Source organism: Chelon labrosus, assembly GCF_963514085.1.
Source record: "Chelon labrosus genome assembly, chromosome: 11".
NCBI classification, from domain to species: Eukaryota; Metazoa; Chordata; class Actinopteri; order Mugiliformes; family Mugilidae; genus Chelon; species Chelon labrosus.
In genome coordinates, this window is record NC_140344.1 from 14,539,527 (window position 1) to 14,683,705 (window position 144,179).

The following is a 144,179-nucleotide window of genomic DNA, read 5'->3' on the forward strand; positions in this document are numbered from 1 at the left end:
CAGGTATTGGCTGCCTCTAAGAGAGGATAATGCGTAATTTGTCTTCGTAAGCAGATGCGAATGAGCTTTATCATCTGTAGGTGGCTTTGCATTGGTCAGTGGAGGAGATTATTTGTCTCTAGGAAGAGGCAGAGCGAAGAGTGGAGAGCAAGAAAATGGAAGAACTGACTTAAAAAAATTGTGGCCAGGAAGAGAAACAAAAAGCGTGGCTGCCTCTGCAAAAAATACAAGTTAAAATATACACATATATATACATTTTCTAAATAACATGAAGAGCCCTGCATGTTTTAAGTACTACACGTGTTATTGCTCTTTGTGTAGTTGGTGTTTGGCTCTTTATAAGATTTACCTTGAGGCATTATTTGACATTATCTTCTGCAAAGTTTGTCATAAGTAACAGCAAAAATGACAACAGGGTGGTCGTAAAATCTCTTTTTCACTTACACCGACTTGACATGAATGCAACATTGAACATCCCTCTATTGTAAATGGTGCTTTGTCAGTATTAAGGGAAAAAACATGGTGTGTAGTGACATAGTTCGCCTCAAAACTGGAATCTTAGATCACTTTGTTTACGGTTTTATTTTATTATTCAAATGTGTTGTGACGTATTCATCTCATTTAAATACACACTCTGCTATAATAGCAGCAATACAGTGCATAATGTACTTTAAACCACTGACTATAAACTATTCTCTGTAAGCACAGGTGCCTGTTGAGCAGAACATTCCTGCCTTCAGCCACAAGAGGGCAGTCTTTTCTCTTTTATGTCAAGGGGCTCAGCGCAGAGCTCAGATAAGAGGGTCACACAGAGTTTTCGTGAGAAAGTCTTTGTCTGTCAGGTTATTTGCAAGTTACACTCATCCGTTTAGACAGAAGAATGAGAATAACTCTGCATACACAAACAGAAAAGGCGCACCACGCACTCATACTTTCTCTGCGTGGCTCTGGCCTCCTGTTTGGCACGACACTCAGTTTACCTTCACCTCTTTTATTTGATAATTTGTAAATGTCTCGTGTGACTAATCTCATCACTTAAGCCAGATGGCATTAATCCAACAGCTGGAAAGCAGGTTCAGGTGAAACTGCTTCCACGTGTGATTTTCAGGAAGGAGACACGACTCAAGTATGAGGACGTGTTTCAGTTTGTGCTTTCATACTGTTGAAGCTCTTTGTTCGCGTGAAGTGCTTACAAGCAGGGCCCCTGGCAAGGAAACCCAAACATTTAAATGTACGGAACAAGAGCACTGCACAAACCTGTGGGCGAAAAAACACCAAACAAAGGCATCTGCGCCGTCTTTTGTTTGTTTGTGTGTGCGTGTGCGCTACTTTTTATCAAGGTGATCTACACTGACCTACAGTAACAAAACGATAAAACCTGTGTGTGTTTTTTTTCTACTTGCAGAACAGCCGCTGTTTGCCCTGGTTGCTTGGGAAACCGACTACACCCTCACCTGAGACCTTTAGTGATTCAGGTGTGTTCAGTCCCTCAGTACTGCAGAGGAAGACAAACACACAAGGCTGGTAAACAAGTTTGACAGATAGATTAAAGAACGCTGCATTTACATGTGTAGCGAGAGATAACGCGACACAGGGAAGGGGGAGATGTACGGTGCAAGTGCGCAGACATTTCATCTGTTTGGGCAGAACACGCCTGGCCTGGAAATGGTCTTTATTAGTTCGTCATGAGGGGGGTCATGTCAGGACACGTTCCTTCTGCTGTTTGCGTGCCCATGGGTAGCACCTTGAGCTCTCCCTTATAATAACCACTTATTAGGCGTAACACAGTAAAATCCTGATTTGTGTTTCTTACGCCCAACAAAAGGGCACATCCACCAAGAGGCGTGGATCAACGGCCTGAAAAGAAATCAGTTTAAGCAGCCATTTGAGAAAAGAATATGCGACTTAAGTGACTAAAACATTCGCCTATAAAGTGAAAAGTTGAATTGAGAAACAGGGATTTTCTGCCTCATTTAGTGTGGTATGACTGGTAGCTTGTGGTGGCTAACTTTAGACGCATATTTCTTCATGACTCTACTTGTGCTAGTGTGGTTAGCATTTGCCATTTTCCTTTCATTTTTTTTCCCTTGCTGCCAATCAGCAAGTAGTAGCAATAAACTTGCTTGTAGCCCAGAAGCAAAAACTACAGCGTCTAGTCGCATTGTGTTAAACTGTTACGGCAATGACAGTGAAACCAAATGTAATCATCTAATCCTACAGTTAGTGGTCCCTCTGTACTCTGCTGTCAGCACAAAATGGATTTTAAGGAAGTTGACAGGAAGGAGGCGTGGTAGACTAAAGGTCTGCTTGTGGCTAACAACTTCACTAGTGAACACCAGGGCCGGCTCGTGCACACCCAGCCGTCTGCCTCTCCTCGCTGATTGCCTCATTGCACACCAGTGGAGCAAAACTGTTCCTGGAAACGTGTCCCCCAAGGAGAAATGCATTTCACGAATCCTCTGCCTTGGCGCGTAGCCAGTGTACATATCTCTATTTTGCTGCTCGGTGAGCACATGCTGGCATAAGGAATTTCCCAGATTGACCTGGGGCCCACACGGAGGTTAACAGAGAATCCATATGCTGCGGTGGGGCTGTAAAAAATATGCAACTCTCTAAGCCTGCAGGAAGTTACTACAACTGCTGACTTCATTTCACAATCTGTCACACTGAACTCAACAGTGGCTCCTTCCTTTGATCACGGGGAGTTTCTCATGGCTAAGTGTGTGTGTTTTAAATGTCTGCGCTTTCCCAGGGAGCAGTGATCTTTCTCAGTGGATGAGGGGGTGTTGAGGCCTGCGCTCAGCTGCATAAACTTCCAGAATCAGCACATCGGCCAACATCCAAACAACCAGATGTGGGATTCACACTCCATATTTCAAACCCATATTTCCTCCACACTTTCCCCCGACCCTCTTAAGGAATGATATGGACGGGGTAAAATAGAGATGTGAGCTGCCCTGCAGTAACACTCTGGACAGGCAAGGTAGGAACAGACAGTGAGGCAGACGAAAAGCGCGGAACTGCTGATCGACACTTTCACACCAGGAACTGAAGCCACACGATAAAGCCGCCCTTTGCGTCAGAGCACAACCGCAGTTTAATAGATGGAAATGAATGTAAGAATTGCGCGTAAACAAGCAAAATCAATAATCGTTGCTGTAGCTGAACATTACAGGCCAAAAACGGTCAATATATTCAGTGCCTCACGTCAGCCACAGGCCGCTGTTAATGCCATGGTCTCTATAATCCACAGAAATGTTTCTATTACTGGATCGTACATAAACACTGCTGTCTGGCACGGGGGAGCCATTGGATCTGACTATTCTGTTCCAGTCTTGGACTGACTAAACATCAGGATCTGAAGCAGTGGAGAGATTTATACGATGAATACGAGAGCACATAAACAGTATGTGGGTTAGTATGCTGCTGCATTAGTGTAAGAATCCGGGTCTGCAAAGTGTACTTGACCAAGACACTGAACCCCAGTTGATCCCAGTGGTTAGGCCAGCTCGTTTTTTATGTGTCTGAACAAAATTACAAATTGTAATCGCTCTTTGTATAAAAGCATTACAGGCTCATTAAACCACAATTTTAAGAGGAACTATGAAGCATGAACTTGCACCCTGAAATAAAACTTTAAATGGCAAAATTACACTCCACTATCAGTCTCCGGCGTACAGTGTGCAAACAGATTTTTACTGTTTAATTGCTAATTACTGCATGAATCACCGTGTTTATGTCTCTGTAACAAGGCATAGCTCTGCAACTAACTGTGACACTGAGAGAAACAAACACCTGTTTGCTGCAGGAAGTCACATTGTTATTGCATCTGCGCAGGAGACAAAGAGTCGGCGAGGCCCTCGTCTCCGCGCTGATTGTCCAGGTTGTGTCACAGACCATAAAAGCCCGAGTCGGAGCAAGTCGACAAGCACCTGTCTAATCCTGCTGATCATAGCAGCATTGTCATTATCTATGGGCTCTCTCGCCCGTGACTGTAATTAGAACTGCCTTGGATGATCTGAAACACAGATGGTGGTGGGAGTCTAGACAAATAGCAGTAAGGTAATCGGTTGGGGATGTGGGGGCAGACAAATCTTTAAAAACCTTAGCCGAGAGGCTAAATGCTTATTGACTGGAGACAGGACTAGCCAGACTGTAGACATTTACTCAAGAACAGGTCTTCGGTAGTGCTACGGCTGTTCTGTGGTTGTGTTCTGAACGGACGTGAAATGTAATTCAAGAGATGTGAAAAATGCAGTTAATCAAATCAGGCTATTGGATCACACACAGTCATGTCCTCATGATGTGTGTTTACACATGCTGTGCATCCAGTCTGCAATCCAAGAAATGAATAGCATCAGGACCTCCAAGTTATTCTTACTTTTAAATACAGGTGCCTGTTCTCCTCCCTACATTTTACCTGAGCCTTTCGGTCTGTGTGTTTGTTCTGAGATCAAATTATTTCCGCTAAAATCAAACATCACACTCACAAGAAATAAGATTCACCCAAGATAAAGCTGGCCTGATATGAAAACTCCCCGTGGCAAAGCTATCCATGAAATGGATTTATGATCCCCACTTAAAATGTTTAAAATAACCTGGGGACACTTGTTTGATGCTCAGTTTGTTTTGAACTTGCAAACAGCAGATGAGAGAGAAATCTGGGCTTGATTCATTTTAGACTTTATCCCATGGTGGTTATCATCAGACCGAGTTTGGACGTGGTTTTTCTTTTTTCTAGGTCAAAAATAAAAGCTCAACTCGTAAATCAGCGTGGATGAGAACATGCATGTCTGAACAAAACTGCGTCCAGTTACGAGCACTCTCTGACACCGTCTAAAAGTTGGTGGAGTTCATATTGTTTATTTGAACCGTTTTTTTTTTGTTTTGTCTTTGCGCAGAGCTTTTCCAATATTACGATATGTTCTGTACACTGCGTTTCTTCAGGATGTTTACGTTGGCATCGTCCTGAAGTGAAAGCCTCAGCTGTTGAGCTTGCGAATGCAGGTGTGGAGCTGCTGTGAAGTCATGTAATCGCAGGACGGAAGGGATGAAATAGGAAAATGTCAGCAGCGCCGCTGACATGACTGGGTGAGGCCCTATCCCAGCCTGTCGGGGTGTTTGTTTTTTACATACCAGTAAAACATAGAGATTGACAGTAAGGTAAGGCACCGAGAGCACAGCTTTCAGGCCGCCTAAACTGTTTTTACTGTTGCTGACCTACATTCAACTTGCCATGTCAGCCTCCAAAGCGCATGGATCCTCCAGACAGGAGACTCCCAGTGAACATAGCAACAGAAACTCTCCTCCCACATCTCCCTCTCGCTCCCTCCCTCCCTCCCTCTGGAGCGATGTGGGCCAGGCTCTGTGGCTCTTCAGCCTCAATTTGGCTTCAGGATTGGGGGAAGGGACCGACTTAACATATGGCTTATTGTGCATTGTAGGCTATGGCTTTCAGCTTTCAGCTCATCAACATTGGCTCTCGACCCTGGCGCACAGCATTTTCTGTTGTCAGCCTTGAAAATTGCGCTGCAGACGTCCGTGCAGTGTTGCAGCGTGTTGAGTGGGAGATATATTGTGCGTAAACTCAAAACAAATCGCCCCTAATCAGCCTGACACTAAACTCCCTAAATATGCACTGGCTGGTGTTATTGTCATCGAGACTCGGCTCTCACCCCCTTAATAACAACGTGCGTAACACTTAAAAGTGGTAATCACATCGGCGGTGACACCCGCAGACAGCCGGTGGAGAGTGATGACTACCTGTTTTATAACCGTGTTTGCTTTGGAGGAGAATGTGTCGCTGGCACAAATTATGGCTCACTTGCGTGTCTAGCAAAGCGGCCCGCCACAGTTCGGTGACGCAAAGGGAACTATTAATATCTCAGGAAGGAACGGGATGTTCTCGCTTCGGCATTGGGGTCATTTGAGGATAAACGCCGTGCGTATCATGTCGTTACGGCGAGCTCGACGAGGCGACGCACGCCGAGGAGTTTTAAGGGAGACGATGCAACTTAACCCACATTTCACATTTCAGTCCCCCCCCCCCCTTCCAGTTCCTATCGCACCGGGAGCATCGCCGCGGTCAGGCTGGCTCATGCTCCCCGCGCTGGGGTTGCGCACCGCTAAAGTCCGTGTGCGGGAGCCGCGCCCACTTGTGAACCCGATGACTTTAGAGCGCACTCCGGTCAAAGCGGTGAAAGCAGCCACGTGATGTAACAGTACCCCCTTTGGAAATCGTATGTTTTGAAATTCTGCCTCGCTGTTTTCTCTTTGAACCCTCTCTGCGCCACATAGAATTTAAAATGGGGAGCGCACAGGCGCTACTCTTTTTCTAATTACAGGCCTGTGCTGCATCGCAACCGCACGCGACTGCAAGCAAGTTTGTTGTTGCAATCAAGAATTTTAAACCTACAACAGTTTTTGAAAAGAATAAGAACAATAATGAGTGCGCAGTTGCAGATGGGGGGGAAAGATAACGTGCAAATAATGGATTTTGTCATTTCCAAAGACTGCAGAGACAGCAATCAATGAGTAAATCAGCACAAAATCTCTTGGCACAATTAACTGAACTCCTTGAGTCGATTTCCAAACAAAATAAATAAGTACACACTGTTGTCACGCTGAATATGTTTGGGTTTGGGGTTGCAGACCACATAAAACAAGTAATCCAAAAACTAGTTTGGGGTCTAGGAAACTGAATAAGCCTTTCTGCCATTGAATAATTATTTGAGTAAAATTCTTGAAGTTCATCAATCAAGCCAATGTCACGGATACAGGTCTAATATATACTGTATGTCTTTTATGTATTGTTTTTTTACTCAGTGCACTAATAGCTTGTACAATCCTGCCAGCTCATTCCTCGTGAATGACATGCCATTTAAGTGCCTCCGTTGAGTGGCCTTAGAAAAGAGACCTCTAAAGCAGCGAGCGAGTTAATGCAGCGCCTGCAGACTCACCACCCAGCTGAATAGTGCATTTCAGAGTCAGGTCCCCTCGTCGGTGCCTGCGAGGCACATCCCTCTCTACCCGCTGCACTGATCAATGTGTTTTGAATAGGGCCACCACTGACCAGCAAATGGGTGCAAAAACAAAACCGCGTCCGCTTCACTTTGCTCTTTTGAACCGTATTGTTTTGAGCGGACAAAGCCGCCATACTGTGATGTGAGGGAACAATCACGGCCAGAACATAGTCGTGGCTCAGCGTCAGCCTGGGGTCAAGGGAGTGACGTAGTTCTTAGCTTGTGATTATGAACTCAGCTCCGCATACACGCCAGTGGTCACTCTCGCGTCATAGGACAGAGCAGTTGTCTTCTTCTTCCTTCAAATTACTCGACACCAAAATCAACTTGTTGTGTCAATGATGTTGGGGAGCACTCTGTTCTTTGTGGTGGTGTGCAGGGGAGGCGGCACCGAGGCGGGGGAGGCAGTGCTGGATTAACATAGTGGTGAAGAAGGCTGCCTCTGTTGTGTGGCTGAACATTGACAGCCTGGAGGCAGAGGCAGAGGGAGGATGACAACCAAGCTGAACTCCATCTTAAACAACACCTCCCACCCTTCTGTGAACTCGTTCAGCGACCCCCTTTCAGCCTCAACCCCCTTCCTGCAAGGTGCCTCACACAGCACCTCAGAGTGCTCTTTCATGCCTTTACAATGCTTCATCGTCTTCCTTCCTGCTTTCCCAGTCTCAGCTTACTAGTTGTTGCAGAGCACCCAAATGAAATGACACCATCTATACAAGCTGTCCTGGGCTGCCTTTCTGACTTAATCTGCATGTTTTTTGGTCTTTTCTTTCTTTCTCGGTACCACAAGAGGAGAAAGACAGGAAGTAGCGGGGTGAGAGAGAGGGGATGGCCAGCAGCGTAGGGCGCAGGCTGGAATCTGACCTGCACCACTGCATTGAGTTCTGTGGCCTGTGATCTTTTCTGCATATATCCATGCAGTTCACTGCAGTCTCATATGATTCCTACACATGAACAGCTGTACAGGTATGCACATACAAGCTGTTTACACAAGGGAACTGTTTATCTAGAAAGTACATTTAGGCCTTTAACCTCCTACACTCAGTTCATGGGAATATTTCATAGTTACTGATCTACAGGCTTTTGTAATAAGTTGACACGTTGGGAAATGCTCACACATTCTCTTGTTGTGAGGTTGGTGTGAAGATTGATGCAGTCTACACATAGCATTATGACCGCTGACAGGAGAAGTGAGTAACATTGACAGTTGACATGTTGACATTGACATGTTCAGCTGGGAAACTTTTGGACATGTACCACCCACCTAGACCAGACGAGGCACCTCCACCCCATAGCAATGACACTCCTTGATGGCAGCAGCCATCCCCAGCAGGATGCAGCCTGACACAGGGACACACAAAAAAATGGTTCAGGAACAACTAAAAAAAAAAACATGAGAAAACAGCACAAGGTGTTGACCTGGCCTCCAAATTCACTAGATCCCAAACTGATCAAGTATCTGTGGGATGATCCACAGAGTCCCCTCCCCTCAACCCATAGGACCCAAAGGCCCCCATTAACAACACTGTTGCCAGACACCACAGGACACCCTCAGAAGGACCATGTCCATTCTATGATGAGTCACAACTGATTCAGAGGCACAAGGGAGACCTATACAATATTAGGAAGGGTGTCATAATGTTATGCCTGATCGGTGTATGTCTGCAGTTTGCATCTGTAGTTAGCTCAACTTAGCATAATGACTGTAAAAATGGTCAACAGCTATTCTGACTCTGTTTTAGGGCTTCAAATTTACTTAACAGCACCTAAAACCCAAAAATCATTCATTCACATGTGTTTAGTTCCACAAAATGAGAGAAAAAAGGACAAGTTTGGCTGTTGTGTAAAGTCATCTGCAGGACCTGGACTATGAACAGCTTCTGTTAGAGCCAGTTTCCGGTCTTTATGATAAGCTAAAGCACATTTAATGCTTGCTGCAGCAAATATTCTTAATCTTTTCATCTAAGTCTTAAGAAAGCATAAAGGAAGAATATAGTTTGTAAATTCTTGAGCTTTTCGTTAGACATCAACCTGCCATGCTTCCTAAAATCCAAAACCCTAGAGTGACCTGATCACCAAATCACACTTTCTGGATATATAGTAATCAAGCTAATTGTGTATTCAACACAACAGACGAAAGCGTATGGATGGGATCTTACATGTCGGGTCATTATTCACCTTTTGTTGTAACAAGTCTTTGTTCGATCTCGTGTTTGCACTCTGCGTGTCTAATGGGAAAGTTATGACGGAAGAGTCTTGATAAGGAAAGGAAAAGAGTGTAACCAGTAAATCCTGCTAGACAGCAGGCGAGCTGCACTTTGTTACAATAACATGTAGTTTGGACTTGTTTACTCATCTCAGCTACGCCTGACTCACTCATTGGACCCTATGTGTTTGGTGCATTTATACATGTTTTACACAATCCCGTGTTCCTTTCCCCCCTCAGCCAAAAGAACAGAGGACAATGTTTCACTTGGGGCCTGTTGGAACACAAGCACATGTGGTCCTTTGTCCTGCTAAGTTTCAGAGGTGCGTGTACGCTCTCTGTTGACTTACATGTGTCAGACTTACATGTTGACTCTGCAACACCTGTCTGCCTTCTGCATGACTAATCCTCTTTTCTTCAATGCAGGTGAAAAGCTGGTTTTGTCATCATTAGTCACGGGGCCCAACTGCTGGTGTGTCACTGAGGATGAGTAAGATGGGTAAACCAACAACAAAAAAAAACAGACACACGGCATAGCACAGTACCCACACTATAACACCTTATGTTCACGAAAAGTCGTGCATCCGGCTCATTTTTACTCAGTGAATTAGTGTCTCTGATTTGGAACCATTTGTCCGATCACAAGTGATTTAATTTTATGAATCAATAACAGATAAGAAGCACGACATTACCAGAAACCCTGGCACCAAAACAGGTTCTTTATTGCTCCTTCTGTTGTGATAAGAGTGTTCATTTTCATTTCAGGGAAACTTGATAAGGAGCTGAAATGCCCTTCCAACTTTAGCACTGGTATAAATGTAACACAGGCGTAAGGTCTCAGTTAACAATTGATCGGGTTTGCAAGTTAAATTGCATTTTAATTTAAAACGACATAAGAAAGAGGTGATTCATTAAATTCTGACTCATTGCCTCATGGGTCAAAGTTTCTGTTTGTGCAATTCTTTGGTTTATAAACTGGTAAAATTAGATCCTATGACGCTTAGTTGTACTCTACACCGATCAGACATAACATTTTGACCACTTTGCTAATACTGTGTAGGTCTCCCTTGTGCCTCCAAAACAGTTGTGACTCATCAGAGAATGGACATGGGCCAACAAAATGTTGTTAGAGGAAGCCTCTGGGTCCTGTGGGTTGAGGGGAGGAGCCTCTGTGGATCATCCCACAGATACTTGATGAGTTTGGGATCTAGTGAATTTAGCGGCCACCTGCACCTTATGCAAGGAGTGTCATTGCTATGGGGTGGGGGTGCCTGGTCTGGTCTAGGTGGGTGGTGCCTGTCTACGTAACATCCACACGAATGCCAGGTCCAAAGGTTTCTCAGCTGAACATTGAATTGTCACAAAATGGTCAATGTTATTCACTTCTCCTGCCAGATTGGTGTATGTGCTAATTACCAAAGATTGGCAAGTTAAACTATGATGATGAACTGGAGCATGTTGACAACAAAGGCCTAAACTGCGGTGTTGCCTGACGTTGCCTGTATCTGGGCGCGGAAGTTGCACTTGGACACTGCAAAGACTGCAGCCAACGTCCAACCAGCACATAGGCATTCTGTGGTAACACGGGAGGAAATAACTTGTAATAACAGCAACTGACAACAGTCTGTATATGCCATTCAAAAAAAAAAGCTAAATGGTTGAGCCAGTACTATCCATGAAGCTAGGAAGTCCTGCAAACCATACCGGGCCTCCTGAGTCTTGCTGATCTACTGGTCTGTAGTTTCTTCATTCCAGATGGCTGTGTAAAACATTTGCATATTAAAATGTTCTGATGAGATGAAGACCAAAAATAATGAGAGCCTTCTGCGCGTGCCCTCTTGTTGTTATTCACTTTTTTGTCACTAATGTTCCTCTGACTTGTGCAGAGTGGTCTGTCCATGTGGCAAAGTCTGGAACGACGCGACTACGCACAAGCGCCAAAAACCTGCACTTTTCCGAATGACTTCTTCAGAAACACGCTTTGGGAATCATGGATCACACCAAGAGGGTTTTTTATTTACAGGCTGTGGCGCCATTGGTGCTAAAGGTGAGGAACAGGACTTTAAAAACCATAGGGACAGATATGCTCGGTGACACACCGACGTCATGATACGTCATGCTAAAGCGGCAAAGAGCAGCTAGCATGGCATGAATTTGTTTTTTACTCAGATAAGGATTTTGTTATGAATTTGACAGTTCAGTCTGGTCCTTGGAGTATTCAGTGCGTAACACAGAAAAAAACATCTGTTCACAGTCATTGACTCTCAAAATGTGGGCTCAGACTCGGTGATGATCAGTGGAGGATGCCGACCCTCCACCTGCTGCAGAATAGAAAAAAAAAAAACTCTTTTTCTTTTTTTGGTCTGCCACGGGAGCCTTGACACAACAGCCCAACCAGATTGTCACAGTGGTCAGGTTGTCCTGTGCTCAAAGAGGATCTCTCCCGTTACAAACAGAAGTGAAGAGGCCAATCAAATCGCTGTTCCAGCCTGAGAACATAATGTCAGTGCCAGACAGTGTGCTGCTTGAACGCTGAAGGTTGGGGCTGGGATTTGGAAAAGTACAAAAGGCCTCTAGATCCATCCCACCGCTGCTGCTTCTGCAACAGAGAAAGATATTCCTCTGTTTTGTTCTGAGGGAGATTTTTTAAAGACGCGATCACTTCTGCAGCTGCCCGCTACCTTCGGAGAGGTTCGCGAGCCGCAGCTGATTTTCTCACTGTCTCATTTGGCTTTCTTGTATTTGACACCCGATGGGAGTTGATAAACACTTGCAGTTTCTACACAGCTCTGGGAAATAACCCAGTGAAAGAGGAACTATACCCCCTCGCTGTGCACTCGCTAGAAAAGATCGCCGGAGCACCACATGAAACACAAGAACACCACGTTTTTGTGGTGAAAGAATATGTAAAATAATACAGCCAGATGGCCTTCTGAATGCCACATCGCCTTGCTCACACTGAACACTGGGAACTTTCTAGTGTGGGCTTTTGTGCACAATACTGAAAGTGTGCATTCATTCTCACAGGAGCACATCAGCTGCTGCAGGAAAACAGATCTAATCCTGTGCTGCTGGAGTGCAAGTTTGCTCTTTTTCTTAATAAATGTGTTTTAATTTGACTCCTTTGTCAGTTGGTCTTTGAGCAGAATTTTGTTTGTGATCTGAGACAAACAGAGCTTTAGAAAATGTTGGGTTGTGAACAGCAGGGTTCGTTTAGGGGCACTGGAGGTTAACAGTGATGTTCAAGTGTGTCATTGCTTCTATAATCAATAGCATCAGCTGGTTTGTTTTCTGCCAGGACTTTGTAACTGGTGACATGCTATTATCCTGCACGTCCATCTGAACAGCTCACCACTAATGTAAAAACCATCTTCTGTATGGCCTTGATTTCTGATCTAAGCTCAAACGAACTGTTAAACCGCCGCTGTTGAATAAAATCTCAACATCCCAGCTCTGTATCTTGACTATTCCCCCCCCCCCGTAATGGTGTCACTTGTCTCTTTCGTGGAGGATGAACCGAAAGAAGACGTCGCTTGAAGCAGCTGGCTGGATTTCAGCTGGCAGAGACCACGCGGCTGCTCAGAGGAGGGGTTTGAGGTGAGCTGCAAGTTTGCTGAAAGGAAGCTACCATCTTCCAAAAAAGGTGCACAAGCTGTTCATTTAGAAAAATGTGTCACTGGAAAGTGAATCCCAGACAGGTTTCTTTCACCATATCCACGTTTGTACATTTTAAATAATGCTGCAGTCTATGCTACAATGATAATTATGGCGTTAAATGAAAATGTTTGAGCAGGATTCGAGCTGCTGTTCAAGCGTAATTCAAAGCATTAGAGAGGCTGTGAGGAAGAATTATTTTCTCTGTGTGGATTCTCAGCAGGATAAACTAAAACTCTGGCAGTTGCGAGCTTCAGAGCTCTCTGCTGGTGCACCGACTTGTTGGCAAGAGGCCCCAGCTTGTGCGGATTGCTCCAAGAAGGTGACACAGTAATATCTAAAGCATCGGGGACGTCTTGTTGTTGCCCTTTTCTTTCTTTTGCACACCAGACAACTCACTCGCGTCACGCTGACATGTTCGTCTGTGTCTTGTGTGTTTTCCTTTTATTTATTTCCTCATTTGTCTTTGGATACCGTGTAACAGGGGAAGTCGCTGCCATAATGGTTTCAGAGATTCACATGTTCTGGTCACTTCATGACGAAAATGTTGCACACTGAGGGTATGTAAACGGGAAATCGCACGAACCTAATAGTTCAGCTGTGATTTCTCATCAACTAATATGCTTACAAAAAGCCAACTTGCTTGTGGTTTTACAAACAGTAAGTAAACAGAAACTATTGGCTATGATTGACTGTGTTGTTTTTCAAGTCAAAACCATCTTTGTCTGGTTTCAGTCCCTCCCAGTGTGAGAATGAATCGCTTTTTATCTTTGCTTCATATCACTGCAAATGGAAAATCTTTAAGTGTTCGACTGTTGGCAAGACAAGTCATCTGCAAATCACCTCTTCTGACTGTTTAAATTACAAACGCCATTTCTCCGCCCCCTGATGATTTAATCAGCAGATTAGCAAGAAAATAATAAGCAGTTGCAACCCAAGCCAGTGGTATGCAACGCATGTTCAACAAACGTCACAAAGACAATCCGCGCTCGTGCACACAGTCTTGATTTGCAGCAGTGCAAAAAAAACTAGTGTTTATGTGCAAAAGTTCTCGCCACCAGCGATAAAGGGAGGAGGCCTTCAAAAAGCAATGTTAGGGATGGATTTTATTGATGAATGAACTCCACAGGAAAGGCAGTAAACGCTTAAAAGAACGAACTCAGATCAATATTTGGCGTCACCCCTCCCTCATTGCCTCTAAACCAGCTCTCTTTGGTGTGATTCCAGCATCTTTCACAATGTGTCACCGTGGCGTGGACTCCTCTGCTGATGTAAGCATATTGTCTCCTGTCTCATGGAGATCTAACTGACTCGATAATGTTGAGATCGGGGCTTCCGTTTGTTGCTGGACTCCCTCCTTTTGCTGCTTAAGATATTATTTATGACTAGTCTGGCTGTAAATTTCAGGGCCTCTTTCCCACGCTGCAGAATGAGGAGACTGTAAACATACTAAATGCACGCAAAGCTTCTGTTTCTCCCTCCCACCCTCTCTCTCTCTCTCTCTCTCTCTCTTTCTCTCTTTCTCGACGCTGCGCATTGCTGTGGTTTTCTTAAAGGTCTCTGCAATGCATTGCTCTGTAGGTGACATACATCATCTGAATGCATGGAGGCAACCTGTGGTGAAACTTTCAAGTAACTCGTGTTGTTTGGTGCATTTGGGGACAAGCGGTGCCCAATGAATGAGCCGCTGCTCTGATGATGCTGCCGAGCGCTGCCGGTCGACACGCCCCCAGCATGGATACAACGAGCAGGAACAGGCGCTCAGGAGACACACGCACTAGGCTGGAGATTGTTTGAAGCCGCGATGGGAGTTAACGCGTCCAAGTTTCTAGAGTTCCTGTTAACGGCGTCGTGGCACTAAACAAAAGACTCTAGCTTTCTCTTCTCTCTCTCTCTCTTTCTGAGGGGGCTTGTCTGCATTTTTGTCCGAGGCGTTTCTCGCACAGGATGTTGATGATATTGGAAAGCCGGGTAAGATCATAAAGTCAGTTCTCTCTGATGAGAACGACCTCCTCCTCCTCAACACCACTACACAAAGGGAACCACGGAACAAGTACTTTTTAATTTTAATTTTAATTTTTTCTTCTTCTCCACACGCCATCCTTTTTTATTTTTTGAATGTCATTAAGACACAGGGGAGGCTGTTTCAAAGACAAAATGGATCACTTTGCTGCAGAGTGCCTTGTTTCAATGTCCAGTCGTGCAATTGTTCACGCTCCTAAAGGGAATAGGGAGATTAAACCAGAAATCCCGTCCTCCTCCAAGAACGGAGAGGAAATTAAAGAGCCCCTGGTGAAGGATAACTCCTCTCTTTTTGTGGTGGCGCGGATCCTGGCGGATTTTAACCAGCAGACTCCCAACAGTGTTGCCGAGCAGGCAAAAGTAAAGGATGAGAGCACGCCGAACCTCATAGATGATGGAAACTCTGCCACACCTACCACCATCTCCGATCCTGCGCTCAAACAAAGAGGCAAAAGATCGAGAGATCGAACTGAGCAGGAACCACCTCAGAAAAAGCACAAATGCCACTATTCAGGTTGTGAAAAAGTTTATGGCAAATCATCCCACCTCAAAGCCCACCTAAGGACACACACAGGTCAGTGCCATTGGATGCAAATGTTTGTTGCTGTGACTTGGTGTATTTCACAGGCCCGTCTGAGAGCGGATGTGCTGATGATTAAAACTGAAAATACTGATACGAAGTGTGGATTCTCTTCCAGTCATGGTGATACTAACACAGTGGAGGGTTGCTGCTTGTGTTTCCTGTCATAGATACTCACGCATCCACCCTAAATGTAAATAAAGGGCGCCCGTCGCTGCAACAAAAGCCCGAGCGGTTAAGCAGTTTTAAATTATTCCTTTAAGTTGTATGAACTTTGCGAAATGTCCTTTTAATTTCGGAGGGGGAGGGAGTCGAAAACAGTGCCACTCCCACTCGAGTCCCAGAGCTTTGTCACGGCTTTCCTTTCGCGCCCCACCGCCGCCGCCACCACCACAGAACGCACACAAAAACACGCAGCACCGCATTGGACGGAAAGGCGAAACTGTAGCTCAAATGCACAGCAAAGTCACAAACCACTCCGAGCACTGTGCTTTGGTTAAACTTAGCCTGGGTGAGCATAAAACTTCCATTTGCACATTAAAGAATGAGACGAGTGTGCGCCAACATGCAGAAAGTTTGCAAGAGAGAAAGGCTATCAAACGCCCCCCCGGATCAGCAGCGGCATGTTTACGCGTGACCTTCCCTGAAGGACCATACCTCCATATTTGCGCTTTGAATTCCGCAGGATAGGCTACTGGGAGAGAGAGAGAGGGGGGAAAAAAGATGTAGATCGACTCAAATTGGGGGGTTGATAAGAGCTGTGCAGTCGCCTGTCTGCCCAAAGCCCTTTGTTGTGATGTGCCACACCCCCGCTAGACAGACTGCCAGCTGATCTGGCCAGCAACAGACTCAGCTAGCTGAGCCTCGACTGAGGAGTCTCTGCCTCCCTCTGCTCTGTACACTGCAGCCCTCACTTCATCTCCACACACACACACAGCCTGACAGAAACAAAACAGAACAATCTAGATCACAGCATTGTGTGACCCATATTTGAGTCATTTACCACAGCAATACGTGCGAGATAGAAAATCCTCCTTACTCAATATTGAGCTCATTTTCTGCACCATTCACTCAAACATTAAAACAAATCTTTTTTTGTTTTGCCTGCATGCATGCCATCTGAGATACATTCCCCCTGCGTCTGGCTTTGTGTTCTGTAAACACTGTAATAACACGGTACAGGTTCGTTGTTTGATGATTTCCTTCTTGTGGCTGGTGGATTTGTATTTTTCTTTTGCAGTCAAGTCTTTACCGAGCACTTGGTATTTTCTGTGCTGTGTGATAGCCATGGTGTCCTTGTCTCCTTGCCTCTCCTTCCTTTTTGGATCTACTCCCTCATCTGGCTTTGTGATTGGTTTGACTCCTCTAATTTCTGATAATGAGGATGGTTTCTGCCTATTTAACTGGATGGCTACAGAATGTGAGTCATCTCAGTTCGGCTGCCTCGTCTCAGCCAACCTTGCAGCGTCTCTCTCAGAGAGCCTGCCTCCAGCCCTCAGTGTGCTTCCCTTCAGCCCTGACCATGTGAGTTTAGTGCGGTTTTATTGCACCGTATTAGCCCTCCCCTTGTCTCTGTGCCTATTAAGCATTTCCTCTCGCCTGCCTTTCTGTTTGGTTGCGCTCCGTCGTCTGGCTTCGTGATTGGTTTGGGTCCCGTAAATTCTGATTAGAACGACTCTTTCTGACTATTTGATTGGATGGTCCCAGAATGTGGGTCATCTGAGTTCAGCTGGCTTGCCTTAGCCAGCCTTGCAGTGCCTCCACAGAGCCAGACCCTCGCAGTATGCTTCCTCTCAGTCCTTACTAGCAGAGGCAAGAGAGAATGGATTCCAGCCCAGTCAGTTCCAGCCAAACACCACTATCTAATTGAGGAGGAAAACACTGTTATAGACACCAAACAAAGAGCCGGGGACATGGCGTCCTTATTTGACTTCTGTAACGCCCAAAGCCTCATCATCCCAGCTTTTGCAATTCCTCTGTGCCTGATTTGTCAGCATCTAAGAGGAGATGAAACCTAAGCTGAGATGTATTTCTCATGCGGTGGCTTTAGCACATGACAAAGAATTCTGTCACTGCCTCAAAAATGAATGTGTTTTTTAGAGATTTATCATAATCTTTGCTGTGTGTTTACTTTGTATTTATTACATATGCTGACCTTAAATACCAATTGCATTTGCATAGTAGCATTTGTAATCAACAACAGTGTGTTATGTATTCAACCAGTTCCCGTAAATGACAGATTACCTCAGTCATGCAGACTCTAAACGTTTCTGATGATAGCATTAACAATAGGTTTTTCAAGAAACAATGTACTGAGCATAATTTACAAACCTCACAGCAGGCGGTTTTCATTAACAATGGCAGAAAAAAAAAAAACTATCCACAAGAAGGCCTGTGGATTATGTCTTTTTTTCCCCCCCATGTTTAAATAAAAGTCCCTGGTTATGGTTCCCCTCAGTTTATTATGTTTCATTCCTGGTTTCTCCTCAAACTCGCAGTCTGAGAGGGGTATGAAGATGTAGCAGACACAGGAGTACACGCTGAATTTAAATCGCTCATTATACTGCGCTGAGTTTAATGGGGAGGAATCCACAGCAGTTTAGGGGTCTAAGGTTACCAGACAGCTTTTGTCTGGTCTCCTGGAGTGGGAGGTGGGGCTCCTCTGCAACACATACATATCCTGCAGTATGGAAAATGCAGTCATGTAGTGCTGATGCACAGATAAACTCGATGTTCGACGGCTGTTACATACTCCGCGAGAAGTTTGTTCTCGTCATTTTGTTCTCGCAGCCTTCGTTTGGGAGCTCTCGCAACTTGTTCTCGATACATCAACTGGGCAGAACTTTTTTTTGTGTGTGTGTGGTGTCCGGTTACTATTCTGTGATTGGTCACAAATCGGAAGTGGGCGTGGTTAATGCGGAAAAGCGTGAATGCTAGCGGCCACTCTGAGCTCCCAGATGCTAATGTTCGCAGTGTGACTCTCCTGGGTAGAGATCGGCATACCGTGTGTGGGTGCATGCTCAATGAACGGCGTGATCCGACGGACATGGTCGTCAAAACGACTGTCCGACATGTGAAAATGATAAGAAAATTGTTGTCTGTCTCTCCCGCATCTCCCACAATGCTTAGCGCGTGTGACGTATACTGCAGTGGGAGGGCCCTACGAGGACATCCCCGCCGTTCGGCCCTTGAGTTTCTCGTGAAGTATAAATTACTTGGACAAAACAAACCTTTTGTTTGTTCTCGCACCCCTAGTAGCGAGAACAAATTTCTCGCTTCTTGCGGAGTATGTAACAAGCTTAAGAAAAGCGCCTCCGCCTTTCCTTCCTCTTCTTCTTCTAGTGAGCACCTTTTATTTCTCCGTTCCTCTTTTTTCACATAACAAGTTAAACCTACTTTCCCAAGAGGTGTCTTGTAATCATGGAGTACTCTGTGAAGCTTCAGTGCTTTGCTGTGATCAGGTAATGCAAACTGCAATCTCCATACGAGACATGGCCTCTGACTCTTCTTAAGAAAGAACAGTCCAGGCCTTCTGTGCCCTCCGCGGCCAGTTCTTACAAAAGGCCATCTTGTCAGCGTACAATACCTATTCAAAAACTATTGGAATCACAGGGGGGGGGAACAGGGTCAATATTTCTCAAAGACAAAGAGCCTAATGACATATTTTACAGTTGGGTTGATGTTTTGTCTGAACCTCTTTTGTGTTTCTGCTGGGGTACCTCTAATACTGTGAGATGGCCGTAAAGCCCTTTACTGTTTGTCCTAAAAAATAAGTGGCACCACCTGGCAGTTCAGTTCCACTGTCATGTAGACCCAGTTATTCATGCATGCCACCTATTTTTGGCCAAATAACTGTGGTTGATGACAGTTTTTTTAAAAAGTGAAATTGTGCCAAATTCCATGCGGAAAAAGCAACAGGGGTCTCTGATTATACGCACTCTGCTGCATTTCTGCCAGTGGTTTTATATTTTGCTGCGCTGAAAGGGCGCAGTGTTCCTGTGTGGCTGGTGGCACCGAGGAGGTAGCTGGGTGGAGATGGGGTTTTTCCTGGTCTTGCTCGTGAATTGACATGCCACAGCAATGGGTGAAAACTCTACTGAGGCAGAAGAGGTCAATCTGTCTACAAGCCACACAGCAGGATTTCCACCACTCCTTCAAATCGAATCATTTGTCTCCTGACGTGTAGTAAAATGAGGCAAGGGAATAATTTTCATGCGTCTCCATTTGGGTGAGGTTGCAAGTTGAAACTTGCTGGAAAAGTAGCCATCTGAAACTTTGGTTGACACAGGGATGGACTGCCAAAAGACATTTATGGTTTCCAGGGGATAAATCCCATAGCCTCTGGCTTTTCATGTAGTACAGCCAGCTGGTTGACATTTGTGGCTTGACCTCACTACCCCACAATTTTGGTACATTTTACTGTTTGTATAAACTGCAGTAACATTGGGAATTTGGTTAAAATATTAATTTGTCCAGTTCTTGGTTATAATTGTTACTGTAAGCCACCTTTTTTTGTTCTAAATATCCCTGACTCTTCTTCTGTTGCATGATTTGTTTTCCTAATGGCGTCTCTCATGCATGATATGTAGTTGGCCCATGTAAACCACGTGTAGCAGTACAGTATGTGTCCAATGGAAACAAGGTATTAGTTAAATCTACTTGATCCTTGGGATGTAAATAAAACCAATGTGGAGCCGCCATCTTGCCTGTTAATCCTCTGCTAGTGTTACCGCTCGGTGGAAGACATCTCGAAGGCGTGTGCCGGCGCACATGCCATCCATATGTTATGCTACATGTGCACACGTAAAGCTGATGGCAGGATAGCTCCTCTCTAATGCTGAAATATAAACCTGATTTAACTGTCATTAAGCAGCCAAGCATGCATAGTGGACAATCATAATGCTGAAAGGCCCCCATCAGGCAGTACCCTGGCTGTGCTGCTTTTAGTGGCCCACAGCGCTCATGTATTCTTTAGTTAGCTCTGGAGTAGCTCTATAAAAGCTGCTCTGTCTATTCCCCCCCCCCCCCCCCCCCCCCCCCACCGGCCCCTCCCACCCTTTTCCAGTCTGCAAAGCAAAATAGGTGCTGAAGCGTGTTGTGTTGCGAGGCCGTGCCCTGGCCACGTCTTGTGGTGTGGTGTTGATTACAAGCGTCAGGAAGAGAGGGATACAGACCTGTGGAACTCTGTGCTTTTTTTTTACCTCCACTGTTCACAAACCTACAACCACATCTTGCATGTGAGGGAGGGATCTGCAGTACAAAGACAGAATTTACAGTGCAGCAGGGTGGGGGTGGGGTTATATACCAGGGTATTCACTGTCAATGCCCTCCATTGATGTAGGTCATTTATTCAGCTGCATCTGCAGCTAATCTGATTAACGTTTGAAGGGCTGTGACCTCTTCAGCAGAACCTACTCAGTCCGCCACTCATGGGGTCCCATCTGAGAGTCTGACTCTGGCTCGGTCCAGCGTGTCCGGTTCAGCGCAGCTTGAATAAGGAAGCGATGGTGGAAATTTGTGTGGCACTGATGTCAAAGGGAGTGTTTTGTGTCTCTAGCTGTGCTGTTTGTGTTCTCCACGGTATGTAAGGTGTGTCCCCTTATACTCCGTGTGATAAATCAGACTGTGACAGACCACAACACACAGGGGTGTGGCCCTGTGGCCCACAAAATGAGGAGTACTTTGTGGAGTCCTGGGAAAAGGAGGACACGTAAAAACGTTAAAAAATATTTTCTCCCGCTCACCGTCAGAATATCAGGCACCACAGCTGGCACTATCTCCAGCCTGTATCTCCTCTTATCGCAGTGTGGTGAGGCCTCTCAGGAACGGGGATCCAACAAAGGGACATAACCCTTTGTTGGATCTTGGCTGAGAATGTCTAGCTTGTGGGAGTGAATAGTGTCAGACTCTATCAGTGCAATGAGCTAGCGTTGTAGTGTGTAGGTCACTGATGATGGGGGCATCCCAGCTCCAACCAGAGGACCAACTGTAAACACCCTTTAACGATTGCAGCTGTCTTCTTGTCGTCAGTTAACCACGATGTATAGATAAGTAGACTGCCTGCAGCGCATCAAGGCTGCAGGTTGTTTTAGCATGCACTCAAGGCTGAAAGAGAGAGCCCATTCCAACTAATTGAGGCAAATGCGATGAGCTAGCCATTGCAGGCGAGCTAGCCCTGCCCTTCCCTTAAACAGTTAAGGGGATGAAGTAATGTATGGCTAAGTGTGTGCAGGAATCAGATGGTCACACTCGACCCCACTGCATGTCTCTCTGTGAATGTCAATAGCCCTGCGCGGTGTAGACCAAGAGGAGTGAGTTACGGTTAGCACGCCCGGCCTGTCTGATTGAAATGCATTACAGGAGTGCCTCTCCTGCTGGGAGCGAGGCTGCTGCTATTGTTCACAACCTGACAGCTATAGGCCCACAAGGGGAAGCAGCCCATTCAACCACAAGCAACATCCCCCTCAATAAAGACAAAAGATGATAATATATTAAATACGTTTTGTTTTCTGAGCCTTCTCCCGACGAGCTTGAGCCAATTCTCATCATGAGCACCTAACCCTCCCAAGGCTCCTTTGTTGTCCTGCTGCAGACATTACTCATTCTTCACTGCAAGAAACTGTGAGTGTAGCTTCTGAGAAAACATGTTTTGACTGAGTGATTTTCTTCAGAAATCGTCGCCGCTCCCACTGACTTAATTTTTCATCGACAAACATCCACAAAAACGGTTGTTGTGATCTCAGACGTTGCTTCAGATCAAGCAGCGTGTTTCTGCAGACCGCAGAACTTTGCGAGCCTTTGTTGTTATTTTTGCACGAGCGAGGCCTGCGTACGCCGCTTTGTGAACAATGAAAGGAGGAGCTGCAGAAGCCTTAATGTATATTTATTGTTCTGCACACACATGTAACTGTTTATATCATCTTGGCATGTGATGGTGCGTGTAGCGGGAGAGGGTGGGTACGGTCGGGTTAACCCTGTCTGCTCCAGTGGTTTATGCTGATGAGGGGCTCGGCAGTCATTTTAGTATTACCCAAAATCCCATGAATGGTTGTCTGCTGGCACCGGAGCTGGCTCCTGGTTGGTTACAGGTCGTAGTCTGTTGTAAACATGCGACCAAATTATAGGATTGTGCTAAACCCTTCCACTGCAGTTAGCGGTGTCCCTCTTATTTCATGTTGCCAAGCTGGCTGTGCCACTAAGCTTGCATTCAAGTGAGGTAGCTCCAGATCTAATGAGCTGTGAGCTTTGACTTTGGTTTTACTTTCCCTTGTTGTGTTGTTTGCTCCTAAACGTCTATGTGGGTTTATGGTGCACCTTGCTTTTATTCTGGGCTCTGTTACAGATATTTCCTGCGCTGGTTCTAACTGTGCAGGCCGAGCAAAGTTTACGTCAAGGTGATCTCTGATGTATCCACAGGAGCTGTATTTTTCCCTTATCCCCCTACAGAGCTATTTACTCTGGCTTTCTTCTGGTTCACATAAAGGTTTCAGGTGCACACTGTGTGAGTTTTGCTCATGCCTGAGGACGCCCCAGGAATGTTATCTACTCTTAGGTTGAAATGCTGGTATCTGTTGTTGGAAGAGGTGATCGAGTCCAGTTCCTGCTCTCCTGCTCACGTCAAAAAGAGATTTGATCTTGCCTGTGCAGACAGCATCCGTTACACCAGGGAGACAGGTTCCATTTCTCTTAAGCGAAACTTCTCGGGTATGAATGAGAGGAAGATTGAGGGTGAGGAGCAGGGACTAAGTGTTTATTTACAGACCCAGTGGACTTTGAGAGAACAGTTATATAACAAGTGTACCTGTGACATAATCATATTGTCTTGGAGGGGACACACTAGTGCTTAGTAGATGTACAGTATGCGTGCATGATGTAACTCACTTTATGGGTAACTGGGTCACTGTGTTCATTAGGGACAAGCTTCCCTCGTCACCCCCCTCCCACACCCCTCTCGCCCTCTGTAACTGACACATTCTGAGAAGGGCAAACCGCACCCTTGGTGTGGCACGCTGCCAGATATGGGATAACCAATCGTTGGGGCCCGGCGTCACGGTCGCCACGGTGCCCTGCTGTGACAACACTGGAACTAGATGAGAAGAAAAGCGGGGCAGGGGAGCAGCTCATCGCACTCAGTTGAGCTGCTGAGTAATGGCTGCACTCGCGGAGAGTGTCGTCCTCCTGTCGCACAGTGTATAACAGCCCCATCATCATCATCATGTTCAGGATAAAGGCATTCGTTCCATAAACCCTCCTCATTGTTACCAGAAAACGCCTTGCCGCCTTCACGGAAATCCCAGTACACAAGTTGTATAACAAGGAAAACAATTAATTGGGACAGTGCATGCTTTTCCTTTATGTAAATGAGCGCTTCACGGCTGACATTAAAGCAGCAGGATTGTTATTAATATTCATATTGTTGGCCTAAATGCCAATAGCTGCTCAGTGTGAGCTCGACATGGGCACCGTATCTCTCAATTCTGCGTTTTCTAAGAAGTCACTGAGCTCCAAATAATTTGACTCGTCCTGCTGAGTTGCTGCTGGATACCTGATGCTTCCACTATGGCTGCGTTACTGTATCAGGGCATTTAGACTGGATATCTCAGCCTAGCTCTCTTGTGTCTAGTTAAATATTAATGTCGTTGGATCTGTTACACAGGTTATTGAGCCTGCAGAGCTTGGCTCTACTTTTAAGCCAATAATTCATTTTGCGGTGCCAGGTGCAGTCACGTGATCCTTCTCCTGCTAATATGGTATGAAACCGGTCTGTCATGAGTCACCTCATTGAGAGGTGTCTAGGAACTGCAGGGTCAAAAACAAGGTCAAACAGCCTTATATTAATGAAGTATAACGCCATGCAGGGTAGGGGATGTTTTTTGGGGAAAACAGTGGAGGAAAAGGGAACAAAAAACAGACAAGGCAGGGTGCAGTGTGTACTCTGTATGCAAATGTACACATGTCAGTTACAGAGTTTACATTGAACCTTGAGCCTGCAGGAACGGTGGGCAGGGCTGACTGAGTTTGTCAGGAGCTGAGGTGAGGCGTCAGAGGCAGGAACACAGACCGGACTGTCTAGACTTGCTTCTGTCTGTCTGCATGTTTTGTAACCATGCAGTATAGGGGAGGGGAGGGATTGAGACTAGTGCATCAAGTTCTTGCTTTTGAGACTTTCTGGCATCAGGTAGCATATGAGTGTTTGATGCTGAACAGGACTGTTTCCACTGTGGCCCCGAGGGGAAACCTCAGAACAGAGAAATCATTTGGCAGGCCTGCTCCTATGTGCCACCTATAAACATTTATGCATCTCATCATCTTTTCCCTTTCATACCTCGAATCCCTGGCATGGATGTGCGCGCGATGATTGATTAACAGGAAAGAACCTTAACGTGAAAAGAACACATCCTGCCATTTGCTATGGTTTTTCAAGTCCAAGGGGGATGTCGCTGCTGTCAGGTAGAACTAAATGGAATACACTGTTGGCTATTACAGGCCTATATGCTACATGTAGGCTCTAGAGCACTGTTTCCACATCAGAATGGATGCATATATAGTGATACATTGCACCATCTGGCTTTGAGTGGATTTGTGTCGAAGCCCACTTTTATAGCCTGACGGAGGGGGGAGGGTGTAATTTCCCATGTGCCGAGTCACAGATAGTTGCGTGGTGGAAAATGGGCTGGGTAACCATTGTGAGCGTGATTAGCATCTGGAGCTCAGATAATTAAACTAAGTCTGCTTCTCCAGTGGTGCACCAATTTCTGGGTGATTTACCCAGAGGCCCATTGCTAAAGCCCTTCTCCTTTGTCTCTTTAATATCTTGAAAACATCTGGGTGATTTTGACATCATTGCCCTCGCTGGCTTATCTGATCGCACATTGACATAACCTTGTGATCACTGTCCCTGAATGAGTTGCCACTCACTGTGGTGAGACATTTATTGTGTGGTGAGCACGAGTTCTGTTATCGGAGGGCATAAATATGTACTGCGGCGCTGAGTTTCAGTTTTGTTGCGCTCGGTAACGCTGCTCCTGGAGAGGCTCTGCGTGTGTAAGTGATTAACCACAAACAGCACTAAACATGTATACCGGCTTTAGCATGTATCGGCCCATTTAACACAAATTACATTCTGTACATTCCTGCCTGCTAATCTCCCAAGGAGAGTTTGAAAGGCGTCTTTTTGGATTTTTTGTAATTGCGTCTTGATTGGGTTATTTAAACCTTTCCATCAGCCTTTGGCTCCTGCTTATTCCATTACAGTGTTGAAGGATGTTTGAGATGAGAGATCCATCATAATGCAATATTCCCGTCAACTTTTTGTTCTGAAAAAGTTGCTATTGCTTTTCGATGCCTCTGGACACAAATTTGTGATGTCAGCACCGTGATGGCAAACGGCCTGTTTGTTAAAAAGCCACCTTAACCAAAGTAAATTATCAAAATGAAATCAATTTATACAATAATTACTTGAAAGGGTGATTTAGGATTCTTATTCCTCTTTGAAGTATCTACAAACACCAACTGGAGCAATGTTAAAGTACACTTGTACACTTATGTTAACCCAAATGTTTGAACAAACCCATTAATTCCCATTTAATTCAGATCAATGGTGCACTTTATTTTGGTTGCCTGTCAATGGTGTCACATTCTTCACCACTATCGTTATAACTGTCTCGGCTATGAATAGTAACGCTGGGCTACTTCACTTTGCTAAACTTTAGCTATAATTGACTGGTACTGTCAACTATAGCTGTCAACTACAGCCCAACATCAGGATATTTGTATTATCGCACTTTGAAACATTTTGCGATATGTTGAGTCGTGCAATAACAAATCCTCCAATTTATAACCATTTAACGTGTGAGGTGAGCTCTTGTGTGTGTGTGATCTCCCTTTCTAGTACAAAAAAAAATAAAAAAGGGGAACATAAGTTTAACATTTGATTAAACACTGACATCCCTTGTTTTTCCAACTTCCTAAAACACACTAACGTCACGTCTGGTGACTTCACCAGGCAAAATTATTTCAGTTTATATTTGCAGATGACATAACAAAGATCAATATTTGGTATTCAATACAATATTGCCATGCTCAGTATTATGATACCATGTCGTATTGATCCTTCACCCCTTGCAGCTGTGCAGTTAGTTGACTTGTTTACTGGTAGGTTAGCTATTAACATTGTGGCTATTTCCGCCAACATGAATTTAATTGAATTACCTCATCCGAAAGCCACCTCATGAGGTCATCACACTACGCTATTTATTCTCGTTGTGACTCAGAGACCCATAGTAATGTCAGTATCACCCCTGTGTGTGTTTTGCAGGAGAGCGGCCTTTCCCATGTACCTGGCCCGACTGCAGTAAGAAGTTCGCCCGCTCCGACGAGCTGGCCCGCCACCACCGCACCCACACGGGGGAGAAGAAGTTCGGCTGCCCCCTTTGCGACAAGCGTTTCATGCGCAGCGACCACCTGATGAAGCACGCCCGGCGCCACTCAGATTTCCAGCCCGGCATGCTGAAGAGGCCCCACGGCGGCAGCAACACGCGTCCCAGCTCCCTCAGCGACTACAGCCGCTCGGATGCCTCCAGCCCCACCCTCAGCCCCACCCTCAGTCCAGCCAGCTCGCCTTAAACTGAAACCCGGTCGCACTTTTCTGCCTCCAGACTGCGAGGCCTGTGTTTTCATCACAACACTTTTGTTGCACAGTCGTCAGCAACTCCCCCTCCCACCCTCCCCCACCTTTTTGCTATTCCTGCGCTTGCTGTGGTGTACCATACTGTACATAACTGCTTATTGTAGTGCAATTACTCATGTGATCCTAAAAGAAGATAATGCCTTTCCCACATGGCAATATCTACATTCTGTACCACATGTCTGTATTTTATTTTTTTTAAACTTCTGATCGTGGCTAGTTGTTCGATGTATGTTCAAAGTCAGCTAAACGAGAAGAAAAAAAAAAAAAACAGACGGACACACCCTGACAAGTCTTATCAAAATGTTTTTTTTTTAAGTTTTTTTTTTTTCTTACTTTTTTGAACGGGTTAGGAGAAGGGGTACTCACACACACACACCTCAGGATTGAAGACAGTTGCTATTTCTGTAATACCACAGTACTGACCAGTACTCACATTGACTGCACAATATACTCATCACTTTACTCTGAAATTCAACAGGGGTTGAATTTTACGCCCTGCTCAGGGATGGCCTTGTTAGCTTGAAAGAATGAACACAGGAGAAGAGAAACATACAGTACATATATAGCAGCCTTACACTCAACACAGTTTGCACTCTTTGTTTTTTTTTTTTGTTGGCTTTCACATTTTAGGAAAACCAGCCCTACAGTCATACAAAAAAAAAAAAGTCCTGTTCTCCCTTATGTTCAGGGAATTCATGATAATGTATTTACTGTGTATATTAAGAAAACAATCAGCAAAACTCCCAACCCTGAAAACAACATTCATCTGTTCATTTACTGCAATGTTAATAGTCATTGACATTACACTGGGTTAAATATGTGCTGCATTAAATATTTGTGTGCAGTGTAAACTGTGTGAATCTGCACTGTGGGAGGATCAGGATTATTATATTGGGTTAAACAGGTTTTTATAAACATAAAGCTGGGGAAACTTTAAACAGAGACAGTAAAGTTTCAAAGCAGCTGTTCACGCTTAAAGAAATGCTGCCTCGTCAGCCTGTATTTCACACGACACGGACACAAAGGGACTTAAGTTGAAACAAGGTTTATCCATCTCTCAAGCACATAGGAAAAATGACCAAAGACAAGAGTGAATGAAAGCTTTCTATTCAGTCCCGTAGGCAGCCCCTCGCTGAGGCCTGGGGCTGGCGGTTGGCAGTATCGCAGGTAGAGCCAGACGCCGGCTCACTTCCCTCCTCTTGGCTCTGCCTTTTGTGGCTTCCCTGGAGGAAACAGCTGCACCCAAAAGAAGCTATTCACAGCCTGGAGGAGTAGTGCGAACATGCCATTCCCGAGGGAGTTCTTCCTCATCTGGCTCTACCTGTCCGGTTTCGAGAGTGGCAAAGCTCCAAGTCTGGCGAAATTGCGTAAGATTGCCTAACTTGGCGTGTGTGGGGCGGTAGGCGTGGGGGGGAAGGGGGGTCAAATGTAGGCCAGAGTGTTAGAGCTGGGTCGGGCTGGGCTGAGGGTTGCAGAGCGCAGAGTGAACAAAGCAGCTATCTGCAATAAACAGGCAAGAGAAGGCAGGTCCTGATAAAAGAGGAGAGGTTTATCATGAGCTGAGCAGCACAAAGGAGGAGACACCCAGTCGCAGACACCCCCATTTCCTCCTCCTTCCCCAACTCCCTCCTCCTTCCAACTGTAGAAACTGCTAGCAGTAAAAATGGCTGTAATTAGTGGCTTGATCTAAACTGTAGGATAAGAGTCAAAGAACAACAGCTGTATGTAGACAACTCTAGCAGTGTTGGTGCGACGTACCCAACTCCATCCGAAGCACAGGCAGAAATCCCCCTGCTGCCCCCAGGGAGATTCCAGATCTTGCAATGCCAAGGACATGTCGATCCAAATTCACATTGATAAACCTGAGCTCTCAAACAGCTGCTTTTAAACTTCTTTCTTGCAAAAGATGAGGGGAGGGGGGTTGTCTTTTAAACTGTTGTAAAAACATCCAAACCAAAATCAACATATCAACAAAGCGCAGTGCTCACCAGCCTCAGTCGTCCTGCCTATGAAGCTCAGATGTCCCGTGAGAAAGCTGACTTGTGTTTCTAGACAGACATGCCTCAATAAGTCAGGCAAAAGGCACAGTAAACCCTCCATGGAAACGGGCAGCGCTATGAAAACTGCTGCAGCCCCGCCGGTCTGTGTTATGCCTACGTTTTCTTTTAATGCTTCAGCGCTACAGTTGGAATACAGTGTCACCCATGTATTCCGGTCCTGTCATCACAAATCGCAAGCGCTAGCTTCATCCACTCTTGCCCTGCAGTCCTGCGCTTGACACTATATGCATGTTAACTTCGCCCTGAAAAGCGTAAATCGTTTTTGAGGCGGTCTGGCAGGTGTAAGTCCATGAATGGCAGGCCTTGTGCCCCCCCGTTCTCCGCAGCAACCATCTCTCTTTAAAGTTGTGATGAATCAGCTCTGTCACATTCTCCAGAAAGAAAACATCCCTTATTTAGCCTGAATGCAGTAGTTTCCTCAGAACACCACATTTTAAAAAACAAGAAAATAGTTTCAGTAGTTCTGCAAGATGACACTTTGAATGCCACTGATCAGCAGCTCTCGGTTACAAGTACTGAGTTTTACATTTACCATTTCTTAAAAAAAAAAAAAAAAAAAAAGATTTCCACCAACTAATTCATCAAAATGCTGTTGAGCAGCTGTTATTTTCTACCCATGACTTTTTTTTTGTTATCGTCAAGATTTTGACGTAAAAAAGGACTAAAAAAAAAGTAGCTCACCCTCAAGCAGGTTTCATGAATCAGTTCTTAATCCATAATCTGCACATTTTCCTCAGGGTCGTCATCTGCCAAGCAGATATGGGACAGTTTGTGGATTTTGTTTTATCCTTCCCCCCTCCCCTCCCCCTGGTGTTCCTGGGTGCTAAGTGTTCACTGCTGGTCAGTGTCCTCCAACACTGGAAACACAGGAATGCCTCTGTACAGGCCCAAGTCCTGCCTGTTATGTCTTCATAACAACCTACAGTCGAGTACTCTGGAGCTGTTTTTAGCGTAATGCCCCTTTAAAAAAAAAAAAAAAAAAAAACTGCACTTACAGAAGTCAACAGGAAGCTCCTACAATCTGAAAATAAAGCGACTGTGATTGTGTAAACATCCCAGTCTATCTATCCATCCAGACTGCACCAGTGACATACTGTAGGCGTCCACAGGCAGGCAGAGTGTCTCAAAAACTTTTATTCTCACTGTACCAAATGTACTTGAATAATCCAACACAAAAGGCCATTGAACACACAGTTTTGTACATGTCCATTTTTACTGTACTTGCTTTTGTTGTCAAATAATTATTAACCTCTCTGACAAAAGGTGTATAGTCTACTCTTGTTCATTTTTGTTTCTGGACTTTTCATCGTCTTCAGGTCATTTCAGCAACTCTCTTGAATTTATCTCATTATAAAGGTTGTTTTCTTTGACGCGTTTATTTTTTTTTATTTCTTTATTAAAAGCAGAATTTTAGCTCCATTAATGGGCTTCACACCTTTAATCAGGAACACTTAATACTCTGTTGATGTCAGGATGCGGGTTATTCCAGTTAGCCCGTTATCCAAAAAGTGAGAAAATGAAAGTTTCGGGGGTTGTGTAGGGCGATGATAAGTAAGGAAACTCCTGACCTCTATGTATGTCAACTTCATGTTGAGTTTCTTTGTTTTTTTTAGATTCTTTTAAAATGTTTCCATAAGAACAGAGACCACAGCATTGTGAGTTAGCAATGTAGTCATACTTTTTTTTTTTTGATTATTGCTTTGATTTTGTCTCATATGAAATGTTTAAGGTTGTATATGTTTCAGAAATCATACCTCTCGAAATACTTTTGTCGTACCTTCATATCTATTCAAAGCATCCATCATGTAGCTTACGTTTGCTTGATGAGCAGCACAAATATTTGGGCGGTTTTATTTGTCCGTACTTGAATGAAGATGTAAAGGAAAGAGAGATTTTTTTTTTTTTTTCTGTAAAAAGCAAAAAAGAAAAAAAAGAAAGAAAACTAAACACTGGGCTACGTTTTATAATAATAATAATCCCATATTGCCATGTAGATTTGAATCCTAATCTTTCCAGGAAATAGAAAACCTTTATTTTTAATGGTTTTAGGTCGTATTGGAATATTAACACACGCCTTCCCGGCATTATCTTGGTTTCAAAATGTATACGTGAGGGAAGGTGTAAATTAAACCGACACTTTTTATAACTTTCAAACCGTAATCCAAGTAAGATTACACGTTTCCTGTCAGACAAAAAAAAAGGACTTTGAACAAAGGCAAAATGCAAGATACTAACAGTGTACCAGTTAATATTTTCCTCTAATTGTACAAAAGAAATCTCTCTCTATATATAAAAGTGAATTAATTGTTGCCTAGTATGTAAACAACTAACACTTTAATTTAAGAAGCTCATTAATATCTCACTGATCAGACTGTCTCAATAGAAACCTTCGCCGCTGATCTCAAGCATGACCGATGCAATTGTGTGCCAAAATGATAACTTCATAAAGAGGATACAAATGTTGAGGGTTTAAAACAAAAAGAAGAAGCCCCAGCTACTATCAGACATTAAACAAATGTGTACAGTTTTATAAAAGTGTGACATGTCTTGTTATCTTATGTTCTGTATAGGATTTAATGAAGCAACTCTGCATATTTGATATGCAAGTGTTCTTAAGTTAAACGTTTCTTTTCTGCTTTATGATTGTGTAGCTTTGTTTTTTTCATTTGGTTCTTATTTAATTTTTGCTGTTCAGTACTCAAGCAGTGTATAATGGCTTATTGCAGGTATATATATATTTTTTTGACATAAGCAGTCTTAATGATAATAGACGCCCAATCATTCCAAAGGACTGAAATTTGCATTTGCTATAAATGTGCTGCTTAAATCGACCCAATGCGTTTCTGTAGGTTATGAATATAAGTCTGTCTCGACTGTGAGCTTTTACACGTTGTGAGTTGTGCACAAGGTACGTTTCTCATTGTCCCTGGTCCCCTTTTGCGCTCTCTGTGTGACCCAATCTGAATGAGCACCTACGATGTGTGTAACACGTTAAGGATGTACAGAGCATGTCTTCCCTCGTCACAAAAGGCCCGAGGCTTTTTTTTAAAGGTAGGGGTCATTTTTAAGAGGCAGCCATAAAAGTATAGAGTCTTGATTGTTGTAACCAAAGGCTTTGAAGGGAAAGATGAATGTTGCGGTAATTTTGAATCCCGACGCCGACGGGTTCATTTTTATGTGCTGTAAGTGTTGATCGATGGATGTCGTGCTTGATATGGACCTTTTTTCTACATTTCAAGTGAGCGAGTTTATTATTTTTTTACTTTTAAAACAAAACAAAACAACAAAAAAAAAATTGAATGGACGACGCCCATTTAATAGAAGTGAAAGACAAAGAGAAGAGAGGAAATCGCAGCGTGTTATCACTCTGTGCCCTTTTGCTTGAGCGGACACGGTGTGATGTTTGCTTCTCACTGTGGAGAAGCACGCTGAGAAGCGTTTCTTTTACCTTGTCTTTCACTCTTGCATTGGATATTTTTGCCCTTGGAAGATTAATGTGTTCCAGGTCATGCAGTAAACAATACAATGCTGTCAGTGACCTAAGAAAGAGAGAGAGAGCCTCTTACCAGCCTTTTGGTTCTGTTTCCTGTACATGTTTGTCTCCGGCGTACCTCCTCAGTGTAATGTCGCTCTCTTGATACCTCTGTGTGTTTCTCCTCTGCCCCTCACCATCAGTTGCCTGTTGTAGTGACTCCATGGTGCTGCTTCCCCTCTAAGCACCACTTATAATCTATTCTGTAAATAACTCTTGACTCAGCTACGGCCAGTACATTCTCCTATGACCTCACTCTAACCTTCAGGTGTCATTTAGTTTGTTGTTTTTTTTTTCTCTACTTTTCCTTCAGCAAACCAAAATCACTACATTTGAGTATTACAGTTGTACAGTTCCTCGGATTCTACACACAGTCAATGTGCTGGTCTTAGCTGCTCTGCTGTACCTTTTTATGGCATTATTTTTTACATGTTAGACGATATATTGTGACCATGTCCTATGCAAATATGAAAAATAACAGATTGTTGGATAATGTATGTTGTCATAACTTGTATGCATGAAATAGTGAAGTTTACATTTGGAAATAAATTCATAAAATAAGCAGCCACAACTTGTTTTTGGCTTTCATACTTTCATACACTTTTGCTGGATGGTGGCCACTATTGAAGGCAGTCAACACGTTAACGATGAATGCTAGAACATGGGATAGTGTAAGAGTAGCACCGGTAGAGAAGAGGGTTTCAAGTCTTAGCTTCTCAAGAAGAGAAGATTAATACCACTGTCACGCTAAATATGAAGCTAGTACCAGTAGCGTAGCATCTTTGTTTGTTAAATTGTACTAAAACCAGTGGATTGATACAAGTTTTAGCTTCCAAGCTCTAATGTGTGGCACACAAAACCACAATGTGTCCTTTATACACATATATACTGCTATAGCATGCTAACGGGTGAACTTTAGAGGTGCTATTAAGCAGATTTTGGTTTCTGAAAGTTGAAGGCAACAGTGGAGTTAATCTGAACACTTGGGGCAGGGACACTCCAACTGGGAGAGTTGGTCCAGCAGATTCCTAGCCTGCCAAAGCCAGACTCAGTTCTTATCAGAATATGAGCCTGGTAACACGCCATTTGGAGTTGTTTGGGGGCGTGTTTCAACCAATACAGAAAAAAACCAAAAAACAAACACCTTCTGCATGCAGTTGGATAATCCTGCAAACAAGCAGAGCCATTTTGCTACTTGTCTGTTCATCACCACACCCAAACACATTTGTCTGGCCCGGGAGATCGGGAGGCACAATCAGTTCCAAACGGAGCAACTTTCAACTTTGTGGGAACTTCCAGTAACAATATCGAGCAGGACTCTCGAGTTCCCTGGGCTCTAGCGGAGGACCTGGCCTTGAAGGGAAAAAAGACAAGGAAAGATATGTGTTTGGGAGCTAAGTTTCCCTCGACAGTAATCCCCTGCCAACCTTCAACACTCAGGAAAATGTTACGTATAACCACATCAGATCTAATGATGCACAAAAGGCTAAGAAAAACTGGCTGTGATGGCCCATCGTTGTGTGACCGTGCCAGGGGTGGCAGCTTGTCTGCTCATGTAGTGCTGGTAGCTGGAAGCTGCCTGGAGACCGGTGGCGCGCATCTGAGTGAAGGAATTATCGGCAACATTAGCTGCGGTAAGCTAATGGTGATGCTAGGTGAAGACAGAGCTCCTGGTTGGATCTTATTATTTATAAATACTGAACATATTACACTGCCTGGCCAATAAAAAAGGCGCTACTAGAAAAAAAAGGTCACACACTCCACCTTTAGCTTTGATTACAGCACGCATTCGCTGTGGGCGCTGTTTCGATAAGCTTCTGCAACGTCACAAGAAAAAATCCTTTGATGGAATAATCTGGTCATTCAGTATATTCAGGTAGTCAGCTGACCTCATTCTTTGGACAAATAATGTTGCTGAACCTAGACCTGAGCAACTGCAGCAACCCCAGATCATAGCACTGCCCCCACAGGCTTGTACAGTAGGCACTAGGCATGATGGGTGCATCACTTCATCTGCCTCTCTTCTTACCCTGATGCCCCCATCACTCTGGAACAGGGTAAATCTGGACTCATCAGACCACATGACCTTCTTCCATTGCTCCAGAGTCCAATCTTTATGCTCCCTATTAAATTGAAGCCTTTTTTTCTGGTTAGCCTCAATGATCAGTGGTTTTCTTAAGGCTACACAGCTGTTCAGTCTCAATCCACTGAGTTCCCTTTCGAATTGCACGTGTGGAAATGCTCTTACTTTCACTCTTACACGTAGCCCTGAGTTCTGCAGTTGTTTTTCTTCAATTTGATTTCACAAAATGTTTGTGATCAACCAGTTTTTTTCCGACCACATTTCTTCCGTGAAGACAATCTCCTTAGATGTTTTCTCTGCTTGTTGCATGCCCTTCTTAAGAAATGAGAAGCTACTCATTGCATCAGTTGTGGTTAAATAATTTGTTGCCAGCTGAAAGATAATCACCCATGCATTAACCATCTAATAGGAGGCTTGTACCTATTTGCTTGGTTAAATCCAGGTGGTGACTTTGTTTTGGCCAGGCAGTGCATAACTTCTATTTGATAAGAGTGTGTTTTGTCTGTTTGAAACGTACCATGGTTTCTCTTTAACGTCAGAGCTGTCACATTTCCCCACTGAGGAACTTCCTTATTTGTAATTGCAAGTAGTGTAAACACTTGCTTTTAAAATTACAGCACAGAACCAGCTGAAGGAGGAGGAGCGATTCCTCTCCGCTTTGACAGTTTAGAGGGCCTTTTCTCAAAAGTCTGCCATGTGATTCAGTATTTTTCTTGCAACAGGAAGTACACCTTGTTCCCTCATTTCACCCCATGCAAATATTTACAGTAACTGCTGGGGTATCAACAGTGGGTGGGGCAACAAAATGCTGGGGACTCCTTCCTTCCTTATTGTATTTCAGGGCCAAACAGACTGATAAACTGTGCGAAGCTTCCCGCACATACGCAGAGCACTTACAACTTCTAAAGAATGAATGATTCACTACAAACTACAGCCTCCTCCTCCGCCGTTCTGCAGAATCCAGTCCCACCAACGCCAGTAGAGATCACAGACGCTGCCTTTCCTGCTCGCAAGCGAATCACGCGATGTGGAGTGAAACAGGAAGGAAGAGACCGAATGCAGGCATTAAAAATTCTTGATGAGGAGCCTGGTGTTCTCCCCGCTCAAGCTGCACACCTCCTGTCTCCAGGCAGGTTGGAGCTACCAGCACACCACACTACATGAGCAGACAAGCTGCCACCCCTGGCACGGCCACATAATGGTGGGCCATCACAGCCGGCGTGTTCCCGGAGCTGTTTATCATAGCGTCTATTTTGTGCATCATTAGATGTGATGTTTTTATATTTAACTCATTTTTTGATTGTCTTAAGCACTGAAACTTGGCAGGGGACTACTGTCAAGAGAAACATGCATCTCCTAAACGTGCATCTTTCCTGTGATGTGATGCGATGTGATTGTGGAACTTCTGGTCATGCGAGTTAATTCACACATATCTCGCCGTACAAGAAAAGAAAGATCTCAAGTTCTGATGACCGTGTGGGAAAGACACATATTCTCACAGGGCTGCCTCTCTTTTAATCACGTGCTCTTTCTCAAGATGACACATTTTTTCCTCTTTAGTTATATCACTGCAGAAGCAGGGCAAAGTACAGGCAGTTATATGAGCAGCGAGAGCACATCTCTGCTGGTATCACCCTGCAGACAGGATGTGGAGGCGGAGGAGGTGGTTTCATTTTGACTGATTTATCTCTTCAGTCACACCTTTTCTTTGGATTATCAACTCCTAAGAGTTTCCAGGTGAGGCTGTGTATGCAGGACAAACTTAGTTATTGCACAGTGAGAACTTTAACCGTGAGTTATTCTCACTGCTCACTCACAGTGAGAGTACAGGACAACGTGTGAGAGAAGGATGACAAGGATGAGGGGGCGGTAGGGTAGTACTGCCTGGTGCTGATTGGTGCACCCACCCTGTTGGAGATACGCTCAAAGTTTAGAGTGTGGGAGGCTCTGCGGGCTGGGAAGGGTCTATGCTCCGCTGAGGTGTGTGGGCATCGCTGAATTTGAAAATCGGTGGATTCGCCCCACGCAAAAAGACGTGGTTCGGCGGCAGGGGCAGTGGTCCTGAGCTCACAGAGGCTCGTGTGAGTGTACGCGCCGTCCACCGTGCCAACCCCCAGAAGGCAGCCTGAAGGGCCATGTGATGCCTCCCACTCTCCTGTGCAGTGCATGGTGGGGCTGGCGCTAGATCTTGCGGAGCTGGTGGGATGAGCTCAGATATTGGAGGCTGGCACTGGCTGAGAACAAGGCTTAGCTATGGGAGGCGGGTGGGGGGGTGGGTTTGGCATAGCGCTCACTGCAGCAGAGGCATCAAAGGCAGCAACCCTGCTCAGAACGGAACTCTAAATACTGTCAGGTATAGAGTGGCTTCCAGTCTGGTTGCTGTTATGTATGAATCGTGCTATGAATGATATGAATTCTCAGTTTATATAGCGACTTACTTCTCTGTCAGAATGTGACAAATGCTAAAACAGTGTTTATGAACTACTGAGCACTATTCTCTAATTATGTGAAGAAGGAGACAGATGCATCTGCAAAAAGCTTAGTTTAGTACAAATCAAGAAACAATGAGTGAATTAGACAACATGGAGGCTGTGTTTTGCCGTCTGAGAGGAAAAGAGGCCTGCCAAACCACAGCCGCATGCCTGATAGAGCTCTTTGTTGCTTTGAAAAGCAAAGGGAGGTCCCTCATGCAAATTCAAAGGACATTCTGAGAAAAGGGGACCCAAGAATGAAGACAATGCACTCTGTCTTATTCAGAACTTGTTATGGAAGGCGAGTAATACAAGAGGCCAGGATACATTGCTGTGCAGAAAGGGGCCCTCGTGTGCCATTGTGCGACTATCACAGGGCATCACGTGGAGATGTAATTCACCTTCAAAACTTAACAAGTCATTCCATACTATCGGCGGCCAGAGCCCGGCACCGTGGGGCAGAAGTCAGACAAGTGAGTCTAACCCACGCCGTCGTCTCGGGCAGATCGGTCACGAGACTGTCCGCTCAGAAGTATGCAGTTCATCCCACACACTGCAGGCCGCTGTGCTGCCTACAGAGCAGCCTTCTTCCTCACTCTCACTCCACCAACTCCGGCCTGCTGCTCCTGTACGGTCTGTTCGCGCTTTTAAAAAGCAAAGGTCACCTCATGCTCATGAATTGTTCGTATTATTCCTAGTGTACACCGATCAGCCACAACATTAAAACCACTGACAGGACAAATGAATAACACTGACCATCTTGTGACAAATGCAGTGTTCTGCGTGGAAACGTTTGGACCTGGCATTTGTGTAGATGTTAACAAAAACACTTCAGGAACAACTCAAAAAACATGAAAAACAGCGCAAGGTGTTGACCTGGCCTCTGAATTTACTGGATCCCAAACTGATCAAGTATCTGTGGGATGATCCACAGGGGCCCCTCCCATCAACACATAGGACCCAAAGGCCCTCACTAACAACATTCTGTTTCCAGACACCACAGGACACCCTCAGAAGGCCCATGTCTATTCTCTGATCTGTTTTAGAAAGTAGTCATAATGATATGCCTGATCGTTGTATTTTGCAGCTTTCTCAGAGCTCAGGCAATGACTTGTTCACACCTCTTCTCACTGTGACAGGCCACTTTTTCCCTCGTCTAGATCTTACAGTCAAGTTGTGAGGTCATACTTGCAGCTTTGAGTTCAGTGCTCACGTTAGCGTGCTAATATAGTCATGTGGAGCAGCAAAACTGTTAACCATGGTTAAGCATATTAGTAGCATTGGTATCAATTGTTGCAGGTTTTTCACTCTTGTGATTGACTGTAACAAACAGGATGAAAACTTGCCTGTGTGTGACAGCCTTTAAAGCACTTGAAACCTCCTTAATGAGCCGTTCTCACGAGCAGCTTCTGTTCCCTGCATTTAAAGATTAAATTAAGCTGCAATTAACTTCATCCCTACATTGCTGTGGTGACAAATAAATCTCTTGGAATATCCTCCGAGTCATTTTTGGGTGGTTTCTGATGCTTTGACACATGACTTGCGTTCACAAGCAGAAAGACTTCACCTGAGTTCACCATCGCAGGCGGGAGAGGACACTTGCAGATCGTTCCGTTGCTTTTTTTTTTTTTTTTTTTTTTTTGCAGGCCCGTTTCTCTGCACGATGTCAACACTCCTGCCAAAGTAGGAGTGTCTCCGGGGGAATAAGGCAGAGTTACAGCTCTCAGCCTGGAATGCCGCCCTACTTGGCAGTACACTCGAGAATCTCAACTCTGTAACCCCACAGGCAGATTTTGGTGTCAGTTTCTCATTCAAAAAATAAAAATTTGAACCAAGATTAATTAGCTTTTTCCAGGAAAAAACAAAACGAACTAATTGTAGGAATGCAGCTGATTTGCATTGTGGGAAATGTAGGCTCCTGGTATTATTGTTTGACCCATTTTCAGCAATTAAAAACCTGAAATCTGGATATTTTGGTATATTTGATATTACTCTCCTGAGTCAGTCTTTTAAAATACTTATCTGGTGATTGAGTGCCACACTTCCACAAACCTGAGAGTGTACTAAAGACAGACAATAAATAAATTAGTGCAGCAAAGTTCAAGGTATCCTAAACTTTAGTCCCTCGAATGCACCTTAATATCTATCAACTCTCCACACTTGTTAAGTTCCCCGTTTGGTTTTATAAAACAGCAGTGAAGGAGTTGACTAATTCAAGATAACCCAGATTAAATGACTCATTTCTCTCATATCAGCCTCGACAAAACTACTCCCGAGCTACATTTGGAGATAAAATTGCCACAGAACCCCGCTTATCTGCCTCATGAAACCCTCCCAGCATTATGGAAATAAATGTGCTGTGCTATTCATTTGAGAAAGTAGGTCGGTTTCAAGCACCGATTATCACTACCAGATAAACCTGGAACAATTCCAGTGGCACTGAGTTTGTCGTGTAAAATACCAAACCATATTGGATCTTGATCAGTTCAAACAAAGCAAAAAAATAGTTTTAGCTCATTATCTTCCACTTTTTGGCCTTGCTGTTGTAGTAATTATGAAAACACAGCAAAAAATGTAATGTAGTGCATGTCAACCAGATCAAAATATTCCTAAAAGTGTCATTTATATTCTCTGGATTTCTCCCAAAGCAAAAATAACACAGACACACCATATTTGTAACAATAAACTATTTTTTTTTCATATTTACATCTGTACCTAATGTGCAAATTAATAATTTAAAGTAGTGTAAAACTCTTAAAGGAATACAAAATCATATCTTACAGTCCTAACATGGTGAGAGTCCATGAACTAGTCACATAGAAACAAAGAGGAGCAACACTGCAGTGTGTACAGGAGAGAGACAGAAGCAAACTGAGGGAGCAGTGGACATCCTTGGCCAGGACACACTTAGTTAAGGACAGCATGGTACATTATCCAAGCATCACCAGAACAAACAGCAACACAAACACTGCATCTTTACAGTAGTCATGTCGGATGAGCAGAAAAGCACTTGGAGGCCTGGGGTTTTTACAAAAAAAACCCCACTGATTGGTTAAAGCACTGATGATCACAAAGGCTTGAGGTGCTCGTAGCAGCAGGTGCTTCTTTTTAACGGCCTCTAGATATGGAAGAAGAACAATCTCACACTGGACCGGTGACACATCTATACTGCAGGTCACCACATAGTGCTAATAGCATGATTGCACATCGTGTTCTGAGTGTGTGTGTGTGTGCAGGAGGGGGAAGAGACACATAATAACACTTCAGACAAATACACATTGGCCTGCTCTGACTACTCACAGTTCTTCTCATCTAAGACATTTACCGAGTAGAGAGTAGTTAACAGGCAACTCAGAGAAACACACCATAAACACTGCATATTTGAGAAGCAATTTGTCCTATGCACATTGTTCGGTGTTTGGCACAAAAAACATTTTGAAAATTTGAATTATTATTTCTCTTTTTTCTCCTTTTTTTTCTTTTTTAAACGAAGCCAGTTTGGCAGTGTTTGTGGACTTTAGGAGGTCGACTAACGGGCGAAGAAAATGTGAAAATTATATCTCGCGCCATATTTTTGGGTCCAATTCAGACGCGGCGAACCTTCGCGCCGCGGCAAGAACAAAGGTACACGCAACAAATGAGCTTTTACATTTCATCCTAATTCGACGTTACAATCTATAATGCTTACACATTTTAATTCCTGTAGTTCAAATTTGTTTACAAAAGCACACTGTGACAATCTTTTACAATTTACAAGACACAGTTAACCTACAGTAACTCTATTATTGGTGCATAGACAAAATTGGGAGAGGGTGTAGCAAAAATCACCAATTTATTGCTTTAAAGTCTAATGTTAATCCCCCGTTCGATTTCTTTTGATTGCAAAACAACTACAAATTTTTCCACAGAGCTTTTTGAAGAACCAAGCAGAGGTATTGCATTCAAACTGATTAAAAGAGCTAAAATGGTCCTTCCTGATGAGACGCACATCTTTTGTACTTTGAAAAATAAAGAACTTTCCTTCACGTACAGAAAGTTACATCACAGAGAGATGACTTTTACTCTAAAACAAGTAAAAGACTAAATTCAATGAGACAGGAGTAAAAACAAAATAACAATATCTGGCCAAAGCTGCTCACTGTTTCACGTTCTGCTTCCCCCATCATAAAGTAATAATCTTTACTAACAAGGGAAGGGCGACAGGAATACACGAGCAATTCTTCAACAAAATAGGAAAATGTTTGCCATCACGTATTTCGAAATGCAGAGTGCAGATGGTGTCGTTCCCTCAAGTCTCCTGCGGCCCTTGTTGACAAGTGGCTGAAGTAGCGGTGATGGCTATACAGGCCTCTGCACTTTGCTCTCCCTCTCCCTGCGTTTCAGCTCCTCTCTGTAGCAGTAGGAGCAGTAGTTGTCTGTCTCTGGCCTACCGTAGAAGGAGCAGTTCTCTCTCTTGCAGCGGCGCTGCTGAAAGCAGTACAAAGGGCTTCCAGAGCTCCGCCCTTTGGTTTTGTCTTGGTTGAGCCAGGTGTGAGACGAGTTGTCCTCATCAGCAAACTCAAGGCAGTCCTGAATGTCTCCCGCATTGAATCCATTGGTGTAGGTGTGGGACTTGTGTTCGCCAGGCATGTTGTAGGACAGGGTTTCCATGGTGTTAACAGTGCGGACCCCTGACAGGCGAGCAGGGCTGTAACTCTGGGATGAGAGTGTGCGGTTCTGTTGGGGGTAGGTGGCACATGTCTTCAGAGTGCCTACCACAGGCTTATAGGGGTCATCTTGGAAGATGGAGGATTGCATGTTGACATCTTGTAAGTGAATCACACTGTGCCTCTGGATGGGCGGTGTATGGCTGTAGTGGGCAGACACAGGAACGGGCCCAGGTCTCTTAGCACCAATACTGGGGGAGGAGTAAGGCGCAGGGGCTGGGGCTGGGTGAGACACGTGATGCGAGGCTATTGGCGGGGTGTGAGGAGGGGCAGGGACCGGCACAAGAGGGGCAACAGGAGTGGGACTGTTTCTGCCCTGCATCTTGAGACTCAGAGGAGGCTGTGAGTTGTTGTAGGTGTGAGTGTGGTGGGGCAGGACGGGAGAGCAGCTCTCCGGAGGTGAGCTGTCTGATCTCTCCCTCTGGAAGACACTCTCATGCTCAGGCTTCTTCACAGCCACCTCATTAGTTGCCGGGGGCTTCTTTTCAGCCTCCTTCCTCTTCTGCTCCTGCTCCTGGCTGAAGCGCTCCTGGGCGTTCGTCAAGTAGTAGCTGATCATCTCCTCGTGGAACTGGTGTCGATGGCTAGTGAGAAGGAGTCCGGCGAAAATGAACTTGCGTTCCCCCTGCATGGCAGCCCGTAGGATATTGAGGCTAAGCTTGACATCAGTGCTGTATTTCCAGTTTTCCAGGGTCTTATCCCCTGAGCCTTTCCCTGCACTGTCCTGTCTCTCCGTGGGGGAGGAACTGGAGGGTCTGTCTGTAGGGGAGGGGCTAGTGGCCTTCTCAGAAGAGGTGGAACTGGCCGACTGTCCCGACTCGTCCTTGCTTCCTTTGGTTGCCTTAGACTCCTTTTTCTTTGTCTTTTCCCCTCCGTTATCCCCGTTACGACCTGAGCCCGAATTAGATTTGTTCATTTTGCCGTGCACAAGCCCACCCAGACCACCCATGTTCTTCTTCAGCTTGATTCCCAGAGTTTTGCTGAAGCTCCCTAGTTTGTTGGCTACAGAATCAGCCCGGCTCTTATCTTTGTCTTTGCGCTGCTTGTCTTTGTCCTTCTCCTTGCTGGGCTTGCCAGTGTTAACGTTAGAGTTGCTGCCGACAGATTCGCGGTCAGAGTCCATGGACTCAGCTAGAGACTGGACATCCTCACCTGCAGAGGCTGTGGGAGACTCTGGCTGAGCCAGGGGAGCCTGCGCAAGACAGAAACACATCGAACTGAAGAAAACACTGAATGTAGTACAGTAAAATTTTGGTTCTAGGTACAATTTTAAATTCAATTGCGGGTTAGCAGTGGAGCGATTTATAAGATTTAGAATATATTCCAGACAAATTCTCAAAAAACAACATTCAAAAAGACTTTAATTGCCTGTTTTCCATGATTCATAACCAAAACACACAGATTATTGCATTCTGACAGTAAATAAAATTGACTGATAGGACTCTGGGGTTTCAAGAACATCTGGAACTGGGAAGTCTATCCCGTACTTAATTAACCGTGACAAACAAGACACACATGTGGAAGAGGAACGTTACCCTTGTTTCAGATGGAATTCGGATCCATGTTACATTCATGTAGTTGTGCAGCAGGTTGAGTTTGGCCTCCAGAGACAAGATGAGACTACGGAAAAAACATGTATGCACGATTAACAACAAGCGGAGACATGGCACTGCTAACATTTGACAGATGTTTATTTTCATTTTTTTTGGCATGTATGTGTCTCCTTTTTAAAAACTCTTTAGAAGCAGCCGCATTTCACCACTTACATGTGGAACCCCAGTGTAAATAAAGTCTGCAGCGAATTGAGGGCAACATAATGAGGTGGTATTAGGAAGCATTTCTGGGCATCTCTTTCTCTGTGTATCTACATTGTTCTTATGAATAAGCTAACCCCCTGACTGGCAGGAATGTGAAACAGAAACCCTTACATAAACTCTTTGCTAAACTCAGAGAGGGTGTTGCTGCTTTAGCGAGGCCATTCCTGGGAATCCCTGCGAATGACTGACGTGACTCACAATTTGTTCCCTCTTTGCGCCCCCTTTGAAGTGACCTGAGCTCGGGGCCCATAATCAGAGTTAAATCCCCCCACATAGAGCCTTGTGGGTGGACTGACAGAACTGCCTTGGCCTGCAGTTTTCACTCTCTCGCCCTTCGTGGGTCTGCTTTCCTAGCCAGCGCCTCTGTGTGCTTTGTTGATAAGCATCGTGGTGATATACTATACAGGACTTACTTGGCTAGCTTGGTATTATCATTGTCGTCCCTCCCCCACTCCCAGTCCCTGCCAGGGTCCACGGCAAAATGGAGCGCCAGCAGCTTGTGCTCCGAGTCAGTAAGAGGGATAACAGCTGGAAGAGATGAGATTATAAGAACATTAGTTTGGTGCAGATTTACCACTAAAAGACAAAATTGCACGCCACCATTTCTCTCTCTCACTAGGGCCGTCGTGGTGTCAGGGCTGCAGCGACACCATAATGACACACTTGAATACTGCCATGTTAATTATCCCAGATGCCTGTCAGCGTGGGGTAAAGGATCCTGGAGGTGTATTCGATCTGTCATTCATTTTTTAGGCAGGGAAGTGACCCGTGACCGCAGAGTGTGACACTGAGAAGGAGCTTCAGTCAAACTTGATCATTTGTTTCATGACGGAGACTGGTCACAGTGTTACGTCTAGTGAAAGTATTTTTTTCCCTGAAAAAGAACATTAAGGGAAACAAATTGGTTTATTATAGTTCTAGTGGAGACAGTGGTGAGCCGTCAAAGCCAGCAAAGCCTTCTCTGCTGACCTAAACTTCATCAAAATCACTGACCTACATTTTAATATTTTCCCATTAATCTTATGAAATTATTCCTAATAGCATATGCTTTTCATTTTAGGGCTTGTCTGTCTCTCAGCTGCTGTGCTTCTGGCAGTTTAACTTTGCATTAGAGCTTTTATCCAATCATATTTCAGCCATCATCTGTTGCCGGAGTCAAAGAAATCTGCCTTCACAATTAAAGCTGCATGCAGCTGAAGCTTGAAACACATTGTAATGACGCTGTTCCTTTAACCAATCACATTTCAACTTCCTATTCGTAGGCCTTCTCTGTGGCCTACGGTAGCATCAGCGTTTTCGCGTCCTCTGTTTGGAGGGTCAGAGAGCCACTCCGTTTAAGCCAAGCTAGTGGTTCATGTTCATCTGTTGCGAGCTGCACGAGCAAATCGTTTTTTAACCCACAACGGTGGAAAGAGGAGGGCCTATCGGTTTGGTTGCAGCTCTTCTTCTTAGAAAGTCATTTTCACGACAGACCTTGAAGGAAAAATTGGATATTGTGAGAAAAGGCCGCTCAATCCTGGAGCTAGCTAGCCTGACCCAGCCGGCTAAAAGGTGTGCCCGCCACCTTCAGGTCAGCGACTATGAGCGCTTGGTTGGTTGACAGGCTCCGAGGAGAACTCTAAATTGTTTCTTAAGTTCTGGTGAGTAAAATTTAATCTTTTATGTATATTTTTGCCATTTTATTGGGTCGAAATTCACGCTTCTGCTGGACTCGAGGTATGTGGCGCTGGTGTGCAGCTGCAGCGCAGTGGTGAGTGAGAGGAGACTTTTTGAATTGTTTTAAGTGAGTTTCCTAAGTAATGGCATTCATATCGCTATAGGACACAGGTGTCAAACTGATCCGTGAAAGGGCCGCTGTGGCTGCAGGTTTTCATTCCAACCATGCAGCAGCACACCTGACTTGGCTCAATCAATCAACTGAACTGCCTTCACGCAGTCATTTCAGGTGTCCTCTTGCTTGATTGGAACAAAAACTTGCCAGCCACACCCACTGCATGGGTGCTGCATGGTTGGAATGAAAACCTGCAGCCACAGCGGCCCTTTCACGGATCAGTTTGACACCCCTGCTATAGGAGATACCCGTTTAGATGCAACCTCCCGTTTTATTGTTGATGGTTTCTATAGCAGTGGCGTATTAAGAGGTGTTGTGAATGAGTCTGGAGGTCACTGAAGGCCTAGCTGGAAAATGCACGGCCCACCACTGAGTGGAGCGGATGTATTGTCATTTTTTAATCAAAAATGAACTTTCAATCTCAACCTCTGACATTCTTGACATAGCGAAGACAAAATTAGACATTTAAAAAAATTGCTAATGTGGTGTTATCATTACCAAAAGGAATATTGGCCAAAACCGCAAAAGCATTATCTACACTGTGATAAACTGGAACTATACCAGTTCACCATTTCGTTGGAAAAGGAAGTCAGAACTCACGATGAGACAGCCGCTTAGATTTCCAGGAAAACGAGTAGTTTTACAGCTGACCAGGGCTGCGCTTTATGATTAGGTTTAGTAATAGAGAGTAATTGGACGTTACAGTAACGGCAGCGAGAGGACGAGAGCAGAAGTGCTGAAATAATTTCATTCATCCTCGTATGATGTGATCAAGCAGGAAGAGGTTTTCAACACCAATCACTGGACACAGAACATAAAAGAGACACCTACCCTGGCTTCCTCTTGTGGGAAATGTGCTTACAGTATGTGTACAGTGCGTGGGTGCAATCTAAAACAACAGTACAAGGAGGACTAGCTAGGCCTCAGTGGCCCACATGACAGCTCTCCTCAGGCTACCTAGTGTGTGGGCTGTTGTCCACATGACTGCAGAGAGAGGCAGGCTGTTCAGGCGGAGGACATTCCAGCCCTTCACTGTCAGACCCAGATGGAAGACACAGTCTCCTCCCGGCCTCATCAATTCTTCCGTTGCCAATAGGCTGCTCTGCTCCGCAGGCTTTGTGGAGACACGGATACCAGCAGCAACTGTGTCCCTGATGACACTGCAGGTCAAATCCTCACTCTGTCCATCTTTTGTCTATTTTTGTATTCCTCTGCTTGGCTGCAATGCACGCGATAAATACACGTGTCAGAAAAAGTGGTGCTGCATGCATTGTGATGACACTTGACACAATGACTCTGGCCACGCCCGTGCTACATTTAACACTTTAACATGACTCTGTATGTGCATATGACACCGTTAGTAGCACTGAGCAAACTAATTCCACCAGCTAAATAAATATAGTACTAATAGGGCACATTTGACCAACATCTGTCCTGATATGTCAAGATTTTCTCAGCCATACTTGCATATTACAAAACCATTTTTACACCATCTGCCTGAAAAAGCACATGACTTAAAGCCTGTAGCCACACAGGCAAGCAGTAATGAGAGCACTGGCATGGCAGCACTGCAGACTGAGAGGAAAAGTGGTTTTCTTAAAGAGGGGTCTTTCCAAGAACAGTCTTGCCCAGAAAAATTCAGTCATAATCACAAGCACACACAGGGACAGGCAGAGGACAGCGAACCAGCTCCCACTCAGTTCCCACTCAGGTCATGCAGCAGGCAGCGGAGGTCCGTGAGTTGCCATCCCGGCTCCCACGATGCAGCTGTCCTCCTTTCTCGCCATTCCGAAGTGCTGTGTGTGCTGTTGTTCCCACTTGGGCCCGGTCCAGAATTCAGAGGTTTAACACTGCCAATTGAGCTCTGGGGGACTAAAGTGTGCTGTAATGTATTTACTATCCCTGTTGGCAGCCTTGTTTTGTTGTCCTTGAATGACCGATTCCCGTAGCTTATGCATGGAGTGACATCATCGCCCTCCGTGGTATGCAAGCTGTGTACTCAGCAACATAGCTTCTAGCAGACAGGCTGCGCTCAGTTTGCAACTGTATTTCGGAGAGGGGGGGGGGGGGGGGGGGGGGGGGGGGGGGTTACAGATAGGGGGAAGGGGAGGAAACTTGGGTGTAACCTGTGAGGAAATAGCTGTAGGAAATGAGGTACAAAACCTCTCTAAGCATTTATCCATGTGACCTGATTGGACATCTTTGCTTTGTCTGGTTTGTAAAATGAGAACCTCAAGTATTTTATGCCTTCTATCACGAGTGATTTCCCCCTCCTCTTTTCACTACCTCCAGAAGACCAAGTCCCCCATTACAAGGTTCAATTCACAACGCGAACGCCGAGCCAATGTTTCCTCTGTTTTGAGATTCAAGAACAATTTGTACTGTCTGGAAAATGCGCAACTTTGAATTCTTGCCTTTGGTCACTCTGCACAGCTGCAGATGTAAGGGGCCCAATTCACCAGAGTAAACAGCAGTCATGCACATAAACAAGCTCGAGACCTTTCTGCCTCGGTTGTTAACAGTAGAATCATGGCGGCAATTTCAAGAACATCTCATGTGAAGTAACACGTAAACCACAACAAATTGATTTTTAATGTTGATTTAATTACACCGCCCTGCGCGGTGAGTAGTACACCGGGTGTGTTCGGTACACAGACACGTTCAGAGCTGCACGGTTACTGCACACTGACATGTAGGTGGTCTTTGTGTAAAAGACGACCATTTACTTCATTCAGATGGGTGTTAGAAGTTTCATGATGGGATGCCAAAGAAAACCTGGAAGTGTTTTGGTATCAGGACCAGAGCTTGAAATAGCTCCAGGTTTTTTTTCCAGAGGGTCAGTTCCTCTCATGCGTCGATTAACCACAGGAGCACAAACAAGCTGATGAAAGGCAGTAAGCAGTATCTACAGAAGAGGTAGTCATTATCACACAGCAGGTGAGGAGCAGCGAGCCTGATAGGAAACTTACTGATGTGCAAAGAAGTCTAGGTTCACCTGACAGCTTTATTAAAGGAAACCCACTGACTGGGCTTTAGGGTTGGCTCAGAAAAAAAAAATAAAATAACTAAAAATAAAACAAATTTTTCCTCATTAGCACCAACCTCTGGCTTCAGTCGCCCCTCCCGTGTTGTTTTTTCGCCATCCACCATTGACGCAGCCCCAGAAGCCATGCAAGCGGGCCGTAAAAGGAGCAGCAGCGTGATCTGTCAGTGTGATTTAGAGTAACGTTACTAGGAGGGGAAACTACTATAATCTTCCACACAGAGGGCTAAAGAAAGAGCCACTATTCTAACCCAGCCTCTGACACCTGAACACACACATACACGCGGCTAACAGCCCCTCAGATGCTCTTCGCTGTGCTGGGGGAAACCGAGACCAAGCGTCCACCTGAGACGTCCACACAGTGGCCTGACTGTCAGGAGAGAGGCTAAGGTTTGTCGGGGGCCCCAGTCAGCCCGGGGACCCTGCCCATATGTGGTGATGTGGTGAGGGTTAAGGGGCTGACTGGGGCTTCTCTGCCCTAATTGGCAGGGGAAGATTAGGTTTGTCAGTCTGACCCTCTTGCCCGTCTGTCTGGCATCTGCTCGGAGACATGAGCCAGCATGGAAACACAGATCGGCTCCTTGAAATCCACAATTGACATGACAATGCAGGCACCCGGTTATAATAATATACAGAAGCCTTAAGTATGCATCATATACTTGCTATGCAGGCAATGCTAATCAGAGCATACTTGTATCACCGCCGTGTAATACGAGAAATCACGTGACATAAAAAAAATGCACGTTAAGCGTACAAGTGTTTTCATAACATCCTGGAGAGAGACTGCAGACAAAACACTTTCTGATCCTATCACTATCACAGGACACGGTGTACCCGAGTGAGAAAACACAGCCATGCAGGGGTGTTGTGATCAAGCTCCACCAAGTTCTTTGGACATATGCACCATCTGGTGGCCGAGAAAAGAACCCCCCCCCCCTCTGCCACAATAAAACACCCAAATATGAGCAGCAGGACTGAACGGTTATGGGCTGTGGGGTATGCTGGCTTTGATGTGCTGCAGGGGCATTAAAGGGAATGTCTTCAGGGCAGGGACGGCAGGTTAGTAATCATGTCTGTCTGCCAGTGTGCAGTGGTCGTAGCCCAGACTTAATAACTAGGTTGGTGTTTATAGGCCGAGAATAGGACCTCGCATATACAGAAAAGCGCAGGAGACAGAGAGAAGTGGAGGAAGATGAGAGAGGAGGTAGAAAGAAAACGCTTGCACGAGTGTATATGTGTTTGCGAGCGAGAAAAAGAGACAGAGACGGAGTTGGCTGGCTGCCCACGCAAATGACAAGTGAGTTCCACCCACGGAGCCAGATACAGAAGAGTGCCGTGACTACCAAGACTGGTTGTCAAGGAGATCCACTCTATTTGTCAATTAAAGGAACTCCATGTGAGGAATACTCTGACCTCGAGAATAAGCAATGCATCCGGAGTGGGAACGCTGGCATCTGAATGGGCTAAACAAGACAAACACAAGAGTCTCACAGCACAATGGAAAAATCTACACTCCCTCGCCACACTGTCACACAATCAACATGCCATGCAGAGCAACGAATTCCTGCGAACGAGGCGAACGCATAAACAGACGAATGCGTCAAATTAGAGTCACAACAGTGTTGGAAAATGTAGACATGCAACATTGCGTCAGAGGCTTGAGAGGATTTGGTCAACTCTTTGTAGGTCACAAGAAGCAGCATGCTGTCCACTTTCCTCCACGCTGGCCACGCCCTGGTTCCTGCTGCCAACTGGCCTATTTTAATAATGGATCACAGGTAATTAGACTGCTCCCTCATCCATTATTCACCTCTGGCAGGACAGGCCTACCACTCGCCTCGACTCTCGCAATCCACCCACTAAGTTTAAAGTGACGGCTGCCAAACGATTGCATAATACGTCCGCTGAAAGTGTAGGTTCTTTGAGAACGGGAGGTCAAGAAAGGGTCAAACATTCTGTCCTGAAAGTGGTTTTGTGGTGCTGGACATGCGCTTACCCTGCTCTCGCTGCTGGTCTCTCTGCTCCATGGACACCAGTGCAGAGAAGTGAGCCTGATCGTAGGCCAGGACCAGAGGGGAGCAGTGGCAGCGGCTCGGTGGCACCTCCAGGGGCAGATAGAGCCCTCCAAATGGGATGGGAGCAAAAGCTGGAAATCAGTCAGAACATCACGTTTAGAGTCGTTTGGCAGGAGTGTTTTTTTTTTTTCCTCTGTTGTAAAAGACAAAGTGAAGATGCAGCCGGACTACCTTCTCCTCCTGAGTCTCGTAGCATAGTGTCAGCCACCACTACGATTGGCCTGCGTAACACGTGGGCCAGCACAAACACATGGAACTCCTCAAGACTCTCATAGACTGGATCCTCAGAGTTATCCACCCTGAAGAAGAAGAAGAAAAAAAAAAAAAAAAACACACACACATTACAATGAGAAATACAATTTCCTGAACTGGTAATGCCCGAAAACATCTGCAGCCAAAGTAGGAAATGTCCAAGCCGATCATGTGCATGTGCAATCTAATCGCATCATCCTGTATTCATCTTCCCCCTTGGCTGCCTTTAATAGACAGGACAGCCACGTCCATCTTTACATACACAAGTTTTAATAAAAGAGAGTGGAGAGAGGGGAGAGAGGGGAGGGAGAGGCAGAGAGAAAAAGCAGAGGCAGAGCTATCCAGCGTGCAACCACCAGGGAACCAGAGGATGTGCAACAATTAAGTTGTCAGCCACACAAACAGCCACGCTGCCAAATTCACTCTAATAAAGAGCCTCTTAATATGTGAATCCCACTCATCCTATTTAGGGGCTCATCTCACACTAGGACCATCAAACATCCCTAACCTGATTACTGTATTACAGTCAAACTCAATGAGAGGTTAGAACCACCAGACTAAATGAGTAAATCATTCTCTTTATAGGGACATTTGCAGAGATGAACGTGGGTCTTTGTGCTGGACTAGTCCACGCTGGGAATAATGCCGAGAGTTGTTCTCAGATTTTTTGTGTGAACTGAGGTTTTTACATATAACTGTTAAGACCGACCTACAGTCTGATAAGATGGCAATCTAAGTGGCGTCTTTCTGTTCATCAAAACAATTCTCACTCCACCACAACACCTGCTACACCTAACATGTACATGACGCGTGTGTGCATGTTTATTTCAGTGATTATGGAAACAGAGACAAACCACACGGTTTCTCTGCGTAGGAGGAGGAAACCAGAGTTAGTTTCCAATCTGTTTGTGTTGCCTGACATAAGCCCGCTCTTACGCTTATTTATGCAACTCGCTGCAGCTGAAAGTAACCCACAGCTCAGGGGAGGCAGCAGAAATGATTAGTACCGACGGCAGCCAGTAGAGGGCACGTTCTCACACGTGAGCTCCAACAATGGTTTTAAATCTGGGAAGCAGTTTGAAAGAGAAAATGAAGGAGCAATGAGTTTCCCTGACTAATTGAGCTCAGTGAGAAGGTCACTTTTGTTTTAATTGCGGGCCCCCGTGCCGTGCTTCAGCTCACAACGCAAAGAAACCCCAGCAGGAGAGTTGTAATGTGTGACGTGGGATGAGAACAGCGCGTCTGGTCCGTCTCATTGTGTTCCTCTCGTGCAGTGACTACGCAGCAGCTATCGCTAGATTCTGGTCAAAGGAATGTAATATTTGTTGTGATCATGGGAGCTTGCGGTGCTTGTGGTTGCACGCTGTCTGGGGTTATGCGTGAGTCAAGGTCCTTACCCTCCGCTGGTGTTCCCGTTTTTGCTGAGGTGAGTGCGAGGCTCGCTGGAGGCCAACTTCAGCAGCTCGTTCCACTCTCTCTCCCACTCCTCCTCAGTGTACACCAGGCCAGACTGCACAAATACACACCCCGAAATTTAAACTCTGTTAAGTATGTGCATTGCTCATCCACAAAATCCCTCTTATTATTCAGTTTTGCTATTTGCGTCCCGGGCAAGATTATCTCCTGGAGCTTTTTGCATTTACACACACACACACACACACACACACACTGTTAATGGATGTTTGATAAAAGAGACTGTCTGAAAATGTGGTTAATTAGAGAAAGGTCGCTGACAGCAAACAATGGTCCCTGCCCAGACTCAAACCGGGACAGAGTGTTACGTGGGATGTGTCTTGGATCACTGGGCCACCAGGACGCTTTGGGCGTTTTTGAAACATGAGCGTCTGGACTACTTCTTAGCCTGAGCTATCTTCGGTGACACCATTTTTCTAATAGGTTTGAAAACACTTTAATCCAGGAACATCAAGAGAAGGGAGAGGAAGTGCGGGGGATTTGACAGCATTACCAGCACTGCTGCTAATGCACACTTGGAATCACTGAAAGACAATTTTCCTCGCAGCAAAAATCCAAATACTCAGCAAGCGAGCTAAAATCAGCGCTTATTAACCGAGGTTACAAGTGGCTCATCTGTTCGCTCGCACTTATGGGTTTTTTAGTGCGCCATTAGTGAAAAGGGATTCGAGAGGTGCACTGTGTGAAGATGGACAACTCTGCCGACCTCCTTGTTCTGCTGGGTCTGCTGCCACCTCCACCTCCTCTTCAGAGCGTCTCTCTCCGCGCCGCTCTTCATCATGGTGTACAGGGATTTCCTCAGCATCAGGTCTCTGTCGTGGAAGCCCCACATCCCTGATAAGTACACACATACAACTCATTAGTGTAAGATTGAGGATATAGAACAACATGGTCATTGGACACAGTTTTACGAAAACAGGACACTGTGTGCCTTTCATCACTCATCAAAGAGCCTTAGTTGTCTGAGTGTCAGTGCAGATTATATTAACTCTGCTGCCTCAAACCCTCTGCGACTCTAGCAGTCATCACACTGAGAAGTCACCCATCTCCTCCAGCGTACACCTGAACATGTCGCCATCTCCTAAGCCCTGCAGCAGACAGTCTCCTGCAGTGTATAGGTCGGTTAGCTCTCTCCTTCGCTTCCTGCCTTGCTTTCTTAGCTCTTTAAGTCAGCCGCTGTGACGCAGCACTGACACCGTTTTCTGACGCCAACTCGTACAGTTGTTCCACTCCAAGCTCCGTGTGTAAATCGAATGTTACCGTCAAATGGCTCACCCAAAGAGGCAGCGTGCAGGAGGCAGTTCCCATCCCCCGTGGTGGCCAGAGGAAGCAGCTTCTTACAGCTGGTGCACATGGTGGACCACCAGTTCAGACGACCTGCACACAATTTAACCGAGTGCGTCAGAACAGAAGCAAGACCGAAGCGAGCAAACATACTCAGACAAAATCAATTTTCAATCCAGTGAGTTCAGATTTATTTGTGTAATCACACAATGCCTCACTGGGCTGTACAGACTGAACACAATATAGAGTACTAGACTAGACGAACGCATTCAAAAAGGAGATAATATACAGAAGATATGCTTTAGCGCACAAGAAAGAAAACTGACAACAAACTTGGGAGATGCAATTTATGAGAGAGATACGAATGGCAAAAAAAAAAAAAAAAGCAGATAATACGTGTTAATTTATGGAAATGCAACAGAAAGTTTTTTGTAGCAACTCTAATTTAGATATAACTGGATCCAGATTCAGAAAACGTTATTTGTCCCCCGGGGGGGCAATTTTAGACCGATAACATAACTCCAGATAGACATTCCTGCAAATCTTTATGAATCCTTTTGTTAGTGAACTTTGGGACCTTCAACCATCTGATTCATGCTCAGCTGTATTGAAAATGTCACTGACCACTTTGGTGCACAGAGAGGTGCGTCTAAACTGTTCATCACCTGTCCAGTTAAAACTGAACTAACACATATAACTAATGAAGTTATTACAACTTAGGTTCAGGAACAAGACCACACCTTATGTCCTTCTACACCGAGCAGACATAACATTATGATCAGAACGTTGTTAGTGGGGGCCTTTGGGTCCTATGGCTTGAGGGGAGTGGGCTCTGTGGATCAGGCTTGTTCCAGTGTATCCCACAGATACTTGATCAGTTTGGGATCTAGTGAATTTGGAGGCCAGGTCAACACCTTGTGCTGTTTTTTCCATTTTTGTGTGTGTCTGTTTTGTGTCAGGCTGCATCCTGCTGGGGATGGCTGCTGCCATCAAGGAGTGTCATTGCTACGGGTCGGGGGTGCCTGGTCTGGTCTAGGTTGGTGCTACATGTCCAAAAGTTTCCCAGCAGAACACTGTATTGTCACAGGACGGTCAATGTTATTTACTTCTCCTGTCAGTGGTCATAATGTTGTGGCTGATTGGTGTATTTCCCGCCGGTATAAAGGTGTGTCTTACCCCTCTCTCGCCCACCCTCCCCGTCCCTCTCTTTCATTACAAGGAGCCAAAGCTTCCTGAGACGTGCCCCCACCCTGAGGCTCATTCCCTGGGTTCCTCCTTATATGACGACCATCATCAGCCTCTGCATTCCACCCGTCTGATCCTTTCCCTTAAACCCTTCCAGGTATTTCCCTCTGGTTCTGTTCACCAATAAACTTCCTTGTATGAAATAAGGTGTGGTCTTTGTCAGCGAAGCAGCAGTGAAGGCACTTGAGCAGGGACCAGCAACAGCTAAGAACAATTAGCACAACTAATCTTGGTAAGTGAACTTTGCAGGCGATGCAGAACCATGATACGTTTGCACTCTCCCTGAAATACCAAGCAGTCTCCTCAAAAACCACCCTGTATATCCTCCTCCTCCTCCTACTCCTCCTCAGCCCAACTTTTACAGTATCTTCAGTTTCCACTCCATCACCGCCTTGCCTGCATCTCTGGGGGGGAGAGAGAGGACTGCTTCCCAGCCCAGGGCACTGCACACTGCTCTACTGCAGGCAGCCTCACTGCTCTGAGCCCGGGGTGATCTGACTGCATCATTTATTTAACGACAGTAAACACAGAAGAGCCTCTGAATGATTTAGCCCTCAGTGTAGATGGGATCAAAATGCAGATGTTTTTCCGACTTGCAATTTTTATTTTTTAGCAAATTAGATATCCGAGTTAATTTTCTGGAACGTTGGACTGCTATTACTTACTTTTTACGATGTTGCATCAAAGGACAGATCCATATGCAGTGCACATGGACTAGCATGGATGAGATTCAGCCACCCATACAGCGAGGCTAATACACAACAGGTTGTTGTCGCTTTTCTTAATTGTAGAAATAAACATTTTATGCGAGTATCTGAGCAGTTTGTGATGCATACAGTTTGAATTTAATTTATGGCAGTGCTAAGATAATTAGAACTGCAAATCGCTCACTGATCACTAGAGATCAGACACTGTCATGTGGCTGAATCTATAGGTCTCTGAGGACAGCTTCTCTCTCATTTGTGTGCTAATGGTTAATTGACCCAGTATTCCTCTTGGCTCACTGTTGACACATCTTGAACCAAATTATTTGAGTGAAGCGTTACGGGTATCTGCATTCTCGGCGTGGGAAAGTTTGCGGAAAACTTCACTAACTAGTTTCTCTCCCTTAGTTCAAAGCTGGGATATGAATCCTGCGGGATCCCGGATGCTTTGAATTAGTTGTTGTCGTCTTCCTTCCAGATGATGCTGCTGCTCTGATCTGCTCTGTGTCTGTTTTAATCTCGGTCTCTACATCTGTCTGCATCTTCCACTGGCACTGCGGCTTCAGCACTGTACTGTAATCTAAATTGGGAATACGGAGGAAATCCATAGGATTCTGTTACGTACCGTATCTCGTAACAGTTGTAGAAGTGCTTTAAATGACGGTATCATTATATCCTATAGTACTCACCAGCCTGCTCCAGAGCCATCATGGTGGACTGCTCTATCAGATCTCTCTCTATGAAGCTCCTAAAGTCCTCGCTGTAGACGCTGAGGTCTGGTAGCTGGAATGTGTAAATGGGCATCTCAAGAGGGAACTGCTCGCTGGTACACTCATTGGCCACCTGCAGCCGTGCCAGGGAGACAATAGCAGAGCTGGCATGGGAGATCCCGCGAGACAGACGCTTCTCTAAAAGGGAGAAGATGGAATGATCAAACACGGGTGAGACGGAAGCAAACGTGAAGAGAGAAAACTTCCGAGGCCGTTTGTCGCTGGTCACGTTGACGCGGCCCTGCTACCTTGTGCATTGTCATCCTGCTTCTGTGCACACGGCCTGTCGATCTTGCTGACATGGGTGGGCGTGTCACGTGTCTCTGGCTGCTTGTAGTAGCGGCCCTCGTTAAAGACCTGCGGCAGGTTGGCAGTGTGGACCTGCCTGAGCTCCTCATAATCATTTAGAGCAGCACTGAGGTCCCAGTTTTTACCTGCGGGGCACAAACAAAGTTCTGGCTTATTGCACACAGTAATTCACATTTAATAAAAATGCATTTTTTTTTTTTCAGATAATGCTAGAAAAATATCCACACTGAGAGTGATTCACATGCATCAAAATGTGCTGTGTGTGTTCCCATGCAACAAGAGAGTACAGTTTACAGTAAACAGGATTATCACTTGGTAAATATGACACCATAGCAGGACATGGGAAAAAAAAGAAAGAAAATGGGATACACTCTACTCAAGATTCACTCCAACAAATTGATAAAAACAATCCAAAACCTTTGTACTTTGACAGGATCATTTTCCTCGTGCTTTCTGGATTATTGTGTTTTAATATTTTAAATACATCTGGATGAATTAGATCTTTAAAATGTTATATTAATGATGAGCCCAGGCTATGATAGTATATAGCCCATATAGAGCAAAGCAATGCTGAAGAAAACATGCGGCATCACACGAACAATGTAGAACTAAAAATGAAGATAGAGTGAGGAGACAAATCCTTTAACATAGTGACAGAAGACACACACATGCTGGTAACACATTCAAAGACACATAGTCTCCTCTGGGTGCCGTCTCGACATGCATGTGAAGCGTCAGTCTTATTACATCTTACAAAACACACACGAAAGCTCGCAACTACGAACAGCCACGCATGCAATCTGAGCTGTGTTTGTGAGACAGGGTCCATTAACGGCCTCTCCGCGTCTGAGACCTGGAGGAAGTTGTCCTCTCTCACCCAGACTTCCAGACACGATGACTGTCGGCAGTCCGAGCATGAAACCTAACACCGCTAATCACTCTCTCTCACGGCAATCGATGCAAAACCGATTCCGGTGTATGGATCTCGGCAGCTTCAGCTGCACAAATCCAGGAATACAACTTAGGATGGAGCTACTCAGCCACTCACCGCCTAATGCCTTGTCTATAAGAGCTCCTGCAGTACTCTACTGTTACTTTGATATGGAAAGCATTGTTGCAGCTGCTTCACTCTGCAACCGGATGTCATTAAGAAGAACATTCACAAATTCATCTGCAGTATGAACATAAAGGACATTATCACCACCCATTAGAAACATTGCAGTCTATTTAACTCCTGCTGTCTCAATACAGAAGCTTCTACACAGAGTCAGTAGAAAAAGATCTATTTCTTTAATTGAACAAAATCACCAAAGTGAGGTTATTAAAATGTCCAGTTAAAATTAGAAAAAACCCTCGCCTCAATAAGTCCAGTGAATAGCTGCAGTACACAAAGCGGCCTCTAGAGGGAAGCACCGCATGCGGCGCTGTCATTTTTCTCAGCCTCTTCACACCACCCTGACTCAGACTACGGGGTCACAGAGCAGCTGTGTGATGCAGGCCTGGAAAGCTAGGCTAACATCAGAGGCACAATACTGAGGCAGGACATCCGGGCTCATGTCTGTCTTCTCTGAGTGCACTGTCTTGTTTGGTGTGTGTTAATGTCACACGCATTCCCTCGCTGCTTTTGTGCCGAAGCAGACAGGGAGGGAGAGACAGACGCCCAACACTTAAATTCTTTTATCAGACTAGACACCGGCTGCACTTTATGCACATGGACAAAAAAAAAAAAAAAAAAAAGATATCCGACACACACGCACATAACGCAAACACCAGAATTTCATCCCCTAATGGAAGTCTGATTACTCTGACGCATGCTTTAATTCCCGTACACGCAGCTGCATTTGCATTTAGACATCAACATTTCATGCTTCCTGTGTCTGGCTGAAACTGTAGAAATTCCTCTGCAAAAAAATCAGGAGTCAAAACATCCATAAATATTAAAGCCAATTCAGCTGACCATCAACCAGCTTCCTGTTGCTGTGTGCACATTTGCTCCACTAAAATTTGCACTATACCTAAGCAATACAAGTGCCAGTAGCACTCTGCCCCTCAATGAGTTCCAGTGAATGGGCACAAAGCTCTCTCAGGGGAGTGCACTCGTAAAACCGTCGCACTGGCCTCTAAATCAGCTGGCCGGCTCTCTGTTGCAGACCCCTCTCCTCTCCTCCCGTCCTTTGTTTCCTTTATTTTCCTTTCCTCTAATTTCCTCTCCTCCTCTGTTCCTTCCTCTTCTTCGCTCACTTGAAAGCAGCCACTGCACGAACGGGAGCGGCAGATCAAAGCGGAAATTCCCAAACGTCGTTTAATTGTATTGATCTCTTACCTTCCAGCAGGTCTCTTGCCAGACCCGGTTCCGCCCCCGTGGACCGAACAAAGTCTGACAGGACCGCGTCCATGTCCAGAGTCATGTGATCATGTGTGTGTGCTGCCCAAGGTGCAGCGGTGGCCTTGGTGGACGCCAGCCTTCACGTTCTCATCTAGGCGGGGGAAGAAGAAGCAGCGAGAAACGCGACAAGATTTAAGCATTTTACAGAGTAGTGTTCAACCACACCTTTAAAAAATGACTAACCCCTGTGAGGAAACAGTGAGTGGACTGCCCCCGTCTCTTACTTTAGTCCTAGCCAGTATCCTGAGCTGCTTCTACTGATGTGTAATGCTTCACAGAGCTGATAGTTTATAGTTCTGTGAATAGCTCTCCACTCCCATCACTCCTCCCAACCCTTTGCTAACAGTCATAACATGATATTCGGCATTACAAATTTAATATCCACAGCACAGCCAGCGGTTATAACCAGGCCACACCTGCCTATCCCCAAAGTCTTTGACATGTTGCCCACAACCATAACAACATTAAAATCCTTCCTGCCACTGAGCGTCGACCAGGGGTCTCTGGGTATCATCCAGCATCTAAACTACATCAGTGCTCTTAGTCGGACAACAAGGAAGCACGCCTGGTTACTGTTTTAGGAGCAGGGCGACTCAGTGGGATGTTATTTAGTATGATCGCAACAGAGGAGCAGGTTTAATCACGGCTATATAGCACTAGGGCTCTAATGATCAACAAGCAATGCCTTGTTAGGTCATAAACAACACCACAAAGACGCACACGTTTACTCCCTCGTACCATGGAATGAATGAGTCCATGCATAGCTTTCATTCCATTTCAGGCGTGTGGGTGACAGAAGAACTGAGCTCAGAACATTGTCAGTAAAGAAACAAACACCTACAGGTTTGAGACTCCGACACCCAGCCCTCTGTCTGTGTGCAGACCAGAGGTTTGAAGGCCTCTCAGACCTGTGGCTTTGACCAGAAGAGGAGTGAGAGCATGCTGGACGCATCCAAAAACTCTGCCCACGCCTGTGAGCAATAAGCAATAGAGAGGCTCTAACGCTGCGAGTGTGCCACATGACACGACTGCCCATCACATTTGGTCTCAGCGTTGTGAACCGACAGACACTCTGCTCTGGAAACAGAGCCAACGCAAAACAAATGCTTTTGTTTCCTGCGTCTGAGGCTGAGGAAAATTACCGGATTACTCTGACAGGGATGAGCCGGGCATCATGACACCTCTTACTGATCACGACAGAACAATCTCCGATTTCAAAGGTCCCCTCAGGCAGCATTATCATCACATGCAAATTAAAGGCTCGTGACACGAGGAAAAACACAGGAGTGCTTCTCGACTGTTGGCATCAAGGAGAAAAATATCTTTGTTCAAGACGCAGCAACTTTAGTCTTTATCGTATGAATTATTAATGGGTCGAAGCTGCACTTAAGCTGTAGTTTAGCTGACCTAGTTATTGTCAAGCATTTGCATTGTGTTGCACTGTACAGAGGGAGTCTATGCACAGGAAACACAGGGTGGTCAGCTGTAGCAAATCTATCCAAAGTTAGAGGTTATGGTTGATATCTAATCAGTTAGGGTTAGTGTGAGGCAACACACCGATCAGCCACAAGATTAAAACCACTGACAGGAAAAGTGAATAACACTGACCATCTTGTGACAATGCAATATTCTGTTTGGACCTGGGATTCGTGTGGTCGTTACTTAGACATGTACCACCCACCTAGACCAGAGCAGGCACAACTACCCCATAGCAATGACACTCCTTGATGGCAGCAGCCATCCCCAGCAGGATGCAGCCTGACACAGGCACACACACAAATGGTTTAGGAACAACTCGAAAACATGAAAAACACCACAAGGTGTTGACCTGGCCTCCAAATGTACTCAATGCCAAACTGATCAAGTATCTGTGGGATGCACTGGAACAAGCCTGATCTACAGAGGCCCCTCCCCTCAACCAATTAGAACCCAAAGGCCCCCATTAACAACACTGTTTCCAGACACCACAGGACACCCTCAGAAGGCCCATGTTCATTCTCTGATGAGTCACAACTGATTTGGAGGCACAAGTTCTGCCTGATCGTTGTATGTGTCTTTATTTGGAACTGAACATTTTCTTTTCAGGCTATATATATCAGTAGGACACCTCCTTCATTAAATTCAAAAACACAATCTGTGATATTTTTTGACATATTTGAGGACCGAAGGGGCAACACCTGTGTGCATAATTACACTCTAAGGGTGGACAAAGCTGAATAATGGGCAGCCCATCAAGTGGAAATCACAATATAGCTTTGCAGAGCAAATAGCCTTGAGTCTAGCAGCGTGGAGCGAGACACAGAAATAGCTGAATATTATAAGCTACGACCTCGTCTTTTCCCTTAAGAGCAGTCCTATTCAGATCACTTTCCCTGTGGGAGGTAATTATGACTCAGAAACACCCCGATGCATGTTTTTTATCTGACGTAAAACAATGTGGGCCAGAGGAACCGAGGACTCGCCAGCTTCCTGTTAATCATAATAATTAGCATATTTGTCACACACATAATCGATCAGCATATACAGGAATCGCAGAACACAACAACAGACTAAAACAGGCCTACTCGGATGGAAAAGGCACAGTTACGTGTTTTTCTTTTTGTTGAAAAATCAGACGTGTTAGTCCGTCTATTGCAGCTTTAAAAACCCTAGAGGAATGGGCAGCTTCCAGCTTCAAGCCTTAAAAAATGGATTACAATTATACAGTTTTCCATTAAAAAAAAATACTTTCCATAGTTTTCTGAAAGCTACAATATCCACTTGTATAATAGTATACATTAAGTTTTTATCTTTTAACTTTAGTTCTTTTTTACCCCAGTACATTATTTAACAGCTATATGTTCTGTACAATATATGATGAGCCTATAAAATATGAATCACTGTGAATATTTAAACAACTAAAGGAACAGCATATGATGTAATGTGGTTCAAATCCAGTCAATCAGTAGCAATGATTTGATAATAGAACACTTTCGCATTTATAGATACAAGAAGTGGAGTATTTCTGTCCCATTTAAATAAAACAACTTCGTCACTGAATGTGACAATTTAGGGGATTGTGATTCAACTCTGTTCAGCGTGTGGTGAAACCTACATTCTCTATTTTTGCTGAGGGTTGTTGAGAAGCCATCTGATGACCACAGGACTGTCAGGACCAGACGCAGCTCTAGTCCATGGCTTCAGAGGAAAGGAAGACACACTGGGGATGCAGAGGACCCTGAAAACACACAAACAAATACAGAAACTTATGGCTTTGGACCTGATTTGGCCGAGATGAAGGTGCAGTGAAACACGCAGCCAACACAGATGCAGATGAACCCCCAAGCCATCACTGACAAGAGCGTTACCCAAAAACTGTTATTATTTCATTACTGAATACATACGGATTACAGCTACTTCTTTAAATCTATCGAAATATGTATTTTTTTTTAATATTAAATAACCCGAACCCTTTATGACAGAACAAACTAAAAATAATACACATTTTTTGAATAGCCACACTGAAGATATTTACATTGACGTTCTCACATGTAATAAATACGTAACACAACATTTTTAAATGATAACATCAGCGTAACAATCTGAGAGAGCAGCTGGATCTCTGACTGTACGTGGATTTCAAAATGTCATTTCCTTTAATGACAGCAGCACTCAAGCAGCGTGGACTTTACAAGTACTAGCACACCCTGATAACCTATGATCGGGCAATGTTCAGACTTCTTGCGAATACTCGGTTTTATCTGTCTTCAAGAAGTAAATGATGTGGAGGGTTGATTCGTGGATGAAAGTCCACGGCTCCTCAATAGTCTTCAAGTAGCGCTCTACCCCTTCGTCATCACTGTAGAGTAGATTCAGAGCAGGTGTCCGACATTAGAGTAGAAAACCCCTCTAGACTTGAATATTCCCACCATGCTTCAGTGTGAGTCAAACACACACATTTAGCAGTGTTTAAATCTGTAATGAAGATGTAATGATTACCAGATCCTGCTTTGGATATGACTGGTCCAGTTTCAACAAAGTCTTATAGAAGGCCATGCCATGCCCCTATAAAACCCTTCAGCATGGCCATGGTTTGACATAAAGAAACAACTCTGACACTATTTATTTAGTAAGCAATGTTGTGCTGGAAACCTGAGGCACAAGCTTATTTGTAACAAGCTGATTCACTTGAACCAAATCTACCAGTCAGCTGAATGCGGCTTAATTTGAGGAATACATCCATGTGTCCATCTCTTTTCAACTTAAGTCTGGTCGTAGTGGAAACAGACTAAGCAAGGTATTCCAGATGTCCCCTCCCTAGCAACGTTTCCCTTGTTCCTCCTAAGGGATCCCAAGGCGGTCCCAGGCCAGATGAGATATGTATCCGCCAATGAACTCTGGCCCTACCTGGAGTCTCCTCCCAGCTGGCTGTGTCTGGTAAACTTCCAAAGGGAAGTGCCCAGGAGACATCCTTACCAGATGTGACCTTGTGTACTAAGATGTTAACAAGGTAAGTGCTAGAGATTTACTTCAAATTGACTGCTGAACTAGAAATAATGCACATTTACTTTCACATTTTTTTTTTTTTTTTGTAATTCTTTCCTGGTTTACATAAACATTATTCTGAAAAGCCGGTAAAGGCAGCAGATGGCTGCTGGGTTGTTGTTTTCTAGGACGACACTGTGTGACGCGGCAGGTAGATTTGTGACAAACACACATGGAAACATGTCTAAGTTCAAAGGAAATGCTAAACCATGCACTATAATTAGAAGAACGTTATTATTAGCAAGGCAGGAAGTGACACAACAGTCAAACAAAGCAGAAGTGATGTTCTTGAGTAAAAGTAAGATCACTTCCAATAAAGGAAAGTAATTAAACAGAAGTTTTAAAATACAAAGGTGGTCTGGTAAACAGTTATTCTGAAAGGTTCATGTTGGATACTGTCTAACATTTCAGTACAAGTAGCCACTACTGACCAAATTACATTACATTACTACAATTTGGTGCTCTAGAGTGGCGACTGTCGTGACGCTTTGGGGATTCTTGCTCAAGAGCACCCTTTACAAATAAGGAACTACATAATAAATGGCCCAGTCACTCTGCCACTGGAGGGAGCTACAGCTGCCCACTGTACCTAATTCTTTCAGTGGTGGAATGGTAGAAGAGCATTTAACTAATTAGTGTAGGAAAGAACAATCCTACTTAAGGCTTGCTACTGTCCAACCCAGTGTTAGTTCGTGCTTCTTTATACTTTGGCTCCTCACCATTTCAGAACGCGTACCTTTTACTCCATTAATTTAACAGCTTCTTTTTTTTTTTTTTTTTTAAGCTGGATGAAGAGAGCACATCTCATCAATCCTCACCACTTTCTACAGAAGCACCATAGAGAGCATATTAACAAGCTGCATTTCCGTGCGGTTTGGTAGCTGCAGTGCCTCAGACAAGAAGTCGGTGCAGAAAAGATCATCGACAGCTCATTTCTTCCCGTCCGAAACATCACACACACACAAAACACTGCCTATCCAGAGCCCACATCATCATCCTCATCGTCACCAAGACCCCATCCACCCCCACCGTGGAACGTTGGACCTTGCAGGGGTTAGAGGTTTCGGAGCATCTGGAGCAGAACGACGCCGGCTCTGTAACAGCTTCATCCCACAGGCTCTCAAAATAAAATAAAATGGATAAAACACACACAATGTGCAATATAGTGTGCAGAAAACACGTAAAAAAAAAAAAGAAGAAAAAATGAGAACTTTTTCTTTTGCAACTTTAAGTACATCTCGTCGTGAATACATTACTGCAGCATTATTATACTTTGTTGCTGCAACTTTTACTTAAATAAAGAGACAAACATCATTACTGACTTCCTAAATTTCCATAGCACTTAGGGGGAAATAAAAAAAAAATAATATTATAATTATTATTAGACAAATAGCAGATTATATAGTTTAAAAATAAAAGAAAGCTACTCAGGCACTGTCTTGAAAGCACACATAGCAGCATTCAACATCTGGTAGTTAGTGAGTGTGTATACTAGTACCACATATTTGGGTCAGAGATGAACAGACAACGTTTGCTGCAGGCTGTAACTTTGATCTTGCGGTCTCCACATTTGTACTTTCAGACCAAGGTTGAAACGTGTGGTCTCGCAGCAGCTATGTTCTCTAACAAACTTCTAATCACACTGCCGAGCAGAGGACATAACAGGTAGCAGTACTGAGTCAAGTAAAGTATTCTTATTGTATTCGCAAAAGCACTCGGACGCGCTTGCATTGTTTACCGCCTAAGGTCCAGTGACCCGTGAACGTTCTACCCGCAGTCCCTCCATATTCATGAGGCCCGTTTGTAGACAGTAAAAACCCGAAACATGGCATTTGTTTTTTGATCATCTGGCTGCTCAAACACTGCAGGACGGTCCACTGAACTCTCCTCCAGCATCGCAATACGAAACAGTCGCAACGTCTATACTGTGTGAAAACCAAGCGTCTCAATTTATTATATAATCCAGTACCAGATACGACAGATACGATGTAAATGAAATGTAGTTTTAGCGTAGTTTTTCATATGTAACAATTTAAACACCATTCAGAGCAGATTATTAACAATGAACCACCTGTGGAGATGCTGGATCTACCATGCTGAGAGCAGTGATGTTTATAATTTAAGCATCAAAGTGTTAAGTGGCGTTTAAAACGACGTGAAACCTACCTGCGTGCACGTTTCAGCCGAGGGTCTCGATAATATCTGATTAACCCCTTCTCACAAAGGAAACAAGCTTGCTAATTATTTTTTTTTTTAAAACTTAAAGAGCAATGAATAACAACCCCACACTATGAATGCTAATACTATAAAGCAAGTCCCCACCCACGACTTCCTTTATATTCAACACTAAATGCGTGTGAAACAAAAATAAAAAGAAGTCCAGCCTTCTTTTTGTGAATCATTCACAGTGCGACACAGGCCATCACAGGAAAAACAATCAAGCAACCTTTTCGACTGAAAGCAGATTACATTTTCTATAAGTTCCACCATTACGTGCAAATACGCCGCAGGCTTCCATGAGGTGCATGCGTGGCCATTTTACAGTAACACGATGAGTTATAGCAGAGATAATTGTCTCCATAGTGAGCAGCGATCGCCCACATGGAAGGCTGATACACAGCGGGTGGGAGGTGAACATACTGTACAAACACTTACGCTCCACTCTGCATCTCCTCCATAACTGGAAAATGGTCAGGCAGAAAATCCAATGCACGCTCGCCAAGGTCAATAGCAGTCTTTGCAGTTATGCGCTTAATAAGTCTTTGAAAGCCACGTTCTCTTTGGATTTATATTTTTTTTTTTACAAATGGGAGTGTATGTAGATGTCAGCGCACACATGAGCTCACCGAGTGGGGTGTGTGCTGCAACATAAAATACGGGCGGTGTTAAGGAAAAATCCATGCTTTGCGGACCGTTAGCATTCATTAATTTATGTTGATGGGTTATATATTATGGCCATAAACCCGGCTTCTCCGCTTCTCTTTTGGCGTTTGATTTCCTCTTAGTCACGTAATGCTTTTCACAATCCTAAAAAAAATGCTACAAAGTACTAATTTACGGTGTTGTCTGGCACAGCACAGAGATTCCTGTGTCTTATACATAATTTATCTCTTTTTTTATTAAGATCTTGTGCTAGTTGAAATTTGGCAAAATAATATAAAAACAAGCCCCTCTTTCAACCTGATGTAACGCCAAACTTTCTGAACACGACACATAAATTTAAGACACACTAAAACTGTAACTTAGAGTAACTTTGGGCCAGTTACACCATATAAAAAAAGCAGGAAAATAAAATATATTTTATCAAGAGCAGCTGATTAGTTTTTGCATTTTGGGGAGTTTTGTGTGATCTCCAATAATATACCCAGCAACATTTAAAAACAGCTACTGTAATGCAAGTAGCATCCAAATGTGGCTGTGTCGTCAAGTTTGTCAAAGTCCCAAAAGCCTGCATGTGATGCATTTAGGGGAAAATGTGTGAAATGTATCTAGAGAACATAACATGGGTCGCCGTCTCCACCTCTAAATTGCACAAGTTCTCCATGCACATCGGCCACAGGCCACACTGCCCACCACCACCACAAGTAACCCGTGGGCAACCCCACACTGAAACATGGACTCTCACAAAGAATGACTCAGCACCTTAGGTTTGCACTGCTGTTGAATCGAACGCGTAACATCACAAAAACCTACAGCTGCTACTGCTGCTGCTAGCTGGAGAAACCTTGAGAGATTTGTGAGCCAGGTTTGGTTCATGAGGGTTACTCGGATAGCGAAGCTCTGGGACACTGAAGAGAGAGAAACCAAACAACAAAGGAAATCCCTGTACCTTCGCCTGCTGCAATCCAACCATGTTGACTTGACAAAGTCCAAAACTGTGATGATGGTGGGTGAGACTTTTTATAAAATCTGGATGTCACACGGTGACAAGTTGCTGCTGAACTTGCCAGTGGCGTAACATCTGCTGTCAACCTCCAACCCAACTCCAGCGAGGAGAGGAGAGGAGAGGAGAGGAGAGGAGAGGAGAGGAGAGGAGAGAGAAGGAGAGGAGAGGGGAGGTGGTAATCACGTATGTGCCGATTGCTGATGATTAAGAAGGAAAATGGCCGCAGAATGTGACTGAGAAAAAAAATAACAAAATATTAATGAAATAGCGAGGTAATCTCAGACACTGACTCAGTGCAACCTGCTTGCAGACAGTTTCCCAGTATACCGTGAAGGACTAGTCCAAAGTGTCAACAGGACCTCTGAAACCTAAAACCTGAGCTTAGTTTCCAAAACAGTGGCAAGGGACCTGTCCTGCAAGAGTTGGACATAAGATGCGGGCTTGTTGGTGAAACAAAAAAAACTCAGCCCTCGAGGAGCCTGATCCCTCCTCTGCTGGGCAGAATATTTCGGATTCTTCAAGGCAAGCGGGGAATACAATCTTATATTTTGGCTCGGACACGCGGCTTGGTCGAGCCAACCGTGGCTTCATCACCAGCGTGTGAGCTGAGCTGCAGTTAGCAGGGCCAAGAACGAACAGGCTGAAACTGCTGCGCTCAACACTGGTAGATAAACACCCAATGATCCCCCCCCTCTCTGGAGTGCATGAGTGTGTGATAATACAATGATGCATATATATGTGTGTGTGTGTGCAAAAACAGTAACTACAGCGTGTTCACTACTGAGTGTGCCCTCAGTGTGTTTACCAATCTCTAAGCTAACAGAGCAAGCGCCTCCACAAAGGGCTGCCAAAACACAGAAGACAACTAATAAAAGATGGCATTCATTCTTACCAAGTACTTATTCACATGCCAGTGCACAGCAAAAAGTCAACCCACCCTGTCAGTTATGGTCAGAGACAAAAATAATATGCCTAATATGCAACAATGATAGCTCTGATATATGAATACACAACAAGATGGAAACACTAAAAGCAGACAACAGCTCCAAAACAATGTCACTGCACGGCTATTATAGAGTAAAGACACAAACCGGAAAACTACAGCAATGGAAAAACCTTAAACGTGGGTTAATTGTACTGCTGCTTATACAAATGAGCACAGTTACTGGAAAATAGATCATTTCCATCATTTGCATCAGTACTGAACAATCAACACAATCCATTAGATTGCGTCAAAACACGCCACGTTTAAGCGCCATGGGAAATTCATGTAATGGGGGTATTATGATGTCTCACCAAACTACAAACTAAGCTCTTTCACTTTTTCAAAGCCTTTGCTTGAGAGCGCAAGATTCAATCAGTGAATCTCAATGCAGACGGGAAGCACCACTTGCTATTCAGCCTTCATATCAGTCAGTCCGCCTCGGTCTGTTCCTCCCTCCTACTGCAGCCACAATGGCAAGCTTGTGTTTGCGTCGACTGTGTATGTGCCTCTCCAGAGCCCAGTGTGTACATGCATATACGCCATCACCTAGACAATATTACTGGCAGTCTGTGGAACGCATTGGGGTGTTTCAGTCGTTGCACAGGATGTCACATTCAAAGCGAGGATGCATGTCCTGGAATCGGCACGTCAGGTTTAAATCATTTTCTCTGACTCTCTAGCTACAGTCAACACATGGGAGGAGCGTGCTGTGTACCCCCCTTTATCCCTCCATTATGTTCTATTCACCGCTGGGACCTGCCACCAGGACCCGCAGACCACATTTGTTTGCTGTGACCTCAGATCACCCCCACACCCCGGGTAATCAAATACACAGACACACTTTCAGGGACAAGGGGATGGAGAGAGTGACAGAGAGAGAGAAAGCCACGAATGAAGGATGGCCTCGGTTTCACGTCAGTCAAATGCCGTTCTTTTTAAATGCAAGACAAAAAGCGAGCGTAATATGCCTTTGGATTAAAGCCATGCACAAAGGCTCACTCATTTTACCTTTCTCTTTCTCAATTGTGCCCTAAAGTCGAAGAAAAAATCAACTTCTGTGCAGCTGCCGTTCACATGCTGCGAGAAAGATGCTGTTGGAGGCAAGAAATGTCACTTTGCATCTCATTGCTGCGCTGCACACCGCTAGCACAGCATATTTATGGACTGGAGAGTTGTTGTCAATTGGCACTAAAATGCATCATCACATTAATATTTGAGGTGAATTTTGGTTAAAGCTGCAGTGGACAGCATGAGCACTGGGCTGTGTGCAGGGCATACCAGAGGGACACTTTCAACATTTGTTAAAGAAAGTTCAAACCCCTTTCTGTACCAGGAGCAGGTCATATTTGCTATATAAATGTAACGTACCACCAGCTTATATCACTGTTGCTTAGTGTGGCACAATTACTGAAGAGATAGGGCTAGTATTGCAACTAAAATGGACGAACATTGCTGTGCTTCATTTTGCCGATTTTGTAAATCATTGATTTGCATGTAATATATTGATGTTTTGCAATGTTTACATCCAACTCCAATTATAGCAGCTCTAAATGCTGAAAATAACCAAAAAAGCCAGAACCCAAAAGTCAAAATTTAAGGCCATGCAAGTTTAGTCCTCACCAAAAATGAAACTGTTACCCCACTGTAGCACAGCTGCTGTGAGTGAGCATCTTAAAAGAGAAGAGGTGACAGTGCCCCGACCTCAAAACAACTTTTTTTTTTTTTAATATGACAGTGGGTTTTGTCTGATTGTTGGTTGGCGGTCAGTGACTGGGAGATGCAACTGCGTTCTCATCTGTTGCTTTTCGAACAGGAAATCAACAGACTACCGAGAGCTGATGCTAATGGCTGGCGCAGCCGCAACGCTTTCCAAAGTGTTTGCAAGTCTATGCTTATAGACCTAGAACGAAACAACGCAGATTTTATTAATGTTACACTAGTAAGTAGGTAAAAGCAAATTTTGCACATATTTAATACAGCTCCATTTCCAAATACACCGATCAGGCATAACATTAAAACCAGGAGGAGAAGTAACTAACAGGAGAAGTAACTAACATTGACCATCTTGTAACAATACAACGTTCTGCTGGGAAACTTTTGGACCTGGCATTCAGTGGATGTTACTTAGACATGTACCACCCACCTAGACCAGACCAGGCGCCCCCACCCCATAGCAATGACACTCCTTGATGGCAGCAGCCATCCCCAGCAGGATGCAGCCAGACACAGGCACACACACATAAACAGGTTAGGAACAACTCAAACAAACATGAAAAACAGAGGCCCCTCGCCTCAACCCATAGGACCCAAAGGCCCCCACTAACAACATTATCACCAAATAGGACACCCTCAGAAGGCCCATGTCCATTCTCCAATGAGTCACAGCTGTTTTGGAGGCACAAGGGAGACCTGCACAATTTTAGGAAGGTGGTCATAATGTTATGCCTGATCAGTGTGCAATCAGCCAAGACAATGAAGTGAAATCACACCCAACGCTGTCCTCGCTAATGAATGACAGAATGTAGTAAACAACACAATTCCTAATTAGTTCAACGATAAATACATTTGAACTTTTGTTGAATGATATCATTAGGTAGAAGTTTAAGTTTAAAATGGATTCTAAATTTATAGATATCATGTTCAATATGTTAGCCCTGCGACAGACTGGCGACCTGTCCAGGGTGTACCCCGCCTCTCGCCCGATGACAGCTGGGATAGGCTCCAGCTCCCCGCCCCCGCGACCCTTCACAGGACAAGCTGTTACAGTAGATGAATGAATAACTGAATGTTCAGTATGTCATGAAAATGATTTAGTGGTTAGCCAAAGAATTAAATAACTAGGCAGAAAAAAGTCGATAGATTAATCGAAAAAAAAATAATACTGATATTAATTAATCGACTAATCAAAGAAATAATGGATAGATTTTTTATTTATTTTTTAATCAAGATGAGCCCGACAAATTTGAATTTAAATTTATCATCACAACCGTACTGCTTCAACAACATGGTACTCGGCATATAGTCCCATAAAACCATGTTCATTATTTACACTGAAAAAAAAACGAAAAAAAACAAAAAAACAATTCAACAAACTGCCTGATAACTCTTCCGTCTGACCTTATACTCAAGCCCAGTCTCGGCTCAGCTGTGTCTGCAGCATGCGCCCAAACAAAGAGCTGGTTGCTGAGGGGCACAGAACGAGATTGCAAACCCTTAAAATGTCAGTGCCTTCAGCTTGAGCCCTTCTACTGCAAGGTCCAATACCTCTTTTCCTGACTGGTGCCTGTTCAACTGAATGCCACAAGCAGACAGCTGTGGCTACAAAGTAAACAGAAGGCTCTTGACTTTTTGTTGATTTGAAGAAGAGGAGGACAGAGGAAGGGAATATCCAGTACGTATATCAACCTATGTTAAGTATATTAAAGACTTGGTTTCAAGCTAAGAAGCTAAGAAGCTAAGAAATGCACAGAGGAGGCATAAAGAACTGCATGCTGTCTGAGTATGATGAATGTATCTCCCGATTCCACATGAGAAAACCAGACCATGTAGCTCGAGCCAGATGGTGTTTCCTATTTGAGTTTATGCTGAGGGAGACTGTCCCCTGCGTTAAACACACACAGAGGATTGTGCTTGCTTTCACAATTTCCTCCAGATTAAAGACCTACAGTACATATACTGTACATAGCTGAAGTCTGTAAATATGATATGCGCGCCATCGCCTACAGATCAGTGATAACTGCAGGTATCCCGTTACTGTTTAGATAAATCTATGGCTAGGGGATGTATTTTGTCGCTTATGGGGATGTCTCTTCTGAATCCGTGTTGTCAGTTTCAGAAATCACACACACACAGCAACATCTAGCTAAGCTAAGCAGCTATAACCTGCTTTATGCGCTCATATTAACTTGATTCTTTAATTTTGGTACCAGGTAAACAGTATTCCATGCAAAGCAGTGCAGAAAGTCATGTTGCATTCCCTGAAACATCAGAGGTCTATGGGGTGTTTCCAATTTATGCCGTGGTTTAGCTTTCAACAAACGTCTGTGATGTACAACAAGTAAGGTAACAGCATTTATAATTCATCTTAAACTCCGCGAAACACTATTATAACACCTGTGAAAAAATGTTTTGATTTAGTCTACGTCTCACACAACCAGTGCTGGGTCTCACCACCTTGGGATTGATTTTGTGGGTGGATGCGTGCACAGTTGTGCACGTACACTCAAGTAGGAGGAGAGGACCTTATCACATAACCTTCTTCTTGATTTAGTATATGACCCATATGCAGTGTTGGGCATGTTACTTTTAAAAAGTAATTAGTTATAGTTATTAGTTACTTCTCCCAAAAAGTAACTGAGTTAGTAACTGAATTACTCCACTATAAAAGTAACTAGTTACCAGGGAAAGTAACTTTACCTCTGAATGCTCCAAACTCTCCATTGCTGCAGACTATCTCTGATCGCTTGTGTGAAACTGCTATGTGCACGTTTGTGTGTAAACAACACCCGCCCAACTGAACAATGCCCTGCTGCTGATTGGCTTACCATGAAATCTCACCCTACCTTAGCCAATCATCATCACTTATGCTGCTACCGGCCCCACCCCACCCCACCCCACCCAGAGGGGGAAAAAACAAACAAAAAAACACCTACGCAGCTCTTGTGGCTGGCTGACAGCGCAAGTAATGCACCGCATTTAACTGTCAGTAACGGTAACGGCGTTGTAACGGAGGAAGTAGTAATAAGTTTACTCGTTACTGAAAAAAATAACGCCGTTAGTAACGCCGTTTATTTTAACGCCGTTATTCCCATCACTGCCCATATGTTGCTGAATAAAAAACAAGTTTTCTGTCTCAACACTTCACTTCTGCAGTGGGTGTAGTACAACTTCAGTGTTTGCTCTAGTTTTTCTCGTGACTGACTGACTGACCAAAGTAAAAAAAAAAAGAAAAGAAAGAATGTCCAAAGGAGCAATTTCATCGATAGCATTGACCCGTTTTACACTGCATTTGTTTTTATTGGACAGTTATGAGACGAAACACTCATACTGTACATTACATTAAAATCTGCTCATGTGCTAAAATTCAGACTGGCATCCAAACAATGACCTGAGCGCTGTCACACAATAACGGTGCACTCAGGACAAAAGGCAGTGCTCACTCTTTTGGGCTGACATTTGTAAACCTGTTGAAAGCGGGTTATGAACGACCCTGCCTGAACTTTTGCACTTCTTGTACTGCCATCAGTCTGAGTGATACCCAAAAGCGGATAATGGAAACTGTAACAGCCAATTTTGTCTGACCCCAAACCTGCACCTGGATGCAAGAATCAACAATTAGTGGAAACCACAAAAGAAATTTTAATACTATAAATCTATTGCCCGTCTTTTCATTTCCATTAGCAAACTGAGAAGCTTAGAAATAAGCAAAACAAAAAACAAGCCACAAATTATTCTTGCGAGGAATTTGAGCTCCACAGATATCCTTTTGTTATTAACTTTTATGCTGGCCCCTCTGATGGGAAAACAAATTGCTGTGATGCATGTTCTCCATTGGGGCCCCCACAAAGAGAACATTCAGTGGGTGGGGCCGCATTGCAAACGAAAGATGTGTCAGACTCAAACCAGAATTAGCATTTTATATTTGATTAACGCTGTAGTAACGCACGATGTTTCCGAGTCAGGTTGGCTATAAATAATTCGCAGAATTTCCAACAAAACGTGCGTCAGGAAGTGATTCACTAATCTGGTAAACAGCAGACTGTTTCTTTACTCGAGCATACAACATAACACCAGACAACTTCCCTTTCATTCACGCACACACTCAAAAACAGAGGCGCCCTGCAACGCTCCTGCCTGCCCGAGAAACTTGAGGTACCTATAATCTGATTCAAATTAGTACACGCTGTCCCCGCGCACTCTACTTGCAAAACATTTTAAATTGAATGAATTAGACTGATTTAAATCTGATTTTAATCAAAGAATCTAGCAGAGAAAGTACGTGAAAAGGCACCAGAAGAGAGTGGCTGCAGGGTAAATAATCAGAGCAGACCTCCGCCACATATTCTCGGAAATTAAAACTCTGAACGTGCAGCAGCAACAGCATGACTGTTAAGAGACGTAAAACTAAGTCCCCCCCCCCACACCGAACGTTCATAAGATGAGTGCACAAAAGCTGGCGCACTTCTTGACCCCGTTGAGTCATCTCAGATCTTGTTCATCTAGTCGGAGAAGAGACAACAAATACGGGAGAAATATTAAAATAGCAGGAGCAGAGGTCAAATTTTGCTCCACGGCGTTCCACGAATGGGTTTTGTTGAACATCCAACGAAACGTGCTGGAGCAGGTGACAGCGAGAGATGGCGCAGCACTTGTTTTCTCTACTTAAGAAAAGGAAGGGCGTAAAAAGTGTGGTGAAAAAAACAGCACCACCGACGCTCTCTTCTTGGGGTCGCGTCCAAGCTGCATTACTGCGTTTTAATATCTCCATCAACGGAAATAAGGTGTGACAAAATGGACGAGTTTCCGACAAATGCAGCTGCGCTTTCGCAGAGACAAGGAGGCCTGACCTATTTTTCTGAATGAATGAAAATGACCTACGCTGTGGGCCTGCATGAATCTAAATCGAGTCACCAAGGGTATCCTGTGCAACAGCGTTCTGTTTGATTTAGAAACTGTTCCCTTGCTGATTCGAGGCCAGTCAGGGGATGGCTGTGCCCACTAGACCTTGTGGAGGGGAACGTTAACAATGGCAGACGTCTCCCGGAGCCTCCCTGCTCCCAGACTCAGCACCAGACAGGTGGAGCAACACAAATGCAATTAAGTGCAAGAGGCGCAGACACACATGTGTACACACGCGTTCACGGTCTGACACAGAGGGTAGCTCCCTGGCTAAACCTGACATGACATCCAAACTCCTGTTGCTTCCAGCGTCGCGTGTGGATAAAGCCCGAATCAGACCTGTTACCCGCAGAGTCTGTGATCTATTTATCTCAAGATCAACCCTGAACATTGGGTGAAAGAAAATCAAGATTCACATGCAAACGTCATCTGCTGCAAAACTTTCAGAATAAGGAGAACTTTGATGGTACCAACCACAACAGCCACAACCACACACACTCTGAGGAACATCACATCTAGGTTTGATATCCTAAATATTACAATAAATCTGAATCGATTCACCCTCAAAACCAAATATATTAAAGTTCATATTAGCATGAAGCAAGTATAAATCGTCATTTTGTTTGGGTTAAATGTAACGAAGAGTATCTACTGACTTCAAACTAGAGTGTCAGATAAAACACACAAAGCTTTGAGAGGTCGTTTTAGAAATCAAACCAAAGAATCAAAAGTGAGAGTGAGAGACTTTTGCCAAAGCTTGTGTAAAACCGTCCACATTCAATATCAAGGGGAGAGCCCCTAAAACTCTCTCTAAAAATATATGTGACTCAAACGTCACTGCCTTTCGTCTAAATCAGCTGACAAACTGCTCATTAAGGCAACACTCAGAGTGAAACGGGACTATGTTTGTGGGGGTGTTTGCTTGACTGACAGGTGTCTGAACCCGTCACAGTCATCCAGAACGGCTGCCACTTCCTTATCTCGGGGAGAACTGCGTGTCCTCGTTGTGGCTGAGAGGAGGGTTTTTCTTTCTCCGCTAATTCGCGAAGATGAAGTGGCTAATGCTGAAGCTTCCACGCGTCCTGTCAGGAACCGAAGGCCTCAGTGGATCCGTTTAGATTACGGTCACAAACTGCGTGCACCTCGTCAGTGATTCAGACATCAAATGTAGACACGAGCTCTGGTCTGTAGGTAAACAAACCAGCAGCTTCTGTGGTTGAAGCATTTATTACAAAAGAGAGTACTGGTGCGAGGATTTGTCGCAGTTTTATGGCACAAGGCTTCCAATCGAATGTGTCTGCGATTTGGAGGTACATTTTACATTTCCGCTAACACAACAATGATTCAACGTTCACCTATCCAACGTCAAGGCCTGCGGACAGACCGGACTACAGGGCAGTGGCTCTAACCGACTCTGTTTTGATGTGGGAGAGGAGGCCCTCTTCCTGCCTCCACGGCCTCTAGCTGACCTCCCTCTGCCTGCAGACAGAACACTTAACATTGCTTCCCCACCTGTAGAGATGTCTGAAGAACAGGGCCCCACTTCAAAGCCAGGCAGTGATTGGGCCATGATTACCACGGGCACTTGACTCATTTCATCCCCTCTAAGGGACTCAACTTTGGGGGAATCACACATGGAGACACTGAATTCTTTTGGAAAGAAACAGAAGATTTAAGCCCTGTTCGCAAATGCTTCTTAGGACCTAAGAGATTATTTGTTTCAATAATTCGGATTTATGTGAAAAACAGTGCAAAATGTGTACATAAGTACATTTGTGTTTTACACAATGACACCTTATGAGCATATATGTCTTGGCTTTTTGAAGCAGGTAGTGGGCAACTGCCACAGATGTCTGCGAATGGATGTCATTTTCTATCAGCGGAGGAGCGGTTTGATAAAGCAGCTCTGCCTCGGTGACATGAAAGCCCAACTGAGTTCAACAACAACCGTCGTCTCTGCTCTGCTTTTCTGCAGCTAAATGCCACTGACAGGAACAGAATTCGCTGTGGTAACTGATCAGGTGCCAAGCGCCCCCTCTCCCCAGTGCCCCGCTGCACCGTGGACCTCTACGGAGCTGGCATGGCCTGGCTTGGCCTGGCAGCCACGGGGCCCTGCTTTGTAACTCTGCCCCGACTACTCCAGCTACCTCCAAATCACACTCGCCTATACTGTCAGCTGCCCGTCTCCAAAACCTGCGTTTAGACACGGCTAACAGGCGGCCGGATGACTTGTGAAGTTGAGCTTAGTGCAAATTTGCACCTTACAAAGAGTTTAATGCTCTAGTTCAAATATCAGCTGGTATAAACAATAGATTAAAGGTTGCATTATGTGGATCTTGGTCAGGGGACGTTTATAAATACCATAGCAATGAATCACTGGGCTCCACAGTGTTTACAGAAAGGCATGGCAAGTGGATACCGTGAACCAGGCCAACAACAAACAAATGGGCATCAGAAAGAAAACCAAGAAGCTTCCTGTGTTTCAGGATGAACGTCTAAAAGTGAGAGCAATATGTGATTTACTATATGAAGCATCTAGCTGCTATATATTTCATCAGCATGCACATGTGAAGCCATTTGGCCCAAAACACACTGTGATGATCAATATTTCATGTCACGTTAAAAAAAGAAAACCCTTCACAACCTCAAGAAGATGTGAAATGTGCTATTTTGTTGGGATGTGCCACCAAACGTAGACAGCTGTCTGAGATGTAGGCTACATTGCATTGCTACTGTATGTCCATGCATCACAAAGGTCTGTGACTAAGCAACAGCATTTTTAGTCCAAGACTCCGGCTACCGTCCTCATCCCGAACCGTCGATGATGAGATTTGTGGCCTCGGTGCATTTGCCTTCGACCTAAATTAAGAGGCAATCGCACGGAACCTGGAGCTGAACGCATCGAGGCACGTACTCGCATACAGCCAGGTGCACCTGTCTGCAGTGGCAGCCTTTTGTGTTCACTATCAATTGAGCCAGCCCCGTCGCGCTGTTTTGTGAGATAACTAAAATAAATAAATAAATAAACAAGACGAGACCGGGTCCGTCTCTTACCGTGCTGCTCTCAGTCATTGCTCCCCATCGTAACGTTTCCAAGACCAGACCTCTGACGAACCGTTTATTCCTGCCAGGCTGTCTCACTCTCTCGCTCTCTCTCGCTCGCTCATCCTCATGTCATGTTTCTCCGCTGCAGCAGAACGAAGCCACGCCTCCTCCGGCCGCCGCGTGACGCCAGCCGCTGACGGGCTCTCCGCACGCGCCCCGGGTAGCGCATCCGGCAGAGCGCCGCGAGAGGGCGCTGCGCAAAAACAAGTTGGGTTTCTCGACCGAATCTGAGCAGTCCACTGGTTCACTTCCTTAAAAAAACAATAACAGCATGAATAGAAGATAAAGAGAATGTGCCCCTGCTGGAAAGATATCACCAAGTTTTAAACCACACTGAAGATAACAAAGTCTAAGCTAGTAGCTGTTAGCAAGCTACATTATATTAGGACAGAATAATGAAAATGGTAATATTTATGAAATAAAAATTGGGATTTCTGATTAGTCAAAACATTAGACTAATCACGCAGTATTCTACTTTATGTGCAGTATCACTGATATATCTATTTAACTATCTATCAAGTTATGTTGCAATGTTTTATTTTTTTAAAAAAAAAACCTTTGACAGGACACAATGTTTATGGAATAGCCTATATGCATTATAAAGAACTAGGACCGAGGTACAATCAGCAAATCTGCATGTATGCATGCATATATATTATAACAGTAGGTAAATATAGTGTCACATTCATTTATATTTATACAAGTGAATACTATTCTATCTATCTATCTATCTATCTATCTGCTCTAGCTGTCTATCTAGTTATGCTGTAATGTTTTATTTCTTTTTCAAAACATTGGATTCGGAATATCCTATACGCAACACAAAATACTAGGATTGGGGTATAAACAACTGCAAATCTGCAAATATGCATGTATATATGCATACTATTATAACAGTAGGTAAATAAAGGTGTAGTGTCACATTTATATATATTTATACTGATGAATATCTATCTATCTATCTATCTATCTATCTATCTATCTATCTATCTATCGTTATGCTGTAATGTTTTATTCCTTTTACAAAACCTTGGACAGGACACAATGGATAAAGAATAGCCTACATACAACCCAAAGTACTATGATTTGGAGGTATAAACAATTATAAATTGTAGAAGAGGAAAGAAAGAAAGAAAGAAAGAAAGAAAGAAAGAAAGAAAGAAAAACGCCAATACATTACTCACTAGTTGTTTTGTGTGTTCTGGCTCTGACAATTAACGACTAGTGAAAGAATATTATTATAAAATTAGGTAAATGAGGGTGTCTTGTCATATATATTTATACTTATATACGAATGAATGCTATTCTATCTATCTATCTATCTATCTATCTATCTATCTGTCTGTCTATCTATCTGTTCTCCCATTTTATTAGGATCATTTACCAAATCCTCACCGCAGTCCATTCTCATTGTCCCGTGTTTCACTTGAGCGAACAGGTCCAGCAAGTTATTTCTGGGCTGGTGTCACAGTCAGAGCCTCGGATCGATCTGCCAGCGTACCTGCCGCACGGACACTGCGTCGTCGGAGGCAGTCCCCCCACCCCGACTGACTGCTTTGCTGCTTTTCCCCACTTTGGCTGGAAGTCCGCCGCACACTGCCATGAGACCCACCGTCTCGTCCCTCGCCCTCCTCGTCCTCTGTGTCGGATTGAGTGGATGTAAGCCCTCGTCGCCCTGTCCGAGCGGACAGTTTTTGCTGAAGAGCCAGTGTGTCCTGTGTCATCCCACCTGCTCGGAGTGCGACGGACACGAGCTGTTTCAATGCACAACCTGTGGAGTTTGTGAGTAGGATTGCCTTTACAATTTTTTTTTAACACATCAAACATACTATATGGGGATTTTACAAATGAAAACGGCGTTTTAAATGATTTAATTTCCAGTAGTCCAAGTTTAAAAAGTAGAACCAAGATTTGCTATCCTATGACTATATATATATATATATATATGTCTAAAACGTGTAAATACAGCCTAGTAAATTGCTTGCTTTTGTCCACGTGATTATCTTGTTATTTTTTTCTGTTGTCCTTTTGGCCCCACAAACGCCAGATTGCAACAAAGCCATGCCACAGACTCATTAATCCAACAAAGTGGGAGTTTTTTTCCTCATTCAAAGCAGCCCTATGTAATGGTTAGTTAAAAAAAAAAGGGGGTAGGGTGGGCTTTTGTATCCAAGGAGAAGCATTCAGTTCTGGTTTACCATACTCTTGTTAAACAGTCACAGACTGGCTGCAGCACTTGTTGATTTCTGTGTCACAGGGCCACCTTTGGAATAGGGAAGAAATGAAGGTGTGATCATTTTTCTCTCGAGTTTTCACAGTGTAATCTGATCATGTCAGAATGGGGCCTTTGTTAATCAGAGGGAGAGAAAAATATCCCCATAGGCTAGAGGTACTGTAGCTCACTGGGCTCAACCTGCAAAACCTGCAAGTTTCTTTCCCTCTCACTTTCTCTTTCCCTCTCTTTCCTTATTTGAATACATTTTCTCGCCACCACAATCGTGCATGTGCTTTTACTGACTCATACGGTATGTGTCCTGTACATTTTTGTGCCATGTTTGAGTCTCTTGGAAGAGAAATGGTAAAAAGGCAGCAGCAGCAGCAGCAGCTTGCAGCCGCTCTCCTCCCTGTATCACACATCCTCTGTGCGGTGCTGTGCAGATGAGACACTGCTGTAACTCGTCTGCTCCCGGAGATGCCGCAGGTGCCACAGCTCAGCCCAGGCTATAGTGGCAGGTGGCAGAGTTATTAATCATTAGGGCCAACACATGACTGTGTCTCTGCCTACAGCTCTCATCTCTCATCTTCCTCTGATTACCCTTGCTTATATTAGTTGAAGCCTCACCAGTCAGGAAGTAGCCTCACTCTGGGATCTGTTATTTGCAGTCAGTATATGCTGAGATGGAGCCATCGGTTCATGGTGATGTTTCTGGCTTCCAGTTGTTGCCACTGTTTCCTGTTTTTATTAAATATGCATATGTAATGAAATCACAAGTTTCCCTGTGGGTGTCCTTTCATCTTTCCTTCTTCGCACGCTCATGAATTTTCACTTTCAGAGGCTGGCTAATGGCTTCTTTGTCAGAGGAGAAAATAGAGTAATCTTTATGTTAACAAGTCCTCTGTGTCTTCCTCCTCCTCCTCAGATGAAGATGGACAGGAGCGTTTCCTCCACCAAGGTCGATGTCGGACACACTGCCCCCGGGGACTCTATCCTGACAGGGGTCACTATGCCTGCCTGCCCTGCATAGCCAATTGTGAACTCTGCACAGATGGCAACATATGTGCCAAATGTCGGGAACACTACAAACTCCAGAACGGGGTGTGCCAAACAGCACTGTGCGACATAGGTAAACGTAAAGCAGAGATTTTGAGTAGGCTGTGACTTAAGAGCGAGTCTGACGTTATTTTGGGCCTCTGTCTTTCAGGGCAGGTGGAGGACCCTGATACAGGAGAGTGCATTGACTGTGAAATGGGCTGCAAAACATGCTCCACAGGTAAAAACACTGTTGACATGTGGTAATGAGGCTCAGTAGCATATATTAATACCCCGATGATAACAGCGATATACAGTTTGCTTCTCTCTATGAATTCTAATGAATCACCTTTCTCTCCTTTGTAATCAGAAGACCCTGAGATATGCAACAGCTGCGTTGAAGGTTACTTTCTGTGAGTTTTTTTTTTCTTGCTTTATTATCATCTTTCAATAAGGATTTTTCTTTTTCTTGCTTCCCTCCTATTCTACTATAAAATCAAATGTGCGTTCATTGAGATTCTTAACATTTATTACGGTGGCTGGAATGTAAAATTATTTTCCTTAGCAATTAATCTGTTCATTATTCTCTACTTTAATTGAATATGTTCAAAAATAGTAAATATGCCTACTGAAGTTCCCTCGAGCTCAATTTGACATTTGCAAATAGTTTGTTCAAATTTATTTTTAGAATTCAAAGATATTCCGTTTACATCTGCGGAAGATGAAGGCAACTTGCAAATAGTTTCATATGAAACTGTGGAATAAGAGGATTTGGGGCATTTGTTCTTAAACATTCGAGCCGTAATTAATTAACCTTTATCATTAACCTTTTAGCAGATTTGTTTTTTAATTGACAAATTGCTTCAACTCTATTCAATTCTGTGTCTTAATGTCCTTGAAAAAAGTATACTGTAATTTCGCATTGTGCGGTGATTTATTCATAAATCCTTCTCTGCAGTTTTAAATCATTACCATTAAATATGGTCGCAGCAAATAATTAACCTCAAACCGACCTGGTAATTGTTTATATTTTCGCTGGCATTGCCTCGCTCGATAAAGAGTTGGGTAAATCTCTCGGCTGTGCGAGGGGTAAAGTGCCACACCATTCCACAAATTGTTCAGCAGCATTTGCTCCCGCACTGTACAAGACATTTCACCTGGATTTCTGTTTACACCAGCTTATCAATTGGACCCAGTGTGTAACAGGTTATAGAGCTTGAACAGACCTCCAATTGTGTATTCCTCCCCCGAGTTTAGGCCTCCAGGTATTGTGTGAGTCAGGTTACCTTCCATTTGGACTCATACACTGTTACCTGAGCCTTGGTTTGGGCTCGAGAGAGACTTGACAGAGTGTGTTTTTATGTTATGTGCGAGGTGGGGTGGGAAATAGAAGACACATAAGTGGACCACATAGATAGGGTGACTAGATAGGGTTCACCATCTTGAGTGTCTGCTCAAGTGAATCACAGCAGAGATGTATAAAAGGGAAAACCACTAAGTCACTGCACCCACAACCACATGGATCGAGAAAGGCTTTCTGAGCGCTTGCTTGTTTTACTTTTACATAACCAATTATGGTTTTAGAGATTTAAAACAACATAGCTGTAGTTATAGTTCTTAAAAGATCTACCATGCACAGCAAACAACAGTAAAGGAAACGTAAATTAAAGAACCTTGTTTCCGTCAATGTGAGGTTTTGCTAGAAGTAAACTGTTAAATGTTGGACAGCCTTTGTATGAATAGGTGGGGCTTATGTTACTCCTGTGTAGGGGAGAGAATTACAGCCTGTTGGACGCTTGGTATTCATTGACATTTACTTTCCAAGCCAAGCAAGTGCAGCAAAACCAAAAGTTTGGTTTAATGGAGTTAAAGTCCTAAACAAAAGTTGCATTGGAAATGCAAATGTGCTCTCCTGGAATGGATGGGCTAATATTTGCACAGAGGGATTCTTAAACATCCCGCAGATTCTTGAGCAGAGTATCGTTTCCTGGCAAGAGCCAGAGCCTGGTCAGCACCAGCTGCTATTGTGAGCGAGTTGATGGATGCTGTGTGGCGCCTCCAGCTGTTCCTCGTCAAACAGCCATCGCATCTCTGCACAGAACCCACGGCAACGCAGTAGGAAGCGCAGCTTGGGCTGTCAGTGGTCAGATTCTGTTGCGTAGGAAGGTGTAGGAACAGGCAGCAGCGGTTTTTGTGTTTAAGATAGTGGTTTCTTCCCGTTTAGCCACTTTCCTTTGGAGTTTATCCAAAAACAACGCCAGAACAAAGGAAACTAGACTTGTTTGAGACTTCAGTTCTAAACAGCTGGCGGGGAGTTTGGGTTTCCATTAGGAACATCTGAAGCTCACATGACTTTCTTAACGACTCAGTTCTCTCCTGCAATTAGAGAAATTTGATCAGATTTCCTAGATAGGGTCCTGTTTCTTTCACAATTAGCGACATAGACAATAATAACATCTACTACTGCTATGATACAAAGTACACAGAAAAATATATGAATAGGAAAATAATGAATGTACAACGTAGATATAGTGCAAATGTGCTTAAACAACTTATCCACGACTAGAAAGACTGAACTAGGAGACATTCTTGACTTAATGTTTTGCATGTGACAGCTTTGCAACTCAAATCTCTACTATTTTAGGTGACTTTGTAGGTCAGTAGCCTCATATTTAATTGCTCAGCTAGGCCCCCAAGGACTGATAGGATAGGTTAATGACAGAAATCACCCCACCTCTGGGCTCCAAATAAAACACCAATTAACTTTCCGCCTTGGGAAAAAGAAACAGAACCACAACAAGTTTGAAGAAAGGCAGCCCCACAGTGTGTTGTATTTCCCTCTCTGTTTGCACTGCTCATCTGTTGTTTGACTGAATGCACCCTTTGGAGTTTATTATTGAAGTCAACAATACAGCTGCAGGTGTGCCGTGGACTGTGGACTGGCACAGTGCATGTTGAGATTGCCTGTTACATGTGGTGGGTTTTGTATTTTTTCCCTGGTTTCAGACTATTCAATCACAACAGTTGTCATCAGCCATTTTTCTATATATATATTTATTCAGTTTTGTTCTGCATGTTTACTTTAGGAAATAATGATAACCTCCTTTACTTTGTGATGGACGGTTTAAGTCAATGAGTCGTTGACACACCCTCAAACCAAGCCTAGTTATGGTTTAATTGTCATAGATTTGACTTATGAATTAACCTCTCCCTACAGTTTCAGACACCAGTGTCGAAAACATTGCCCCCAGAGCACCTATGAAGACTGGGGCAGAGGTGTCTGCCTCCCCTGCTCATCGCCATGTGAAGACTGCAGGAGTGACACACACTGCCTCGCCTGCCAGCCTGGTTACTTCATCAATGGTACCAGTAGCAAAAAAAAGACAATCATTCATGTATATGATTTGTTTTCTGCTAGCATACCAAATAATTCACAGGATCATTTTGTCCTATACCAAACCAGAAAGTGTGTTTAATATACTCTTAAATCAGCGTCTGTGTGTGAGAGTAATCAGTCATCCTCGCTCAAGACAAATGACGGCACCCCGAGTCTTCATTTGGATTGCAAATCATGTTCGTGTCAGCAGATCAGTAAAATAAGATATGCAAATGCGTGGTTTATGCAAAAAAGGACTTAGGATTGTGTTTTTGTTCTCTAAAGGTATGAGACAAGAAGCTATGAGACTGTAAACAAAAGCAGGAGATAAAGATATTAAAAAGATATTTGAACAGGCACGTCTTTTATTGTCATGTGAGGTTACGTTGTGCCAGAATGGTCTATCACAGGTAATCAGCCTCTAGCTTCTCGAGCCACAAGGTCCATTTTCAAAAGATCTAGGTCACCGTTTTGTGCCTGGGCAGTCGGATTTGGAATTGAGAGTGATCCTGGAAGAGCCAGACAGAGAAGGAGGGTTTAAAGGAGTTGCCACGCATCTGTAGCGGAACAGACAAACCAAAATACAAAATACTGACTGATTCTGGAGAGGACTTACATTAAAATGTCATCCTACATGGTTGGAAAGGAAGGGGTGAGATGAGAGGTAATCAACTGGTTGCACTCTGCTCCCTCACAGCTAGATGCCACTAAATCCTACAAAATGGACCACTAACACGTGGTCTGTCGGAGCTACTTAAAGGGGAACTACTGTTTTTTACAACCTGGACCTTATTTCTAGCATAAAATACGATTGTTTAACTTTTGTGTTATTTGCACTCCTTCAGGAGATAATTGGATCAACGTGTATCCATGTAGCGGGAGTGACTGGGAGATGCAGCCTCTAAATAACGCATTATCTGCCACGAAACTTGTTCATTTCACCAATATTTTGTTATGATACGCTAATGCTATTCCCCGTTGAGTCCGGAGTCACCTGTTATCATCATCCGGGGTCTGTAGATTGACCTACAGACCCCTTGATGATGTCTTCTGACCTGGACGATGTCATCTCTGAGCGGTGCGTGCACCCCTGACTGTCGGCTTGTTTCAACCATGTTGCAAAAAACATAGCAGAAAAGTTATGTGAGTAAACAATTGTATTTTATGCTAGAAATAAGGTCCACGTTGTAAAAAGCAGTAGTTCCCCTTTAACTTAATTTTTACAAATTAAAAGAGCATTTTAGCATAATATTAGATATATTTTGGTAACAAGCAGTGAACCTTCCTTCAAAAATAGCCTGGCTTTCAGAAAATCTTCAGTTTACAGTACAGTAAAATAGATCTAGTATCTACTGTATTGACTCGCGTATGCATACTATTGTTAAAGCGAATTAAATGTTGGAATAGAAAATATTCTAATTGCTTCCTTTCCTCGCCTGCCTGTCGTGTCAGGGGGAGAGTGTATTAAACAATGTCCACAGCAAACATTCAGTGACCCCAGTGGGTGGCGCTGCCAGCCTTGCCACAGCTCATGCCAGACGTGCCACGGTCCCCGTTCAACAGACTGTGACCTTTGTCTTGGTGGGGATCTTCCTCTACATGGACAGTGCCCTCAGGTTAACTGCCCATTAGGAGAGTACTTTGATGGTAAGTGGAACTAATCCTTCGAAAAAAAGAAAGAAAGAAAGAAAGAAAGAAAGGTGTTTACATTATATTTTATGTACGTTATTAAATGAGCAAAAGACAGAATGGCACACCAGTTCACAGTGGAGTCATGTACCATAATAAAATAACAAGATATAATTGCTTTTCTTCTTTGGGTGACAGCAGAGGTCAGTATACGCTGTTGCAAGACTTTGAAGGGACTCGGTGTCTTGCTCAAGGACACTTTAGGGAACTTGCCACTGACACCGGGGCTTGACCCCTGCAGAAGGACCTCTAAGCTGAAGGACATTCTCCTACTCACTGTGCTGCATGCTATGCGTCATCTTTCCTTCAAGAGCCTTTTTAATGGAGGCTCCTCTGCTTGAAGCACCTGACTGCTTTCCACTAGATGTCTCTGTCGACAGGGCTGCAATACAGTAGTCCATTGTTACCAAGGTTACATGGTTATCAAGCAGAACATTTATATTTCTGTCCCATTGGTTTTACTATTTACATCCTTGTATAAATCAGTCAGACACTCTTTGTGAGAGGCACTACTGACTGCTTACCGTTGTAAGGTACATCTAATCATCAGCTTGCAGATGACTATGTTGTTTTGATATAAGAATGTTCAAATGAGATGAAGATGTGTCTTCTGTGATTGTGCGTCCTTGTCTTTGGCTTGCTTTAATCACCGCTGCTTTTTCTCCTCATGCATTGGTTCACTAAGCCGAATGCCAAAAGAGTGCAGGACAAAAGCCAACAGTGCAGGACAAAAGCTAAGGTCACAGACACTCACTGATGGCCCAACATTGGCCAATAACTGACTGTCAGCTTGGTGTGTCACAGCCCTAAAGGTCCTGTGCTGTAGCTTTAGTATTTTTTGCAAAGTTGTGTTTTTCATATTCCGGTAACAACTTTCTTCTTGTAGCCTGTAAAATCTGACATACGGTGCTACTCAAAAGCTTTCGCAGCCTTCACAATTTTCAACATTTTCCCATAAAAATGACACAAAACAAAGATTTTCCCACAAGTCCCGACAGTAGACAAAAACAACTCAATAAAAGAAAAAGAAATAGTATGTTTATATATTCAGTTAATCATTTGTTCATATTTATGAGTTGCAAAAGTATGTGAACCCTTGTGCAGCAATAACAGCAACTAAACGTTTACGGTAACTGCTGATCAGTCGTCTACAGCGGCTTGGAGGAGTTTTAGTTTCTTCAGTTCTGATGTTGGGTCCGTTTCCTCACATGAACTGTTTGCTTCAGGTCCTTCCACAACATTTCAATTGGATTAAGGTCAGGACTTTGACTCGGCCATTACCCAAGATTAATTTTATTCTTCTTTAGCCATTCTTTTGTACGACAACTTGTGTGCTTGTGGTCGGTGTCTCGCTGCATGACCCAGTTTCTCTTAGGATTCAGCTCATGGACATATGTCCTGACATTTTCTTTTAGGTTTCATAGATATAATTCACAGTTCATTGCTGAATGACACCTCATCTCATTACATTGATGGGAAACACTTAACTCGTAATCCTGGAGGCACACTTACTTTTGCGACTCACAGATATGTAATATTGGCTCATTTTAAAGAATAAACAAATGCACAGGTATAATATTCCTGTTTCATTTGGTTAAGTGGGTTCTCTTTGACTGCTCTCAGGGCTTGTGTGAAAATCCACTGACATTTTGAGTCATGTTTATGCAGACATGTAGAAAATTATGAGGACAACAGTATATGATGATAACTCAGTGTCCTCCCCAGTTATTCCTGCGTCATGCCAGCTGGAAGCCGTTCTAAATTTAGCCTGTTTTTGCGTGGAGTGTAAATTTTTCACAAGGTGTTGTCACAGTGGTCCAAGAAAAGTTAAACACTTGATATATTCCTTCAGTGCCAGGTAATCTGTTGCAAGCTTCATACACAACTACCACCTCATGATTTATCGCTTCTGTTCGCTGTTGATATAAGTTGTTTTTCTTCCCTCTAGTGGTGGAAATAGGTAAAACAGACTGTGTGCTGTGTTCACTGTTTCAGGGAAGTATGGTGAATGTCACACCTGTGATGCTTCCTGCAAGGCCTGCTTCGGCCCACAGGCGCTGGATTGTTCTTCTTGTTTCCAAGGTACAAATATTTGCTTTTGGGTCATTACAGCAAATGAAAACACAGTGCCAAATCTTATCGTGCAATGTGTCTGTGCGTTTGTTGTGTCACAGGATATTTTCTGGACCAGGAAAGTTCTTGTGTAGAGCATTGTCCGTCCGGCTCCTATGCAAACTCTGCCACTCAGCTGTGCGAGGACTGCTCTCCAAACTGTGAGGCCTGTGTAGACACCAGTGATAACTGCATCAGCTGTTCCAAAGGCACTTATAAACTTTTTCTGCACCAGGGACGGTGCTGGTCAAATTGCCCAGAGTAAGCAGTTAATTTAACCAACCAAGTTAAACAAAAAGCTTCATCATGGTGATGTGTCCTGATGCTTACTGTACTTTCTTTTATCCTCAACTTAACTCTCAGAGGTTTCTTTGAGACAGCAGAGGGGTTATGTGAAGCCTGCGATAGCTCCTGTCTGACATGTGATGAGATCAAGTCCCAGTGTCTGTCCTGTGCTGATGGTCATTACTTGGAGGGCGGTACGTGCAGACTCAACTGTTCGCTGCGGACATACCCTGCAGATGACGGTACTTGCAGGCGCTGTCCTCCCCACTGTGACATTTGCACGGACGACAGGACTTGTTTCAGTGAGTTATTAGCTTTGTGGCACCAAGTTCTAAATTCTCCAAACTATTAATGAAGCATTAAATGAAGCGCAGGTCATCGTGCCACATCTTCAAAGTCTCTAATGTGTGTTACAACTTCATTATCTCTCGCCAGAGTGCAGTTTCCTCTACTTGATGCTGAATGGTGCGTGTCGGGCTAGTTGTCCCGCGGGCCACTATGAGGACATGGAGGAGGGACGGTGTGGTCAGTGCCACCCCACCTGTGGCAGCTGTTCAGGGCCCTCGGCAGATGACTGCGAGACCTGCTCAACATTCACCCCCAAGCTCTATAAAGGTGCATGCTCCAAGGTCTGCCCCACTGGTACTTACTACGAGTTTGCAGCAATGGAGTGTCAAGGTGAGCCTCTGGATTCACAGACCTGACTGAGATAGATATTTAAATGGTATTAAACATGCAATACAGCATTGTTTTCTGACTATGCTGTGTCTCATAACACACGAAAGAAGAATTGTTCTCTTATTGTCCTGGATGATGTTAAGTGTTGGGTAGGTGCATGGAAAACGAAAACTGAGACAAAGCAGAGCAAAGCAACATGTCATTGCCTATTTGATCCCTGACCAACTCCGTGCTTAAAATTGTAATGTAAGAGGTAATGTTGTGATTAACAAAATCCCTTACAACTATAAATCTAGCCTTATACTTGGTAGATCCCCAAGCTTAGGCTTGTTAGGCAAAATCTGCCTAAATCCTTTACAGACTCACAGGTCATCAAACAAGTGACACAATTGGATTCTTCCACAACAAACTTAAAACACAGGAAACTTTTAATTGACAGAAAAGTACTGTCTAGAACAGGGGTGTCAAACATACAGACCGGGGTCCAAAACCAGCCCGCCACATGGTCCAATCTGGCCCGCAGGATGAATTTTGTAAAGTGCAAAATTACATTGATATAAGACATTAACTGCAATTTTTCAATAAAAGTAACTGTTATTCCTATGGTTTACACTGTTTTAGTAAGAGTAATGGACATAACACAACACTAAGACCTAGAACTAAACAGAAATTGCACTTCTTATTCTTAAGAAATGTCCTGTTGCTCATTACTTGTTGTGTAACAGTACAGTTCATTAAATGCGAACATTTTCATAATGTACTTGTTCTTCTTTGCACTAAAATAAAGGGAAACGTTTGAAGTTGTCATTATTTCTAGGTTAATACGCTATTGTGTTGCTGGTCCGGCCCCATTGAGATCAAATTGCGCTGTATGTGGCCCCTGAACTACAATGAGTTTGACACCCCTGGTCTAGAATTACAACAGCATCACTTTCCAAGTATTTATCTGTGAGTGTAGAATACAGTATCTTAGTACTTAAAATGCTAATCTCTTACCTCTAAAACATGATAGTGATCACAGCCTCTTTTGTAAATGTGCTGATGTGACATTAACGCGGCCTGTTTGACTATGTACAGAGTGCCACCAGACCTGTATGAGTTGCACCGGCCCGGGCGCCAACCAGTGCACTCAGTGCGAGAAGGGACTTGTGCTGGATCCAAACACGTTATTGTGTGGCGTGACAGGTGACACAGACTGCCCGCTGGGGACCTACCTGCACGATGACCAGTTCACCTGCATGAGCTGCCACCGGCACTGTTACTCTTGCGAGGGCCCGGGCAGCAACACATGCGAGACCTGCGCTGTCCCCAAGTACCTCCATAGTGAGCATTTTTTTACCAATGTTTAAGTGGTAGTATAGTTTTGTATTTTTAATGTATATATACATATTTTAATATTTATTATTGTTTCCAGTTCAGTTTAGTTTACAGAGTTCAGAGTAGGTATCAGGATATAGTCATGTAGACGACCCAGTCTCAAATAAGCACCAGTACCTCCCTACATCTACTGACAAATTTGATCAAATTGATTATGCTGAAGTGTTTTCTTTCTTTCTTTTTTTTTACTTTGATGACAAAAGCATTTATAGATTTTGTTAACTGTAGTATTCTTTGAAAACTGCATGAGGACAAATTTCCTAAGAATAGTTAGCAAATTCAGGCTAAAAAGCAATAAAAATGAAATCGAATCATGATGGTAATGTGCATGTAAGGCAGATTTTACATCAAAACATTCATTGGAACAACTAAACTAGTGAGCTCAGATGATGACTTTGCTTCTGCTGTTTTTCAGACAGCACATGTGTGAGTGAGTGTCCAGCCGGTACATACAGCACAACGCAGGAAGCTGATGGAAAGGAGCTGGGATTCTGTTTACCCTGTGATGACGTCTGCTCCACCTGCACTGGCGTGTCGCCTAGAGATTGCCTGACTTGTTCTCAAGGACATCTGCGTCTCCTTCAACTGTGTGTCACCCATTGTCCCACAGGGTACAAAGCTTTATCATATATACAGTATATATATAATAATTTCTGCCAAACAGGTTGTGTGTTTGTTGTTTTTTACTGTCAACTGAGAGCTACCACAAAGAGTCAGAATCATAGTTCTTAACTTAATATGTGAGATAAATGTAGCAGAGATAGCGGAAGTGTGTAAACTAAGACAACTGATATTTAGATGCTGATATTTAACAATTATCTTCAGGTATTACAAAGAGGGATCCCACTGTCAAAAATGTGACCAGTCCTGTGAGCGGTGCACGGGACCGGGACCCGAGTCCTGCAGGGCCTGTTCGCCTCCTCTCCTGGAGCTGCAGGGCACCAAACTGTGTGTCGAGCGCTGCCCACAACGCTTCTATCAGCTCAGTGACATCTGCAAACAGTGCCACACCAGCTGTCAGACCTGCACAGGTACAGACGAAATGACTGTTCTCTGGAATATTTGTATTGATAGATTTGTCGGTCATTTGGTTTCGTTTGTGCAGCTCAACAGCAGCCTATTGTCCATCTGTGGTATTTATTTTCAAAATGTGTCAATATTGGGCATTCACGTTTGACTTACATGCATTATGTGTATGTAATGTGTGTGTGTTTGCAGACTCCTCGCCTCAAGGTTGCGTGACGTGCGACTGGGGCAGCACTCTGAAGGACAAAGTCTGCTATCCACGCTGTGAAGAGGGGCGATACTTTTCTGAAGAGGTGCACTGTGACGCATGTGCCATATTCCTTTACATACTATTTATCACCATCATAAAATTTAAAATTTCACTCATTCTCCTCTAAATGGGGTATACTATTATAGATCTACTTGTGATTTGCATGTGGTGTGCTTTGTCTAGCAAAAAAATATGAATTTTATATTGAATAAAACTGAAATGAATGAATATTCATGATTAACTGAGCTAAAGTCAAACCTTACTTTTTGTAAGTGTCACACAAATTAACTAAATGACACTGTCTGCTGAAACTCAGAAAAAAAGTCTCAATTACAAACACATTGCGCTGATATTTGCTCAGTATAATTATTAGGGTAGCTGTCCAATTGCAGGAAACATGTGAGCCTTGTCACAGCTCATGTAGACACTGTACCGGACCGAAACCTGACCAGTGTCTGACTTGTCACCGCGATTCTGCTCTTCATGCCGTGGAGAACCGTTGTGCCTACTGCTGCCAGGCTGGAGGGAATTACACCAACTGCTGTGTTTGTGACAGTCGCTCAGGTAGATATAGAACACACACAGGATTGTTTGGATGCAACAATCTCCTAACAGCGTTTTGCTTGTTGTAGCACTGTGCGTGGAGGCCCCCCAACCCAAGTCAGGAGACGGTGAGGAAAATGACATGAATATGTCCTCCAAAGCAATGAAGCACACCACGGCTGCCTTGCCTATTGCCCTGATGCTGGCAGGGTTGGCTCTGGCTGTGTTTGCCTTGGTCAAGGCCCATGACAGGAAGAGACTTTGCTGGAAACAGAGCTACGAGAGACTGAGTGGCAGTGCCAGCATCAACATGCCCCACGGGGTGCCTGAGCCAGATAGCGGAGATGAGGTGGATGTGGTATACACTAGCAGGGGGGGATCCGTTTATCGACGTTACAGCTTCATTCATGAGCAGGAGACAGATGCAAACCAGGACGTGGACGAGAACACTCTTCTCAGTCAATCTTAGATTCATCCAGACCAGAGGTTGTAGTAACTCTGATATGCATTGTGTGTGCTGTACTAAGACTGAAAGGTCTCTTAGAAGAGAATATAGTTGTATTTTGCTTTGTTATGTTTTTTTTTTTTTTTTTTTTTTTTTGAGTTCAGCTGTATATTTTATTCTATAAAGTGCCTGTATCTGTATAATGCACATTATTAGATAGGTGATAAAATACATATATTTGTGTAAATGTATGTATATTCTTTTTTAACTTGAAATTAAAGATTTGTGAAAAAGTGGATTGGTCTTCTGTATTGATATTAATAATCTATACATTTGTTGTAAAGACAAGTATAATATGAAATTAAATAATAATAATAATAATAATAATACATTTTATTTATAGGCGCCTTTCACGACACTCAAGGTCACCGTACAAAATCGTTTAAAATAAAACACAATTAAAATACACGAAATAGTTAAAACACAATTAAAGTACACACAAGCATAATATAGAACATATAGTTACATACAAATGACAGATAGGATGGGATAGAAGTGAGACTATGGAATGGAAATATGCTCTAATTGATAGCATTGTACTATATAACTGGTATATTTATTTTATATTTAGACTAGATTAAATTACATTGGTATTTATTCTTAGTAAACAAACCACTGGTATTCAAATACCAGGATGTAAAATGGGCCAAATCCTCTTCACAAACTTGTGGAAGTTACTTCAAGGTTTTTTTTCAAACTTTATTTTGACACACCCCTAGGGGACGAATCAGTTTGTGTTTCTTTATGACTGGAGCACTGCAGCCTCTCCTCACTTGGTCAAACTGCGTCCTCAATAGACAAGGTCACCTGTCCTGTAGTAACTCCAAGCAAGGAAATGGCTTTTGTAAGACTCAAGAGGGGCAGCATGCTGCTGAGGACACTCTCTCTCGTCCTAATGGGTATGTTCCTTTGCTTTGTTTTTTGGGAAACTGGCACGCTGCCGTTATTGGATCTCAACATACCACAGCAGTTCTCTGTTGACCTGCCTGGCTGCTCAGCTATCATCAATGGACATGTACGGGGTAAAAGTAGTGAGTTAGAAACACTTCTGGCATTCAGGAAAAAGCAGAATATGTTTTCAGAGAGCTTCTACCTTAATGCAACAAAGGACTGTCCAGCGTACGTCAAAAAGAGAGGCTTCATTACAGTGCCTCTCAGTAAGGAGGAGGAAAACTTTCCCATTGCGTATTCTATGGTGATCCATGAGAAAATTGAGATGTTTGAGCGACTTCTACGAGCTATTTATGCTCCTCAGAACGTCTACTGCGTACATGTGGACCTGAAATCCTCCACAGAATTCCGAGAGGCTGTCAAAGCCATTGTTTCATGCTTTCCCAATGTGTTTGTAGCCAGTAAATTAGAAAGAGTGGTTTATGCCTCGTGGTCTCGAGTGCAGGCGGACCTGAACTGCATGAAAGATCTGCTAAACTCTCATGTGGACTGGAAGTACCTGCTTAACACCTGTGGCACAGATTTCCCCATTAAAACAAATAGAGAGATGGTAAAGGCACTGAAGGCCCTTAATGGGCGAAACAGCATGGAGACTGAAACCACCAACTACTACAAGAAAGTACGCTGGCAGTATCATCACAATGTCACTAACACTGTTATCAGGACAAATGTGAGGAAGAGTCCTCCGCCCATCAGCATCCCCATGTTCGCAGGAAATGCCTACTTTGTGGTGACAAGAGCCTTTGTGAAACACGTGATGCAGGACAGAGAGGTTCAGACATTACTGGAGTGGGAAAAGGACACATACAGCCCTGATGAGCACCTGTGGGCCACTCTGCAGAGGATGCCCTCTGTTCCTGGATCAATGCCTGCTAACATCAAGTACGATACGTCTGACATGCAAGCCCTTGTTCGTGTGGTGAAGTGGGGAGATTTAGCAGGAGATGTGAAAAAGGGAGCCCCGTACTACCACTGCACTGGTACATACAGGAGAGCTGTATGTGTTTATGGGGCTGGTGACCTCCGTTGGCTCCTGAGACAACACCACCTCTTTGCAAATAAGTTTGATCCTACGATTGATGACATTGCCATTAGGTGTCTGGAGACAGTTCTGCGTGTCAAAGCTTTAGACCATGACCCAGTCTTAAAAAATCAATATTCAAGCATGTGAAGTGTATAATAATTTAAATAAGAAAGTATAATTTGGGACCATATTAATTTATTAAAATGTAAATGCTCTTCTTAAATGTTTTGTAGTAGGTAGATGTATGCAAGAGAGGATGGAAAAGTAGTAAGGAAGTAAACTGTACACTAGTAATTAACTATTTTGTTGAGTCAGTATTGTAATAATCATGAATGTTATGGAAATAACTGTTGGGGTGAAGAAAAGATAGAATGTTCTTTTGATAGAGGGCTATTTATTTTAAAGTCCAGTATTTTGAAAATGTATTTAATTTTATGTGGGTTTCCTGTAAGACAATTGTATCTGCATTTAATTTCATCAAGTGGTGATTATTTGAGTTCTTTTTATTCCTGGTTACTGAAGACATGCACATTTCCAATTAAAGTGTTTCTGTGCCTCTGTAGAAGTTGAGTACACATTAAGTACTTCATGTTATAGAAGTGGGAATAACCTGGTTTGTGTGTGTGTGTTTATGCATGACTGTGTGAGAGTTAGGTAGGCTACAGAAAGATAACTAACTGTTACTTCAATGAAATGAAATTTCATTTTCCGTTTGTTTGTTGGATAGTTTTGCGAGGGTCTTGCAGACTTGTGATGTTAGATGTATCAGCTGGATGCTCCCATGTTCAATCCCCCTCTCTGTGTGACACCTTGCAATGTTACAGCCATCTCTACAAGCCAGAGCCTCCATGCGTTTATGACTTCAATGAAATCTGTATTTATGGCACCATCTAGTGGAGTTGGAAGTGATCTACACAGAAAAAGAAGAACGCAACCAGCTGATTATTGTGTGCAGTTAGCTAAAACTAATCAGGTATAATATAGTCCTTCAAAAAATGTAATCATCCTGCTTCTCCAGGCAGCCACTCAGGTCTACTACCAGCCTGACCTGCTCTCCGCAACAACCACTGGCACTAATCTCCAGTCTAGCTCCCTCCTAAATTCTGTAACCGCTTATTCCTGTGAAGGGTTGCGGGGTCTGCTGGAGCCTGTTCCAGCTGCCATCGGGCAAGATGTGGGGCACACCCCGGATAGGTCACCAGTCTATCGCAGGGCTAACTCAGAGAGACAGACAACCATTTACACTCACATGCACACCTACGGCCAATTTAGAATCACCAATGAACCTAATGTCTTTGTACAGTTGGAGGAACCCACGCAGACACAGGGAGAACATGCAAACTCCACACAGAAAGGCCCAGTCGGCCCATGGATTCGAACCCGGGAACCTGTGAGGCACCTGGACCCGAGTCCCGCAGGGCCTGTTCGCCTCCTCTCCTGGAGCTGCAGGGCACCAAACTGTGTGTTGAGCACTGCCCACAACGCTTCTATCAGCTCAGTGACATCTGCAAACAGTGCCACACCAGCTGTAAAACCTGCACAGGTACAGACGAAATGACTGTTCTCTGGAATATTTGTAATGATAGATTTGTCGGTCATTTAGTTTCGTTTCTGTAACTCAGCAGCCTATCGTCCATCTGTGGTATTTATTTTCAAAATGTGTCAATATTGGGCAATAACTTTTGACTTATATGAATCATATGTATGTAATGTGTGTGTGTTTGCAGACTACTCGCCTCAAGGGTGCGTGACATCCGACTGGTGCAGCACTCTGAAGGACAAAGTCTGCTATCCACGCTGTGTAGAGGGCCGATACTTTTCTGAAGAGGTGCCATATTCCTTTACATACTATTTATCACCATCATAAAATTTCACATGAAGCTGTAAATGGGGTATACTATTATAGATCTACTTGTGATTTGCATGTGGTGTGCTTAGTCTAGCAAAAAAATACGAATTTGAGTTTGAGCGGCCCATTTAGAGATTAATGACAATATTTTACTCTTTTGCAAGAATAATATTTGTTGAGTCACACAATAGTGAAAAGAAACTGTGCAAGAGGGTTTGGTTTTCATTTTTGGGGCCATAGATGTTGGCAGGATTTGAAGTTGAAGAATATGTTAATAATTATACATTTTACTTTTAGGTCAGTGATGGATGATTATTGGACGTAAGGAGTACTTGACATTTATTAGTAAAAAAAAAAAAAAAAAAAATCCTGTTTACTGTTGTATTTTGAAAATTAATTTCATTTTATGTGGGATTGCAGCCCCCGCCATTCAAACGCATCTCTGTCACTGACGCAAGTTCAAGAGAATGACCTGTGCTGCATTGCTTCGCTCAACGCTCAAACAAGAATGTTTTGACTATTTAATATTCTCTTAAAGACTGATTCCAAAAAACTTGCATATTGCCCCTTTTGTGGTGTGCAAGGTGTTAAGGTTGGGGTTGGATACCCCATACCATGAAGATCTATTTGATGTGTCTGAACTCAAACCAGCCTCTACCAGTCCATTGTTAGGGTTAGTCAGAATACTGAATATTTAATTAAACTAGTTTTTATTCATCAATTTGCATCTGTCTTGGGCTTTTGTATATCTCTGTATTATGACTCCTACACCTATGTTTCTGTGTGCCATTTTCTAAACATCATCATCAGGATTCTGGTGTAAAGGACATTATCTACTGTCATTCAGTTGACAAAAGAGCATGTCTGAAAACAAATCACACTTGCTTACAGAGCCAGAATGTAATCTGGCTTCTCCATAGATAGAGTAAGGTATGAGAGAAGTCCTGTAGCATCCACTGTGGGAGCAGAGCTGAATCAGTCTGTAGTCTGGTGTAGTGGATAAGATGGGTTGTCCATTATGGAGAGCAGTTGGTCCAGTGTCCTCCTCACCCCCACTGAGACAAATCTCCAACTCACTTCCAACAACGTGACCAGCCTATCAGATCAATTTGTTGATCTTACTTAAATCCTTTTTGCTGGTACTACTCCCCCAATAAACCACAGCAAAGTAAAAGGTGCTCGCAACATAGAATGGTAAAACATCAGCCAGCAACTTTGCTGCACACATTGCGCATCTATCTATCTATCTATCTATCTATCTATCTAAAATGACACATAAAATAAATGTACTAAAAATAATGGAAATATGTAAAATGGTGTAAACTGAGACAGTATAGTTATGTCATTTCTGTGTAAATTGCGTGTGTAGAACCAGGACTTATTTATTTCCTCTTCTGTAAAGCCCCAGGGTATGTGTTGAGCGCTGCCCACAACACTTCTGTCAGCTCACTTATCTGGAATATTTGTTCTGAGTGATTTTCGTGTTGTTTGTATAGCTCAACAACAGCCCATTGTCCATTCGTGGTATCATCCCAGTGTGTCAATATTAGACATTCACTTTTCCACAAAGTTCCCTGGCATATGTATGTATTGCGTGCATGCTTCCAGACTCCTTGCCTCAGGGCTGCCCGATGTGTGACTGAGGCAGCACTCTGAGGGCCAAGAGTGTATAGCAGTCAAAGGTCTAATAACTTTGGACAATGAAATTCAACAGCAAAGCGTTGATTTGCAGCCTCCTTCTCTCTGTTACTGACTTTTGGTGAAGCTGTTAATTGACTGCCGCTGAGAGGATCTGGATCTGTGTCGTGTGATTGTCTATAGAGAGGTCTTAAGTGTTCTTGGTGTGAATGAGGTGGAGGATATGATAATTCATTCCAGCCTTGATGTCCTTGGCTATCAGGTCCTTCCACCTGAGCAGACAGCAGCTTGATGATGTTGTGAAGACGTTGTGATGACGTGAAGGCTCATTTGTTAAACAACCATGTCTAAAGACACATCCTGTGGTCGTGGAAAATATGTTTGAGAAGGGTCAAATCATTGGCATGCAAGAAGCAGAGAAAAACAACAGGTTGAAAAAACTACTAAAATCGGGTTAAGAACTGTCCATCGCATTATTAAAAACTGGAAGGATAGTGGGGAACCATCATATCAGGGTAAGTAGAGAGGCAGATGAAGTGATGCCTAGTGTCTACTGTACAAGCCTGTGGGGGCAGTGCCATGATCTGGGGTTGCTGCAGTTGGTCAGGTCTAGATTCAGCAACATTATGTGTCCAAAGAATGAGGTCAGCTGACTACCTGAATATACTGAATGACCAGGTTATTCCATCAATGTACTTTTTCTTCCCTGATGGCATGGACATATTCATGGGGCTCAAATTGTGAAAGAGTGGTTCAGGGAGCATGAGACATCATTTTCACACACAGATTGGCCACCACAGAGTCCAGACCTTAACACCAGAATATTTAGGACTCTCCCTGGTCAGACTCTCCCATCATCAATACAAGATCTTGGTGAAAAATGAATGCAACACTGGATGGAAAAAAATCTTGTGACATTGTAGAAGCTTATCGAAACAATGCCACAGCGAATGCGTGCTGTAATCAAAGCTAAAGGTCCAGTGACATGTTAGAGTGTGTTTTTTTATGGCCAGGCAGTGCATATATATGTATATATATGTGTGTATATGTGTGTGTGTGTCTATATATATATATATATAATGTGCAGGCTGTGCAAAGATGCCCCTGAGACAATCTGGCAATCCAGCACATAACAGCAAGATGTAAGATGCTAGCAAGCATACAACATCTGAGATCTCTGCCCATATATTGCACTACTATTAATCTTAATCTTTCTGGCTTTGTTTGCTTTGGTCAAGGCCCTTGCCAGGAAGAGATTTCACCAACATGTGGTGTGCGAAAGCAAGATAGCGGAGATGAGGTACACATGGATCCATTTATTGATGTTATAGCTTCATCCGTGAGAAGCGACAGATGCAAAGATTTGTGAAAAAGTTGATTGGTCTTGTATATTAAGTGAAATCTATATATTTGTTGTAAAGAGAAGTATAATGTGATGCTCTAATTGATTGTATAGTACTATATAACTGGCATGTTAGGTTTATTTTAGATTTAATTTCAGACTAGATTCAATTATATTGGCATTTATTCTTAGTAAACAAGCCACTGGTGTTGAAATACCAGGATGTAAAATGTGTCAGATCCTCTTCATTAAATACTGGAAGTTACTTCAAGAATTATTTTTTTCAAAACTTTATTTTTACACGCCCCTAGGGGATGAATCAGTTTGAGTTTCTTTATGAACTGGAGGATTGCACCCTCTCCTCACTTGGTCAAACTGTGTCCTCAATAAACGTGCGGCTCTTGCTCTACAACCACAGTCGCAATGTCAACTAATAAAACAAAAGATAAACACATGCGCTTTGAAGCTAGCAGGCAAAGCATACAACATCTGAGATCTCTGCCCATATATTGCACTACTATTAATCTTAATCTTTCTGGCTTTGTTTGCTTTGGTCAAGGCCCTTGCCAGGAAGAGATTTCACCAACATGTGGTGTGCGAAAGCAAGATAGCGGAGATGAGGTACACATGGATCCATTTATTGATGTTATAGCTTCATCCGTGAGAAGCGACAGATGCAAAGATTTGTGAAAAAGTTGATTGGTCTTGTATATTAAGTGAAATCTATATATTTGTTGTAAAGAGAAGTATAATGTGATGCTCTAATTGATTGTATAGTACTATATAACTGGCATGTTAGGTTTATTTTAGATTTAATTTCAGACTAGATTCAATTATATTGGCATTTATTCTTAGTAAACAAGCCACTGGTGTTGAAATACCAGGATGTAAAATGTGTCAGATCCTCTTCATTAAATACTGGAAGTTACTTCAAGAATTATTTTTTTCAAAACTTTATTTTTACACGCCCCTAGGGGATGAATCAGTTTGAGTTTCTTTATGAACTGGAGGATTGCACCCTCTCCTCACTTGGTCAAACTGTGTCCTCAATAAACGTGCGGCTCTTGCTCTACAACCACAGTCGCAATGTCAACTAATAAAACAAAAGATAAACACATGCGCTTTGAAGCTAGCAGGCAAAGCATACAACATCTGAGGTCTCTGCCCATATATTGCACTACTCTTAATCTTAATCTTCCTGGCTTTGTTTGCTTTGGTCAAGGCCCTTGCCAGGAAGAGATTTCATCAACATGTCGTGTGCTAAAGGAAGATAGTGGAGATGAGGACACGTGGATCCATTTATTGATGTTACAGCTTCATCCGTGAAAAGCGACGGATGCAAAGCAGGGCGTGGACAAAAACACTCTTCTCAGTGAACTGACTGCAGCTGAGGGGATTTGGACCGTCTTTTCAGATGACTGAGAGTTGCAGTAGTACATGTGTTGTTTTTCAGGACTGACTTACATATTCTGCATGCCATGGTAGTATGGGCTTCATCTTTAGTGAAGTATTTCCACACACTTGATGAACCGCTGCTAGTTTGCTGCAACCACCCACTGGGCTCCCCATCTGTCTTCTCGGAGGCGTTTAGTGTAAGATATAATTAATATATCTGCCTTTAATTTCATCAAGTGGTTGATTATTTGAGTCCTTTTTATTCCTGATTACTGAAGACATGCACATTTCCAATGTGTCTGTGTCTCCGTGCCTCTGTAGAAGCTGAGCACACATTAAAGTTGAACATACATGTTATAGAAGCGGGAATAATCTGGTGTGTGTGTGTGTGTTTATGCATGACTGTGTGAGAGTTACATACAGAAAGATGAAAGTTGTTTCATTCCGATGTCTAGTGTGAGCAGGATGTTGGTCCAGTTTATTTCTGATACAACCGAGGACACTAACCGTTACTTCAATGAAATGAAATGAAATTTTCCTTTTGTATGTTGGATAGTTTTGCGAGGGTCTTGCTGACTTGTGACGTTAGGTGTATCAACTGGATGCTCCCATGTTCAATTCCCAATTCTCTGTGTGACACCTTGCGATACTACAGCCACCTCTACAAGCCAGAGCCCCCATGCTTTTATGACTTCAATGAAATCTGTATTTATGGCACCATCTAGTGGAAGTGATCGACACAGAAAAATAAGAACACAACCAGCTGATTATTGTGTGCAGTTAGCTAAAACTAATCAGGTCTAATATAGTCCTTCAAGAAATGTATCTCTCTCCGCAACAACCAACCGAGATTGGCACTAATCTCCAGTCGAGCTCCATCCTAAATATTCAGTTCAACTGGTTTTCATTCATCTATTTGCTTCTGTGTTCTGCTTTTGGGTCCATACAACTGGAGTGTCAAGGAGTCTTTGGATTCATCATATGTACTAAACCTGTATTGAATGTGCAGGACAATGCCCAGAGATCCAGGGATTCTGGAAGAAAGTTTAAGAAGAAACTGACAAAATTTTACAAGTGAACTCTCCATTAGACCCACTGATATTCCTACTGGGAGCTAAGGAGACATATTGTTTATATCAAAGATACATGTTATGGATACTTACTGATTACTAAGAAAATGATAACTGTCAACTGGAAGGATCCAAAACCACCGACCATAACTCACTGGGTACAGAAACTGAAAAGGGTCGACGCAATGGAGCAAATGACTGCAAGTTTAAGATGGACACTTTTGAACAAAGGTGGAACTGTATTACTCTGTATTTGGATGACTGATGGAGGAATATGGGTTATTATAAGATTGTTGTGTTTCTCTGTGATTGATATTGTATTGCTGTTATTCCCTTGGGTACAAATGTATATTTTTCATGTGATTTACCTTTATAGTATTTGTATTGCATTCTATCTACTTGTATGTTAATTCATAGGGTCCTATGTCAGTGAATGATTTCTTTTGTGGAAAAATGAAAATTTTCTAAATAAATAAAAAAAAAAAAACAAAAAAAAAAAACAGGACAATATTGTTTTCTGACTATGTTGAAAACAATATCCCAAAAATGTTAAAGGACACATCTTGGATAATGCTGTTTTCCTGGATAGCCTCGAACAAGAATTTAAAAGAAAGGGGCCACACTGAGGTCCAGCTAGTTGTAGACATAGAACTGACAGCCCAGTTGTACAGATAAGCAAGGGGCCCGTACCCTGACACTAAGCCTAATACTGTGATCAACAAAACCAATTATAAATTCACAGGTCTTAAAGCTAGTGATAGAGCTGGATTTCATCCACAACAGGCTTATAATACAGGAAAGCTTTGATAACAAGAAGGCAACAGTCTCCAAGTATTAACCTGAGACACTATCTGGGTTTAGTGATAACGAAATACACCATTTACTTCATTTATCTAAATACGGTGGTGATCACATCCTCTTGTTTGATTAGACGCACATTGCAACCAGACATCTGTGAGCTGCACCGACACGAACCAGTGCACCCAGTGTGAGACGGGACTCGTGTTGAATCCAAACACGTTATTGTGTGGTGGGACAGGTGACAGAGACTGGCCACCACAGACCTAAATGTACTATAATGACTAGTTCAACTGCATGAGTTGCCATCAGTGCCGTTACTTTTGTCGGGGTTGGGCAGCAACACACGCACTTGCCTCTAAAACGTGGTTGTGATCACACCTCTTTTGTAAATGTAATGATGTGACATTCCTTGACCATTGTTTGATTATGTGTCACCAGATCAGGAACCCGGCGGTACAGTATGAGAGAGGGTGATCCAAACACATTACTGTCTTATCTGGAAGGCAGTATCATCTTTCAGGTCAAACAGTAATGTGTTTGAAATGTGACCAGCTCCCCTGCATAGACAGCTTTCCCCAAACCTTCACAGTGATCATATTATACTAATGTTTAAGTGCATCAATCATTGTTTTATTTGCATATCTATTTTACATTTACGGGACTTGATAATAATCTTATTTTTGACCTTGATGACAAATGTAATTTGAGTTGCAGTCATAGATTTTGTCAACTTACCTTTGCATGTAAAAGTAAAAGCTGAACGATGACTGCTTTACAAAGAATATTTGTCAAATTCAAGTTAAACAACTGACTAGATTGAGGACAACATACATGTAACTACTCTGTCTCAAGCTCTTGTGTAAAGCCCCAAGATGTGTGTTGAGCGTTGCTTACAATGCTACTACCAGCTTAATGACATCTGCAAACAGTGCCATGCCAGTTGTCAGACCTGCGCAGGTACAGATGAAGGAACTGTTACCTGAAATTTACTGACAAATTTCTCAGTCATCAGTGTTGTTTGTACAGCTCAGCAGCAGCCTATTGTCCGTCTGTGGTATCATCCCAGTGTGTCAATATTAGACATTCATTTTTCCGTAAAGTTTCCCGGAATACATATGCAATGCGAGCGCTTTTCCTCGCCTCAGGGCTGCATGACGTGCGACTGGGGCAGCACTCTGAAGGACAAAGTCTGCTATCCATGTTCTGAAGAGGCGCATGTACTATATTTCTTCATATGCTGTGGGGCCCTTATGAATCAAATCCATATATATGTTCAGACACACAGCTGTGATAAATGAATTAGCTTCATCTGGACAAACTGGTTTTAAGTCGTAAAGAAAAATAAATAAAATGAATATTATTATTTTTAACTGAGCAGCAATCAAACCGCACCTTTGGAGGTTCTTCACAAGGTTGAACAAATCACAGCTACTTGTTGAAACTACTATTTGCTGTAACCCTGTAAGTATTTTTACAACAGAACTGCTGTGTTTGTGACATCTACTCAGGTAGACATGCTGACTGTCATGAGCCACATAGAAACAGGTTTTGCTTGTGCCAGCACCGTGTGTAGAGGCCCGACAGCACAAATCAGGATACGGTCAGGAAACAGGCATGTTCTCCAGAGCTCTGAAGTAAACTTTTAATTTAAGTCTATTGCATCAACATGTGGTGTGCTTGAGCAAGATAGCGGAGATGAGGTAGATGTGGATGAGGCTTCATCCGTGAAAAGCGACGGATGCAAACCAGGATGTGGACGAAAACACTCTTCTGGGACAATTTTTGATTCATCCAGAAATCTATATGATTTGTTGTAAAGAGAATTATAATATGAAATTAAAATATGCTCTAACTGATTGTGTAGTACACTTATCTAACTGGTATGCTAGGTTTATTTGATATTTAATTTCATTCATTCATTCATTCATTCATCTTCTGTAACTGCTTATTCCTGTTAAAGGTTATTTAATTTCAGACTAAATTAAATTACAATGGCATTTACTCTTAGCAAACAAACCGCTGGCGAAATACCAGGATGTAAAATGGGGGAGATCCTCTTCACAAACTATTGGAAGTTACTTCAAGAATTTTTCCACACACCTTAGTATGACACACCCCTAGGGGACGAATCAGTTTGTGTTTCTTTATGACTGGAGCACTGCAGCCTCTCCTCACTTGGTCAAACTGCGTCCTCAATAGACAAGGTCACCTGTCCTGTAATAACTCCAAGCAAGGAAATGGCTTTTGTAAGGCTCAAGATGGGCAGCATGCTGCTGAGGACACTCTCTCTCATCCTAATGGGTATGTTCCTTACCTTTGTTCTTTGGGAAACTGGCACGCTGCAGTTATTGGATCTCAACATACCACAGCAGTTCTCTGTTGACCTACCTGGCTGCTCAGCTATCATCAACGGACATTTACGGGGTAAAAGTAGTGAGTTAGAAACACTTCTGGCATTCAGGAAAAAGCAGAATATGTTGTCAGAGGACTTCTACCTTAATGCAACAAAGGACTGTCCAGCGTACGTCAAAAAGAGAGGCTTCATTACAGTGCCTCTCAGTAAGGAGGAGGAAAACTTTCCCATTGCGTACTCAGTGGTGATCCATGAGAAAATTGAGATGTTTGAGCGACTTCTGCGAGCTATTTATGCTCCTCAGAACGTCTACTGCGTACATGTGGACCTGAAATCCTCCACAGAATTTCAAGAGGCTGTCAAAGCCATTGTTTCATGCTTTCCCAATGTGTTTGTAGCCAGTAAATTAGAAAGAGTGGTTTATGCCTCGTGGTCTCGAGTGCAGGCGGACCTGAACTGTATGAAAGATCTGCTAAACTCTCATGTGGACTGGAAGTACCTGCTTAACACCTGTGGCACAGATTTCCCCGTTAAAACAAATAGAGAGATGGTAAAGACACTGAAGGCCCTTAATGGGCAAAACAGCATGGAGACTGAAACCACCAACAGCTACAAGAAAGCACGCTGGCAGTATCATCACAATGTCACTAACACTGTTATCAGGACAAATGTGAGGAAGAGTCCTCCGCCCATCAGCAGCCCCATGTTCTCAGGAAATGCCTACTTTGTGGTGACAAGAGCCTTTGTGAAACACGTGATGCAGGACAGAGAGGTTCAGACATTACTGGAGTGGGAAAAGGACACATACAGCCCTGATGAGCACCTGTGGGCCACTCTGCAGAGGATGCCCTCTGTTCCTGGATCAATGCCTGCTAACATCAAGTACGATACGTCTGACATGCAAGCCCTTGCTCGTGTGGTGAAGTGGAGCTATTTGGCAGGAGATGTGAAAAAGGGAGCCCCGTACTACCACTGCACTGGTACATACAGGAGAGCTGTATGTGTTTATGGGGCTGGTGACCTCTCTTGGCTCCTGAGACAACACCACCTCTTTGCAAATAAGTTTGATCCTACGATTGATGACATTGCCATTAGGTGTCTGGAGACAGTTCTGCGTGTCAAAGCTTTAGGCCATGACCCACTCTTAAAAAATCAATATTCAAGCATGTGAAGTTTATACTAATTTAAACATCAAAGTGTAATTTATCTGTAAATACTTGGAAAAGATTGATATTTAGGGAAGCATTTTAATCTATCAGAATACATAGGATCTTCTTCTGAAATGTCTGTTTTTTTCTGTTTACTCTATGCTGTTTTTGATATATTCTGAAATGCAATAACATGTCAGAAATCTTGTGTGGCTCTAAATAGTATTGCCAGAACATTGCAATAGAGTGTAATTTCTTATAATCGGCACTTCTATGTTATTATCCCGATAATATCAAGTTATTTATAAAGGTCCGAGATTTTATGATTTCAGTGAAATCTGTATTTCTGATGCTACCTAGGGAAGTCTAAGAGGAAGACAGCCATAAAGCAGTCTAATAAAATCTCTTCAGTAAGCTACAATGTTGTTTTTGTTGTATTGCCTTAGTGTCTTTAGCCATATTTACTATGCTGTTGAATTAACCTTGCCACACCTGATAAAGTGCAGAGTAAACATTATTGTGTCATAATTTAATGCCTATTTAAATATTGTCAGACATCCTTGACATCTGGGGACTCCGGGCTTATAATCAAGCACTGATAATACACTGAATAAAATGGAGAAATTGTTGCTTCACAAATGATGGACCCAGTCGGATGGGCAAGTAAGGGAAAAAATAAGAAACTTTATTTTCCCCAGGCTGGATCTGAACAGAGAACAGTGTTTAGTAATGGTGCCACATTTCAAAGACATGCATAATAGGTTAATGAGCGATTCTAGGGTTGGGTAAATTGGCTGTGACTAACAAAGACACACAAAGAATCATTCATACTCACACCCATGTTAATAGGTGATTTAGAATCACCTATTACCGTGGATACATTTGGCCTAAACCCACACTGGAAACCCCTGAGCTTAAGCTTGTCAAAGTCAGACATTACAAAGTCGGAAGTCATCAAACAAGTAATCTAACTGGTTTGCTGGAAACACAAGAGACTTTTTACAATATCAGGAAAGTGTTTAAAACTGCAACAGCGTCACCCTTTAGCCATTAATCAGTATGGGCTACTTAATATTTACTTTAGATGATAAACATTTACCTGTAACACACAGGGGTTTTGGCCATCACACCCTCTTTTGTAAATGTACTGATAAGACACACACTAAAGCAGGTGGACTTGCTTGATTATGGCCTATATATAGGCCCGGATGCAAACCAGTGCACCCAGCGCAAGGGCCTTTTAGTGTGCTGTGACCATTGACTGTAAAGGGTGTGACAGGCGATGCAAAGTTCCCACCAAGGACCTACCTGCACAACAATCAGCTCAACTACATGAGCTGCCATCTGCAATTCGGTCCTGCGAGGGGCCGGGCAGCAACAAATGCCAAACCTATGGCATTCCCAAACACCTTTATAAGCGAGCATTTACTATTTACGCAGATGTTATAATGTTATAGTTTTCCCTTTATTTCAATATTCACTTCCTTTTAAAAAAAAATATTCAAAGGGGAACTACTGTTTTTTACAACCTGGACCTTTATTTCTGGCATAAAACATTATTGTTTACTCACCCATATAACTTTTGTGTAATTTGTATTCCTTCGGGAGATAATTAGATCAGCGTATATCCATGTAGTGGGAGTGACTGGGGCACCGAAACGCAGCCTCTAAATGATCTGTAATTTGCTACTGCTATGGTTCGTCCACAACCTCAGAAGCAGAAAAATTTTCAGCCATGTTGTAAAAAACTAGCAGTAGCAAATTACAGGTAAACAAGCCGACTGTCGTGGGTGCGCGCCGCGCTCAGAGACGACATCATCCAGGGTCTGTAGGTCGATCTACAGACCACGGATGATGATAACAGGTAACTCCGGACTCAACGGGGAATAGCACTAGCGTACGATAACAAAATATTGGTGAAATGAATGAGTTTCGCGGCAGATAATGTGTTATTTAGAGGCTGCGTTTCGGTGCCCCAGTCACTCCCACTATATGGATATAAGCAGATCTAATTATCCCTCAAAGAAAAACAAATTCATAAAAGTTATATGGGTGAGTAAATGATCGTATTTTATGCCAGAAATAAGGTCCAGGTTGCAAAAAACAGTAGTTCCCCTTTAAATTCTGTTAGGTTTCCAGTGCCTCCGCGTTGTTTTTCTGTCAACAAACCTAATGAATGTATTAAGAAATTTCTTTACTAAGTCAAACTGGTGACACACTGTCACTTAGAACTAGTTTTCTGAGATTGATGACATTGATGACATTACCATTAGGTGTGTGGAGTCCTTTCTGCCGTGACTCACTCTTAACAGAGCAATATTTAACCATTTTGTAAAGAATGGAATAGTTTAAAACAGGTAAATATGTATCATTACTTTATTAAATTGTCCTTCTACTAAAATGTCTTACTTTATTTTACCATGTTATGGTGCTATGCAGTATCTTCTCTGTCTCTTTATGGTATTTTCAAGACATTGTTATAGACTGTAATTTCTCATAATCTGTACTTTTATATTATCATCAAGACATTATGTAATTTATTAAAGCCCATGCTGTTATGATTTCAACTGAACTTCTTAATTGCATTACCAGGACACTGTCAGGAGTAAAGTTAGAATTTATGCAGGTTTACTTCTGCCATATAATATTCTGTGTCTTGATAACATAGTGCTGGTATGAAATAAAAAAAAAAGAGGGGAGGGGAGGAAAAAAAGCAACAGAGTGGGTCCATGGCTTTACTTGGCAGAAACAATGATAACACCTACATCTTAGATTTAGATTGTTGCTTTCGCAAATGTTGACCCTCCAAAAGTCAGAGGGGCAGGTCAGGGGCAAAAAAAAATAAAACTTTATTTTTCCCAGGCAGGACTTTAACAGTGAACATCAGCAGTGAACAATGAAAAAGGTGTCGTCCTAAATTCTTGTATGAAATGCCACTCAACGGGTCAGAGACCTAAAATGCAGCTTAAAACCAAATGATCAACAATAAAAATATATTAATTTCTCTCCTTTGACACCCATTGAATATAAATATATATATTTAAATGTAATAAAGCAGAACATGCATCCACCACTTGTAACAGAGTGCCTTAAATAAAGTGTACATACACCAGTAACTAAGACAAAAAAAAAAATCTGATAAGTTTGACATGATATATAGGAGTAAATAAAAAGGATTAAAAACATTTCAAACAGCATGTGGACAAAATGCTGACGATCAAGCTGCTTGGCGCAAAAAATACAGCAAGGGGTCGTAACAGGCAGCAGATTTTCAAAAAGGCACTCTCCTGATGCAAAGAAGTCTCCAGTCACGTCGCCCAGAACATTAACGGAGGAGTGTGTGCAGTTCTCAACATTCTTCATCACTCTCCTCCACGTTGCAGTGGGAGCAGGATCACTCTGGTACGGCAGCAGCTGCGATCTCGGCTTTGCCGTGCATATTCTGGTCGATTCTGCGAAAGGATTAAATCGTCATCAGGCATCTGTGTGACTGGGATGGTATTTATCTAACAGGGTTGGGACCACTGCATTCATCTTGTGAAACACCTTAACACAACCACTAAAGGACCTCTTTAACAAAAAATATCTGTCAATAGATTTCTTTTTCCTATTGTACCAGTCCCATTTTTGTACATTACAATTCAATATAAACAACTTGACTAAAATATTACCTACTATTATCAATAAACACATCAATCACAGCAGTAATATGACAAGTTTCTAACTTCTCCTGAAACCTTCTGAGACAAAAGCACTGATTTATATTTCAGTAAGAACTCCAGAAGATCTACACGTTTTATTTGCACAGTTTGCCTTCATTCTCCGCAGCACATTGCAAACAGTGGCATACTATATGTTGCAGTAAGAACAATATGATAACAAGCCTTTGTGCTTAAAATGCATGTTTGTTAATACTGGCTACGTTTACATGGACCATTTTTTTTTTTAAACTCCAATCTTAATCTTAAATCAGAAATAATTCTCCGACTAAACAGTTTACGTGGGTGCAAAATATTAGACTGGCATAGCTCAATTTTTATCAGAATATGAATCTGGTGACACGCCATTTGCATTTTGTTTTGGGGCGTGTTTCAACAAGCACAGAGAAAACAACACCTTGCACAAAACTGGACAGTCCCACAATGACTAAGAGCCAGTGTGCTGTAAACAAACTCAATTTCATGGTGCTCAGATGACGTGTATGACTACAGTTACTCTTCTGTCCAGCCTAACCAAATGATGTGATCTGCCAGGGCATAATCAGTTCCCAATGGAGTGACTGCACACCAGATTTTCCCTTACAAACATTTTGTGGGCTGGGGAACTTTGAGCTGCAAAACTATGGTAGGAAAAGAAGTCTTTTGGACATGCACAAAGAGATTCTGTGTGCTGTCAAATCTGCCCTAGAACTGAAATCATTCAAGCAGAAGAACCTGACAAAGATGGACCAATGTTTTAAACACACTGCCCTCATCGATTCTGGCTTAATTTATTCAAATGTTAACATGGTTACTATGCGCCATTATCTTCCTATTCAAACAATTATCAAAAGGTTTACCACCCACCATCTCAATGTGACTGAACCTGCTTTCCAGACAGGCCAGACTGTTCTGATCGAGGTGATGACATGAGGCGTTTTTGTTCTGATTCAGATGTTGTTCTGATTATTAACAGAATACCAGTATCCATGTAAACGTAGCCACTGTTTACCAAAAATATGTGAGGCTTTAGTACATTTGTCAAGCAAGTTTTTCAGTGAACCTAGAAACCTCTACACCTAACTGTGTGTGTGAGCAGTTTTATATCCTGAGGAAACAAAACAAAACAAAAATATTCTTTCTACACTATCACTGGTCCTCTAAATTGACATGATTATACTTGTCCTAACGCCACATGTTCTAACACCACACTGAATTCTCATTACTTATCTGCAAGAGCAGAATATTTCTATGTACATGAGCAAGGCTGACCAAAGCACCTACCAAACATCAGCAGGCAGTGGGTATGCAGTGAGTCATGCAAAGAGAAGTGAGGGTGAACAAGCTGGTTGTTCAGTGAGAGTCAGTTACTGAGAAGAACCATGTGAGGACACGGTTACTGTGCAACCACACACCACAGTGACTAAGGCGAGCTACTTCCTTTTAATTCCTTCCACCCCATTCAGATTAACAGACACGAAAACTTACCAAATGTCAAGCACACCAAATTCCAAACCTATTTTATATAAGACACATGCAAATAAGTCTGTCTTGATGCAACCACATTCATGTCTTGTCGTGGAGAGTACCAACACAATCAGCTCCATCAAAACTACTCTAACTTAATCTTAAAATGACTTGTCAAGTGTTGGTCACAGCTAGCATCACGGTGAATAAATTAGCCTTTAAAGAAAATGGCGGTTTTAAAAACAAGTAGTGGTTTAAGCAACGTACAGATAGTGGACATTACTTTGAGGTTATAAATGAGGTACAAAACGTGATAGAATTGGTTCAGAAAATTTATTTAGTTGGTTAAACAATCACCAAGGCACCTATTTTTGTAAACCAAACAGTTATTAAATGAGTTCATTAGGAATCCTGAAATCAGCTGAGAGGAAAATGCGAAACATGGGGGAGGAAAGCTGTCGATTTGAGCTAGTAGGTAACGGGAAATCATCCGACTACAAAACTGTGGAGGAGAATTAGGTGTCTTGGTGCATTTCTGAAAACCAACTGATCGCTTAATTGTTAGTTTGATGAAATGCAAAGGAATGCGGAGACTGACCCTGAGTGAAAGTGCATGTATACCTTTTATGGCTTTTCCTATTTTTTTCGTCGTCAAACCTTAAGAAGGGGGCAGGGAAACGGGGTTAAGGAAAGGTAAATACACAACCAACAGCAACCACAATCACCAAAATGGCAAAACACATTACTCGGTCAGCATTTGTGTTGGCTGTGACAGTATAAGACAAAAAGTCCCTGAAGACAATTTATCCGGGCATCCTTCCATGAACTGCTGCTCTTTATTAAATTCAGCAGCAACGTGGAGTTTAGTCATCATTTCTGTCACACTGGATTCGCTGTTGCCCTTGTGTGTTCCATTGCGAGTGCCGAAGAGACACTCTGAAATCTAATTTGATCAACCAGAATGTGTCGCTCATACAACAGTGTGCTTAGCGGCTGTCTGTCAAAAGGGGTTATGAGTTAGACCAAGCGGAAGACATGATGGCACACCTCTGCAGTTGCCAGAAATACCACATGACCTCAGCAGTGGATGTTGGTCTTCAGGGCCTGTGGACAGTACAGTACTGTGACTTACTATGAGCATATTTCCTTGAATAAAGCTACAAATGGCACAGTTTTTAAGGACACTGCACCATTTGAGGAAATACCGTACCCTGTCAGTGGGATGCAGCTAACTCACTGCAGCTCTTTAAGTCTTTTATTGGTTGTTTGGATGAGCAGGTAGGTATGTTTAGGAAAGACACACTTGCCAAAAAAAGCAGAACACTGCAGCACCACCGACAGTACCAAGGGGTGTTTTGAGCAGTTTACTACATTTAAATATAATTGTTATCAGAGCAGGCCCCTTTATTTTATGTGTTTATTTTAACTTTCAGACATGTTATATGCTACAATAACATGTTTAAAAGCAGTGTGAGAAGTGCTGTAGGACACTTACTGTTTGATACAATCTGGTATGGACACATACTCCATTGGAACCAGCTCTGCAAGGTCCGTCAAGCTGTACACGTACTTGATTTTCTGACTAAACTTGGAGCTGTGAAAAAGAAGCAGGAAACGTCAGGATCCAAGGATTGGCCAAAGTTCATTACTTTAATGACCTTAAACATCAGTTACCTTATGAATGGTTTTGTGAGTGCCAGAAGGGTGCGAATAAACCACGAGGGGTGCACGATTATCAAAGATTTCAAGTTCTTCCGTAACCTGCACAAAGAGATTGAGAGGGTGCGCAGAGCAATTACTCACACAAGTCAATATAATAATGCTATTTTGCAATGTTTGTCCTGGTTTTGCAAGCCGTGACCACTCAAGACTCACCTCCTGTCAATCTGCTGATAACACTTTCTCAGCCAGCCCACGGTTGGCATCTTTTTCCGGGAGGTTGCCCCGTTTAAATACACAATCATATAGTTCTCAGCAACCAAAAGTTCCAGTGTGCCAATGACATACCTGCAACGGGAATGTCACATTAGTGGTGGCTCTTAAGTGCGTGGTGAATGAGCCAAAGGACTTCACTCACTTGAATAAATTGTCCATGATGTATCTGTAATTTGGTTGATTGCTCTCAGGCATGAAGCACACAGCAAACACTATTATGGCGTTTAAACCGTCTCCATAGTAACCTGCAATGAAAAATTCAAACATCGAAAATTAGCACTTTCTATGAAAAATAATTAAATACATTAATTTGCTGTATTTATGCGTGTACCGGAATCACAATGTAATGTCACTGACCTCCGTGGCTGATAACTCTCTTGTATGGTTCAATGGCTTTCATGTCCACTCTGTGATCCTGGTCTCCAATACGAAACACCCTCCAGCGGCGACCCTCCTCCCTCTCCTCCTTAGCCGAGTACTCCTGCACTGTCTCCACACCTTTCTGCAGTAGCTCTGTGCTTTTCGGCTTAGGGAGATCATCTGAAGGAGAAGAAAGACTCTTAACAAACAGGTTTAATGTACAATGCTTAGTTTAAGAATTGATCCAGATCAGATCCATTTTTGATCAAAAAGCCTATAGAGTTGTCAGATCACTCAATTGTTCACATTTGAATTGGACTTTTTTTTCTCTAATCTCATGCTTTTTCTCTGAATCACTGGCAACAATCACATCTCCGATTCCATGTCTCCATTTCACTTTTTTTCTAGGACGAAAATCTACATTATCCTGGGAATACCCTGCTATTGTATTGTACTGCCTTAGCCTGTCATGGCACAGTATAAAGTGTCAAAGAAACGCTACCGATCACAGCAACACACCACGGATACGATACCTGAGGACTTCTGTGCATCTTTAGCAGGAGGTATGGCTGCATTATGTGCAGAATGTCTAGTTCCTCATATGACGCAGACATCGAGCAAAGTGTCCAAATGATTATGTATAACACAGCATGCAGCAAGCAGAATCAAAAATAACAAAATCACATCAACACACTTTCACGAGGGTTTTGTGTGAACATCCATTTTCCACAATACAGCAAATACGTGATACTGGCATGCGTTTGTTTTTTTTAAAACAAAATATGATTCCTATATCTAGATCATACACTTGCTATTCATTAAAGGAACAATTTAAAATCTCACAAAATACGACTTAAGCGGCAAAATGCCAAATATAATATATTCTTAAATGCAATTATAACAAATCTATTTTCTTATAGGGATCAATCAAGTTTTCTGATTATGATATGACACCCTGATTGACTAATAATTAAACTGCACAAACGTTAAAATGACAAATCTCTGACAAATACAGCAGTGCAGTGCCTATGAAACCATGCAAGTGACAAGCTGCTATTGCTTCGTCAAACGTAGGAATATTTGAAAGAAAGGAAAAATTACATATGCAAAAACATTAAATAAAAAATGAAAGGGTATGAAATGCGAAAATGCCCATGATTTGCTTGAACAACTGAGGACGTGATCTGGAGAGTGGGGGATGATTAACTCTTGGTCGGCAGGGGGAAAAAAAATGAAGGCTGTCCAAGTGACCTTACCACAAGGAAGAGAGAAACCTGCTGCTGGCCTGCAGCCTGTTTCCAGGCAGACAATGGAAACAATTCTTCCAATTGAAAAAGAGGAAGGCAGCAGTGTGGAAACACAAAAACGACAAAGCATGTTTTAACTACACTTCAGGCCGTCAGCTGCCAAACCAAACCTGTAAAACCAAGGGAATGAAATGCCAATGGATAACAAGAACCATTAAAATAACGACCGGTCAGCTCTTCAGTTAGCTGTAACTTTAATGCAAATGGGAATATTAATAGGATACTGATTTTCATAAACCATGTACACAGCTCAGTAGGAACACTGCATTTTAGGAACAAGGGCAAAACCAGAATACTCCTCACCTTCCCATTCAAACTCATTGCTGTTGTCCGAGGGTGTGTCTATGTCATCGAGGTCCAGCTCTGTGCTTTCATCCAGCTCATCAGAGAGAAGAGAACCTTCACTGCGGTCGAGCGTAAGGCTGATGTCTGGGGCTGCAAGTTTTTTCTTGGCTTTCTTGCCATGGTTCATGGCATAGCCTAGGGCAGATGCCAACTGGTTAGTGTTTATACGTCTTGTGCCAAGAATTTAAGTACAGGTTCAGATTTTTTCTTCAACAATCCCATTCTGTAAAGATTTGTTTTTCAAGTGTATCTCTAAGTTAAGGGAAGTGGACAAAATCCATGTCTGTGCTTGTTTGTGCAACAATCTTCACTCCAAATACAAATTCGGCCAAATCTAATGTCACCCCTTGGTAGTCTGAGTTTTACAAGTCAAGAGATCCTTTCCATATTTCAGTCTTTTAGTGTGATACTCCTTCTTTTTGTTAACGCCATCCAACTGCAGGTCAGCAAAGAAAACACTGCCTGAGAGGATTTTGAACCAAAAGAACTAGCTTCAAAAATACCTTGTGATTTGACCAAATCAGACTGCTGAGACCACATATTAGTTGCAGCTGAACATTAAAATGCACAAACAAGAATGATGATAACTCTCAACCAACAACTCTCTTCACTTAAGCTTGTGCCTTAACTTAGAAAAAAGTCAATGTAATCTCCTTGGTCACTGTAGCAATGCATGAAGCGGTGTTGTGTTTTCATCTGCAATTTCCCCATTCTGCAATTTCCCCATTACGGGACTAATAAAGGTTTTTCTTATTCTTATTCTTTTCTTATTACCAGGTTCTCTCTCTTCAGAGCTTCCAGCAAAAAGTTCATCGTCAAGCTCCTCTTCCTCTGGGAGGGGCCTAAAATTCAAACAGAAGGTAATCTTGCCTTCAGTAGGTCTATGGTTCATGTGACTTTGAAAACACAAACATGTGATACAAAGCTAGGAAGCGTGATCCGTGTGTGATTGACAAAATACCGCGGAAAGTCTTCATCCTGCCACTCTTCTTTGAGTTCGACTCCTTCCATCCTTAGGCGGGCTTCTGTTGTGGCAACGGACTCTTGGCGCTCTAGGCTGGTAAAGGAAACACAAAATGGTTAAGCAATCTTTTATGACTAATGGTCTTTGATTGCCCAGAGATCCTGTTATACTACAATACTTGTATTAAAGTCAGGAAAAGGGGGAACAGAGATTATTTGTGAAATCCAAACACATAATTGGTTATCTTTCAACGCTGATTTATAATCCTTAAAGGATTATGAGGGGAAATGCTGACTACTAACATGGCAAGAGTCAAAAACAATTTTTGTCAGAGGTTAAATAATAGCTAAACTTATCTTGAACATACACTCTGCCATAAATAATAGATTAAGGAACAAAGGAATTACAATAGAAGGAATGAAATTCTGTTCTTGACTATCTGAATAATCATTTATACCTGTGTAAGGTGCATAATACCAATAGACCAACAGCAGCCTCTACTGACAGTCTCATGAATCATGAGTACATTAACATTTGAAATCAGGTGGCAAAGATTTGTTGCAGCAAATACTGTGTGTGGAGAGGAGATTTTGTGAACTAAAAAAAATGTAAACAGCTTCAATATTTGAAATCAGATTTTTTTTTTTATCTATAGATTATTTTCTTTAACATAACCGGTATTATCAGATGGCAGTAAAATAACGCGCTATGCATTATCACACTGTGCATATGTTTGGATAATAGGGTCAGGAACAGTTTAACATTTCCCTCCCAAAATACAAATAAAAGCTTCTTCTTTATTCTTTATTGAGAATATTAGTCACAATGTACATTTTACATTCAAACACTTTTTGAGACTTTTAAGCGCCATTTTCCTGCGCCCATATGGCTTTACGGACTGACCAAATATTTACTGCACATTAGTCGTAATACAAATCCAACCTATCGCTTACAACAAAGCCTTGTATCAAGTCAGGAGAAGCACTGTTTGTGTTGGGAAACCTTGCAGTATGTAGTTCAATCCCAAACTAGGTCTCATATAAAAACAAGGTAGAAAACTATAGTGGTACATTTTTGTACCAGTTACTGAACAGATGCTGCGTGTTGCACTGCTAATCATTCCACGATATAGTCCCATGTTCAAGAATCTCAAGAGTTTTAGCTCGCAGCTGGCCACATAATCAGTTCACTGGCTTCTTGAAAAGCTTACAAGCTTGTGTTAAGGGCTTAGTTTATAAACCATATGACTACTCGCTAATACGGACCATGGTATCAGTTTTTTTTTTTTTTTGCTGTACAGAACTCCCTTTGGTGCACTAATCATATACGCGACCATACGCGCCGCCAGACACAAAAACATTCTGGGCATTTAGCGCTCAACATTTCAGAACTTGTGAGTTCAGCTGTGTGCTTGAGCATACTGCTAATCCTCCACATTACATTTGAAATCCAGGAATGCAATCAAAGGGCCTTGGCTCCATATGTTTGGGGCTGTCTACATTTGGAAGTCAAAGGGGAATAACTGCAGTTTGAAAACTACAAAAAAAATAATAGTGCACTTAACAGTGAACTGAGTTAAGAGGCAGATCCATAACAGATGGTTTGACTATGATGACACTTCTCTGCCAAGAGAGTTTGTTTAATTAAATGTCAGTCTAGACGTTGTCTGGATGAGTTTGGCACAATGTTAAACGATAAGTTAATTTTCTTGACGATGTTATTGTGATAAAAAATAGAAATCACACAGTTTTTCATTGCTATGCCTTTCTATTTTCATCATAAAATGCGTTAGGATCCATTATTGTTCTTTTAAATTAAGTTCCCTTGAGGCGTTACAATGCAATTTGGTATGACTTCCCCATTCATGGTCCTGTCTGTAAGAGATGTCAGGTAGTGAGTGATACTTTGGATTGAAAGTAGTTCCCACCTAATTTAAATGCATGACACTGATGGCTTGTTCTAGTTGTTCTTATAATGGTTATTCTATGCGAGGACAAAAAAAAACAAAACAAAAAAAAAACAGGTTCACAAGCCGCAGTACCATGTTGGCCTTTCACACATAAATCCACACATGCATATCATGGGAGTATTTCTAATACTGGTTTCTAACAGTCTTGCAACAACTATGATGTGCAAAAAGTTGTAATTAACAGTCATGGTGTGTGTGTGTGACACATCGCCCTGCTGTCCCCAACAACATCATTAGGACATCAAAAAAAAAAAAGGGCTGAGTGGTTGAGTTTCCAGTTTTTGTTTCCAGTTTTTACATACAAGTGTTGAAAATGTTGTGTTTTTATATGTCTGTATGTGTGGGGCTGTGGTATGATCCTGTCATTTTGCCTGAGGTAGGACATAATAGCGTGTGCTCACACAGTTACTACTCTACTGTATTCAGGTAGCAAACAAAAGCCACAACAGTCAGAGTCTATGCTCACGTTAGGTACACTAGTATAAACAAATTAGTTTTCACCAGCATACTTAATGAACTGGCAAGTTAGTATACATGCAACTACAAACAGGAGAGCTGACAGATGTGTTTAAGATAAACCGATCAGGCATAACATTATGACCTAATATTGTGTATGTCTCCCTTGTGCCTCTAAAACAGTCCTCACTCATCAGAGAATGGACATGGGCCTTCTGAGGGTGTCCTGTGGTGTCTGGCAACAGAATGTTGTTAGTGGGGTCTTTGGGTCCTATCGGTTGAGGGGAGGGGCCTCTGTGGATCAGCTTTGTTCCAGTGCATCCCACAGATACTTGATCGGTTTGGGATCTAGTGAATTTGGAGGCCAGGTCAACACCTTGTGCTGTTTTTCAAGTTTTTTGAGTTGTTCCTAAACTGTTTTTGTGTGTGTGTCTGTGTCAGGCTGCATCCTGCTGGGGATGGCTGCTGCCGTCAAGGAGTGCCACTGCTATGGGGTGGGGCACCTGGTCTGGTTTAAGTGGGTGGAACATGTCTAAGTAACATCCACACAGATACCAGGTCCAAAAGTTTCCCAGCAGCAGGACACTGCATTGTGGCAAGACACTGTCACACGGTCAGTGGTTTTGCTGATCGCTATATGTCATCATTATGACCTGTTTGTGTGTCCAACAATGAGTCAGAGACACATAAATCTGTACAACATTTAATGCAACAGATTATATGTTTGAAAGCAAGAATGGGGTCCAGTTAAATGTGATACAAGTATTGCCAAAAAAAAAAAAAAGAAGGTCTTCAATTGAGGAAGTGGAGACAACAAATAAAAGAAACTGCCGCTGCTTTTTGGAAATGAGAGTGGAGAAACACTGGCCTGTCAAACAACTTTCATATCCAGCGGAAAAACATTAAGACACTTGAACAAAGAACAGCATTCTTGCTATTGAAAGATGAAACTGTAAGCGTGCTAATGTTTCCAATTGGCCTAAAACGTAGGCCAAACACCAAAACGTACTAATACAGACCTTCCAATGGGTTCAGATGGTGAGCGAGGCTGGGGAAGGCTCACCGGGGTAGAGCTTCTTTCCCTCGGCTGTTTCTGCACAGTGTCTGGAGTTGTCCTTTCCTGTGGCGTTCCTCTCGTTTTGGCGAGGCTGTCCTGAAAAGCCTCTTCGCCATTTTCGGCTGTGGAAGCTGTGCTGTTTTGCAGTTCGTTTAATTCCTCCTCGTCGCCTTCTCCCGACACTCCGGAAGACGAGGGGCTAGAAGCATGCCTGTCCTCCCGAGTCCTCCTGGGTGTGCCAAACTCTGGGCTTCTATTGTTCAAACTCATATCACTCACATCCTTCAAAACCCCTTCACTCTCAAGCACATCCGATGCCATAAGTCCAGTCGCCCCGGCGCTAGAGCGGCTCAGTGTGAAAACAACCCGACAGTGTTTAAACCACCGGCCAGCTAATTACCCAAACCAATCAAGACAGCTAAATCGGGACTTCCACAACTTCTTCAGAAGTTTGCAGCTAGCGGGCTAGCTCTCGTGCGCCGTGCAGCTAGCCAAGACGCGTTGCTAACAGAAAGCTGTACCAACAAACAGCATATCTAATCAACCAAATAGTGTCAAATATCACAGTCGGTGCATAGATAGTCACCTTTCCTAAATGCGTCACAGTCGTGAACTCGGGAGTCCAAAAGTGTGCACTAGCTTCACATGAGCAGCGATCCTACTGATCGGTTTCCTTCCTTCCTTCCTTCCTTCCTCCAAGTCAGAACGCTCTCCTGTGGACGTAACAGACGTTAGTCACGCTAGCTTTTGGGCAACAGTTAGCTACTAAGTTAGCTAGTGAGCAAAAAACAAGCAAACGCCGGCTATAAACCATACAAATCCTACCACTTGCCAACTACGACGCAGTCCGTGGACCCATTTAAGCCGATATCCGCTTGTTTAAAGTGCCGGGTATTCCAACATCAGCCTCTGCAACGTAGCGCCAGAAGTTTGCTGTTTGCTAACAACGCTAGCGGACCGAGACTGGTGGTCACCCAGCGGCTCCAGAGTCCCGTGAGTTGCCAGTTGTGTTTCCAGCAGGTTCGTATGTGAACTTTTTTACACCAACCTCTAAAGCACAGATAACTCCAAAATGTCGCCAAGTTACTGCGCTTTGTTATTTCGGCGCACTGTTATTTCATTTAAATATTTTTGTCACTGCCATACTGTATGTTAAAATGTCTCAATGACTATTCCATATATTGGTTTATTTTCATTGCTTCACGGGTCAAAACAATCAAAACAAACGTGATAAATTGTTGCCCACGAATGTTCTTCAACTGTTGAAATAATCAATATAACTAGGGCGTTATTTTTTAATACAACACGAATCCCATTTGTCTGAATGGTGTGTGGTAAACGTTGGTAAACATCAAACCTGGCAACCCTGACATTTTTTTGGTACTTCCGTAAACTGGTGAGGTGTCGCTTCCACTGCCCTCTGCTGAGCATGGAAATAATCAAATTTTAAATGGTTACAAACTGCGCTCAATGACCACGGAGAATCGACATTGTCATATCACAAATAAATAAATGTGGATTCCGTTAAATGCACCAAAATTGAGCCTGAAAATAAATGTAGACATGAATGAATAGGTATTTCTGATTTATTTGCCTCTGAATTTCGCTTCCTTCGTCCCACTTCCCCTATTATGGTAGACTATTTTCCAGTCCAGTTTCCAGTTGTATTCATTTCTTCATTTTTCTTTTTTCCCCCATTTGTTCACGTTTTTATCAATTGCATTGTTTCTCGACATCACAGTCAGTCATACAACAGCAGTCAGGAGGTGTTTGAAAAATGGTAATCAGACCGCCTGATTTTATTTGATTTTATTTGTAGATACTTGAATATTCATTTTGCATATTATGCTTGTGCTTTTTACAGGTCACAAAGCTGACTTATGTGACCATATGATTTCATTGATTAAACAGCCAAATAGAAAAGACACTTTTTGAAAAGCAATGTTGGAGACAAAAATAGAGTTGGACTCAACAGTACATGGTGCATTGTGCAAAAGTCAGATCAGGACAAATATAAATTTCAGATTTTCAGTGTAGTAGTGCAGCATACACCAGTTGGATTAAAATTTTTTTAATTAACTGGTTTCATGTATTTAAATGATTACTCTTTGATGGTATAAAACTATTTTCACATGATTTAAGGTCACATTATTATTTAGATACAAAAACTATTAGCCTTCATGTAAAATTGTGTTTCATTATATGTAATAATATAATATAATGTGTAGTTAATTATGTTTTTTTTCCACCAACAGAATTTTAATCAGATATTAAAACAGTTGCTCTTGTCATTTGTCCTGTCTTCAGCATCGGTGACTAACCTGCGCCACTAGGTGGAGGCAGATGCTCACTTAAACGCTGCAGCCTGACTTCGCTACATCTGCCATAACCCGAGTTAAAAGGAAATTGGATCAAACTCTGAAGTATTGAGAAGAAATCTGCCACCTGCGGTTACAATCACAAAAACCTGCTTTACATTTACAAATTTGTCTGAATTTAACAATCTTTGATAATTTTATAATTAATATTGATTGTCTCAAAATAACATTTGCAATCATCTTTCAAGTGCAGTTTTGAATTAAAAGCAAAAAAGGCAAACTTGTATTTTTTAAAAAAAAAATAATAATAATAGAGTGCACAGCAGTCAGCCTCCACAATTGCACAATATTTTGCCTTTTTTTAGATAGTTGTAAATTCCTATTTTATTTTCAGACCTCACAGTAAAGAGAAAAAACAGCTGTAGATCTAATATAATGATGTTGCCTGGTTAATGCTTCCTCTGTGTGCAGCGGATCATTCAGTGTAATTTCTAATTAACACATTGCTATTTACTCTGCTGGATCATTAGGCCTCATCACAAAGGGATAATCCAGGCAAATTGAGAGTTTATGCTTCCCTTCCACCTTCCACCATGGTGCTGGATGCTAATGAGTCTAATGTTGAAATTATCCAGCAAATTAAGACAAATGTTGCCTGTTTAGTTAAGAAAAAAAGCTGTTGAGCCAGATGATGCCATTAACACATGTAAAAGCAATATTATAACATTATTTATATTTCTACTGAACTCACTTTATTTATAACTGGCTGAGAGTGGAAATATGACTTTTGATTTATCTTTTTTGTTTTGTTTTGTCTTCATTTTTAAGTAGTTACATTACATTGCCTTGTTCATTACTATAAAACTCCTTTCCCACCACCCATTAGTGTTATAGCTATCATTGTGTTTATAAGTCCACTGTAGCCCAGCAGTTCCTTCAGACAATGAAAGATACAGCAGCATTGTATGATTTTGGATGTATCAGGACCAATCCTCCTTTAAAAAGTGATCCATGAGTGATCCATGAACTCCAGATCGGGAGCAGACCCCTCATTTCATGATGAAAGGAGGGATGAGCGTGAGGATCAGAAATGGAGGCTGTATCCTATTTGCGAAGCAGAATCATTAGGAAGGTTCTCCTACCAATTTCCATAAGTGGGGTAGCGGGAAGTATTTAGGCTACTCGAAGTATATCACTAATGAGAAAAGACAAAAAGGATTCATGTGCATGTTTTATGCAATCTCTTTTTGGGTGTAGATGAATAATTATTTATGATTGCAAAGCCTAAAAGGGAGGCAAGAAGATAGCAACTGCAAAGAGACTGGTAAAAAATTTAAAGAGGAAGTTAAATGAATATTTAAGGGAAGATGAAATATTTAATGGAAACAAATGAGCAAAACATTTAAAACAGCATGATAAATACTAGTGAGTGCCATTAAAATGGCCCTCATAATTTGCTATTTGCTGCAGTAGCCGCGAGGTCTCACTTACATTCTGGTAACACTGTGAACTGAGGAATCCGACAGTTGTTTTCACCGTGCCTGTCATAATATGAGGACATTGCGTCTGTAACCCAGAGCTGACCTACTATCTGAGAAATATTAGCCTTTGATTCAGTGAAGTCTGTATTGATGCCACGAGGCAGAAACAATTCAAGTTCTATTGACCTTTTTCGTGTTGAGGTTAGAGTTCTGAAAAAAACACATAATGACATAAATTCGGAATTTGGTTGCAGCTTATTTCTCAAGAGACGTTCTGCATTTAGAGGTATCATAACGTCAGAGTTTCCATACACACGCACACAAGCATCTTAGTGAGTTTTCACCTACCAACATCAAAAGAAGAAAAAAAAATGTTCTGGAGTACGCAGCAGCACGCGTTCATTTGTTTTCCAAATGTGAAAATAATTAAATCAGCAAACAAATAATTATTCAAGTCAATGAGAACAATTATCTCAAAGACGCCTCTGAGACTTGGATGTGCATACTGAATTGATTAATTATCCTGCTGAAGATAATTGAGTGGAGCTGGATCTTTGACTGCTTCCTCTGAGCAGACTCTTGCATCCATTTTGATCTCACAGAGAATATCATCTCCACCATCATTTACAAAATATGGTCATTTTGAACCCCTTTGTGTGCCTTCTTAAATCCTAAAAGCAGTATTTATAGATCTTTTTTGCTCTGCATAATACATTTTCCCTGGATCATCAGAAAAAAATAATATCTAAAAATGCCCATGACTAGAAATAAAGGGCTTTTCATCTCTTACTTAAACTTCATGAACCTTGGGTTTTACAGCATATTGTAATCCTTATTAAATTGCCTATTAAATTTACTATAAATGTATCAGCATTCTGACCTGTGCTCATTTGTCCAAGTTCAAAGCTGTGTCATGCCCTTACTAACCTGTGGGCAGACCATTACTTACTTCTGAGCCAGACAGAGATCATTACCTCTGTGAATGATGGCGAGGCAGCCGGAGCCCAACAGCTTTATTTCCCAGCTCAGCTCGGCGGACGCAAGCCATCACATCCTGTTAACAATTCCATGGCTCCACCATAAAGATAAGCTCCCTCAATCAGCTCCGTCTGTCTCAACCGCCGCTGAAGGGCCATCAGTCATCACCATCCGGGAACGGGGCCCTCCTTATTCACTCGTGATTGACACCATTTAGATGATTCAGCCAGAATCGCCGGGATGTTTATTTCCTCCGCGCGCCACGGTGCTGTTTTCTGATTAAGGGAGTTCATTAAATATTTATTTTTGATATCAGCACATTCAAGTTCATGCAATCAGTCTTTCCCACTCTGAGCAAATATTGGGCTATTTCATGTGGAATCTTAAAATGAGTCAGAGGCTTTGACATTTAATCAGAGTGAACCTAAGAAGCCAATTGTCACTGTCAAACCACATGAAGGTCATTTGGGCTGTTAGGAATCTGCTTGCCGTCACATTTAATCCGAATATATCCTAATGACTCGTTTACATGTGAGATCCAGTTGGTATTTTATGTATAAGCACACATTCTGTTCAAGGCCTTTTATTCTATTAACCTGTCCCGTCTTTATTAGAGCCTTTCTAAGACAATTCCCATATGGCTTAGCCTTTGATAAATATGCTTTTAGGTCTACCTAATTAATGCATTCCGCTGTGATTTTCTTCACTTGTCACCCACTCTTTAACCTCACAGCGAAGGAACAGACTTTTCCTACTCAAATTAAAGGTCCTCTGAGACGCCGTACATGTGCGAGTTAATGATGTAGTGCGCTGTACAACCTGATATCTTATCTTGAGGGCCTTGTTGAAATGTTTTGAGTAAAAATGAATTGCGTGACCTCCCTGCTATGCAGTGTGGATATATTCCAAGCAAACACGGTTTAGTTTATTGTGTCTGAATTCAATGATAACTTTTCTTTTTTCTTTTTTTTTTTTTCCAGTTTGATTACCCCACGAGTCTTTTCATAGAGGTCTTGTTTTGTTAATATTAAGCACATATTGTGATAAGATTCTCATTGCAGGAATACGCAGTGTTTGTTGGTGAGTGTTTCCTAATTTTTCATTTTTTTAATCACATCCTGAGACTGAGAGCATGTCTTTTCATTAATTTAAATACCAGTAGAACAAAGCTTCATTTACATTCACGTGGGCACAGACCAACAAAGCAATGGTAACAGTGTTGAGACAGCATTTCTGAAGGGACGCGGGAGAGTAGACCTCCACTGACTAAGTCTACTACTATTTCCAAATTAATTAAAGCAATTCAGCATTTTTAAAGGTACCACTCAATTTTTCCTTTTTCTGCCAGCATAACTGTATAGTTTCCAGCCATGTGACCAAGGGACCATTCATAGGCATAATGAATGGGATGAGGTGGTGATCAGCATTTAATATAGTCTTAGCCATTTCCATAACTAAGTGTGCTCAATAAGAAAAAAGATCTTTAGTTATTACAATACAAAATATTGTCTTTTTTAAAAAAATTTTTTTAGGAAATGTTAAAGTATAGCAGGTCCAACGTAGTGTGATCTAGCCAGCTGTCACCTACTGTAAAAAATGCTACAATGAGGCGAAACATGAACAACGGTTTTAAACACCGGCTTATAGGGGCTGTTGTTTGTTTCCGTGGTTACAAGTCCCAGGGTGCCGGGGGACTAAAGCACCCTTTACAAACAGTAAACATAGTCTTTATGCACATCCAGGGCAAAGGTTGTCGGGGAGAAACAACTCGGTTTCTTAAGTGTTCAGTAAAGGCTCAGAATAATAAAAAGGAGAAAGACGGAGTCAGATCATACAGAAAAAGCTGGAAGTTTTTCACAGTCTCTCTTAATATCTATATACTGTATAAAGGAAATTTTACCATGTACATGTCAGATACCATGACTGATAAATTAATCAGAAGCCCATTACCCCCTCACAGACCAATGGGCTGTAGATGTAGGATATGCTTATGTGATTTCTAGTAGTAGTTAGGATTTAGACAGTTACCTCTGTTTGCCTTTGGGGACACCCAGATGTACAATTACCTAGAAACATGACATGCTCAAATAGAGGTTAATACATTTACAACAAGTCTGTATATGAAAACATCAAGTGACAATATACAGTTAGTATGACATCTTATAAGAAGCACAGCTTTCACTGTCACATCCATTCATCATCTATTACTATCCTGTAGGGGGTCGCAAACGGCCTGGACTCTATCCCAGTTGGCACTGGACGAGGGGCGGGGTACTCCCTGTACAGGTCACCTATCTATCACACAGTGCTAAAATAGAGAGACAAACAAGCATTCATGCACACTTAAAGCCAGTTTTACATTTTTAAATCACCCATTATCATAAACATGCATGTCTTTGGACTGTGGGAGGAAGCTGGAGCACCTGCAGGCACAGGGAGAGCATGCAAACTGCACACAGAAAGGCTCCAGCAGCCAACCCAGGACCCGGAGCCTTCTTCCTGTAAGGTGACATTTCTAACTACTGCACCACTGTGCTACTTTTCACAACCTGTTAAAATTGAACACATCTTGATTTGCAGAAAAAACTACTATGCACATTTGTAGTATTATTAAATGAGGTTTATGTTTATTATTGAAATGCTAAGTACCTGAATGCGGCCTAACACAGTTTACATGATCCAAACGTAATATATATCTGTATTAAGTAGCATCGTACAGCACTATTCACCCAGTAATGAGCTGAGTTACTGAATTTGCCTTAAAAACAAGTCCACTGAGGACACTCGCTTTAAAGACCTACACACTACTTCTGCTACTAAGAGTTCTAATATTGTTAGACAAAAAAGGAATCTCCGTGTTGCAATCTCAAACAACCTTTAATACCTGCATTGTCAAAATGCCACAAATCTTTCAAAATCATAGATGGATCAATCGCTCAGCCAACACAGAACTCTTTGAAGCACACTTAATTTAAAAAAGCCTACCGGGTAACTGTCAGCGCATGCATCAAACACTGAGTGACTGATGAGATAAACCAAAACTTATAATTACACTTTCTGTCACTTTTTATACAATAAATGTTTAAGTTACCATCCACACAAAACAATAAATACTGTGCACAAAAGCTTTTATTTCCCCCTCTCTGTCTTCAAGCCCTCTGAAGAATTTATTCACCATTACAGCCAAACAGTGCAACTACAAGAATACTTTTCCTTGTCTTTTAAAAAGATGAAATATTTTCTCTGCTGTGTAATTCTCCTCTCTGTATTTCGAGAGATACTGACCTAAAAAGGTTGATCAAAGACTGTTGGAACTCCACAGCCCGCAGCAACCAATAAATTGGTCCATTCGATGTTTTGCACTGACAAATTATTCTCCAGAGTACTAACATTCTTGGTAGCAACTCAATTAGCAAGAGACAGATGTAGCAAGAATTCACATTTATGTTTCATAGACGTTTCAATATTTTATTATTTCAGTGCATGTTGGCATGGAGCCTTTTATGTCACAGAAATGATAACTGTTTGCTAATTCTCACATAAAGTGATAGTTGTTTTGGTTGCGTATTGCAGCTTTGTCGGGCAACTACGCTGTTTAAAAGCCTAAAGGCTTTAACGCGAAGTTGGAATGGCCTTGAGCGGCTATATGTTTTAATTTAACTGTTAAAAGGCAGTATTTCTTGCTGTAGCTGAGGGGAGACTGCACCCACTTGCTGTCCTTGTAAGGAGAAATGTCAGAAAACAGAAGTGGAAGAAACAGACTTTCCATTAAAACCCTTTATGGTGTATATATTTAAATTCACAAGTGACTTCAAAGCATCTGAGTCTAACATCTGACATGATGGTCAGTTTAATAATCTTCACATCAGTCAGGTTATTTGAATAGGCAAAGCACTCACCCTATGATAATGAAAGTACTATTATTAACTATGAGAGGAGGAAAAAAAAAAATACCGATTTGCCTCCTACCCCATCTTTGCTCAAGGGAGTACATACCATCATTAATATGCAACGGTCCCTCTTGTCTGTGTTTGGGCATTTGATATTAACCTCAGAAACACTGGCGACCTTTTGCACAAAACCATATGGTTAACAATGAGCGATCTTCCTGCTGTTCAAGCATCATTTACCTCAGAAAGGCTTGAAAACAGGGAGCGTTACAGAACCACTCAATGAAGACGGCTGAAAGCAGTGAAGAATTCTATTCAATTCATGCACTGCAGAAATGTATCATTAAGTTATATTTATTTGATTTGTTTCTGTATGGACCATTTAAACCGTTTCAGTAGCTCCCGTATTAAGTGGACATTAATGCTGCAGCGTATTGTGTACTTGCAAGCATCAACAACATAAATATATGATAATACTCATGTTTTGAAAATCAAACATTTGGGATTACTCCCTTATGTCACAGGAACTGAATCCAGTGAGGTATGATGCACCGCATCTCCACACGTACAAATAACACCAGCATTTTCTAAACAAGTCTTTGTATGTGGAGGGAGCAGCAAAACACACGGCGCGCTCGCTGTTATGCAAATATGGAATGGAAGCAGAGAGCAAAACAGCTTTACAGACTCACTGTACATTCGCCGGGAACATTTGAGAATACCAGACTGCATAATTAACTTCCGATGAAATGTTCCCTCGAGTCAGTCCTCTGCTTTGTTAGCAAAGTAATTAAGCTATTTTTAATTGGCCTTTCAATTGTAAACCAATTTAGATAAAATGACATGGGGAATATTTCTGAAAAGTATAGACTTCTTAACCTGTGTGTTTCTAATGACATCTGGTCATGACAAATAAGATTTAATGTGAGAAAGAACCGACAGATATCAGAAATGGATTAAATACATTTACTGCAGGGTGCAATAATGCAATGAAAGTGTTATAAAGACATGTTTATAGGCTGTGTATGACATATACTGCATATTCTGCAAATGAGTGCACACTGTATTAACACAGATCTATTTTTGTCTTCATAGGTATGGCCTTACAATAAACCATGTGTCAAAATTAGTGTCAGTAAACTGATTTTATTTCACTACAGATGTTAAAATGAAATAGTAATTTTGAGACATACTGTATTTGACAATGTGCACATGGAGGAGCTGCATGTGTCCATGTGGAGTAAAACATTTTCACTGATTATTTTTGTTTGCATTCACGTAGATGCCTTAAATAGATAGATTTGAGCTGCATTTATTGGAGATATTCTACTTATAATTTTTAGTCTACAAGTAGATGTCTGCAACAACACTGAGTGGCATCCTGAAACATAATTTAGAGCTACAGCAGTTGCAGAAACATGGTGCTCCTCACAGTTTGAGATGGAGTTGAAACAGTTTAATAATTTAGATCAAAGTAAAAGTAGAAAAACTGAAAGCAGAAGGCGTCTTCGTGGAACCACATGAAAATTTCTCGCAGCGTAGCTTAAAGATGACAACCGAAGGGTTGACGAGCAGTTGTGAGGACATCAAACACCTCTGCTTCCGACTTGCTGGAGAATTTTTTATTTTATTTTTTTTGGTGTCTTTCTGCTGGCAGAGGATTCTGAATTGGGGATGCACTTATCAGCAGGGAGGCACCAGTGGAGAACTATCTGGATAGCCTTCCTAACCGGAGACCTCACCCAGAATGCATCATTAGGGTTTAGAAAAGATGGATGGCAACTCTCTGCACGACGAGGGTAAGTGTGGGGCGCAGGCTTTCCTCTGGTCCCTTGGCCTGCCTGCTGACCTGCTCCTGGGTCTTAGTTAACATTCAGGGAGCCCTGACCTGAAAAGCAGGCTTGGCAGCAGAACCAAGGTCCCATCCTCCCCAAAGAAATTAGAGGCGGTAATCTTTCAGGAACAACTTGCTAACCTTCCCAGACCATGTAAATGTAATGGATGCAGCTGATTGCCCTGCTTCTGTTTTTGCAGCCCCTCTGTGTCTCGCTGTCACTGACCGTGTCAGGTTGTGGCCAATTTGTGTGTATTTGACAGCTCAGAAGTGACAAATGATGGCCGGGGCTAAAAGAAGGTTACATTTAAACACAGCACAGGTCAATGGGGTAGATGGCTGAATGCTAAATCATTGTCAGGGAAACTAATGATATAACATTATAAGACAACAGGGCCCGGTAAAAGATGAAGTGCAGGATGTCATATCGTTGTTAATATCAACCAATGTCTGTTTCAACTGCACATTCATCTTGATTTTGCATAGACATCCACATTTTCACTGCTGAATGGAAACACGGCGGAATTTATGCAGCCAGATCCTTTTGTGCAGTATTACTTCAGCATTGTGGCTTCTTACTGCAATTTTATAGCGATGTAGGAAATACAATGATCACTTATTGTCTGTTCCCTGTAATACTACAGGGACTAATAAAATACACTTTGTTCGACATTAGGAACAAATATTTAATTCGCAGTGTCTGGGATGTGTTACACCTGCTGTAGCGATTTCAAAAACACACAGGAAGCCTGAATAACCAACACAGAAAGAGCCTGGGAACTGAAGCACGAGTTGTGGCATCTTGACAAGTCTTTAAGTAATTCTTACAAGAACAAACACCCTTAGGCTCACTTGCTTCATTGCTTAAGTCAAAACAAAGAGTGTATGCAGCCACTATATTAAGAAATCTAAATACATTTTAGGCCACCACTGGGGAAATATTGTCTGTTTTGTTGATGGCGCCGCTGTAGCCCGTATGAATCTGGTCACATTGACACCAAAATGTTATTTTAGTGTATAGATTTTTATTTTTTTTTTGCATTGCAGGGAAAAGGCAGCTAATAACAACCATTAGTACAACCTAACTCCATGTAGCTGGAGGTTATGTGGACACGGAGTGTCCAGGAAGCTCAAGGACGGCTCACACTCCCAGATTAAACAACATTCACTCTTTGTCAAATGCCTAGCTCCCAAAACTGCCAAGCCAGAGGAAAATGAGCCCCCACACGACCCTCGCTGTGGATGACAGGATAAAACACAAGACAGTTGTGCCTGAAGGAGACCCAGGATAACGAAATAATCTTTAATCTCTGTCCCTTCAAGGCACTTTCAACACCTGTTATTCTTGATGGCACTGCGAGAGAGGGCGGCTCGCAGATTCATTTTAAGCCTGGTAATTATTACACTAATTATTCACTTCGGTGTGGGGTGATTACCAGTCCTCGTTCAGGTGAATACCCGTCCGCGTGCACACCAGCTGTGGCCAAAGCAGCTTGGTGGAACAGTTGTTCCACTCCTATTTCCCTCGCAGATATTTGACCTCTTGTCATGTTTGCAATCTGTACTTCGGGGGGATAAGAGAAAAACAGCCAGAAACTTTTAATTGCTCAACAGAAACAGCAGTGAAAGGCACAGCTTTGGCCATCTGTTCGGCCCACATCGTCTCTTTAGCAAAGAAACTTCTTATTTAGACAGGTTGCACGGTTTCCATTACCCCGTATGATGGGACTTCGGCGAGTGGCTGTTGTGCCGCCCGTCGTGTGTAACAGTGAGACATTATTTCTCTTAAATTAATGAGTACTCATAGTATTTTTTTCTCCCTCTCTTCAATAATTAATGAATGAAGATATATTCTTTTCATTTAATGGGGTGCATTTATAATCAGACCTTGGGGGTCCAAAAGCCTTTAAGACAAATATTTCTGCTCTTTGACTAGATTTAATTCAATTAGTAGAAATACAACATCAAATACTGCGCCTCCATTAACAGATCTTTCATGTTAAAAATGAGTATCATGAATATTGCATTTGTGGTCATATGAAAACAATTATTCTCTGACTTAAAAAAAATGTTCAAGTAATTTGCCTTTGTTGCACAGGTAGTGGTGAGTTTTAAAGCACAAAGGAATGAATCCTAGGCTGTAATTACAATGTCATCCCTCCACTGTTTTAATATGGAATTACACTTCACAAGACCCCTTAAATGTGTGGCATGATTACCAGGTGTACACTGAATTGTGTGGCAGTGAAAATGGCATTTTTGCTGTTTGGAAGTGCCTGCTTCTCTCTCTCAGTGCTTCTGAAATGTTTGGCATTTTGTACTAGGTTGGGGTATGTTTGCTATATTTTTTATTAGATCTTATTTAGATTTCGCTACCCTGCCTGTGGCCCAACCAAACCCATTCATGTCTAATGGAGATGAAAATTGCCGGATTCTAAACAGACTATGTGCTCATCAAAATCAAGGAGCATTGTAGTCACTCCAAAAATGCTTTTAATAGCTTTTGAAATCAAGGTACATTAGGTTTTTGCTACATACTTGTTAAATAATCATTGTTGGTTTTAGCCATTTCCTGGGATTTGCTGACGATTAGTAAAACGCAGACCATCACTGGACTTTATGCTTGAAGCACATGGCCTAAGACACGGCTCTGCGGTTTATGTAAACATTTGGATTGAAACTATTGCTAGGAACTGGAGCATAAAGCATCCACAGTTTGAAAAGCAAGCCACGTGCAGAAAGAGTACAGGTGTTGCTATGGTTGGCATTATTAAAACGCTGTAATATTTGACTCTGATTATAGCAAACGATCAAGTAATTTAATCTGTCAGTGATTTAAGTATTGCATTGAAACTCATTTGAGTTCAAATTGATCAACAAATCCCTACCTTCGATGCACGTTCATCCATTTAAATATTGTGACACTGGATGATCTTCTCTTACGAATAATACTGTTGCGAGAGCCAACATATCTTGGTGCAACGCGGCCACACGTGTTCTGAAATAATTCACACACCTACCGCTAACCTTGAAGAAACTCGCAGAACAATCTCTATTTGAAGTTTCTGGAAAACCACTAAAAAAGAAAAGCAATTCTTTCTCTCCAAAAGGTCACATTTCACTGACTGCGGGAGCGCTGCTGAAATATAAATGCTTTGTAACACCGTGTCTGCTGATTGCTATACTCTCTAGGCAATGTCAATTTTGTGGAAGCACTTGCAGATTAAGTCGGCAGGACGTCAAGGGCCCTTGTAGAAGCTGCTATCTTGTCTTAGCGAAGGGTCCGAAAGCCCTTGTCTATTACCGCAGACACCCCAAGGACAGATGTTTTAGGCTTAGGGGGGTGATAGAGAATAATAGCACATTAGATTCCTAATGTATCTTGGATGCAGGACTCGGGGGAGACGGAACTCCTGGGTAATCCAAATTCATCTCCCTCTCTCTCCCTCATTTCCTCCTTTCTTTCTTGTCTTTCTTCGCTCTATCCGGAGTTGGGTCCTCTCTGCCTCTTGAGGTGCTGAATCTTAGCCTGAAGCTACACGCTACACAGTCCATTCATCAAACGTGTGACCCTCTCCAGTCAGGGATGGGATGCTAAGGACTAATGAACCCGGTGCGTGGTTTGAACGTATGTGTGTCACGTCTCTGTACACAGGGGAGGGTATCTTTACTTATTACAGGCCATCATAACACATAGAACACTGCTGGCCACTGTTCTGGTTGTGGATGTGCAATTACTCAAGAGCAAAATTTAAAGGGTGAATGTCATGTTGTGTTGTGATAAAACTCAACAGCTAGTACACTTGGAAGACGGATATGTGTTTTTGATTTAGCAGGGAAATAAGTTTGTCATAAACTAATATGTAATGAACAGCACTAGTGTTACATTCCCCTGTGGAGTTTCCTTTTTTATTGCCGTACATCATACCCAAATTGGGGATAAAGTCATTTTCAGATTTTTTTGTTTTTGTTTTTTTCCTCCCTGCATGGATGTGTAGTGCACCAGACACATCTTAGTGGTATGATATCCCTGCCCCTACCCCCCTCACCACCAGCGTGGAGCCCCCACCCCCCCATCTCCAACCCCAGGCCAAGGGTACACCTTGATGAGTGAAGAGGGAGGCTAATTCAGTCCTCAGGCTTAATTAATCCTATGTCTTATTTGATGAATGGCTCCCAAATTGTGCTGTAATAGTGGTATTTTTTTTATTTTTTTCTCGTGAAGGGGGCTGCGGAGCGGCGTGTTGACACTAAGCTAGGAGAAAGTCAAAGTCGGGACTTCCGAGAGGCTTGACTTAGGGCTTTGTTTGCAAAGTTGTTGTCCTCTGTAGACAGTTTAAGCCCCGTCCTCTGACGTCAGGCCGGCTGCAGAGAGTGATGGTGCGCTGTAGGGAACGGGTGTTTATGGATTTCTCCTAGCTAAGATCACTATAGGAGTCCACTGCCTTTGTAGCACGCTGGGTTTGTCGCTTTTGCCAAACATGATTTGTTGTCTGTAAATACACAGAGTGCCTCGTGATGTTCTTTCTGTTTTACATGAATATCTGCCTCAGGGGGACAACACATTACAATGATAAATCCCATGTTTGACTTCCTAATGGGAGGTACCTAAACTCAAACTAAAAACCAACCGTTTTTCTTTATGATGAATCTAGATGTGTTACTAAATCGTTCAGTTATTTGGCCAAGGTTATAGTTGAATGAGATTCCTGAGTTAAAAGTAAATACTGAATTCTATTGATTTGTTTTTATTGTTATTATTATAGGCACATTCCCAGCACAACCACTGGGTAATATAGTTATTGTGGTATGTACACAATTTATTTTTCTACGTTGTAAATGTGCCTTCGCTCCGTATGATATTGTTAGATTCAGCACTTCTGCGTTTGCGCCGCTTAATATGAATCCTTTTTGTCACAAAGCCTTCTGCTTTAAGTGTGCATTGTCCTAACAGAGGCAGCACTTAAAACTAACGATGTCATAAATTTTTCGGGCTAATGTGGCAGGCGTAAAGGGAGCTTTGGCGGGTGGGGTGAGGGTCTGGTGATTTGAGAGGAACGATGATGAGATTCGGTGGCCTAGCCCAAGCAATGAACTTGATTAAACTAATCTCATCTCTATCAAAGCATCACTCGGATCCCCCCCCTTGTCCTATTATTCATGGCAATGGGATAATTACACTGAGATGCGCGGGGCCAGACTGATAGTGCAGCGACACGGGCCCCCAGACCCTGGGCTATGCCTCCACTACCATGCGGCCTGTTCGTTTTAAACACAGATTAATTACGGTCAATGGGATGGTTCACATCTGTCACTCTTAGTGAGAAAAATGGAAATTATTGCCCTCGAGATGATAAAGGATGTATATTAAGTCATCTTAAAGTTGGAGATTCAGTAGGGATGAATACAATCAGCATTTTAATTCTGACATCAGCCCTGTGAGTGTCAGAAAAATGACTTGATTTTGATCGTAGCTGAACAGAAAAACTCACAATCTTGTCTTCTTAAAGAGACAAAGGTGTATACATGGATAATGACAACTGATTATAGTGTTTTCTGCCTGTCAAAAATGTTACATATTCTGGGTGAGAGTGGCTGCTTGTTTGCTATCCACAATGCTTTTATTATGAGGCTACACATTTACACATTTATCATGTGCCTTAACCTCAGTCTTCAATCGTGGGCTTTCCGGTCAGTATAATAGTGTCAGAGAAACTCCAGCTTCGCATACAAATACTTTTGCACCATGTATGTTCAACAACATTCACTTGTTACTTACATTTTTACCCCAATGACACGCTGCATACTGCTGCTGACTAGGCCAGGTATCAGATGTCTTCATGTTGGTTGTTAGCAGGACATACAAGCCAGCAGCATTTACTTAGTTAATTTAGATTGTAGGTTTAATCGTCATATCTCATAACTGTAGGTTTGTTAGGGGTTCTCAGTTGAACAGGGCCTCTAAATGTGTTTATGCGTAGGATCTTGGCACAAGGGATTGTAACATCTAATCCTGCGTATTAACGAATGGGTTTCCAAACTTTATTTGACGCTTGACCCCGAGCATGCAGAATGGTATTATCTACGTTTATGCTCTTAAAGCATGATTCAATAGACGAAACAAAATTCCTGTGATTCCACTAACAAATATTGTCCTTTTCAACTATTTTTTTTATAATTAATAACAAACACATAAATAATTGAGTAATGTAATATTTATGTAATCAACTCGGTTGTGTTTGTGCTGCAGTGCAAACGCCTACACATGTCATTAGTTTATGCTGTGTGCATTTTTATTTTTTTCAGGAATTCATTTTTTTCTATTTTTATTTGTTGAGATCGTAATAAAAGAAATAACAAGTTTAGACCTTTTTTTCCATGAGTTTGAGATAAATATAACCCTGGGCAGGTTAATTGTTCAGAGTGTGGTTTTAGTGTCTTTGTTTAGTTTTTGTTTGGATGGCTGCGTCAAGCGTTCGCCGGGACCATCTGACACACACACACAGACACGCGCGCACACACACAATCCCACATACACACCCCAAGGGACTGCTAAGGGACAACAGGGAGTGATGAACACACTCGAGCAATAGACACCCAGCCAGCGTAATTATCTCCTGGAGTGGTGAATGCAGTCACTGAGCTCTGCCCTGCTACGGTCAGAGCTGTGTGGCCCTCGGTGCTCGTCTGCAGGTTGTTTTTTTACCACCACAAGGATTTGTCTTTTTCCTTCACACGCCCCAAGGATGTTTTTCTGCTGTACCCCCTTTCAAATCTGTCCCCGAGGACTAACATCCAGTCACTGACAACTGACCAACTAACAAGATTGTTTGGTTGCAGAGTGCACCAGCTTTCCATTTCTTTTTTTTTTTTTAAGTTGTAGATAGTACCTAAGACGATGTTATTTTTGTTGTTAGATTGTTGTTAGCATACAGATCAAACGCTGTTCCACAAGTATATGTGACTGTAAAATTTAGGTTTATTATAATAAACTGGCCGTGCCCAGATGTGTGCGGGCATGTTTATTTTCTTCTTTGGGGGTTTACATATTGAATTAAAAGTGCATATTAATTAACACCCCCCTCTCTGTGCAGTAATTCTTTATATTTGGATCTGGTCCAAGGCAGTAAACATGCTCTCAGATGCAAATGTTTATTGCTGTGTTGTTTGTAATAGTCACCTTTCATTGAACCAGCATTTTATATGCTCCGACACAGCAGTTACAGATTGCAGATAAGGGGGTATTTCATCTTGAGGGGAAATTTAACAGAATGCAACACTTTTAACACAACCTGGGTGTTATTTTGTCCATTAGTCCTATTTCACTCTCCGCTTGATTTGCTGAGATCTGGACATGAATGATAGTAAAGCAGACGATAAACAAATTCTACAATTTATCAAACAACCTATATTAGAGTGATGAATATGCCAGTTAACGAGTCTTTTCTTTTGTCTACAGTAATCAATGCTATGACAGTTTTCTACACATCATATAAAATGATATGTCTGTTTAAAAGCAGAGTCAAAGACAAGGTCATTTTCCAGGTCATACACTGAAGTTCTCTGTAAAATGAGCTAATTTGTTCTCTCTCATCTCGACAAAACCACATGATGTTTCAGGTGTTGTTTTTAACATCCATTTTTCTTTTTCATATTCGTCTTAAATGATGCTGTCCTAACCGGGAATGTTACAAGGTTTCTGGTTACAACAGCAAGTAAAAGGAGCTAGGATTTATCTTAGATATGTCCCCTTCTGCACTTTATTGTCGCTAATATACAGTAGTTCATTTTACACACAGGGGAAAATGAATTCTTCATTTTATAGGCCTCTGTCTTATTCATTCTTCTGTCCAGTACACAATGTACTCAACCTGTCAGTGCAGTGTAAGCAAACACTAGCAGTAACAGCTTTATAGCCAACAGTCCAAAGAGGCCAGGGAAGTACAAGTTAAAGATGGCTTTTAAACTATTTAGTTTTACCTCCGCTGATGAAAGCAGTAATTTGGAGCTATAGCTACAGGAAAAGGAAATGAATTGTTTCCCTATAAATTCTGAGAGTGATTTGTGCTGCAGAGATGCTTCCAAGTTGGACCAAATGACTGTTTTGTCAATAATGTAAAACAGGACTGGACTTGGCAGTATGAGTGAAATCTCAATTGAAAAGTCAAGTGGACAGAAATGTTTCAGTGAGTTAGTGTTCTTGACTTACTGTGCCCTGTGTCCACAATGGCAATATTAATATTAATATTGTATTAATATATACAAACCTTTGAGTGAGCCACTTTTCTACTCTAAAAAGTAACTCTCTAGATGACTGTTTACAATTTGTTTGGTAAAGTTCAGATATTACTTGTGTTTTAGCAAAACATGACAGTATGAACAGTATTTAGTCTTCTGGAAAGGCTCGGTTTATCTTACCATTCAAATGTCATTCAAATGCGAGATAAGCGGCGTCGGTCATAGATTTGTTAAAGGTGCAGCGTGAAACATTTGTCTCCCCCTTCTGGCAGTGACAGTAATTACACACAAACTGCTTTCACTGCAATGCTTTCACATGAATAAGCTCCAAGCTCTGGAAAGTCCAAGGCTTGTGTTAAGAAATAGTTCAGAGAAATGTCCACAGTTCAGGGAGAACAATCTATTTATTTTTAGTAAATGTAACATCTACATAGCCTACTTTAAAGACTTTACAAACAACCTTTTCAAGTCCAGGAAGGCAACACCTGTATCAGTTTCTTCTTGTCTTTCAGTGCTCTCCAAAAAAGAAAAGCCACTTCAATGGTAATTCATATTCGTGATCATAGTTCCTTTTTTTTTTTTTTTTTTTTTTTTAAAGTTATCCTTTCTGTGGATGCTAGACTTTCTATCTGGATCATCAGAAACATTTTTTCGATGCTTCTTTGGTTTTTCCATGATAATCCCAATCTCAGTTTTGACAAACCAAACATGGCTGGTTAGTATAATTCACACACTGGTCCGCTAGTGTAGAAATGTCACCGCAGATAACAGAATTAAAACTCTGATGTACAGGTTTACATCCACTCTAATACTCGCAACAACATAAACATCTTCATTTAGTAAAGCGTTTTAACATTGTTTCGAAAATAATATAAATCCATATTAACTCTCATGAAAACATAAATAAAAAAACATTTAAAACTAACTGGTTTAGCAAGGGCTTAAATATAACTAATGTTCATTTATACAGTAGTACTACACTCCACCTTAAATAAATTATTACTAGTTTTTATGTGTCCCATTTACACATGACTACAATGCATGGTGAAAAGTAACCTTTCAATGTACTATGATTTGCTTACAATACCAAATTGGAATTGCAGGTGCAGATTCACAAAAGTTTAGCATTAGCTGTAAAATATAATGCATTTACTGTCACAATGTGCAGCACTGTATGTGATGTGTGATGTTTATCACTTTATATACAAAATCAACAAATGGATCTATATCTTCTTTTTGTCCGGTGGTGTGTGCTTTACCTGAATCATGTCTTAAGTAAATCAATATGTCTTCCAAGCATGGCTATTAACGGCAGTGTCCTTTCATTCCCTTTTTCTCCATCAAACCACACTAATCCTGATTTACACAGTTTAAAACCTTGGCCATATCCCTTACCTTCCAAGGAGATAGGGTAATTAAATTGGTACTTTTTACAAGTCGTTCTCAATAAATCTGAATAAATTAACAAGGCATTACTAAGACTGCTACATTAAATTTGCATAGTGTGTTTAATGAATATGCAACTGCAAGTGAAAAGGTCTGCTACTGTGAACTCTTGAAATTAGCATAACTACTTCCAGCATGTTTCTTAAATAATGCTCTCATTTGCACATCACTGAGTTGGCTAATTCTAACTTCAGTCAGTGTAGCCTCATAATTAAGACTCTTGCTTTAATTTTTAATGAAGTTTACGTTACATCAATCCTGACAGTAATGAGAGGGACATGGAAACAAAAAGGCTGCTAATAATTAAATTCACCAACCAGTTTGAGGCACAGTAATTCCTGAGGAGAAATTACATGACTAATTATTAATTTGATATTCATACCATTCCATGGGTAGACTCCCATAACTGCTTGTCCTGGTGCCAGTTATGCTGAAATGCAAAATGCCTTTTCACTGCCCCTGTGACTAGGAGGTCTCACATGGATTTTAGTGCACAATTAATCATGTTGACACTCACGATTAAATGCTTTTTATTGGTCCCGATTTATTAGGCCATATTACCTGAGTTGGTTTAAGGTCTGCTCAAGTCTGTCACTGAGATGCGGACATAAACAGAGTAATGATTGAATAACAGCGCTTTGGGGATTTGGACGCAGTTCGGAACGGCGCTGACTTTCAGCGTGCAAAAATACTAACTTTAAAATTAAAACTGCCTCGCCCTCCAAGTCAGGGCTGTTAACTTTCAATGCAAAGAATCCTGTTTAAATATTTCAAGAATGTGTTTGTGCAAGACTTCATTACTTACAAGTTACTGAAAGGTTCACTACAAAGACAAGAGAAAAGCCCTCCAGGCCTTTTTTGTGAAACATTAGTGAGGGACTTGTTGACATCAAAACATGATGGATTCATGTGAATTTCTTCATCTAGTATTGGTTGTTGAATGAAACGACCTGGGTATAGCAGTGAGAAACAGAAGCCTCTGCTCTTCAGTGTGAAACAGAGATACTTTTGGTGAAAATTATTCCACATGTAGGTCTTCTCATCCTAGTTGTCACGACAACTGGCTATTCTGCAGAAAGTTAATTATTTGGGATTGTAATAGCTTTGGTTTAGGCAGGGGAACTGAACATTTCCCTTGCTGATATAAGCCTGTTAACACTCTGTCTGTGCCTACAGTCGCTGTGACCAATAAAGATTTTTCCCGATATGCAGCGGCACTTGACATTTTGCAGGATTCTTCCTGTGCTTTTCCATTAGTGCATTATAATAGTATAAACGTAATTGCATTCTTTTGTGTGCATGCAGTCGGTGTGTATTTTCCCATCTATAATTCAAATGCCTTGTCACATCTGAAGTACTTGCGCCTGAACAGGTCAGAGTCAACAACATTATTTTCAAGTGTGGGCCCTCGAGGGTCTAGTAATCAACATCACAGTTCATCAGTTCTATTATTACTATCCTTCAAAGATAAATCTGCTCGTATCTCGGCCACGGCGCCGCTTTAAGAACCCTTAACCAACAGGATTTCAGACACGTAAATACATATTTTTCTCTAGACATTAGCCATGCTTTCCAAGGTTCTTGGCCACCGGTAAGGGGTTGCATCCGCGTACTGACAGTGTCGCCGCAGTCTGGCGGAATATTGATGTAGAGTCTGTACTGTGCGCGGCCTTATGCTTTTACAGACACACAAATATTCAGGTCTCGACTTAATTAATGGGACAAAATCCTTTTTGCTAGGTTGCTTCCTGTGCCCCTTTGATTAGCCGTGGATTAACGGGACCTTTCTGTTTTTTTCCTCGCTGCACCCATGTTTTCAGCGCAGGTTAGCCCCCCTATTACTAAACAAATGAATCAGTGCCTGGAAATGTGTCATGCATATTACCTTTCAGCAGGAGGCACATTGAGCTGGTCAACAATAAAGAGCAGTTCACGGTGCAACATTTCTTGCTTCTCTTCAAAGCTCTTTGTGATTTACTGTGATGCTCGTTTATGCTTAGCAATGCAAATGTGAGTCTTGCAGCGGCATATATCACACACCAATTAAAACATATCAATGGGGTGGCACTTGGTGATTGGTCATTGTGCTCATGAGCCCATTGCTGTGCAGTCCTGTCGCATTAAATACAAACAGTAAGTGACATTAGGAAAAGACAGGCCGTAGTCTCCAAAGTAAGAGCCACCTTATAGATGTAGGTGTTCTAATTCTTCTCTCCTTTTTCTTAGGTGAACACTAATTTATTATGTTTGCAAAGTTTATTAAAATTATTGCAATATGTTTTTTTTTTTAGTCTTTTACCTTGCCCGTGGGTGTCCCAAGCACCAGCCATGTGTTTTTGTTTATATGTGTTGTAAACACTCCTGTATTGTTCCGGTGTATTGTGCTGTTCTGGTCTTTGGCTCCGTTTACCGTCCGTGGAGACCAGGGATTTCCCTGATGTATAAGATGAAAGACAGAACAAAATGCCCCTCATTTGGTCCCAGTTGGTTAAGTGTGTTCTGATCACTGCCAAGGTCTGGATGAACATGAGCCACACAAAGGGCCGTGCCTTCCAACCACACAGGCTCACAATAAAAAAGGGATTTGCCTCAGTTAGACGTCTTACGCGCTAAACCCCAAAGGAGCAGACATGTTGACGGTGTTGCAGAGGACGTGTCAACTTTTTCGGAAATGATCCCTGAGTTCAAAGCCTTTTCTACTCCATACCTTACATCTTGTGGAGTAATTAATTTGAAGCAGCGCTTTAAAGGAGTTTTCCGCCATTTTTTTCCCACCCTTCAGTAAAAACGATAATAGAAAAGTAAATGCAAACAGAAAGGTTAAAGGTTATAGGTTAAACTTACAACCTTGACCTCAGTGGGTTGTAATTTCACTTAAAGCGTCCCAGTATATCGATCCACTTCCTACTCTTCGGTTAATATGTTGGCTGTCATTTGTGCGGTTGTATTTAATGACACAACACGGTTCAGGGCTTGAAAGCCCTCACGCCCTCACCACCACCACCACCACTACCACCCTTTAAACCCAGTAGACCTTCATTAATATTTCTTCATCCTGTGATCCCATCCTCATTGTGCACTTGCGCAGATTCATGGTTATTCACCTCAAAGCCTACCACCTCATTTTTATCTTCTGTGAAAGATAACTCTTTGTATGTGATTGACCTATGTTAATTCCTATCTTTCTTTTATCTTCTTCCTTACATGAAAGTTCACTCCTCTGTTGAGTTTGTTGTTAATATATCATGACCTCACATTGTTTAATATTGCATTATCCTCTCATTTTCATCAGTGTATACAGCGACTTTGAATTTCCATGATTATAGTTCACATGAAACTAGTTCATTATAACGCAGTGAAGCAGGGAGGGCGTGTGCATTTTCTTCTCAATATTGATGTGGACTCTGTCACATTGTTACTGACATTATTCCGCCTTCTCCTC

At 42.6% G+C, this 144,179-nt stretch overlaps 6 protein-coding genes across 13 annotated transcripts; 4 read left to right on the top strand and 2 right to left on the bottom strand.

Moving 5' to 3' along the window:
- The first annotated feature begins 14,648 nt into the window (after positions 1-14,648).
- klf13 (Kruppel like factor 13) lies at positions 14,649-28,563 on the top strand. Its single transcript, XM_084555572.1, has 2 exons — positions 14,649-15,478; positions 26,802-28,563. The coding sequence occupies exons 1-2, from the start codon at positions 15,001-15,003 to the stop codon at positions 27,107-27,109; spliced, it is 786 nt and encodes a 261-aa protein (XP_084411698.1). The 5' UTR covers positions 14,649-15,000; the 3' UTR covers positions 27,110-28,563.
- An 11,488-nt stretch (positions 28,564-40,051) lies between these two features.
- Positions 40,052-78,410, bottom strand: otud7a (OTU deubiquitinase 7A). Its single transcript, XM_084555291.1, has 13 exons — positions 78,282-78,410; positions 62,309-62,431; positions 59,152-59,305; positions 56,768-56,953; positions 56,439-56,657; positions 53,792-53,893; positions 53,223-53,350; positions 52,441-52,553; positions 50,963-51,090; positions 50,713-50,862; positions 44,256-44,370; positions 43,561-43,645; positions 40,052-43,217 (listed from the first exon to the last, which is right to left on the bottom strand). Exons 3-13 carry the CDS (start codon positions 59,234-59,236, stop codon positions 41,658-41,660), a joined length of 2,871 nt encoding a protein of 956 aa, XP_084411417.1. The 5' UTR covers positions 59,237-59,305; positions 62,309-62,431; positions 78,282-78,410; the 3' UTR covers positions 40,052-41,657.
- A 6,224-nt stretch (positions 78,411-84,634) lies between these two features.
- LOC311495134 (proprotein convertase subtilisin/kexin type 5) lies at positions 84,635-93,501 on the top strand. 4 transcript variants are annotated; one of them, XR_014699309.1, is made up of 9 exons: positions 84,635-84,945; positions 86,411-86,605; positions 88,643-89,020; positions 89,123-89,722; positions 90,800-91,045; positions 91,515-91,710; positions 91,925-92,418; positions 92,768-92,939; positions 93,008-93,501. XR_014699309.1 is itself a non-coding variant. In XM_084554479.1 (6 exons), the coding sequence occupies exons 3-6, from the start codon at positions 89,500-89,502 to the stop codon at positions 92,274-92,276; spliced, it is 1,017 nt and encodes a 338-aa protein (XP_084410605.1). In that variant the 5' UTR covers positions 84,635-84,945; positions 86,411-86,605; positions 88,643-89,499; the 3' UTR covers positions 92,277-92,430. The 4 variants fall into 4 exon arrangements, 1 of the variants encoding a protein (XP_084410605.1); XR_014699310.1 differs by having other exon boundaries at positions 88,643-88,729; positions 88,822-89,722; XR_014699311.1 differs by lacking the exon at positions 84,635-84,945 and having other exon boundaries at positions 86,402-86,605; positions 88,643-89,722.
- Positions 93,502-94,199: 698 nt separating this feature from the next.
- On the top strand, positions 94,200-95,673 carry LOC311495730 (beta-1,3-galactosyl-O-glycosyl-glycoprotein beta-1,6-N-acetylglucosaminyltransferase 3-like). Its single transcript, XM_084555292.1, has one exon. The coding sequence runs from the start codon at positions 94,259-94,261 to the stop codon at positions 95,543-95,545; it is 1,287 nt and encodes a 428-aa protein (XP_084411418.1). The 5' UTR covers positions 94,200-94,258; the 3' UTR covers positions 95,546-95,673.
- A 9,812-nt stretch (positions 95,674-105,485) lies between these two features.
- LOC311495732 (beta-1,3-galactosyl-O-glycosyl-glycoprotein beta-1,6-N-acetylglucosaminyltransferase 3-like) lies at positions 105,486-107,023 on the top strand. Its single transcript, XM_084555294.1, has one exon. The coding sequence runs from the start codon at positions 105,731-105,733 to the stop codon at positions 107,015-107,017; it is 1,287 nt and encodes a 428-aa protein (XP_084411420.1). The 5' UTR covers positions 105,486-105,730; the 3' UTR covers positions 107,018-107,023.
- Positions 107,024-109,819: 2,796 nt separating this feature from the next.
- Positions 109,820-121,788, bottom strand: bnip2 (BCL2 interacting protein 2; the record flags this gene model as incomplete). Of its 5 annotated transcripts, none has more annotated exons than XM_084555388.1 (12): positions 121,378-121,788; positions 120,515-121,265; positions 117,068-117,163; positions 116,881-116,948; positions 116,065-116,241; positions 114,452-114,634; positions 114,237-114,339; positions 114,035-114,166; positions 113,834-113,920; positions 113,655-113,753; positions 112,781-112,816; positions 109,820-110,446 (listed from the first exon to the last, which is right to left on the bottom strand). In XM_084555388.1, exons 2-12 carry the CDS (start codon positions 120,871-120,873, stop codon positions 110,389-110,391), a joined length of 1,398 nt encoding a protein of 465 aa, XP_084411514.1. In that variant the 5' UTR covers positions 120,874-121,265; positions 121,378-121,788. The 5 variants fall into 5 exon arrangements, with proteins under 5 accessions (XP_084411514.1, XP_084411515.1, XP_084411513.1 ...); XM_084555389.1 differs by adding an exon at positions 112,181-112,208 and having other exon boundaries at positions 120,515-121,787; XM_084555387.1 differs by having other exon boundaries at positions 120,515-121,788.
- Positions 121,789-144,179: the final 22,391 nt, after the last annotated feature.

Coding starts and splice junctions, on each gene's coding strand:
- klf13 (XM_084555572.1), top strand. CDS start 15,001: ATGTCATTAAGACACAGGGGAGGCTGTTTCAAAGACAAAATGGATCAC. Junction 15,479..26,801: donor CCACCTAAGGACACACACAG/GTCAGTGCCATT, acceptor TGTGTTTTGCAG/GAGAGCGGCCTTTCCCATGT.
- LOC311495732 (XM_084555294.1), top strand. CDS start 105,731: ATGGCTTTTGTAAGGCTCAAGATGGGCAGCATGCTGCTGAGGACACTC.
- otud7a (XM_084555291.1), bottom strand. CDS start 59,236: ATGACTCTGGACATGGACGCGGTCCTGTCAGACTTTGTTCGGTCCACG. Junction 56,658..56,767: donor GCAGGATGACAATGCACAAG/GTAGCAGGGCCG, acceptor TCTCCCTTTTAG/AGAAGCGTCTGTCTCGCGGG. Junction 53,351..53,791: donor CCTGCACGCTGCCTCTTTGG/GTGAGCCATTTG, acceptor TGTACTTATCAG/GGATGTGGGGCTTCCACGAC.
- LOC311495134 (XM_084554479.1), top strand. CDS start 89,500: ATGCTGAATGGTGCGTGTCGGGCTAGTTGTCCCGCGGGCCACTATGAG. Junction 89,723..90,799: donor TGCAGCAATGGAGTGTCAAG/GTGAGCCTCTGG, acceptor GACTATGTACAG/AGTGCCACCAGACCTGTATG. Junction 91,046..91,514: donor TGTCCCCAAGTACCTCCATA/GTGAGCATTTTT, acceptor GCTGTTTTTCAG/ACAGCACATGTGTGAGTGAG.
- LOC311495730 (XM_084555292.1), top strand. CDS start 94,259: ATGGCTTTTGTAAGACTCAAGAGGGGCAGCATGCTGCTGAGGACACTC.